This window comes from Hypanus sabinus, chromosome 7 (genome assembly GCF_030144855.1).
Source record: "Hypanus sabinus isolate sHypSab1 chromosome 7, sHypSab1.hap1, whole genome shotgun sequence".
Classification (NCBI taxonomy): Eukaryota; Metazoa; Chordata; class Chondrichthyes; order Myliobatiformes; family Dasyatidae; genus Hypanus; species Hypanus sabinus.
Window position 1 is genome coordinate 22,919,863 of NC_082712.1, and position 144,179 is coordinate 23,064,041.

At 41.4% G+C, this 144,179-nt stretch overlaps 2 protein-coding genes across 3 annotated transcripts; one reads left to right on the forward strand and one right to left on the reverse strand.

Annotated features, from left to right (window-relative positions):
- Nucleotides 1-6,709: 6,709 nt before the first annotated feature.
- On the reverse strand, nucleotides 6,710-87,487 carry asb5b (ankyrin repeat and SOCS box containing 5b). 2 transcript variants are annotated; one of them, XM_059974298.1, is made up of 7 exons: nucleotides 87,295-87,487; nucleotides 43,242-43,321; nucleotides 39,509-39,616; nucleotides 35,921-36,071; nucleotides 34,251-34,385; nucleotides 20,313-20,504; nucleotides 6,710-15,650 (listed from the first exon to the last, which is right to left on the reverse strand). In XM_059974298.1, exons 1-7 carry the CDS (start codon nucleotides 87,485-87,487, stop codon nucleotides 15,523-15,525), a joined length of 987 nt encoding a protein of 328 aa, XP_059830281.1. In that variant the 3' UTR covers nucleotides 6,710-15,522. The 2 variants fall into 2 exon arrangements, with proteins under 2 accessions (XP_059830281.1, XP_059830280.1); XM_059974297.1 differs by lacking the exon at nucleotides 87,295-87,487 and adding an exon at nucleotides 50,634-50,869.
- A 13,238-nt stretch (nucleotides 87,488-100,725) lies between these two features.
- spcs3 (signal peptidase complex subunit 3) lies at nucleotides 100,726-125,704 on the forward strand. The gene is made up of 5 exons (XM_059974299.1): nucleotides 100,726-100,989; nucleotides 117,310-117,383; nucleotides 118,336-118,412; nucleotides 120,328-120,443; nucleotides 123,632-125,704. Exons 1-5 carry the CDS (start codon nucleotides 100,847-100,849, stop codon nucleotides 123,762-123,764), a joined length of 543 nt encoding a protein of 180 aa, XP_059830282.1. The 5' UTR covers nucleotides 100,726-100,846; the 3' UTR covers nucleotides 123,765-125,704.
- Nucleotides 125,705-144,179: the final 18,475 nt, after the last annotated feature.

The window sequence follows — 144,179 nt, forward strand, 5'->3', positions numbered from 1 at the left end:
ATCAGGTATAATATCACTTGCATATGTCATGGAATGTGTTAACTTTAAGCAGCAGTACAATGAAATACATGATAAATAAATGTACAGAAAAAAACTGAGTTATATTAAGTAAATATCTATTTCTATTAAGTAGTTTAGTTAAAGTAAGTAGTTCAAAATAACAGAAATAAAAAAGTGGTGAGGTAGTGTTTATGGGTTCAATGTCCATTTAGGAATTGTATGGCAGAGGGGGAAGAAACTGTTCATGAATCACTGAACGTGTGCCTTCAGGCTTCTGTATCTCCTTCCCGGTGGTAACAGTTGTGAAGATGGGCATGTCCTGGGTGGTGGGGATCTTAATGATGGATACCACTTTCCTAAGGCACTATTCCCTGAAGATGTCTTGCATATAACAGAAGCTTGTATACATGATAGAGCTGACTTATTTTACACATTTCTGCAACTTATTTCGATCTTGTGCCATAGCCCCTCACCCCACGCCATACTAGCTGGTGATACAGCCAGTCAGAATGTTCTCCACAGTATATTTGTAGAGGTTTTTGAGTGTTTTAGTTGTGGGAGGTGAGGGAGGAGATTGCTGATCCTTTGGCAATGATCTTTGCATAATCAATGGGGACAGGAGAGGTTCCGGAGGATTGGAAGGTTGTAGATGTTGTTTCCTTATTCAAGAAAGGGAGTAGAGATCGCTCAGGAAATTATAGACCAGTGAGTCTTACTTCAGTGGTTGGTAAGTTGATGGAGAAGATTCTGAGAAGTGGAATTTATGAACATTTGGAGAGACATAATATGATTAGGAATAGTCAGCATGGCTTTGTCAAAGGCAGGTCATGCCTTACGAGCTTAATTGAATTTTTTGAGGATGTGACTAAACACATTGATGAAGGTAGAGCAGTAGATGTAATGTATAGGGATTTCAGCAAGGTATTTGATAAGGTACCCCATGCAAGGCTTATTGAGAAAGTAAGAGGGAATGGGATCTAAGGGGCATTGCTTTGTGGATCCAGAACTGGCTTGCTCACAGAAGGCAAAGAGTGGTTGTAGACGGGTCACATTCTGCATGCAGGCCGGTGACCAGTGGTGTGCCTCAGGGATCTGTTCTGGGACCCCTACTCTTTGTGATTTTTATAAATGACCTGGATGAGGAAGTGGAGGGATGGGTTAGTAAATTTGCTGATGACACAAAGGTTGGAGGTGTTGTGGATAGTGTGGAGGGCTGTCAGAGGTTACAGCGAGACATTGATAGGATGCAAAACTGGTCTGAGAAGTGGCAGATAGTGTTCAACCTGGACAAGTGTGAGGTGGTTAATTTTGGTAGGTCAAATATGATGTCAGAATATAGTATTAATAGCAAGACTCTTGGCAGTGTGTAGGATCAGAGGGATCTTGGGGTCCACGTCCATAGGACGCTCAAAGCTGTTATGAAGATTGATTCTGTGGTTAAGAAGGCATATGGTGTATTGGCCTTCACCAATCATGGGATTGAGTTTACGAGCTGAGAGGTAATGTTGTAGCTATCTAGGACCCTGGTCAGTCCCTACTTGGAGTACGGTGCTCAGCTCTGGTCACCTCACTACAGGAAGGATATGGAAACCATAGAATGGGTGCAGAGGAGATTTACAAGGATGTTGCCTGGATTGGGGAGCATGCCTTACAAGAATAGGTTGAGTGAACTTGGCCTTTTCTACTTTGAGCAACAGAGGATGAGAGGTGACCTGAGGTGTATAAGATGAGTCATTGGAAGAGTGGATAGTCAGAGGCTTTTTCCCAGGGCTGAAATGGCTGACATGAGAGGGCACAGTTTTAAGGTGCTTGGAAGTAGGTACAGAGGAGATGTCAGGGGTAAGTTTTTTATGCAGAGTGTGGTGAGTGCATGGAATGGGCTAATGGTGACGATGGTGGAGGCGGATACAGCAGGATCTTTTCAGAGACTCCTGGATAGGTCCATGGAGCTTAGTAAAATAGAGGGCTATGGCTAACCCTGGGTAACTTCTAAAATAAGTAAATGTAAGGCACAGCATCGTGGGCTGAAGGGCCTGTATTGTGTGGCAGGTTTTCTATGTTTCTATGTTTCTAAACTAAATCTCCTCAAACTTCTAATGAAATATAGCTGCTCTCTTACCGTCTTTATAACCGCAGCAGTATGTTGCATCCGGGTTAGGTCCTCAGACGTATTGACGCTCTCCACTTCTGACCCCTCTTTGAAGATTGGTTTGTGTTCTTTTGTTTTACCCCTTCTGAAGTTCTCAATTAGCTCTTTGGTCTTACCGACGTTGAATACAAGTTTGTTGCTGCGAAACAGGCGAGAAATTTCAATTGTAACAATGAGAGATTGAAAATGTCTTTGAATGCCCCTGTCAATTGGTTGGCACAGGTTTTCAGAGCCTTACCATGTACTCCATCGAGCCCTGCTGCCTGGCAAGGTTTCATCCTCGCGAAAGACAGCCCAGCATCAGCCTCCTAGGAAGAGATCACAGGGTCAACATGTGCTGCAGGGAGCCTCATATCTGTAGTTATATTCTCCCTTTCAAAGCTAGCGTAAATGAATGGAGATAGGAATTAAAATGATTGGCCACCAGGAAATTCCATTTTCAGCTAATGGAGCAGATCTGGCCAACAAAGTGGTCCCCTAACTTACGCTGGGTCTCAGCAGTGTCGAGGAGGATGCATCGGGAACACAATTGACAACCCAACAGATTCGTAGATGAAGTGTTGCCTCACCTGCAAGAATTGTTTGGGACTCTGACCAGAGGTGAGGGAGGAGGTGAATAGGCAGGTATAGCATTTCTTTTGTTTGGAGGGATATGTATCAGGAAGGAGACTAGTGGGAAGGGATGAATGGGCAAGAGAATCACAGATGGAGCGATCCCTGCAGAAAGCAGAGAGTGGCGGGGGATGGGGTAGTGAAGTAAAGATGTGTTTGCTGGTGGGATCTCATTGAAGATGGAGGAAATTGTGGAGAATGATATATTGGATGCAGAGGCTCATGGGTTGGTAGGTGAGGGCAAGAGGAACTCAATCCCTGTTACAGCTGTGGGATAAATGTGGTTTCCCTTCCCCCCTCACCTGTATCTCCTCACTTCCTGAATATCTGCCCTCACCTCTTCTTCCAGTTGCCTTAACAGGGATAGAGTTCTGCTTTTCCTCATCTTCCAACCATGTGCCTGTGGAGGACAAGTCATTCGGTAAATTTAAAGCAGAGATTGCTAGGTTCTTGATGAATAAAAACTTCAAAGATTATGGGGAGAAGACAGGAGAATGAGATTGACAGGGAATATAAATCAGCCAAAATGGAATGGCAGAGCAAACTCAATGGGTCTAATGGCCTAATTCTGTTCCTATGTCTTCTGGTGTTTTAAAGCCTCAACATTACATCCTTGCTGGTTAGGTTGAGTTATTCTCTGAGCTTGGCAATTTACTTGCAAGTGTTTCATCTCCATGCGAGGAGACATTGTTAGTGTGCTTTTGATCAACAGTGCACTGACAATGTCTCCTCACATGATGATGAAATGTTTGCAACTAAATTGTCAAGATTGGAGAACAACTCAACCCAACCATCAACCATCCAAGCCACATATTTTCTGAATTAGACCATGAGACATAGGAACAGAATTAGGCAACTTGGCCCATCATATTTGCTCTGCCATTCAATCATGGCTGATCCTTTTTTTCTCCCCTCCTCAGCCCCACTCCCCGGCCTTCTCGCCATAACTTTTGATGCCATGTCTAATCAAGAACTTATCAAATTCTGCCGTAAATACACCCAATGACCTATGGTAACAAATTCCACAAATTAACCACCTTTTGGCTAAAGAAATTTCTCCACATCTCTGTTTTAAATGGATGCCCCTCTATCCTGAGCCTGTTCTCTCTTGTCTGAGGCTCTCCCACCATGGGAAACATCCTTTCCACATCTACAGTGTCTAGGCCTTTCAACATTCAAAAGGTTTCAATGAAATACCGAAGCCCGCCCCCCAACATCCTTCTAAATTTCAGTGAGTACAGACCTAGAGCTATCATAAAATGCCTCATATATTAACCCTTTCATTCCCAGAATCATCCTTGTGAACCTCCACTGAACCCTCTCCAATGCCAACACATCTTTTCTTAGATAAGGAGCCCAAAACTGTTCACATTACTCAAGGTGAGGCATTGCCAGTGCCTTATCCAGCCTCAGCATGCCTCAACGTCACTTTCCTTCTCTTGTACTCTAGACCCCTGGAAATGAATGCTAACATTATATTTGCCTTCCTCACCACCAACTCTACCTGCAAGTTAACCTTTTGGGTGTTCTGCATAAGGCTCTCAAGTCCCTTTGCATTTCAGAGTTTTGTATTTTCTCTCTATTTAGAAAATAATCTGCATGCTTATTCCTTCTACCAAAGTACATGATCATGCATTTTCCAACATTGTATTTCATTTGTCACTTTCTTGCCCACTCTCCTAATCTAAGTCCTTCTGCAGCCTACCTGTTTCCTCAACACTACCTTCCCCTCCACCAATCTTTGTATCATCAGCAAACTTGACAACAAAACCAAAGGAAAATCCTGCCTGACTAATCTACAGCAATTTTTTGAGGAAATTGCAAGCAGGGTAGATAAAGGAGATGCAGTTGATATGTTGTACTTGGATTTTCAGAAGGCCTTTGACAAGGTGCCGCACATGAGGCTGCTTAGCAAGATAAGAGCCCATGGAATTACAGGGAAGTTACTAGCATGGGTGGAGCATTGGCTAATTGGCAGAAAACAGAGAGTGGGAAGAAAGGGATCCTATTCTGGCTGGCTGCCGGTTACCAGTGGAGTTCCACAGGGTTTGATGTTGGGACCGCTGCTTTTACGATGTATGTCAATGATTTGGACTATGGGATTAATGGATTTGTGGCTAAATTTGCCAATGATACAAACATAGGAGGAGGAGCTGGTATTGTTGAGGGAACAGAGAGCCTGCAGAGAGATTTAGATAGTTTAGGAGAATGGGCAAAGAAGTGGTAAATGAAATACAATGTTGGAAAGTGTATGGTCATGCACTTTGGTGGAAGAAATAAATGGACAGACTATTATTTAGATGGGGAGAGAATTCAAAATGCAGAGATGCAAAGGGAATTGGGAGTCCTTATGCAGGATGTCCTAAAGGTTAACCTCCAGGTTGAGACAATGGTGAATCAGAATCAGAATCAGAATCAGACTTTAATCGCCAAGTACCTGTGCACATACAAGGAATTTACTTCCGGCAGATGTTGTCTCTCTCCTCATAACAGATGATAAATATAAATGAAAATATAGATTATACATACAAGTAGTGCAATCCAAGTAATAGTTAGCCGACAGTTAACCGGCAGTTAACTGTTCAGCAAAGTGACCGCAGTAGGGAAAAAACTTCTCCAGTGCCTATTAGTCTTAGTCTGGAGGGATCTGAAGCGCCTACCAGACGGAAGCAGTTCAAACAGTCCGTGCGCAGGATGGGAGGAGTCCTTTATGATGTTCCCCGCCCTCTTCTTCAACCTGGAAGAGTACAGGTCCACAATAGAGGGCAGGGAGGCTCCAATGATGTGCTCGGGGTATAGAATGTGATGTGATGTTGAGGCTCTATAAGGCACTCGTGAGACCACACTTGGAGTATTGTGTGCAGTTTTGGGCTCCTTATTTCAGAAAGGATATACTAACACTGGAGAGGATTCAGAGAAGATTCATGAGAATTATTCCAGGAGAGAAAGGGTTACCATAGGAGGAACTCTTGGGCTGTATTCCTTGGAGTTCAGGAGAAATAGGGGGGATCTCATAGAAACATTCCAAATGTTAAAAGGCCTGAACAGATTAAATATGGCAAAGTTATTTCCCCATGGCAGGGGAGTCCAGGACGAGAGGACACGACTTCAGGATTGAAGGACATCCATTTAGAATGGAGATACAGAGAAATTACTTTAGTCAGAGGGTGGTAAATCTGTAGAATTTGTTGCCACGAGCAGCTGTGGAGGCCAGGTCATTGGCTGCATTTAAGGCAGAGATAGATAGGTTCTTAATTAGCCAGGGCATCAAAGGTTATGGGGTGAAGGCAGGGGATTGGGGATGTCTGGAAGAATTGGATCAACCCATGACAGAATGGCGAAGCAGACTCGATGGGCTGATTGGCCTACTTCTGCTCCTCCATCTTCTGGTCTTACCTATTCCATCATCTAAATCACTTATAGACCGCATAAGAAGAAGTGGTCCCAAAACCGACCCCTGTGGAACACTACTCGTCACTGGCAGCAGCCAGAAAAGGATCCTTTTATTCCCACTCGCTGCCTCCTACTGATCAGCCAATGCTCTCACCATGCCAGTAATGTTCCTGTAATACTATGGGCTCTTAACTTGGTAAGCAGTTTTATGGTGAGGCTTTCTGAAAATCCAAATATAGAACATCCATTGCATCCCCTTTATCTATCCTACTTGAAATCTCCTCAAAGAATTCCAACAGGTTATCAGGCAAGATTTTCCCTTAAGAAAACCATGCTTCCTTAAGCGACATTATTTCCAATTTCATCCTTGCTTTTATATTCTGGAAATGAATGCTTACATTGCATTTGCCATCTTTACTACTAATTTATGTAAGAGTAATTACAGAGCTACAGGCATTCAGGCCAGTAAGTTAATATTCCACTTGAACTTTTCCACAGGATTTTAGTCTGTTGAAAAAATAAACATATCAGTTGCACATTCATTTTTTTATTCAAATGCCTTTATGCTAATACAATAACAAACATTTTAAGCAAAAAATGCACATGGATCCATTACACAAATGTCAGTATTGATAACCTTTACAAACATTGCCTTTTTCAAAGAATGTGCTATTCACAGTACATGCCCGATAACTTCCAATTCCCTTAAAAAATAATCCAGTCTGCATAGAATACACCTGTTTAGATGTAAGTTGTTTCTAATTGCAAATACAGTAGTTTGTGTCAATACTATTATAATTATATGTTCAACTAGAATAAATGTGTCTACCAACACTGACTGACTGAGTTTAACATTATAATGATAGGTAGTTTTCCCTGAGTCCAGGATCAGATACATAACTAGTCTGAGCACAGAATCATCAGAATATGCAAGTTATGTGCAGGGAAGTATATGATTGTCTCTTTAATATTATGAAGTGAAGGCACTTATGTGTGTGTATGCGAATACTCAAGTTATGCATGTTTAATAGTTTATTACCCGAGGTGTGTGTTCGATGCCTTTGCTTGCCCCTTGTTCAGTTAGCATCGTGGTTATCGTAACATCATTACAGTGGCAGGAACCCAGGTTCAATTCCACTGCTGTCTGAAGGACTTTGTACATCTCTGGGTCACCACATGGATTTCCTCCAAGATTTCAAAGATATATGGGTTAGTAGGTTAATAGGTTGCATGTGTCTAATTGGGTAGCTTGGGCTCATTGGGGAGAAAAGCCTGTAAGTATGCTGTATCTTTTAACAAGAATTTGTGATTCATTATGTGTTTCTACAGACTCTGGATAATTTCTCCACAGAGCTCAGGGATTGTCAGTTATTTAAACTCCAGTGTTATATACCAGAGAGTAATAGGAGTGTGTGTTTGTTACCTTCCACTCAGCTGTGACAATAAACAAGAAATCTCTGCATTGCCTTTTGTGGCTTCAGAACATTTCAAAATAAGTATGTTTTTGAAATGCAGTAATTGTTATATTGCAGGAAACAGATTGGCAAATTTTCAAATTACAACTTTGCATAGTTATAGTTCGATATTGACCAGGTGGGCCAAGTGGCTTGTTTTGGTTTGGTCAGCTCCCTCTTCCTTCTGACCCTCAACACAGGTGCCCCTCAGGGCTGTGTACTCAGACCCCTCCTTTACTCTCTGTACATCCATGACTATGTGTCACCATCCACAACTCCAATCTGCTAATTAAATTTGCTGATGCTACATTGATTGGCTTAATATCAAATAATACAGAAGACGTCATCACCCTGACACAATGGTGTCAAGAAAACAACCTCTCCCCTCAATGTCGCAAAATCAAAAGGAGCTGGTTGTGGACTACAGGAGGAATGGAGGCAGGATAACCCCTATTGACATCAATGGATCTGGGGTTGAGAGGGTGAACAGCTTTAAGTTCCTCGGCATAACCATCACCAAGGATCTCACGTGGTCTGTACATACCGGCTATGTAGTGAAAAAAAGCACAACAGCACCTCTTTCACCTCAGATGGTCAAAGAAGGTTGGCATGAGTCCCCAAACCCTAAGAACTTTCTACAGGGGCACAATTGAGAACAGCTTGACTGGCTGCATCACTGCCTGGTATGGGAACTGTACTTCCCTCAATCGCAGGATTCTGCAAAGAGCCCAGCACATATGCAGAGTGAACTTCCCACTATTCAGGACATTTACAGAGACAGGTGCGAAAAGGGGCCCGAAGGGTCATTGAGGACCCGAATCACCCCAACCATAAACTGTTCCAGCTGCTACCATTCGGGAAACGGTACCGCAGTATAAAAGCCAGGACTAACAGTCTCCGGGACAGCTTCTTCAAACAGGCCATCAGACTGATTAATTCACACTGAGACAATTGTATTTCTGAGCTGTATTGCCTGTCCTGTTGTACATACTATCAATTACAAATTACTATAAATTGCAAATTGCACATTTAGATGGGGATGTAACATAAAAATTTTTACTCGTATATAAAGGGTGTAAGAAACAAACTCAGTTCAATTCAATTCAATACTCTATGCCTCTATGGCTCCCACAACCCCAGAGATAAAATTAGCTTGAAAACTTCTTATTTTATTAACTTGATTGAGCCAGGAGAGAACTTTCGTTTTCTGCTACTCCTAACAATGCCATGGGATATTTAAAAACCAGACAGGAACTTAGTTTAATGTTTCAACTTAAAAACATTTTCAGCAGTGAAGCGATCCCTTGATACTGTTCTAGAACAACAGCAAATCATGTTTTTAAGCAAAGAGAGTCGGACGATGGACTAAAGCTCACTGCCTGTGCAGGTAGTGGTACAGAAATCAAAATGGATTTCCAAAAGGGAGCTGGATAGGCTCTTGAGGAAAATAATCTTCAGGCTATACAGGTGAGAGCGGAGGTAATGGAACCAAAAAGATTCCTGTGCAATAGGCAGAATGGACTAATTGACCTACCATGCCTCTTATGTGGGACTCACCTCAGAAGCGAGAGCGCCATCAATGGGTTATTGGTAATATTACAAATTATATGATAAAATTATCAACATTTGGGACTTGAAATTTGGGTTCAGGATTGTGGTTGAAGAAGCTAACTTTAAATAGTTAGCAAGTCAGACAGCTTCTGCAGAAAGAGAAATCTGGTGCGTTACTGGTATTTTTCTTCAGGAATATTTCTTTGTTTAAATTGAAACATGAGCGAGGGAAAGGGCGAAGGAACTGCTGGGGAAATAATTCTCCTGTAAACTGTATGGACCAAGAGAACGGGAGTCAGTTGAATGATACAAGTGACATTAACAGGAGAAAAATTTATCATTGTTCACTAGTACACAAGTATCAGTGGAGAGGGTGAACAGCTTTAAGTTCTTCAGCATACACATCACCGAGGATCTCACATGGTCTGTACATACCGGCTGTGTGGTGAAGAAAGCTCAACAGCTGTTTTTCACCTCAGATAGTTGAAGAGGTTTGGTATGGGCCCCCAAAACCTTTCTACAGGGGCACAATTGAGAGCATCCTGACTGGCTGCATCACTGCCTGGTCTGGGAACTGCACTTCTCTCAATCGCAGGGATTCTGCAGAGAGTGGTGCGGACAGCCCAGCCCACCTGTAGATGTGAACTTCCCATTATTCAGGGCGTTTACAATAACATGTGTGTAAAAAGGGCTCGAAGGATCATTGGGGACCTGAGTCACCCCAACCACAAACTGTTCCAGCTGCTACTATTCAGGAAACAGTACTGCAGCATAAAAGCCAGAACCAACAAGCTCCAGGACAGCTTCTTCCATCGGGCCATCAGACTGATACAATTGTATTTCTATGTTATATTGACTGTCCTGTTGTACATGCTATTTATTATAAATTACTATAAATTGCACATTAAGATGGAGACGTAATGTAAAGATTTTTACTCCTCATCTATTTGAAGGATACATGTAATAAAGTCAATCCAATTCTAATGCATGTTGTGTTCATCTCCGGGAATTAAAATCTATTCTAGTTAATGGAAGCTAATCAGGTGACCTACACTTGCAACTTTCCCAAAAGAAGCCATATAAATGTAACATAAATAATTAAAAGGTACATTTTTCTCTTCTTAGTTGAATGTTGTATGAATACCAGCAATCAATCTGAGGAATTTCAACAAAGGTATTTGGGTTGTAAGAGACTCAAAATGTTGGCCGTTCTGTGCAATAATTGGCAAAGGGCTTCCTAATGAAGAAGGATTGGTTAAAACTAATGCCTTTTCTTTCAACCTATATCAAACTTTTCTCCTGAGGTCTGGCTCTTATCGGTTTTTCAGTATCAATCAGCTACCTTCAGTCAAAAAGAGTTTAACAGTATTGATGAACAGAGGGATCTTCGTGGATGCCTAAAAATGGTTGCACAGGTACATAGGATGATAAAGAAGGCATACAGCATGGTTGCCTTCACTGGTTGGTGCTCTGAATTCAAGAACCACCAAGTTACAGCTTCATAAAGCTCTGGTTAGGCCACATCTGGAGTACTGTCATGAGTTGTGGTCTCCCGTTATAGGAAGGATGTGGAGGCTTTGGAGGGGGTGCAAAGGAAGTTTACAAGTATTGTGCCTGGATTGAAGGACATGTGCTATGAGGAGACGTTGGACAAGCTGTTTTCTCTAGAGTGGCAGAGGCCAAGGGGAGATCTGATAGAATTTTATAAAATCATACGAAATGTAGACAGCCAGTGATTTTTTTCCCAGAATTAAAATATATCATACTAGAGGGTATGATGGTGCAAGGGGGTAGAGTACTAGAGATATAATTTTTAATTTATCAAGTCACAGCACAGAATAGACCCTTCTGGCCCTTTGAGCCATGCCACCCAGCAATCCCTCGATTTAATTCTAGATTAATCACAATGACTAATTAACCTACAAACCTAAATCTTCGGATTGTGGGAGGAAACCCACGCGGTCACAGGGAGAACATACAGGCAGCAGCAGGAATTGAACTCAGGTCGCCGGTGCTGTAAAGCATTGTGCTAACCACTATGCTACCATGCTGCCCTATGTGCAGGGCAAGTTTTTAAACAGTGAATGATGGGTGCTGTAAAGCAGTGCCAGGTGTGGTGGCAAAGGCAGATTGCACACGGATGTTTGCGAGACTCCTAGGTAGGCAAATAAGAATGCAGAAAGGGGAAGAGTATGGTCAATGAGTGAGAAAGAGGGATTGATTGATAAGGAGGTGATGGTTTAATTAGTCTGACACAACATCATGGGCCAAAGGGCCTGGATTATGCTGTACTGTTCTGTGTTCTTTGTAAGAGTTTAGTTGAAAGCATTGTTTAGTATAATTTACTAAAAGATGCTAGAATCAAAGTCAAAATACTGCAGATGCTGGAAACCTGACATAAAGTTCGTAAAAGGTGGAAATATTCAGCAGGTTAAGCAACATTTGTGGACGAAGAAACAAAATTAACATAACTCTGTTTCTCATGGAGTTATACAGCATGGAGATACACCCATCAACCCATTGAGTTTGCTATGACCAGCATATATCCATCTACATTAAGGAAAGACTCAAAATGCTGGAGGAATTCAGCAGGTCAGGTGGCATCTAGGGAAGTAAATAAACTGTCGACGTTTCGAGCCGAGACCCTTCCTCATTTACACAAATGTAACTTTATTTTTTCAGACTCCCATCAAGTTTCCCCACAAACAGATCAATGTTTCCTGTCACTTTAGTTTTGCTATAGTGATGGGAAAAGGAATTGTCTACTGTAATCCAGCAACAATTTCTATTCTATTTTTGACAGGTATATTTGCATATGCACTCAGCTACATTTTCAGAGCACAATTAATCTGGCAAGTTGCATGCATTTGGGATGTGACCAGAAACCAGAGCATCCAGGAGAAACAAAAACACGTGGCTTCCTGGAGAACATGCAGACTCCACACAAACAGCGCTGGAGGTCAGGATCGAACTTGTGTCACTGGATATGGAAGGCAGCAGCTGCACCACATCACAATGCAGGTAATGATAAATGGCGCATCAGAAGAAAGTAGCAAAGAAAACTACAAAGGAGGGAGCACAGCTGGCTAATTTTGTAAGCCATTTATCATTGAACTTATAGAAACATAGAAAATAGGTACAGGAGTAGGCCATTCGGCCCTTCAAGCCTGCACCGCCATTCAGTATGATCATGGCTGATCATCCAACTCAGAACCCTGTACCTGCTTTCTCTCCATACCCCCTGATCCCTTTAGCCACAAGGGCCATATCTAACTTCCTCTTAAATATAGCCAATGAAGAAATGAGAAATGCTGGTGGATATATGGGATTAAACCAAATCTCCATGTTAAGGTAAAGGGATTAACTGAGAGATGGAGCCATTTTTGATATATATATATAAAATGCTATGCTTTTTCCAGTTTCCTGATAGTTGATTATTTGAACATGATTATGAAGTGCTACTGAGGTAGTCCTAAGGTGCCTGGATGTCATTGAACATTCTTCTGGCAGCTCCTGCAGCCAAGCTGGTGCCAAACATAAGCTTTCCTTTGGACTACACTGGTAAGACTGAGAGGGGGATCTTGATGACTGGGCATCTTAGGATCTCCAAACCTTCCGCCCAGACTTGTGATGATGATTGTCATCACCCATTGTCCTTCAAGACAGATGGATGCCAATCACCAACCACTAAGGTAGTAAATAGGATTGGATCAGGCACTGGTTTCGCGGGAGAAGTCAGAGAGTGAAAGTACATGCTTGCCTCTCTGACTGGAGGACTTTGGCTGGTGATGTGCCGCAGGGATCAGTGCTGGGTCTGTTATTGTCTGTCATCTACAGTATATCAATGATTTGGATGATATGTAGTAAACTGGATCAGCACATTTGCGGATGACACCAAGATGAAAGGCGTAGCAGTCAGCTAGGAAGGCTATCAAAGCTTGCAGCAGGATATAGACCAGCTAGGAAAACGGGCTAAAAAATGGCAGATGGAGTTTAATCCAGAGAAGTGTGAAATGTTGCACTTTGGGAAGACAAACCAGGGTAGGACTTACACAGCAAGCGGTAGGGCACTGAGGAGTGGGGCAGAACAGGGGGATCTGGAGATTCAGATCCATAATTTCTTGAAATTGGTGTCGCAGGTAGATAGGGTGTTAACGAGATCTTTTGGCACATTGGCCTTCATAAATCAAAGTACTGAGTTCAGAGGTTGAGATGCTATGTTGAAGTTGCATAAAATGTTGGTGAGGCCTAATTTGAAGTACTGTATCCAGTTCTGGTCACTTACCTACAGTAAAGAGTGAAGAGAAAATTTACAAGGATTTTGTCAGGACTTCAGAACCTGGGTTGTAGGAAAAGGTTGAATAGATTCGGACTTTATTCCCTAGTTCATAATAGAAAGAGGGGAGATTGAAAGAGGAACATACAATTTTGAGGGGCATAGACAGGGTAAATGCAGCAGGCTTTTCTTTTTCAACTGAGGTTGGGTAAGACTAGATCTGGAGGTCATTGGTTAAGGGTGAAAGGTGAAATGCTTAAGGGGAACATGGGGGAGAACTTCCTTCATCAGAGGGTGGTGAGAGTGTAGAATGAGCTGTCAGTGGATGTGATGGAAGGGGGTTTGATTTCAACATTTAAGAGAAATTTGGATTGTGTACTGTGCATGGATGGGAGGGGCATAGAGACTATGGTCCAGGTGCAGGTAGATGTAATTATGCAGAATAGTTCAGCATGGACTAGATGGGCCGAAGGGCCTGTTTCTGTGCTGTAGTGTTCTAACACTCTATGACACTATGAAGTGATAGAAATTAGTTGTTTATGGGTTGAAGATAATGTTGACCAAGTAGATTGTTGGCAGGTTGCCTACAGGACCAACAATTTTACAATCAACTCATATTTACTCTCCACCACCTTCAGTGGGTTTGTGTTAAACCAACACTGTCCTTCAACACTTCAAGTTTCTAAGCTAACCACTTGAGTTCACTCATCTCTTCAGCCTATTATTTGAGCATTGGGAATGATATAGCCTCTGTGTGCTCACTTTGTGGAGAAATGAAGAAGGTCAGGACTGTAAAGGAAGTTAGGAAAGTGAAGAGTAAAGAAATTGAGTGTTACAGCTACACTGGGCAATAAAATGGCTACATGTCATCAACCACCACAAAGCAGGTAATCTGGTATTCCATCTCAATCATAGAGTACTATAACACAGAATCAGACCCTTCACCCCACCAAGTCTATGCCAACCTGATGTTCTACCTAGTCCCATCTACCTGCACTCAGGCCATAGCCCTCTGATCATCTCCCATCCAAACTTCTCATAAATGTTTCAATTGAATTTGATTCCATCACTTCCATTGGCAGCTTGTTCCACACTCACCTCATGCTCTAAATGAAGAAATTTTCCCTCAGATTCCTCTTTGATGTGCCTTCCCAACTGGGATATCCCTTGAGGATCCTCTCCTCTCCATCCTTTCCTTGAGGATTCCAGTTGAAGATGAAGGAAAGGGAGGAAACAGCACAAAGTATAGCTGTGGAGCTAGAGGGACCCTATTGCCTCCACATTAATAGTCAGCATTAAAGCCATGAAGCCACAGTAGCACAACAGTTAGCACACTGTTGTTACAACCTGAGGTGCTTTAGTGTTCGGAGTTCAATTCCAGCGTTGTCCTGTAAGGAGTTTGCATGTTCTTCCCATGGGGGTTTCCTCCGGGTGCTCTAATTTCCTCCCACAGTCCAAAGATATACTGGTTAGTGGGTTAATTGGTCTTTGTAATTTGACCTGTGATTAGGTTGGTATTAAATAGGTGGTGGGTTGCTGGGCAGTGCAGCTTATTGGACCAGAAGGGCCTGTTCCACACTGTATCTCTAAGTAAGTAAATGAAATAAGGCCAGGGCATCTCCGGACTTAGCTAAATTAGGCACCAGCATGTGGAACAGCAATCGGGGCACTAATTGGCAGATTAATTAAGCCCACTCATAGACTTAATTTTCAAGTATTTGTTTTAAGATACTGTGTTACATAGGTGAGAAATTTGCCTTAAATCACTTGTGGTATACACGAAGCGTTACACCTCGTACTTCATTTTCAAGTTTCAGTTGTAGTGACATCAACATAATTCATTATGTAAGGGGAATATAATCTGCATAAGCCACCTCACCTGTTCCAAGCATTTGAGACGGATTCCTACCACCATTTCTTTCATTCAATTTATGAAGACAAGACAAAAAAGGGTGGGAGGGAGGGGTTACGGTGATTTGCTAACAACGTTTCAACAAGTTTTTAAACAAGTCTATATACAGAAAGGAGCAGAGCTGAAATCTTAAATCAGCTTCCCAGGCAGACTGCCGTGGCAAAGGGGAAGCAGTTTACTGATGCTGTAAAAAGTCCTTCAGTAGCTTGGGCAGCTGCAGCTGAGGAATGTACTGTAGGCGTGGTCTTCCCAGGCAGTTTCTGACACACAGGCGGCACAGCTGGCACAGGGAGCTCGGCGTTGCTGTAATTGAAGCCAGCAGAAATAAAGTTAGCAGCCAAAAAGAATGAGATGGTCAGAAATTTATCATTCTAATCATTTAAAGAATTCCAGAGCCACTCAGCAAAAGATTTCCCCCCTCCACCATCAGATTTCTGAACAGTCCATGAACACTACCTTATTATCCCTCCTTTGCATTAATCATTTATTTTTGTATACTGTTGTAATTTGTACTGTACTGCAGCTACAAAACAACAAATTTCATGACATATTGATTCATTTACAGTATTTATTGAGATTCAAAGCTGCAGCCACACTGCCCAGCAACTCCCAATTTAACCCTAGTCTAATCAATTTATGATGACCAATTAACCTACCAAACTGGCTGGTGGTGTAATGGCATCTGTACCGGACTTCGAGGCGAGTGGTTCAAATCCATTTGGTTCCTTGCACGCTTTCCATCCGTGCTGGGTTGAGCGTCAAGCTAGCAACTCAGCCTCATAAAAAACAGACAAAATGCTGAAGAAATGGCAAGGTGGCCGCCCAATGCTGCCAACAGGCATGGGAAAGAACAACAACAAGAATTAACCTTCCAACCAGCAGGTCTTTGGAGTGTGGGAGGAAACCGGAGCACCCGGAGGAAACCCACATGGTCACAAGCAGAGCATACAAACTCCTTACAGACAGCAGCAGGCAAATACATCAGTGATAATGAACCCAGTTCTGATTCTGAATGCATGGGATGATAGTATTCAATTTCAATCACTGCACTTTAGTGGTCATGCCTTCATCTGCAAAGGATTCTGGAGGACATTTATAAATCATCCTGGTTCCCTTCTTTTTTTTTATCAGGAAGTTCCACTGCTTATGGTCACATCTTCAGATTCTGATTTATTTATCACATGTTCTTGAAACATACAGTTAAATACACTGGGGGCAGCCTGCTAGTGTCGCCACACATTCTGCGCCAAAATAGCAGGCCTGCGGTGTTCTGATCAACCACACAAGCAGCAAAAACAAAAACATCCCCCCTTTCCTATCCCTTCCACCTTCCCACCCACCCACTCAAGTTCAAGTTTATTGTCATTCAACCATATACAAGTATACTGCTAAACGAAACAACATTCCTCCGGGCCAAGTACACAGCACAGTACACAAAACTCACACACAATACATAAAGTAATATTATCACAAATAAACTACATTAATAAAGTATATTCTAGAATTCAATATTGAGCAAAAGGTGCATTTATGACACAAGTCAAAAAGTAAACTGTATAACTTCAGGTGCTTCATATGCACTGATGGTGGGTGGGACTACAACTAGAGGTCAAGGGTTAATGGTGAAAGGTGAGAAGTTTAAGGGGAATATGAGGGGAACTTCTTCACTCAGAGGGTCGTAAGAGTGTGAAATGTGTTGCCAGCACAAGTAGTGCAGGCGAGCTCGATTTCAACGTTTAAGAGAAGTTTGGACAGGTACATGGATGGTAGGGGCATGGAGGGCAATGGTCTCGGTACAGGTTGATGGGAGTAGGCAGTTTAATTGGTTTCAGCATGTACTAGATGGGCCAAAGGGCCTGTATCTGTGCTGTACTTCTCTATGACTCTATAAGTGATGAGACCTGGGTGGTGGCCAGTAGTTCAGTAGTCTTGTGGAGAAGAAGCTACTTCCCATTCTAACTATACTGTACTAATGCTATGGTACGTCCTGCCTAAAGGTTGGTGGTCAAGGAGACTGTGCAGTGGATGGAAGGGGTCCTCGAAAAAGTTAAGCACCATGCATATGCAGTGCTCATGATAAATAATTTGGTTAGGTGGAAGAGAAATCCTGACAATCCACACACACCAAGACAGGTCTCCAGCCCTAAGACAGGGTACCTCCATTACTTGCCCCCAGATTCTCAGGCTCACAAGCATAAGATCTTCAACTTCAGAATTCACCCCAGGACACCAATTTTTATCAACTTCCTCCTGAGATTCCAACCAGAACAGATGCCAACCTGCTGGCATTGCCTTTCTTGAAGTGGCTGAGAGAACTGGGCAAAGGAAAGGCGATGTGACCGGATAACTTATTCGTTGTAGCAGTGATGACCTGCACTTTAAGAACCACCTATACGTTTGGCTAAGCTATTCCATCCACCGGAAAACTTCAGGAAGTTGTCCTTATAGGTTCTGTTTACATAGAGTGGGACAAATACAATCAGGCTAATTACTAACCAATCAATCTGATATCAATCACCAGCAAAGTGACAAAGAATTTTTTTTGTTCACAGATCTATCAAACAGCATAACATACTCAGTGGCAACTAAATTCCTAAATTTTGCCAGGTTTTGCATCAATCTCCTCCAGACCTCAACATAGTCTTGGTTCAAATATGGATCAACATCCTGCAAATCGCCTTCCAAAACCCTCTTCTGGTAAGTACTATTGGGCTATTAAAACAAACACTTCATGGCATCTTAAAAGTGTCTTCCCCCAGGCAGTGTAATGAAAAGAAACCTAATCTCAGTGACTGTAAAACCATAAAAAATAGGAGCAGACTTAGTCCATTTGGCCCATCGAGTCTGCTCCACCATTCAACTATGGCTGATTTATTTTCTCTCTCAACATTATCCCTGTAACCTTTGATGCCGTGTCCAATCAAGAACCTATCGAGCTCTGCCTTAAATACACCCAACAACCTGGCCTCCACTGCTGCCTGTGGTAATTCCCCACCATGGGAAACATCCATTCCACATCTACTCTGTCAAGGCCTTTCAACATTTGAAAGGTTTCAATGATATTCCTCCCTCCCATCCTTCTAAATTCTAGCCAGTACAGACCCAGAGCTATCAAACGTTCCTTGTACGAAACCCTTTCATTCCTGGAATCATCCTTAGGAACCTCCTCTGAAGCCTGTCCAATGCTAACACATCTTTTCTTAGATGAGGAGCCAAAACCATTCACAACACACAAGGTGAGGCCTCACCAGTGCCTTATAAAGCTCAGCATCACATCCCTGCACTTGCATTCTAGACCTCTTGAAAAGTGAATGACAATAGTGCAGACATTCAGCTCCCAACTACACACATCCTTCAGCCCTGATTCAATGATGGCCACAACATCATACCTAGTAACCTGTAATATTGCAACAAGACCATCCATCTTATTTCTTATGCTCTGTGCATTGAGATATGACACTTTGAGTGCTGCATTTGCAACCCTTTTTGATTCTGTATCCCTAATGTGCTGAAGCTCACCCTTTTGGCTGCAATTATGTCTTTTCATTGGCCTGCCTTTCCTGACAGTCTTACTACACTCTATCTTTGCTTTTTACCAACTGTCCTATCCTGTGTCCCTTCACTCTGGTTCCCACCTCCTGCCAAATTAGTTGAAGGCCTCCCCAACAGCTCTAACAAACCCGTCCATGAGAATATTGGTTTCCACAGGGTTCAGGTGCAAGCTGTCACTTTTGTACAGGTCATACCTCCCCCAGAAGGGATCCCAATGATCCAAGAATCTGATGCCCTGTCTCCTGCACCAGCTTCTCAGCCATGCATTAATCTGCCAAATCATCCTGTTTCTACCCTCACTGGCGTGTGGCAGAGGCAGCACTCCAGAAATTACTTCCCAGGAAGTCCTGCTTCTCAGCTCTCTAAATTCTCTTTTCAGGACCTCTTTGCTTTTCCTTCTTATGTCATTGGTACCAATATGTACCAAGACATCTGGCTGCTCCCCCTCCCTCTCCAAAATGTCATGGACGCAATCCAAGATGTCCCCAACCCTGGCACCTGGAAAGCCATAAACCATTTGGGTGTCCTGTTCACGTCCATAGAATTTCCTGTCTGTTCCCCTAACGATTAAGCCCTCTGATCACAACCACTCCCCTCTTTTCCCACTTTTACTTCTGCACAATGGACCTATGCTCAATGCTCTATGGCATTCCCCTGGGAGGTCATCCCCCACAACAGTATCCAAAACAGTATACTTATTATTGAAGGGAATGGCCGCAAGGGTGCACTGCACTAACTGCCTATTCACGTTTTCATTTCTCCAGGAGACTGTCTTTGAAGCCCTTACTAATTAAATACCTATCATCCTCCATTTTAAAGATACCCAATAACTTGGTCTTCATAGTAGTCTGTGGCAATGAATTCCACACATTCAGTACCCTCTGGCTAAAGAAATTTCTCCAAATCTCTGTTCTAAAGAGGGCGTCCTTCTATTATATGGCTCTGCCCTCTGTTCCTAGTCTAGCCCACTTCTGAAAACATCCTCTGCACGTTTGCTCACTCTAGGTCTTTCAATATTTGGTAGGTACTGTCTTGGTGAACGTTGTCACCAACATTCAGTGACAAAACCATGAAATAACTGACTGATTGCCACGGATTTCTTTCCTTCAAAGAAGGAAAACAAAATTTAGTGACTATCAGTAATTCCATGGTTTTGTCACGGGCATCTTTCCATCAAGGAAATCAATCCTCCATCTTTATTTAATGTGGACTATATGTAACTACCAATTTGGTTGGATCTTAACTGTTCCTTCAGTTCAGGACCCGCTAAGAATGAAATACAAATGTGCTGGAATTATCAGTAACATCCAATCCTGTGAATGAATGGAAGGAGAACTAGTTCCAAGAAATTCCCATATGGAGTGTCAAACATCGCTGAATGAGAATCATTGCCCCTCATCTCAAGCACCTTACCTTCATAGTGCAGCAGCAACCTGTCCACTGAACTACTGGTGACTGCAACGTCGATCGGCCGCTCGCCTTCGGCATTCCTGGCACGGACCTCCGCTCCAAAGTCAAGCAGCAACATGACAATATCTGGGTTAGACTGCCGAGCAGCAGCGTGTAAGGGTGTCTCCAAGTGTTTGCCTTTCTGCACGTTGGCTCCTGGCATGGGGACACAAAATGTCAGATTTAAATTTCAGTTGACTATGACAAAGCTGAAAATATGAATCACCTTCCCCAACTACAGGCTGGCTTAAAGCTCTGTACAGCCAACACTGAATTGTTGCCGCTCATTTTGAAAAGTTTGTTGTCAATTTACACAGATGAACTTCTGAAAAAATACAAGTAGTTTAATTTATTTAGAATGCACATCCTGAACATCACTAAACACTATATAAACTCTTAGGTATTTCTCGATAATTCTAAAATGCGCTCTTTCAGTCATTAAGTGCCATGTCGTATGATGTTGGTGATCATGATCTTGACAATGTTCTTGGCAAATGGGTGACTCCAGCCATTATCAATACTCTTCAGATGTTGACTGCCTGCTGTCAGTGGTCATATAGCCGGTGATCAGTGGAGGGGGTGGAGTGGGGGCTAAGCAAGTGCTACGCCTGGGCGACCTGCAGGCTAGTGGAGGGAAGAGCATCTTGCACCTCCTTTGGTGCAGATTTATCTCCACCCCACCAACCAAACATGTAATGTGTGATAACTAATGTCCACCAAAAGCAATTTGATAAAATAATAGATAATTAATATATTAAATCACATAGCAGGAACAAGCTCTCTGATGCATGCCAGCCATCAAGCATCTACTTACACTAATTCTGCACTAATCCTATTCTCTCCACATCAGCAAGTCCCTCCACATTCAACCACTCTGAGATGGTAACACACACAAAATGCTGGTGGAACACAGCAGGCCAGGCAGCATCTATAGGGAGAAGCACTGTGGACGTTTCGGGCTGATACCCTTCATCAGGACTTAGTCCTGACGAAGGGTCTCAGCCCGAAACGTCGACAGCACTTCTCCCTATAGATGCTGCCTGGCCTGCTGCGTTCCACCAGCATTTTGTGTGTGTTGCTTGAATTTCCAGCATCTGCAGATTTCCTTGTGTTTGCCATTCTGAGATGGTAACTCAGCAAGCTGCACTTAATAGATCTATTCTTTATATTTATCATAATGGTGATGGCATGAGAGAGCAGCAGTTAGCATAAAGTTATTACAGTGCCAGCTATCAGCAGTCAGGATTTATTCTGTAAGGTGGTTTTACATCCTCCCTGTGACCACGTGGAATTTCTCTGAGTGAACTGGATTGCTTCCACATTCCAAAGATATACGATTAAGAGTTGGTAAGTTGTGGGCATGTTATGATGGTGCTGGAAATATGGTGACACTTGTGGACTGCACCTCAGAACATGATTGAACTGAATTTGTCGTTGACAAATGATGTATTTCACTGAATGTTCTGACGTACATCAGAATGAGGATTAATAACACTGGCATATGTCGAGAAATTTGTTAACTTTGTGGCAGCAGTACATATTTAATTTTACTATTTTATATATATATAAAATAGCTAAATTAAATATGTAGCGCAAAAAAAGAAATAAATATAAAAAAAAGTAAGGTACCGTTCTTGGGTTCCATGTCCATTCAGGAATCAGATGGCAGAGGGCAAAAAGCTGTTTCTGAATCATTGAGTGTCTGCCTTCAAGCTTCCTGATGGTAGCAACGAGAACAGGATATAAGCTGGGTGACGGGGGTCCTTAATGCTGGATGCCAGTTTTTTGAGGCATCGCTTCTTGAAGATGTCCTGGATACTATGAAAACTAGTGCCCATGATGGAACAGGCTAATTTTACAAGTCACTGCAACTTACTTCGATCTTGTTCAGTAGAAATTTGCGAGTGTTTTTGGTGACATACCAAATCTCCTCAAACTCCTAACAAAATATAGCCATGGTCTTGCCTTTATAGCTGCCTTGAGATGTTGGCTCAGAGATATTGACACGCAAGAACTTGAAGTTGTTCATTCTCTCCACTTCTGATCCCTTTATGAGGACTGGTATGTATCCCCTCGTCTTGCCCTTTCTGAAATTCACAATCAGTTCTTTGGTCTTACTGACATTGAGTGCACGGTTGTTGCTGTGGCAGCACTCAACTAGCTGGTGTTTCTTGCTCCTGTATGCTGCCTTGTTACCATCTGAGAGTCTGCCAACAATGGTTGTATCATCAGCAAATTAGTAGATGCCATTTGAGCTGTGCCTTGCCACACAGTCACGAGTGTAGAGAGGGTACAGCAGCTGGCTAAGCACACATTCCTGAGGAGTGCCAGGGTTGACTGCCAGCAAGGTGGGATGTTATTTCCAATCCACACCAATTGTGTCCTTCCAATTAGAAAGTCGAGGGTCCAGTTGCAGAGGGAGGTACAGAGGGCCAGGTTATGGAACTTTTTGATCAGGACTGTCGGAACAGTGGTGTTAAGCACTGAGCTGTAGTCAATAGCACCATCATGACAAACGTATTTGCACTGTCCAGGTGATCCAAAGCTGTGTGGAAAGCCAGCAAGATTGCATCCACCGTAGACCTATTGTGGTGCTAGGGAAATTCTTGTGGGTACAGGTCTTCTCTGAGGCAGGAGTAGAATCCAGCTGTGACCAATCTCTCAAAACATTTCATCACCATAGATGTGAGTGCTAACAGGACGATAGTCATTAAGGCAGCTCACCCTCCTGTCTTGGGCACTGGTATAATAGTTGCCCTTGTGAAGCAGGTGGGAACTTCCAACTGTAGCAATGAGAGACTGAAAATGTCTTTGAACACCTCCGCCAGTTGCTTGGCACAGGCTTTCAGAGCCTTACCAGGTACTCCATTAGGATCTGTCACCTTGCCAGAGTTCATCCTCTTGAAAGACAGCCTGAAATTGGCCTCCGAGACAGAGATCACAAGGTCACCAACTGCTGCAGGGTTCTTCATAGCTGTAGTTTTATTCTCCCTTTTAAAGTGAGCATAAAAGGCATTGAGCTCATTTGAGAGTGAAGCATCACTGCCATTCGTAACGTTGGGTTTTGAAGGAAGTAATGGTCTACAAACCATACCAGAGTTGACGTATGTTGTCCGATGTTGTCTCCAACCTCACTCGGAATAAAGCTAATCTTTAATTTCTTTTATCATTCTATTTTTAAATCAAAATATATGACTTTAAGAATTACTAACAACGTCCTTTTGCCTGCATGCAAGTCTCTATGTAACCATAACACTACATTCTGTAATTGTGTTGTTTTAACTCGGTGTACTTATGCTTGGGATGCGTTGTCCAGATGGCATGTAAAACAAAGCTTTTCCTTTCATGCAATAATAAAACTATTAAAATACTAATCACTTACAAGCCAGAGACAGTTTACGATGACCAATTAATCTGCTAACCCATGCGTCCTTCGGTACCCAGAGGAATCCGGCATGATCACAGCAAGAGTGTACAAACTCCACGGAGACACCAGCAGAGGTCAGGATTGAACCTGAGTCGCTGCTTCTGTGAGGCAGCAGCTCTGCTGCTCCAGTTGCTCAGTCTGGCTGACAGAGGTACAGGCTCTCCCCAGGACCCCAGACATCCACTCTTCAACAAGGTCTCTGGAAAGCTGAGCAGGTAGAAGAAGCCTTGATTTAACACTTCAGCTGACAGGTGACTCCTGCGAAGTGTTAGCCAGAAGTTTGCGTCACGACTAGGCAGACTCTCCAAGGGTTTTGAGCTTCCACAGAAAGTATCTTTCAAACTTTGGGGAAGCCATATTTTGCACTGTGTTTCCTTTGATGGCTAAGAATATGATCACTTCTTATTCTTGACAGGGAAAGAGATCCAACAGTACTGTACCAGCTCCTAGTAGAGCAAAGCCATCAATCCTATTCCACCTTCTGTTTCTCCGTAGCCATGCACCCTCCTCTCTTCAATGTCCTCTTTGATTCTTCTGCCACTTGCCACACTAAAGGTAATTTATACTCGCCAACTCAGCTACCAGCACATTTCTGGGATGTGAGAGGAAACTACAGCATTGCAGACAGTCACACTCGTGCAAACTCATCAAAGACAACAGTAGAGGTCAGATCAGATTCTCCTTGGAGCTGTGAGTCTGTTTCAATCCTACTCCACCATTCATTAAGATGACAGAATGACCGAATAAATCTACTTGTTTATTCCCCATACCAAACTTAAAATTTCTCCAAGTTCAGTGCTTTTGGTTGATAAAAGGATGTCTGTCACCATGTTTTCACTGAACACTTCCTTGCTCTCAACACTGGTTTCCCACATTATAGGGTATGCCTAAGTAGCCAATCAATCTTTTACTGAATATCGGCTTAAAAACTGAAACTTTCTTTTCCAGATTTATGGGGATAAAAAGCCCAGAGCAATGCAAAATAGTCCCAAACAAGGAACTCAGGAATAACCATCCTGAGAGTGGATAGAAGGTGCAATCAAATATACCATGTGCTTTGATCAATCTGCGGAGAAGCAAAATTCTGCAGATGCTGGAAGTGCAAATAATAATCAGAAAATGCTGGAAATAGTTGTGAAAGCTTTCTATTTCTACAGATGCTGCATGACCTGCTGAGAGTACACAGTGTTTTCTGTTTCTTTTAAAGGAACATGAGGCTTTGATGATGTGGTTGGGTAAAAATAAGCATTAATTAGAAGTTACCTACATGAAACTTTTTTTATGTTTAATACTAAATTGATATAAAACTGTGGACAATTGTAACAAATATTAAAGAGCAGAATAATTCCTGAAACATAGTCTTCAAGAAATCAAGATTTTCAAATAGAGAATGTGCAGAGAACTTTTCATTTTGGTGCAAGAGGCAGTGATAAACTAATATCAATGTAATACAGGTTAAGATAGCAAATAAACATCTTCAGCAATTATAGCACACATACATACACACACACACACACACACACACACACACACACACACACGCACACTTCAAGGTTGGGGTGACACGGTAGCATAGCAGTTAGCACCAGTAACCATAGTTCAATTCCTCCACTGTCTATCAGGTGTTTTTAGACCATAAGACCAGAGACAAAGGAACAGAATTAGGCCAGACAGCCCATCAAGTATTCACCACCATTCTATTTATTACTATTGATTTATTACTACTCTCAACCCTCTTCTCCCGCACTTTCCCCATAACCTTTGATGCCCCGACTAATCACGAACTCCACTTTAAATATATACATTGACCTGGCTTCCACAGCTGTCTGTGAAAATGAATTCCACAGATAAACCACCCTCTGGCTAAAGAAATTCCTCCTCATCTCTGCTGCATATGGACATCACTCTATTCTGGTCCGAGGCCCACCCAAACATCCTTTTCTACTCTAACTAGGCCTTTTAATATTCAATGTTCCAAAGTGATCCTTCCTCATCCTTCTAAACTCCATGAGTACAGACCTAGAGCTATCAGACACGCCTCATAAATTAACCCTTTAATTCCCAGGATCATTCTTGTGAAATCCTGTGGACCCTCTCCAATGCTAGCACATCTTTCCTTAGATCAAGGTCCAAAACTGCTCACAATACTCCAAGTGTGGTCTGAACAATGCCTTATAGAGCCTTAGGATAACATCCTTGTTCTTATACTCTAGTCCTCTTGAAATGAATGCTAACATTGCATTTACTTTATTTTGCCAACAACTCAACTTCCAAGTTAACCTTTAGGGAATCCTGCACAAGGACTCTGAAGTCCCTTTGGAAATCTGTTTTTTGAATTTTCTCCCCATTAAGAAAACAGTCTATGCTTTTACTTCCTCTGCCAAAGTGCAAGACAATGCACTTCCCTACATTATATTCAAACTGTCCCTTCTTCATCTACTCTCCTAGACTATGTCCAATAATGTAAAAGAGGATACCAAATTTTTTTTTCAGATTTATAAAGAGTAAAAGAGAGGTGAGAGTGGATATTGGAATGCTAGAAAATTACACTGGAGAGTCAGTAATGAAGGACGAAGAAATGGCAGATGAACTTAATAAGTATTTTACATCATTTTTCACTGTGGAAGACACTAGCAATATGCCAGAAATTTGAGAATGTCAAGCCCCAGAAAGTGCTTGGAAGCTATAAGTTCTGAGGTAGATAGGTTACTTGGACCAGATGGACTAAACCCCAGGGTTCTGAAGAAGGTGGCTGAGGAAAGTGTGGAGGCATTAGTAATGATCTTCCAAGAATCACTAGATTCTGGAATGGTTTTGGAGGACAAGGACATTGCAAGTGTCACTCCACTCTTTAAAATGGTATGGAAGCAGTAGAAAGGAAATTGTAGGCCAGTTAGCCTGACTTTAGTGGTTGGGAAGATGTTGGAGTCCATTATTAAAGCTGAGATTTTGGACTACCACTACTTGGAGGCACATGATAAAATAGGCTAAAGGCAGCGTGGTTTCTTTAAGGGGAAATCTTGTCTGACAAATCTGTTGGACTTTTTTTCCAGGAAAAAAGAAAAGTGGCAGTGTTGGATCCCCTGTTAGGGAATGAGATAGGTCAGGTGACGAGGTATGAGTTGGTGAGCACTTCAGGTCCAGTGATAACAATGCCATTAGTTTCAATATAATTACGGAGAAGGATAGGACTGGACCCAGGGTTGAGATTTTTGATTGGAGAAAGGCTAACTTTGAGGAGATGCAAAAGGATTTAGCAGGAGTGGATTGGGACAATTTGTTTTATGGGAAGGATGTAAAAGAGAAATGGAGGTCATTTAAAGGTGAAATTTTGAGGGTACAGAATCTTTATGTTCCTGTTAGGTTGAAAGGAAAGGTTATAAGTTTGAGAGAGCCATGGTTTTCAAAGGATATTGGAAACTTGGTTCAGAAAAATAGAGAGATCTATAATAAATATAGGCAGCATTGAGTAAATGAGGTGCTCAAGGAATATAAAGAAAATAAAAAAATCTTAAGAAAGAAATTAGAAAAGCTAAAAGAAGATATGAGGTTGCTTTGTCAAGTAAGATGAAAATAAATCCAATGGGTTTCTACAGTTAAGTTAATAGCAAAAGGATAGTGAGGGATAAAATTGGTCCATTAGAGAATCAGAGTGGACAGCTATGTGTGGAGAGATGGGGGAGATTCTGAACAATTTCTTTTCATCATTATTCACTAAGGAGAAGGATATTGAATTATGTAAGGTAAGGGAAACGAGTAGGGTAGTTATGGAAACTATGATGATTAAAGAAGAGGAAGTACTAGAGCTTTTAAAGAATATAAAAGTGGATAAGTCTCCGGGTCCTGACAGGATATTCCCTAGGACCTTGAGGGAAGTTAGTGTAGAAATAGCAGGGGCTTTGACAGAAATATTTCAAATGTCTTTAGAAACGGGGATGGTGCCGGAGGATTGGCATATTGCTCATGTGGTTCCATTGTTTAAAAAGGGTTCTAAGAGTAAACCTAGCAATTATCGGCCTGTAAGTTTGACGTCAGTGGTGGGTAAACTAATAGAAAGCATTCTTAGAGATGGTATATATAATTATTGGGTTAGACAGGGTCTGATTAGGAGCAGTAAACATGGATTTGTGCGTGGAAGGTCATGTTTGACGAATCTTTTTTAAACATTTTTTTTATTGAGTTTTCAAATAATTACAGAAAGAAAGAAAGAAAATTATCAACCCTCCCCCCCTAACATATCCCTATAGAAAGAAAGAAAAAAAAGAGAAGAAAAAGAGAAAGAAAGAATGCCTGGATGTCAGAAGATCCCCACATGCTCCATGGAGTTCATAATAGCTTTAGTATATATATTTATTTCTTTCCCCAAATAACCAGTAATTTTATCTTCGGAGCACCTATATATTTAATCCTATCTTTTGTAAATAAGGGCGCCAAATTTTCAGAAATGTTTCATATTTATCTCTCAAATTATAAGTAATTTTTTCAAGTGGAATACAGCTGAAGATTTTGTTCTTCCAACGATCTATACTTAAGTATGAATCCAATTTCCAAGTAACTGCAATAGCCTTTTTGGCTACTGCCAATGCAATTTTTATGAATTCTTTCTGATATTTATTCAATTTGGGTTTTAGTTTTATCCCTTCAATATCGCCTAGTAAAAATAATATTGGGTTATGTGGAAGTTGTGTTCCAATAATTTGTTCCAGTTAACCTCTTAAATTTGTCCAAAAAGGTTGAATTTTAAAACAAGACCAAATAGAATGTAAAATAGTACCAATTTCTTGATTACATTGGAAGCATTGATCAGATAAATTTGGGTTTAATTTATTTATTTTTTGTGGTGTAATATATAATTAATGTAAAAATTGTATTGCACTAATCTTAACCGGACATTAGTACTAGGAAAGTTGATGAGGGTAAAGCAGTGGATGTTGTCTATATGGACTTCAGTAAGGCCTTTGACAAGGTTCCACACAGAAGGTTAGTTAGGAAGGCTCAATCATTAGGTATTAATATTGAAGTAGTAAAATAGATTCAACAGTGGCTGGATGGGAGATGCCAGAGAGTAGTGGTGGATAACTGTTTGTCAGGTTGGAGGCCGGTGACTAGTGGTGTGCCTCAGGGATCTGTACTGGGTCCAATGTTGTTTGTCATATAGATTAATGATCTGGATAATGGGGTGGTAAATTGGATTAGTAAGTATGCAGATGATACTAAGGTAGGTGGCATTGTGGATAATGAAGTACGTTTTCAAAGCTTGCAGAGAGATTTAGGCCAGTTAGAAGAGTGGGCTGAAAGATGGCAGATGGAGTTTAATGCTGATAAGTGTGAGGTTCTACATTTTGGTAGGAATAATCAAAATAGGACATACATAGTAAATGCTAGGGCATTGAGGAATGCAGTAGAACAAAGTGATCTAGGAATAATGGTGCATAGTTCCCTGAAGGTGGAATCTCATGTGGATAGGGTGGTGAAGAAAGCTTTTGGTATGCTGGCCTTAATATATCAGAGCGTTGAGTATAGGAGTTGGGATGTAATGTTAAAATTGTACAAGGCATTGGTGAGGCCAAATTTGGAATATTGTGTACAGTTCTGTTCACCAAATTATAGGAAAGATGTCAACAAATTAGAGAGGGTACAGAGGAGATTTACTAGAATGTTACCTGGGTTTCAGCACCTAAGTTACTGAGAAAGGTTAAACAAGTTAGATCTTTAGTCTTTGGAGCATAGAAGGTTGAGGGGGAACTTGATAGAGGTATTTAAAATTATGAGGGGGATAGATAGAGTTGACTTGGATAGGCTTTTTCCATTGAGAGTAGGGGAGATTCAAACAAGAGGACATGAGTTGAGAGATAAGTGGCAAAAGTTTAGGGGGGGACTTCTTTACTCAGAGAGTGGTAGCTGTGTGGAATGAGCTTCCAGTGGAAGTGGTAGAGGTAGGTTTGATTTTGTCATTTAAAAAAAAATTGGATAGGTATGTAGACAGGAAAGGAATGGAGGGTTATGGGCTGAGTGCAGGTAAGTGGGACGAGGTGAGAGTAAGCATTTGGCACGGACTAGAAGGGCCAAGATGGCCTGTTTCCATGCTGTAATTGTTATATGGTTATATGAAATAACAGGTAAGGTAAACAAAGGAGAATCAGTGGATGTTGTTTACTTGGATTTTCAGAAGACCTTTGTCAAGATGCCACACATGAGGCTGCTTAACAAGAATAAAGTCCGTGGCATTACAGGAAAGCCAATAGCATGGATAGAAGATTGGGTGACTAGCAGGAGGCAAAGAGTGGAAATAAAGGGGGCCTATATTTGTAGGCTGTTGGTGACTAATGGTGTTCTACAGTATTGGGACCACTTCTTTTCACATTATATGTCAATGATTTGTAAGATGGAATTGATGGCTTTGTGACCAAGTTTGTAGATGATGCAAAGGGGCAGATAGTGTTGAGGAAACGGGGTCTGCAGAAGGACTTAGACAGATTGGGGGAATGGGTAAAGAAGTGGCAGATGGAATATAGTGTAAAGAAGTGTAAGGTCATACACTTTGATAGAAGAATAAAGGCCTAGATTATTTTCTAAACAGGGAGAAAATTCAAAAATACAATGTGGAAAGGGAGTCATGCAGGATTTCCTAAAGCTTAACTTGCAGGTTGAGTTGGTGGTGAGGAAGACAAATGCGATGTTAGCATTAATTTCAAGTGTATTACAATACAAAAGCAAGGATGTAATGTTGAGGCTTTATCAAGAACTGGTGAGGCCTCACATGGAATCCTGAGAGCAGTTTTGGGCCCGTTAGCTAAGAAAGCTTGTGCTAATGTTGAAGAGAGTTCAAAGAAGGTTCCCAGAAATGATTCTGGGATTGAAAGGCTTGTCATATGAGGAGCATTTGATGGTGTTGGGCCTGTACTCATTGGAAGTCAGAAGAATGAGGGGGTGACCTCATTAAAAGGCATCGACAGAACAGGTGTGGAGAGGATGTTTCGTAAGGTGGCAGAGTCTGACCAGAGGACGCAGCCTCAGAACAGAGGGGCAACCTTTTGGAATGGAGATGAGGAGGAATCTCTTTAGCCAGAGAGTGGTGAATCTGTGGAATTTTTTTGCCACAGGTGGCTGTGGAGGCCAAGTCATTGGGTATATTTAAGTCAGAGATTGATAGATTCTTAATTAGTCAGGACATGAAGGGATATGAGGAGACGGCAGGAGATTAGGACTGAGAGGGAAAATTGATCAGTCATGATGAAATGGTGGAGCAGATCCGATGGGCCAAATGGCCTAATTCTGCTCCTATATTTTATGGTCGTATGGTCTTATATTTCATCTTTTCTCTCCTTATGGCTTTTTTAGTTTCCCTCTGTTGTTCTTGAAAGCTTCTCAATCCTCTAACATCCTGCTAAATTTTGCTTTATTATATGCACTCTCTTCTCTTCTGCTACCTTTGACTTCCTTGCCTCATCCTCTCTTTAGAATACTTCTTCATCTTTGGGATGTATGATGAGAGGTTGAGTAGATTGGGACTCTACTCATTGGAGTTCCGAAGAATGAGAGGCGATCTTATTGAAACATATAAGATTGTGAAGGGGCTTGATCGGGTGGATGCGGGGAGAATGTTCCCAATGATGGGTGAAACTAGGACTAGGGGGCATAATCTTAAAATAGGGGGATGCCATTCCAGGACTGGGATGAGGAGAAATTTCTTCACTCAGAGGGTAGCGGGGCTGTGGAATTTAATGCCCCAGAGAGCTGTGGAAGCTACTACACTCAATAAATTCAAAACAGAGATAGACATTTTCCTGGATAAAAATGGCATTAGGGAATACGGTGAGCGAGCAGGTAAGTGGACATGAGGCTATGTTTAGATCAGCCATGTGATCTCCTGGGCCAGTTTTCGATAGCCTGGATGGGTCGGAGAGGAATTTTCCAGATTTTTTCTCCTCAATTGGCAAATCGTTTTTTTTCCCCCGGGTGATCACATGGGTTTGGGCGGGATGAATAATAAAATAAAATGGGCGGCATGGTGCCCTGTTGGTTGGCACTGTTGCCTTGTGGGATTCGGTGAAAACTAGAGTTAAGATTGGATCAGCCATGATCTTGTTGAATGGCAGAGCAGGCTTGAGGGGCCAATTGGCCTACTCCTGCTCCTATCTTTTATGTTCTTATGTTCTTATTTATCCCGCACCTTCTGAATTGCTCCCAGAAACTCTAGCCATTGCTGTTCTACTGTCATTCCTGCCAGTGATCCCTTCCAATCAACTTTGGCCGGCTCCTCTTTTATGTCTTTGTAGCTCCTTTTACTCCAATGTAGTGCTGAAACATCTGATTTTAGCTTCTCGCTCTCAAACTACAAGGTAAGATCAATTATATAATGATCACTGCTTCCTCAGAGTTGTTTTACCTTAAGCTCCCTGATCAAATCTTTATCACTGCACAACACCCAATCCAGAATTTCCTTTCCTGGAGTGGGCCCAATGACAAGCTTTTTTAAAAAGCCATCTCATGGGTATTCTGCAAACTCCCCCTCGGAATCCAGCAGCAAACTGATTTTTCCCAATCTACCTGCATGCTGAAATCCCCCATGACTAATGTGACATTGCCCTTTTTACATGCTTTTTCCATCTCCCATTGTAACTTATATCCTACATCCTAACTACAGTTCAGAGGCCTGTATATAACTCCCATCAGGGTCATTTTACCCTTGCAGTTTCTTAACTCTGCCCTCAAGGATTAGACATGTTCTGATCCCATGTCACCTCTATCTAATGAGTTGATTTCATTTTTTTACCATCTGAGCCACACCACTCCCTATGCCTACCTGCCTGTCCTTTTGATACCATGTGTATCATGGATGTTGAGCTTCTAGCTATGATCTTCTTTCTTCCACGACTCAGTGATGCCCACAATATCTCACATGCCAATCTCTAAACGTACTACAAGATAATCTACCTTATTCGATATACAGCTTGCACTTAAATATAACACCTTCAGATCATCAGCCTTTTTGAAGATTTTGTCCCCATGTTAATTCATGCCACTGACCGCAATTTTGCCCTGTCATCTGCCTGTCCTTCCTTACAGTCCCACGAGACACTGCAGTGACTTGAGTACCAATTGGCCCTTCCTCAGCTCTATCATTCTGGTTCCCATCCTCCTGCCAACTTGGTTTAAGCCCTACCCAACTGCTCTAATAAACCTGCCCACAAGGATATTGGTCCCTTTTGGGTTCAGGTGTTAACCCGTCTTTTTTGTACAGGTCATACCTTCCTCAGAAGAGATTCCAATGATCCAGAAGTCTGAAACTCTATCTCCTGAACCACTTCTTCAGCCAGTCATTCACCTGTAATATCATCCTACTCCTGCCCTGACTAGCATGGAATAATTCAGAGATTATGACCTTGGAGATCCTGCTTCTTGGCCTCTTCCCTAAATATGCATTCTCTCTACGCAGGATCTCTTCCCCCTTTTTTACCTATGTCATTGGTGCCATTGTGCTCTGTGATCTCTGGCTCCTTTCGAGAATTCTCCGTAGATATCCTGGATCCTAGCACATGGGAGGCAACACAACATCCTGCCCTCTCTTTCACGGCCATAGAGTCCATCCCCCTCTTTCTCAAGTCTCCTATCACTATCGCTCTGCTAGATTTTACCCTTCCTAAAATTTAAGCATGGGAAGTTAGAAGTATAACAAGAGTAGGTAGGATGGTAGTTAAGGCAGAAGAATGCTGCTCCTGTAAGACGTGGGATTGCAAGGCGCCTGGCAGTCTCTCTCGTGATGACGGAGCTGGCCATGCAAGGGCCTAGCTGCTGCTCCTATGCCCGGGTAGATAATTCCCCAACACCCCCTCTCCCTCTCCCACTATAGTGGCATACTTGTTGCTGAGGGAATTGGTTACAGGAGAACCCTACACTGACTGCTTACTCCCCTTACTTCTCCTGGTGTTCACCCATCTACTGTCTGATGTCTGCACTCTGGGTCTGACCACCTCAGTAAAAGTTTCATCTATGAGGCTTTTAATCCTCCCTGACGTTCCTAACTATATCCAGCTCTGGCTCCAGTTCCTTGACCTTGTCAGTCAGGAGCTCCAGTTGGATGCAATTCCCACAGATGTCATCATGATGGACACTGTTAGGTACCTTGCAATCCCACATCTTACAGGATGTTATACTTCAAACTTCCCAAGCTTAAATTGTAGTCGGTGCCCATACTCGCCATTCTAACAGACTCCCTGTGACTGTGTAGCTTTTCTCCGGGTGTTCCACTTTCCTCCCACATTCCAAAGACGCATGGGTTAATAGGTTAATTGGTCATGTGGGTGTAACTGGCCAGCATGGGCTCATTGGGCCTGTAAGACCTGCTACCATGCTGTATCTGTAAGTAAATAAAAGAATCACAACTTTCCAACCACTCCCACACACCACTACTGCTACCTGCTGTACAAATTTGCTCAGTAAATTCTACACGTAATGTAACTGAAAGCTCTCACCTGCATGGAGCAGTTTTTTGATACAGAAGTACTGCTGATGTACACAGGCTACGTACAGAGGCGTTCCTTGGTGAGAGATGTCTAGATCTATGTCAACTCCCCAAGAGATCAAGACTTGTATGCATTCACTGTGGCCTAATTACAACATCAAAAATTTAGCAAAGTTATGCCATTCAACAAAATTAAATTACAATTGGTTAATTTTTATAAAATTATTCCTCGTTTCGAAAGATATTTCAAGGACACCATATTCAAGGTTCAAATTCAGTCTTGGGGAAAAATGTTCTGCCGAATATTTTGGACATGCTATGTTGGCGCCGGAATGTGTGGTGACAGTTGCAGGTTGCCCCCAGCACACCCTCTGGTGTGTTAGTTGTTAGTGCAAATGATACATTTCACTGACTGTTTCAATGTACACATGATAAATATTGAATCTTAAATGTGTAAGAGTTCGTGCATGGTGCACCAGAGAAGAGGCTTGAACTTGGGTTCCTGGAGCTATGAAGCTGCATCTCTATTAGGCTGGCTCCTGTGCTGCCGTAATAGTATTCAACAACCTTTCTGTGCAAACACTTCATGGCCTTCCCCAGATCTGTGACTGTACAATAATGTGAGTGCACTTAAATTATTCTCAGGCACACAGCAAAGGTTAGATTGCCAGGATTACTGGCCTGGCCTCTCATCTTGAATCACCCTTTCATGAAATGGCTGGCATGTTACCAAGTTCCCTCTGATACACTGAATAATCCATCCTTGAAAGTACTTCAGCTGAACGTCCACAGAACATGGAACATAGAACATCACCACATAGTACAGGCCCTTCGACCTACGATGTTCTGCCAAGCTTATAACCTACTCTAAGATCAATCCAAACCTCCTCTTCTATATAGCCCTCCATTTTCCTTTCATTCATGTGCCTATCTACGTATTTACTAAATGTTCCTAATGTATCTACCTCTACAACAACCCTGAGCAGGGTGCTTCATGCACCCATCATGCTCTGTGTAAAAACATACCTCTGACATCTGCTGTATACTTTCCTCCAGTCACCTTAAAATTATACCTCCTTGCATTAGCCATTTCAGACTTGTGGAAAAAAGTATCTGGCTATCCACTCAATCTATGCCTCCTATAATCTTGGACGCCTCTATCCAGAGTAACACATACAAAATGCGGAACAAACTCAGCAGGCCCGGCAGCAACCGTGGAAAGGAATAAACCCTTCATCAGGATTCGGCCCAAAACATCGACTGTTTATTCCTCTCCATAGATGTTGCCCGACCTGCTGAGCTCTTCCAGCATTTTGTATGTATGTTACTCCAGATTTACAGCAGCTCGTGTTTATGATTTGCACCTCTATCAAGCCACCACTCATTCTCTATCACTGTGAAGAGAAAAGCCTGAACTAACTCGACAAGAAAATGGATCAAGGGGAAGAATAGTCTTTATATGGTTGATCAGTTAAGAATGAACAACCTATGGAAATCACATTGTGGTTGAAAGTTCCTCAACTTGAGATATTAATTCTATTTTCTACTCCACAGATGTGACCTGAGTGGCTGCCTGTTTCCCAAAATATTTCTGTTTTTATTTCTTATTTGCGTAGCTTGTGGTCTTCTGTGTATGCTTTATAAAAGAAAGATGCTGGTGTCCGTTGAGGAATGACTTACCTTTACTTGATGCCTCATGAATGGCTGAAGCACAACAGTCCTGGCCATGTAGCTTAGCACCATTCTGCAATACAAGCTCGGCACAATTTGCACTTCCACTGGAACATGCATTGAACAGTGGTGTCACCCCATCGATAGTGGTGGCATTGACCTAAAATTCAATAATTATATTAGTTATGCATTCCCTTGGGGAAATATTCTGTCTGAATAAATAGTCAAAGAGCACTGCAGCACAGAAAGAGGCCTTATGGCCCATCTAGTCCATGCTGAATTACTACTCTGCCTAGTCTCATTGGCTCCCAGACCATAGGTCTCCATACATAGAAACATAGAAAATAGGTGCAGGAGTAGGCCATTCAGCCCTTCGAGCCTGCACCACCATTCAGTATGATCATGGCTGATCATCCAACTCAGAAACCCTGCACCCCCCACAACCCCCGATCTCCCCAGCCACAAGGGCCACATCCAAGTTCCTCTTAACTATAGCCAATGAACCGACCTCAACTATTTCCTGTGGCAGAGAATTCCACAGATTCACCACTCCCCGTGCGAAGAAGACTTTCCCCATCTCGGTCCCAAAAGGCCTCCCCCCCCCCCACCCTCAAACCGTGACACCCTGCTCCGGACCACCCCCCCCCCCCCCAACATTGGAAACAACCCTTCTGCATCCAGCCCGTCCAATCCCCCTAGAATTTTATATGTTTCAATAAGATCCCCCCTCAATCCTCCAAACCCCAGCGAGTACAAGCCTAGTCGATCCAGTCCTTCCCCATATGAAAGTCCCGCCATCCCAGGAATCAATCTGGTGAACTCTCTCTGTACTCCCTCTAGGCAAGAATGTCTTTCCTCAGACTAGGGGACCAAAACTGCACATAATATTCTAGGTGCGGTGTCACCAAGGCCCTGCACAACTGCAGCAGAACCTTCCCGCTCCTGCACTCAAATACCCCTCCCATCCATATACCTATCCAAATTTCTCATAAATATTGAAGTCGAACTTGCATCAGCCACTTCTACTTGAAGATCGCCCTGCACTCTCACTACCTTCTGAGTGAAGAAGTCCCTCATTATGTGTCCCTTAAACATTTCAACTTTCACCCTTATCCCATGACCTCTAATTCTAGCCTCACCCAACCTAATGGAAAAAGCCTGCTTGCATAGATTATAGCAAAATTATAGCAATCTTATTGGTTATCATGAATGAAAGAAAGACTTCCTCCTCTGGTGCACATTTCACATTCTTTTCTGGATGCCCCAAAAGACTTTACAACCAATTAGGCACTATTTTTCAATATACAGTCCCTGCTGCAGTTTAGGAAATGTGGAAGCCAATTCACATGAAGCAAGCTGTGACAATCATCAGATTGTCTGCTTCAATAACATTGAGTGAAGGATAAATAGCGGGGATAATTCAGCGACAATTTGAAATGGTATCTTTTGTTTCCATCCTCGAGAACAGATCAGGTCTCAGTTTAGTCATACATCTGAAAGATAATACCTCTGATGGTTTTGTATTCTTTAGCACTGTACAAATGTTGTTATGTTTAGTAGGCAGCTTCTTCTGACCCAGTGTAGAGGTTATACCACACAAAATTTGGCGCCGACCTAAACTTTGCGTACACTGTATCAGAAGAAGCTGCCTACTAAACATATCAACATTTGGCATTGTAAATACGCAATCCAAATCGCCACCAGAGAAAATTGATCTTACTCATTGCAACTTCCTGCAGCAACTGTTCGAATTCCTCACAGAACATCTACTTCCCAGCTACCTCAAGCCAACAAGTATGAATTAGGTGGCTCATTTACACAGGATCGGCACAGGACGTGCAGGAATGTCATTCCACATGCAACTTGTCCTATAATACTGACGGGAATCCTGCCAGGGTACACAATGTACAACATGCTGGACTGTGATAATATCAAAGGGCAGGACATCAAGTGGGGGAAAGAAGAGAGAGACAAAGACATGCACGAGAAAGGTTTTATTCAATGAAGCAGCTTTGGAACTGATGCTGAAGCAAAATAGTCCAGAGGGCCGAACAAAGAACATAGACACCACAGTTCAGACCCTTCATCCCATGATGTTGTGCCAATCTACTGCAGGCCAATCTAACCCTTCCCTCCCACATAGCCCTCCATTTTTCTTTCATCCATGTACCTATTGAAGAGTCTCTTAAACATCCCTTATATATCTGCCTCTACCCCCAGCCCTGGCTGCATGTTCCACGCACCTACCACTCTGTGCAAAAACCCCTGCCTCTGACACCCTCGCTTAATAAATGTAATATCTCACCAGCATGAATGGAGGCAGCCAAAATGTCTCCATCACATAGCACTTAACCCTTCCATATGAGTACACAGTCTTGCAAAATTCATTCCGACTACACATTGCCTTCTTGCTTTGCTTCAATTTTAACATTCTGATCCTTTCACTCGATCTACAATACCTCCGTGAACTCCTCCATCCTCTGGACCTCTTTGTCTCTCCTGCTCTGGCCCAGCGTTCATGGCTGAACTGAATTACCTTTGATAGCCATCACATTTTGATAGCGACTGAAGTCCCAGCCCTCAGATTCCCTGTCACTTATTCTCATTTTTTGTAAGTTATTCCTGTAAGCCTATCTCAGCCACACCAATGGTCATCTGCCCTAATATAGCCTTCAATAATCTTGCCAAATTTTTGATAATCTTGTCGAGATTTGTGTAACTGAATTTTGTTTCCTCACCGTTTGCTGTTTCACCTTAATTACCTACATGCACTGCACTTTCTCTGTAATAGCACAAGGTCAAGTTCAAGCTCAGTTTATTCAACTGTATGCATGTATATTGCCAAATTAAACAACGTTCCTCTGGACCAAGGTGTACAACACTGCACATATAACTCACACACATAACACATGAAGTAATATTACCAAAAATAAATTAACAAATTAGAAGGTGCATTTACGACACGAGTTAAAAAGCAGACAGCTTAATGGTCCTGGCACTTCATATGTGATGAGACCGAGGTGATAGCAGGGAGTTCAGTAGTAGCTTGAGGGAAGATGCTGTTTCCCACCCCTAACAATTCTATTCCTAATGCTACAGTACCTCCTGCCTGATGGTGGGGGGTGGGGGGGGGGTGGTCAAAGAGATGGTTAAACGTCTGGGTGGGATCATTAACGATGCTAAGGTCCTTGCATATGCAGCTCCCCCGATAAATATCTCCGATGGGTGGAAGAGAGACCCCAATGATCCTCCCAGTGGCCCTTGCAATTCTTGGTAGGGACTTGCAGTCAGATGCTTTGCAACTCTCATGATGCAGCTGGTCAGGACATTCTCGACGGATTCTTTTATTGCTTTTTCTTTTGTGCTACCTCAAAGTACTTACATCTGGAATTATCTGTCTGGATGGCGTACAACACAAAGCTTTTCACTGTATCTTGGATCATGTGACAATAATATATCAATTACATAAGTACTTTTTTTTGTAATAACATCTTTCTGAGTGTTGGAAGCTCCAAATTTTCTTCTTATTAAAGTCATTTGAGGGAGAGATTCTGACAACAATGAAACAATTTAAATGCATCACGTCAGATTACTTACATTGGCACCAGCTTCTATTAAGGCTTTGGCACATGCTACATGGTTCCCCAGGCATGCATCATGAAGTGGAGAAACATGGTCTATTGTCAGTGTATTGGCACTGTGACCCTGAATGAGTAACAGATGGGACAAAGATAAAATCAGAATATTAAGATGGATGCAGCAATTCAACACAAAACAAAATTATCATGCTTTTCATAACTTTGGTTCCCAGTTATCTTCCCCTCTCTCATAACCCTCAATCCACATAAATCATATTACAAAAGGGCAGAGCTGCCTTTTACAAATTATTATCTCCTTTTGCTATCGAGATCCTTGAGTAAACCCAGAAATACTCAGAGGGTGAGGCAGCACCTGTGGAGAGTGAATTATTCCAGGTGAATTACTCTGTATCTTTAAACATGTCTTGTTCCACATCAGGCTATGATGCAGATTGCATCACAGCATGGTATGGAAACACCAATGCCCTTGAATGGAAAATCCTACAAAATGAAGTGGATACAGCCCAGTTTATTATGGTAAGCCCGACCCCACCATTGAGCTTATCGACATGAAATGGTATTGCAGGACAGCAGCATTCATCATCAGGGAGACTCACTACCCAGGACATGTTCCCTTCTCTCTGCTGCCATCAGCAAGAAGGTACAGGAGCCTCAGGACTCACACCACCAGGTTCAGGAACAGTTACTACCCCTCTATCATCAGGCTCTTGATCCAACTTATCTTCTCTCAACTTCACTTGCCCCATCATTGAAATGTTTCCACAACCAATGGACTCACTTTCGAGGACTTTTCATCACATGTTATCGATATTGATTGTTTATTTATTATAATTCTTTCTTTCTTGTTTTTACATTTGCACAGTTTGTTGCCCTCTGCACTTTGGTTGAACACCCAAGTGGCGGGTCTTCTAGCGATTCTGTTGTGGTTATTATTCTATAGATTAATTGAGTATGCCCGCAAGAAAATGAATCTCAGGGTTGTACATGATGACATGTATGTACTATGATAATACATTTACTTTGAACTTTGAAACAAGACAGATCTTCAGGAGAATCTTCTGGTGGCATTCCCAGTCTCTTGTTTATGGTCCACTGCATCCATATCATCAAAGTCAGTCAGAGAAAACAGTACTGCAATAAAAGATGTATGCACTGTAGCATAGCGGTTAGCACACAGATTTACAGTGCCAGTGTTCAGTGACTGGGATTCAATTCCCACCACTGCCTGTAAGGAGTTTGCACCTTCTCCCTGTGAGCTTCCTTTGTGTATTCCTGTTTTCTCCCACATTCCAAAAATGGGTTAGAGTTAGGATTAGCAAGTTGTGAGCATGCTATGTTGGTACTGGAAGCATGGCAACAGTTGTGGCTGTCCCCAGCATATCCTCAGTTCATGCTGGTCATTGATGCAAACAATATGGTTCATTGCATGTTTCAATATTTCGATGTACATACTTGTGACAAATAAAACTAATGATAATAAATAATAAAATAGGATTTAGATATTGTGATAAATAAGGTTTTTCATCTAGCACACTTTATTTTCAAAGTAAACGGAGAGAGAAAAAAATTGTAGAATCTTTTGCATTTGTGTAGCGTGTTTCACAACTGCAGCCTGTAACTGAAGTTCTTTACAGTCAGCACGATTCATTTTGGAGCCTGGACATCACTATAGTGTGGTAATCTGACAGGAAATTTGCACAGAACATGTTTCCACACACACTAATGTTATAATTAGTTTTCTCTCCCTCTCTAATTCTCATGATTAATCTATTAACCTGAAGCTTCATCAATAGACTTTCCTCACCATTCCCCTCTCCTCTTTACACTAACCATCTCCTTTCTCCACTTTCAGTCCCATAGCAAAACATCAACAGTCCTTTTCTCTACAGATGCTCCCAATTCGCTAAATTCCTCCAGCAGACAGTTTACAGCTTCATCAACAGCTTCTCACTCTGGTAATCCCAATCCTACTTCATCAGAGAAATTCTCGTTGTCCTGTCCATCCTTCCTCCATTTGCTCTATAATTTAAAACTAACTTGTTTCCTTCCTTTCCCTGATGGATGAAACTTGAAATATTTTTCTTTTTATAGATAATGACAGATCTGTGGCATGTTTGCAGTATTTTCTTCTTTTATTTCAATTTTCTATAGTTTTTGATTTTCATCCAGTGAAATGATTCACTCTACTTAACAATAAGAGATGAAAGTTGGCAACGACACTAAGGATGATTTGTCTTGCCATAATGCCATTGAATCAACTGTAGCATTCTTCTTGTGAGGATAGGATGAGCAAGTTCAGGCTTTTTTCTTTGAGGAGAAGGCGGATGAGAGGTGACTTGATAGGGGCGTACAAGATGATAAGAGGCATTGAAGGGCATTGAAGAATGCTGTAGAACAGAGTGATCTAGGAATAACGGTGCATAGTTCCCTGAAGGTGGAATCTCATGTGGATAGGGTGGTGAAGAAAGCTTTTGGTATGCCGGCCTTTATAAATCAGAGCATTAAGAGTAGGATTTGGGATGTAATGTTAAAATTGTACAAGGCATTGGGGAGGCCAAATTTGGACTGTTGTGTACAGTTCTGGTCACCGAATTATAGGAAAGATATCAACAAAACAGAGAGAGTACAGAGAAGATTTACTAGAATGTTACCTGGGTTTCAGCACCTAATTTATAGGGAAAGGTTGAACAAGTTAGGTCTTTATTCTTTGGAGCGTAGAAGGTTGAGGGGGGGACTTGATAGAGGTATTTAAGATTATGAGGGGGATAGATCGAGTTGATGTGGATAGGCTTTTTCCATTGAGAGTAGGGAAGATTCAAACAAGAGGACATGAGTTGAGAGAGGGGGCAAAAGTTTAAGGGTAACATGAGGGGGAGTTTCTTGACTCAGAGAGTGGTAGCTGTGTGGAACGAGCTTCTAGTAGAAGTGGTAGAGGCAGGTTCAGTATTGTCATTGAAAGTAAAATTGGATAGGTATATGGACAGGAAAGGAATGGAGGGTTATGGGCTGAGTGCAGGTCGGTGGGACTAGGTGAGAGTAAGCATTCGGCATGGACTAGAAAGGAAAAGATAGCTTGTTTCCATGCTGTAACTGTTATATGGTTATATGATTGAGTGGAGAGCTAGTGCCTTTTTCCCAGGGTGGATAAGGCTAATATGAGTGGGCATAATATTAAGATGTTTGGAGGAAAGTATTTTGTGGAATGTTAGAGGTAGGTTTTTAAACACAGAACGGTGAGTGCATGGAACATGCTGCCAAGGGTAGTGGTCGAGGCAGATACATTTGGAACATTTAAGAGAATTTTAGATAGGCTGGTGGATGACAGAAAAATGGTGGGCTGAGAGGGAGGGAAGGGTTAGATTGATCTAGGACAGGAGATCCCAACATGGATCCCTTGGCTAATGGAAGGGGTCCATGGCATTAAAAAGGTTAGGAACCCCTGGTCTAAGAGTACACAGGTTAAAGTTAGGCACAATATCAGTAGCCAAAGGGCCTGTACTGGGCTGGTTTGTTCTATGTTCTATGTTTGATTTGGCTTCTGAAAATTGCCTCTGTCATATCCTGCATTTTTCTTTGTCCCAGGGTTAGGATTAAGGTAACTTTAAACCTCAAGAAATAGTATAAATTTACCTTCAAGTGGAAACATCACTCAGACCTTAATGGCTATGAATCTAACAATCAAGGGCTTACAGAATACAATCCAGTCCTCAGCACACTAGACTTACTCTCACCTGTGCAAGCAAAGTTTTGAGGGACAGAAGGCGACCTTGACTGGCTGCCTCATGCAAAGGTGAACGGTCAGCCCAAGAACCTGAAAAAAAAAAGAAAACTGAAAATATAATAAGTAGTTTAAGAGGTCATAATGTCTGGTAAAGGCTTTTCTATTACATGCTACAAAATGCAGAAAGTGCTGGAAATCCGCAAATATTCAGCAGGTCAGGAAGCGACTGTAGTGAGAGAAGCACTAACACAGATTTTGATTTATAATACACTCATTAGTCTCTTGTTCCTTTATTTGACCCATTACCCTTTACACGCAAACATTCCTATTGTTATATTTTCCTCCTTTATCACAGGCCTTTCCTTTTCCCCACCAACTCCCCACTCCATTACTTAGTAATCTGAAACATTAATTCTGTTTTCTTCTTTCATTGGAAGTCACTTGGCCTGCTGAATATTTCTGTAAATTTTTGAGATTATTTTACCATTGGATAATATCACCTCTCTGAAAAGAGCATTGGTTTGCTTACAAAAAATAATTAACAAAACATTCCTCCCATACCAGGATAATTCAATAATTGAATTAAACAAGTAATCAGTGTGACAACTTCAATTTTCCATTTTTAGGAAGTTATTTTAAGATCTTACAAATCATATTGTGTATCAATCATGAGATACTTTTTATAAGGTACTGGCTTGAGTCCCCAAATGATATACTATTTCTGCCAAATTAATGTCAATTTTCTTCATCAGAGTACTAATTATATACGCCAGCACAAATTATTTAATTTTATGCTTGAGTTAAATCAAAATATGTAGATAACAATAAATATACAGGTAACTCAATAGTCTTCCTACATTCATCAATTAATACTTCATTCTACTTCTTGCATTGTTGTGGAAACAATTCTCCTGAAGATCATTTACGTGACTATAATTAGAGATTCTATTTCTATGAAATCAAGATAGTTGCTGGTACCACAGAGGGAATTAAAACGGATATGTCCTGACACCAATGGCTTTTGGTAAATTCTATCAAAGTTCTCAAGGTACAGAACAATCTGTTCCAATCACTTTTCTTTTTAGCAATGACGAACAAATTCACCTACTTGCTTTCAAAATTATAATATTGACTTGAACATTTTTTTATTTAGAGATAAAGTGTGTAACAGGCCCCCCTGTACTATATTTCTACACTGCCCAGCAACCCACCTAATTAACCCCTAGCCTGATCACAGGAGAAGTTACAATGAGCAATTACCTTACTAACCAGTACATCTTTGGAATGTGGGAGGAAACCAGAGCACCCAGAGGAAACGCACACATTCACAGGAAGGACAGATAAATTTCTTACAGACTTTGAGCTCAAGCTGTAATAGCGTTGCACTAACCGCTACACTACTGTCATGCCTACAATTGTAATTTGATTCCCAGATTCTACACATCTGCTGAATAAATGTCTCACAGGAAATGTAGTTTGAAACAATTCTCCAGTATAATACTCTGATCCTCCATCTCATATTCCCCTAAGTACATCTCCCTGGTGAGAATACAGACAAATCAATTTACCTCTCATATTTTGATAGTTGGAGGTTCAATGCTTACAAAACAAATGATGAGGCCACCTACAATTTCCTGTCCTCCTTTACAGAGATCAAATCTAACGTGGAGCCATAGAACATGGATGCAGGCCTTTCAACCCATTCGGTCCATGTCTAGCAGTTCTACCTGGCCTGTCATCTATCAGGTCTGTAGATGACACTAAAATTGAGAGTATTGGTGGAAAGTGAAGAAGGTTATCTTAGATTACAAGAAGATCCATATTAACTGAGTAAATTGTCCAAGGAATGACAGATGGAATTTAATATGATGCATCTTGGGAAGTTAAACCAAGGCATTTTTCACCATTAAAGTTTGCAGCTCAGGTTTTAAAATAATCTTATTCTACCAAGTGTAATAAAAGCAGACTAGGAACAAGGATGGGAAAACAGAAACACAGAATGAACCCAATCATGCACTGTGAGATGGTGACTGATCTGCATCCCTATCCTATTTAGCCACTTGGCTCCATATTCCTTAACCCCTCTAAGAACCAAGTGATCTCAGCTTTTACATTTCAAGTTGACCCCCAACTTCAACACCCTTTGGATAATGAGGTTTGCACTGATTTCTGTGAGAGGGTTTTTCCTTCATAACAAAGGTACTAGGTTCCCAAGTGCTGGTTTAGTGCAGAATCAACCACAGGCAGTGTTCTGAAACTGATTCAGATCAGTTTCATAAATTTAGGAACTTATTCTTGAAAAATGGCCTCAATCAATTTTCAGTTGGAGTTTAACAGGGTTAATTATGTTAACATATTGACAACCAACCAGCTCCTCAACATCATTCCCTGTATATTGCGCCTGTCTTTTTCCTTTAACATTTTCTGTGATTGAGTAGAAAGTAGAGTGAGCAACTGTGTACACAAAACAAACCTGAATCAATATCCAAGACAACACCAGCTGCATTCCAGACCATAGCATGATCCATCTCTAGTTGGCTCATCTATGAGATTATTCACAGAGGAACATGTTAAGAATTGGGAATTCCTGCCACATGCTAACAAGGCCCACAACACAGCAACTTATCACTATTTTGTGCAAACAGGCTTCATGCTTTAAACCTATCCACTGTTCCTTTTTAAACAACTCAGCCACCAATAAGCTAAATACAACCGAACCAAGATTATAGCCATCCCCAGTATTAACTTACAGCAAAATACTTAGCTGAATTTGAACACAGCAGCCCCCAAAAAATGGAATTTTCACTGTTTTCTCTCACATTCAATGAAGGTAAGTCAGCATATTTTTTCAACTTGTTTTGTCAAATATGTGCAGAAGAATAATAAGTAACAATATAAATAGAGAGACAAGGGCCTTGAAGGGATACTAAATTTAGAAAAGAAGTGAAATTGTGTAAATCAGAGCAAAATTCAAAAATCTGGGGAGCATGTTTGTGGTTTCCCTCAGATGACGTGCTGTGCAGTTCAAATTGAAATACAGCTTTACATTTGTTGATAAATCACAGAATACATCAGTTAAGTCAAACACTTATGATATACAATGTTGGAGAAGGTTTTACAGATGGGATGTCGTCAAGAAGATAACTTCACAGATGTAGGAATCTGGAGCAACACACAATCTGCTGGAGGACCTCATTGCTTGAACAGCATCTGTGAGAGGGGAAAGGAACCATCGACATTTCAGCTCACAACTCTGCAACAGGACTAAGGAGTAGAGAGAGGAGATACTGGTAAAAAGAGGAGTGGACATACAGTGAGCTCCTCAAGCAGATTGCTTGCTGCTCCAAAATATAGCTCAGTATTTGTGGACCTTGAATATTTCAGGTTTAACTCATAATGCAAGAACGTGCATCCCTGAAGACCAATTTAAAAATAATTCTTAGTTCCTTTTACACAGATAAAGCTGCCTTGCCATATAGTTTATAATGTCACACATGCATTTTACTTTAAGAATCTAGTTTTCACAAACACAGATATTGTACACAGAAAACCACATTTGACATGGATACTTAACAGAATACCCTAGTAGGAGGCTTAACTGAATAATTTTAGAAACCAAAATTTGATTAATTTGCATAAAGTTGTAATTGACAAGTTGTAATTAATATGTTGTCAGAAAATAATTATCTGTAAACATCACACATTGAACCAAAAATCTAAAATGCAAGCCCCAGACGTTCACTGATTAAGCATTTATTATAAAATTTTGTTCAGAAGTGCTTCAAGTTATTAAGAAAGCAACAAATCTTCGAGTTCTTGGTGATCCAACAAATCCTTCCGTCTAGCACCATGACTCAAATCTGTTCCTGCTCCTAACACAGTCTGCAGCAACAACAGGCAGAACATTAACCTTGTACAACACAGCAGCAGTTACCACTGCGAGGCCCTTTGCTGGCGTGCGTCAGCTGCTGGTGCTATACTTAGACAACTAAGCTCTTAGATCTTCGTCTCACAGACTGATTTCATGGCATATGGAGGCTGTCACAGAAATCCACAGCCTTTTGTGAACAGAATCTATAGCAAGTTTGTGGTACAGCACCAAGGCACGATCAGTTTCACACATGACTCACTCTTTCCTGAAAGTCCTATATTCAGTACCTAAATCTCCGTCTCCCCACGGCACTTCAAACCACTTGTAAGATTTGTGGCTGGGGTTCATATCCTGCCAGGAGTTCCGTGAATTCTCTTTTGGCAATTGGAACTCCAGCCTCTTTCTGTCAGGGCCTAGTTGTCATCGACACCCTCTACTTCATCTGAACTATGAAACCATAACGTAGAAGTATATCATGACCGTATAAGTCCATTCAGTCCATCTGCTCTGCCATTTAATAACTGATTTACTATCCTTCTCAATCCCTTTCTCCTGCCTTTTCCCCATACCCTTTGATACCTCTACTAATCAAGAACCTATCGTCCTTCACTTTAAATATACCCAGTGACTTGGCCTCCACAGCTGTCTGTGGCAATGACCTCCACAGATTCACTACCCTCTGTTCTAAAGAGTCATCCTTCTGTTCTGCGGCTGTGCCTTCTGGTCCTAGACTCACTCACTATAGAAAATATCCTCTCCACATCCATCCTATCTAGGCTTTTCAATATTCGATAGGTTTCAGTGAGATCCTCCTCATTCTTCTAAACTCCCAGAGCCATCAAGCATTAACCCTTTCATTCTGGGGGGTCACTCCCGTGAACCTCGTCTGGAGGATTCTGTATCAGAATCCATATGCATTGTAACCCATCTAAACAGCAACTTTGGTTACGGAATGCTAACTGTGAACCACTTCACCAAAGGCAAGATGTAAGTGCTTATGGTTAAAACTAAGCTGCCCTCCATGGATTCCGTTTACACTTCATACTTCAAGAGTAAAGCAGCTATTGTTATCAAAGACCCACACACCCTGGTCATTCTCTCCTCTCCCTCCTCCCATCAGACAAAAGATATAAAAGCTTGAACGCATGCACCAGCAGGTTCTGGTACAGCTTCTATCCAGCTGTTATAACACTACTGAATCAAAATGATACACCTGCCTGCACATCTCCACCCTCACCACTATTCAGGCCCCTAACGGTTCCTCCAGGTGAGGCAGTGCTTCACCTATGAGTCTCCTGGGGTCACCTATTCTGTCCAGTGCTCCCAGTACAGCCTCCTCTACACCGGTGAGATCCTACACAGATCTGAGGGCCGCTTTGCTGAGCACCTTCGCTTCGTCCGCCACAATCCCGGTGGCTAGCCATTTCAATTCAACTTCCCATTCTCATACCAACATGTTAGACCTTTGTTTCCTCTACGGCCACCATGAGGCCAAACTTAGATTGGAGGAGCAACAACTCAAATTCCGTCAGGATAACCTTCAACTCGATGGCATGAGTATCGATTTTTTTCATTCCTGATAATTATTCCTCTCCTTTTTTCCCCTACCCCCTTCTCTCTTTTTCTATTTCAACTTCTGGTTACACCTTCATTCCTTTCCATTCTCTTGTCCCACCCTCATGTCCTGCCCATCTCCTCCCTCTGGTTCCCCTCTTCCATCCCTTTATTCCATATTTCAATGTCCTCTCCTATAAATGACTTCTTTTTTATGTTTTATCTCCCAGCTCCTTCTCCCTGGCACACCTCCCCATCCCTGTGGCCCATTCAAATCACCTTCCGACTCATTTGATTTCATCTGTCATCTGTCAACTTGTATTTCCCCCCCCCCCCCCCTCACCTTCCTATTCTGGCTTCAGCCCCTTCCTTCCCAGTCCTGATGAATGGTCTTGGCCTAAAACGTAGACTCTTTATTTCTCCCCACAGAAAAAAAAACAATCAATCGAATCAAATTTAATCATCATTCAAACCGTACATATATGAAGCTGAACGAGACAGCATTTCTCCAGGGCCAAGGCACCAGACGTCCAAAAGTAGCATGAAAATATTCAAAAAAAGTGAGCAACAACTAAAAAAATTGCTGCCTGGCCTGCTGTTCATCCAGTATTATGTGTGTCTTGCTATTGATCATGCCTCTTGTATGGTAAGACCTCAAAACCTCATCATGGCCTTATCGACTACCTGAATTGCATTTTCTCTGCAACTGCAACAGTATATTATTGTCGGGGAAAGAAGAGTGAGGGCTAATAATGTGATGTGCATTATACCAATATGGTTGCAGGGAACCTCAGAAGTAAAGACATGGAGTCTAGACATGATGATGTCCAAGTTTCAGGAACTTGGTTAATTATGCACCCACTGTTGTAATAGAAAATTGGATTTGCTGTTGGACCTGTGGATAACCATTTTATACTGTAATCAGGAGCTAGTGTGTTACTTAGTAAGTCTTCCTGTAGCTACTATTCGATTATCAAAATGGATTCTTACTGGTAATCTGGTCCAACTGAGAATGTAAAAAACTGCTTCAAATTCACTCTCAGATAGATCAGGTTTCACTGATCTCCTGGTGTGCACAGTTTTAAAAAAAATAAATTGCTCATTATTTTGAACACCAATGCCGAATGGCCTCTTAGTTTGCTCCTACAGTTGTCTTTATGCATTCTGCTGTTGCTTTTCCCTTGTAGTACCTCAGTGTGCTGATGTGATGAATTGATCTCTGTGGATAGCATGCAAAACAAAGTTTTTCACTGTAACTCAGAGCATGTGACAATAATAAAGCGATTTACCAATTTAAAATTCGTAGAGTTAAAGTTCAAATTCAAGTTCAGTTTATTATCATTCAACCGTACGCATGCATATCGCCAAATGAAATAACATTTCTCTGGAATGAGATGCACAGCATAATATATATAAATCACACACATAACACATAAACTAATATTATTACTAGTACGTTAACAAACAATAAGGTGCATTCACGATGCAAGTTAAAAAGTAAATCCTGTAACGGTACTGGTGCTTCATGTGTGATGAGACCTGGCTAGTGGCAAGGAGTTCAGAAGTCTCACAGCCTTGGGGAAGAAGCTGTACAGTTACACAGCACAGTTGAAGGCCCTTCAACGCAACTGGTCCATGCTGAATAAGTTAATCCATCTAAACTAGTCCCATTTGCTAACATGTGGCCTATTCATTTCTAAACCTTGCCAATCCATGTACCTGTCCAATCCTCTTTTAAAAGTACCTACCCTAACCATTTCCTCTGGTAGCACATACCACCCTTTGTGTAAAAAAGTTGTTGCTCAACTTTGTATTAAAACTTTTCTCTCTCACTTTAAATCTTCACCTTCCTGTTCTTAATTTCCCACCTTTATTTATGTCCCTCATACAGCAATTGATAAACTTTACAATTTAATTTCTTGGTGAAGTTCTTTCCTAATAAACAGTCTCAGCCTAAAATATTCACCATTTACTCACCTCCATAGGTGCTGCCTAACCTGCTGAGTTCCTCCAGAACTTTGTGTACGTTGCTCTGGATTTCCAGCATCTACAAAATCACTTAAGTTTATAATTTAACTTGCCAGCTTTCTAAGTGATAATTTTCAAAGCCAAGGTCACAACAATAAAGTTAAATATTTTTATCTGCTTTGTAATCTTATTCCAACATTTATCTTAGTGTTGTTCAGAACAGAACATTAACAGGAGTCAGGCTTTGCAAGAATTCCGGCATTTTGACTATCGGGTGAATGTTCGTGCCCCAATGAAGTCTGTGCCAAGAAATGGGTGCTGCATCACAAAGTAATTGCTTATACATTTGGCAGGATCTGTGCATCTGGTATGAACCAGCACTGGCTCAGTCATGCTCTACCATTTCAAATCAGAAGAAGTGTTTATTCTGAAAATACTAAGTTTCGAATGCTGGTTCTGAGTATTGTACCCCACATACTGTCCAAGTCTAGTATTTGTTTCTCTCCTTCACCCCATCACAAAAGCACACCGGACATTTTGATCCTGGTTGACATTTACATCTGAAAAAATATTTCAAAGATCAAAGCCATGTGATAGGCAATGGGAAACCATTCCAACTACTCTTCCCTGGTAAGTCGTTCAAGAATCGCTTGAGTGAGCCTTGAGTCAGGACAGAGTAGAGTAATTTTATTGTTAAATTGCACCATGTCACCGTATATTAACTTGAGATTAATTTTCTTACAGACATTTACAAGAAAGTAAATAAATATAAAAGAATTTATGAAAAAAGTGTACACAAAGACTGACAACCAATGTGCAAAAGAAGACAAATTGTGCATATAATGATAAATAAGTAATACTGAGAAAATGAATCACATAGTCCTTGAAAGTGAATCTGTAGGTTGTGTAATCCATTCAGAGTTGAGGTGAGTTAAGTTATTCTATCCACACTGGTTCAGGAGCCTGATGGTTGAAGAGTAATATCAGTTCCTGAAACTGGTGGTGAACTATCAGATCCTGTCCTTCCTTTTCGATGGTAGCAGAAAGAAGAGAACATGGCCTAGATGGCGGGGCACGTGATAATGGATACTGCTTTCTCAAGGTAGCACTCCATGTGAATGTGCTCAATGGAGGGGAAGGGAGGAGGAATCCACATGGACTCGCAAGGAGTTATATTCAAAGGAAAGGATTAGGTACAAAGCTCATAGGACACATTACGTCTTGCATTTGTTCCAGGAGTTAAGTAGTGGAGAACTATTAACATTAGTGTGAAAATATGTTTATATAACAGTTGCCTGATGTCATCAAATCCAGGACAGTCATTCCCAATTAATTCCTGCACTCTGGAATTCTTTTCCCAGTACACATTGTCCTTCATATATCACTGTCCACTTTTAAGAGCCTCTTTGACAGCATTTAAGTCAAGTCAAGTCAAGTTTTTTTGTCATTTCGACCATAAACTGCTGGTACAGTACACAGTAAAAATGAAACAATGTTCCTCCAGGACCATGGTACTACCTGAAGCACAAAACTACACTAGACACCACAAGGCTACACTTGACTACATAAGTCAGCATAAAAAACTGCACTAGACTACAGACCTGCACAGGACTACATAAAGTGCACAAAACAGTGCAGGGCAGTACAATAATTATATAAACAAGGCAATAGGCACAGTAGAGGACAAATTACAATATAATAATGTAGATTATAGAATATAATGATGTAGATGTCAGTCTAGACTCTGAGTATTGAGGAGTCTGATGGCTTAGGGGAAGAGACTGTTGCACAGTCTGGTCATGAGAGCCCGAATGTTTCGGTACCTTTTGCCAGATAGCAGGAGGGAGAAGAGATTGTGTGAGGGGTGCATGGCGTACTTCACAAAACTGTTAGCTTTTCTCAGTCACATCCTCTAATGAGCCCCAGTTCCCAATTCAAGTGTCAATACACTCAGGCAGGCTTCGATAACTCTCCCAAAACTAAGAATAGAACAAAAATCGAAAAGAGTAAACAGTTTCGGGCCAAGACCCTTCATCAGGACTGGGAAATACAAATGAGGACTGAGAGTAAGAAGGTGTGAGGAGGAGAGGAAGGAGTACAAGATAGCAGGTGATAGGTGAAACTGGGATGGGGGAAAGCGTGAAGTAAAGAGTTGGAAGTTGATTGGTGAAAGAGATAAGGGGCTGGAAGAGAGGGAATCTGATAGGAGAAGCTATAAGACCATGGAAGAAAGGGGAGCACCAGACAGAGGTGATAAGCAGGTAAAGAGATAAGGTGAGAGAGGGAAACAGGAATGGAGAATGGTGACTGAGACTGGGGGTGGAGCAAATTCTGCAAGCATTCAGACATTCAGATACTGCCAGGCCTACTGAGTTCCTCCAATGTTTTGTGCGTGTTGCTTTGGATTTCCAGCATCTGCAGATCTTCTCATGTTTGGAATAGAACAAAAATTATGGTTTGAAGAAGACAAAACTTTTTGACCAAAGATTCATACAGTATTGAAAGAGACCTTTGTCCCACCATGTCTACATTGACATCAAGTTTTTCACAGCAAAGTTTTCATCCAGAGGGTGGTAATCCAGATGAAGTGGTTAAAGTACATTGATCGCATTTAAAAGCCAATTGAATAGGTACATGGGTAGGATATGTTTAGAAGGATATGAGCCAAATGTGGGCAAATAGGACTAGCTTGGATGGGAATCTTTGTCGTCATGACCCATTAGGACCTGTTTCCATGCTGTATGACTCTAAATGCTTACTGATACTAATCACATTTTCTAGCACTCAATTACAGTCCACTATGCTTTGGAATTCAAATTCTAAACCAAGAGCGAGGTTTGATTGATATAAGCGCCAGGCCGATTGGGAAAGGTTGGGTATGGGCTGAAACATGGCAGTGGGGTGCAGGTCCAAAGGATATCAATGGGACAGGGCCTGGGTCCTAGAGTGAGAAAGTACCCGATGTTTGGAAGATTTAAATACCGGGCCAGATGGATTGAAAGGGCAGGGTGTCGGGATCAGAAGCATGGATTGGGCCGGTTTGCTTGCTGCTCCACGACGTTTACTCTGCTCTTCGCTGCACTGAGGTCGAAGCTGTGCCCTTTGAACTTTGAACTGGTTGTCCACATGCTTCTGAAATACCGCGTGAGCCTAAGACTAAGGAGGTATTCATACAACTTCATAAAAATCTGCAGTGGGCAGCACAGGTTTGGTCACCACACTACAGGATGGATGTGATTACACTGACGAAGGTGCAGAGGATGTGCACCATGATATTTGCTGGGATGGGTTGTTTCCATTATGAAGAGAGACTGGACAGAGTCTTTCTGAGGCTCATGAGGAACCTGCTCAAGGTACACAAAATTAATGAGATCAATGATAGGGGAAAATGACCAGAAACTTTTTTCCATGAGGAAAGATACACATTTAAAGTAAAGGACAGGAGCCTATGAGGGTATTTGAGGTCACTGAAATCTGTGGAATGTCCAGGTGGTCAGCTTGGTGAATGCAGGTTCCTTCAGAACATTTATTACTTCTACACCTACCATGGCACAGGGTTCAGAGCTGAAAAATAGGATCAGTATAGGCATGTACCTGAGGGATGACACAGATATGATAGGCTGAAGGACCCGTTTCCTGTATGATTCTGTGATAGTGGTAATTTAAGTGAACAAGTGATTTCTAAACAGGTGAATTTACAGAGGGGATAAATAGAATTCACTACAGTGTGAGTTAGGGGTTCTCACCACAAATAAACGCAGAAAATGTTGGAAATATTCAGCTGGTCAGATAGTATTAGCGGAGTGAGATAGTGAATGAACAATTCAGGGTGACAAACTTTCATGAAACCTGCAAAACAACATTAGGAAAAGGATGCAAGTTTCAAGTTGCAATGACTTGATCTCCTCAGCTGTCCAAGGCAATGAATTCCAAATTGGCTAAAGAAATTCCCCACACGACTCTCTTCTAAACGGACATCCTTCTATTCTGAGGCTGTGCCCTCTGGACCTAGACTATCCCACTACTGCAAACATGCTCTTCATGTCCACTCTATCCAGGCCTTTCAATATTCAGTAGGCTTCAATGCGATCCACCCCCTGCCATTCTTTTGAACTCCAGTGAGGGCAGGCTAAAGCCATCAAACACTCCTCCTACATAATCTCTTCATTTCCAGGATTATACCTGTTAACTGCCTCTGGAAACTCTCCAATACTAGCACATTCTTCCTTAGATATGGAGCCTAATACTGCTCACAAAGCTCCAAATGTGGCCTGACCAAAGCCTTATGAAGCCTCAGTATTACATACTTGTTTATATATTCTAATCCTCTCGGCTGTGTGTGTCCTATAAATGCCCCTCATGGTTTTCATACTCCTCTATAAGGAATGCTAGAAATGTGAGAGACAGTTCCAGCGTGGCTGATTATTTGAAAGTGCGAAATTCAGTTCTGCAGACACAAAACCATTGAATCAATGATCCAGTTCAAACAAAAATGGTGGAAATAACCTGACAGCATCTGTGGAGAGGAACCCATGCAGATTAGTAATCTTTCATCAGATTGTCTTCTCGGTGTTTCCAGCACAAAGGTTTTCAGGCTCCAAAGTTATTTTTTGCTTGTCAGTTGCAATTGAGTTGTAAAGGCCCTAACGTGCCAGAGTGAAAGCTGAACTGATCTTCACTGGAATAGTGTGGGAGGCCAAAGAGAAAGAAGTCAGACAGGGAGTGAGATGCAGAATTAAACTGAAGGCCAGCCGGAAGCTCTGGGCTCAAAGGAAATTTTCTGAAAATCCATCGTCCTGTTTGCATCAAGTATTCCTGCTACACGGAGACCACATCATCAGCAGTGAATCAGGTTAATAGATCAGGTTAATGAGGAAAAGTGACAAGTGAAGTTTATTGTCATTTAACTACATACATGTATGTAGCATATATAATGGATATAGAAACAAAATGTTTCTTCGAACCACAGGGTATAAAGCACAGTAGTACACATAACACAGGATAACTTAAAAAGGTAAGGATAAAATCTACAGATGAATCACACATAGGTAACAAACTAAAGTGCATTTATATTAAATATCGTTGAGTACGGAACAGATTAACTGGTGACACTTCGAATACGATGTGGCTGGGAGTTCAAAAGCCTAATGGCCTGGGGGAAGAAACTGTTTCTCATCCTGATCGTTCTTGTTTTTATGCATCGGAATCTCTTGCCTGATGATAGAGCGTCAAAGAGGATGCAAGATGGGTGGGTAGGATTGTTAATGATACTGAGGGTCCTACGTATGTAGCGATCCTGATAAATGTTCCCGACGGATGTTAGGGTAACCCCGATGATCTTCTCAGCTGTTCTCACAGTCCTCTGTAGGGACTTCAGGTCCGATGCTTGACTGCTCCCGTACAAGATGGAGGCACAACTTGTCAGGATGCTCTCAATGGTGCTCCTGTAAAACACAGTTAATTTGGTGCGGTGGTGGTGGGGGGGGGGGGGGCAGGGGTTATAGGAGCCTTGGTTGCCTCAATCTTCTTAGGAAATGGAGGAGCCGCTGTGCCTTCTTGTTCAGGGAGGTGATGTTAAGGGACCAAGTGAGGTCAGCCGTGATGTGTACTTCCAGGAACTTGGTGCATTTAACTCTGTCTATGGGGGAACCATGGGGGATGGGTTGGCTGCACCTTCCTGATTTCCTTTGTCTTCTTCACATTCAGGCTTAGGTTGTTCTTCTCACACCAACCCGCCAGCCATTGCACTTGCTCTCTGTACTCCGTCTCATCATCATTTTTGATAAGGCCAACCATTGTCGTGTCATCCGCAAAGTTGATAACATGGTTTGAGCTGGATCCTGTGATACAGCCCTGTGTCAGCAGTATGAACCGCAGTGTGCTGAGCACACAACCTTCGGGAGTGCCAGTGTTCATTGTAAAAGGACAAGAGATGCTGCTGTCCACACAGAATGACTGTCACCTTCCTGTTAATATGTCCAGTATCCAATTATAGAGGGAGGTGCTGAGACCTAGCGAGGACAGTTTCCCCACCATTTTCTGGGTATGATGCTGTGGCATGCCAAACAAGATACCAGGCCATTATCTTCCTGACAGCCAGCCAGCCAGCAGAGTATAGGGGTGGAGGGGGACTGACTGAGTTTCTGTTTAGGGGCAGATTTGATAGAGGTTTCAAATATGTTGATACAGCACAGAATAGCCCCTTGAGCTGTGCTGCACCTGCAACCCCTGACAACCCAAATTTAACCTTAACCTAATCCTTGGGCAATTTACAATGAGCAATTAATCTACACAATACGTCTTTGGACTGTGGGAGGAAACTGCAGCACCCAGGGAAAACCCACACATTCTACGGGCAGGATGTATAGACCCGTTGCAGATGATGCTGGAATTGAAACTCAAAATCTGATACTAAGAGCTAACCGGTACGCTAACGTGGCATACTGTGATGGGAATAGATCGTGTAAATTCAAGCAGGCTTTTTTCACTGATGTTGGGTCAGGCTAGATCTAGAGGTCATGGTTTAAGGGTGAAAGGTGAAATGTTGAAGGGGAACATGAGGAGGAACTTCTTCGGTCAGGGGTGGTAAGAGTGTGGTGAATGCAGGTTCAATTTCAACATGAAAGAGAAAATTGAATAGGTACATGGATGAGAGGTGTATGGAGGGCTATGGTCAAGTTGCAAGTTGATGAGACTAGGCAGCTGAATAGTTCAGCATGGAGAAGGTGGGCCAAATAGCCTGTTTCTGTGCTGTAGTGTTCTATGACTATAAGTGAAGAGCCCTCAGGCAATCCTCAGTGGGATGGATGTGTAGAGGGCTTGGAGAACCATGGTAAAAATGAAGCATTTAGGACCAGGAACTGTCAATGTGACAGATAACACGGATGTTTCACCTTTTGAGATGGAAAGGGACTTGTTGAGGTGAGAAAGAATAATCAAGATAGAAAGAGATAAAGTTTGGATGCAAAGAACAAAATGAAACAATGGAGAAACAAGAGAATACAGACGCTGGAATCTGGAGCAATGGATATGAGGCTGGAGGAACTCCTGAAGAAGAGTCTTTTATCCAAAACATCCACTGTCCATTCCCCTCCATAGATGCTGCCTGATCTACTGAGTTCTTCAAACATCCTTTATGTTGAAGCAGAAACAAAAGATCTACTGGAAGACTCCAGCTTGTGAATCAGGATGTAGCAGTTTTGAACAATCTATCAACAACACTGAGACACTTAGTTATCTGTTGCTATGTTTAATCCCAAGAGGAGCAATTTCTAGAATGCCTATGAGATGGATTTTTAGAGCAGGTCGTGGCTGAGCTCACATGGGGATCAGCTTTTCTGGATTGGGTGCTGTGTAATGAAATGGAATTGATTAGAGAGCTTAAGGTAAAAGAACCCTGAGGGTCAAGAGATAATTATGTAGTCAAATTCAGCCTGAAATTTGAAAAGGAAAAGCTAAAGTCATACTTATCAGTATTACAGTGGAGTAAAGGGAACTACAGAGGCATGAGAGAGGAATTGACCAGAATTGACTGGAAAAGAACACTGGCAGGGATGACGGCAGAGCAGCAATGGCTGAAATTTCTGGAAGCAATTTCATATGCATCCCAAAATGGAAGAAGGATTCTAAATGCAAGATGACACAACTGTGACTAACAAGAGAAGTCAAAGCCAACATAAAGGTCAAAGAGAGGGCATATGACAGAGCAAAAATTAGTGGGAAGTTACAGGATTGGGAAGCTTTAAAAAAACAGCAGAAGGCAACTAAAAAAGTCATTTAGAAGGCAAAGATGGAATATGAAAGTAAGCTCGCCAATAATATTAAAGAGGATACCAAATGTTTCTTTAGATACATAAACCATCAAAGGGAGGCAAGAGTGAATATTGGACCATCGGAAAACAATGCTGGAGAGGTAGTAATGGGGGACAAGGAAATGGTGGACAATCTTCACTGTGGAAGACACTGGCAGGATAGCAGAAGTTCCAGGCATCGAGGTGATGAAGTGTGTGAAGGTAACATTACTAGGTAGAAGGTTCTTGGGAAACTGAAAGGTCTGAACATAGGTAGGTCACCTGGATCTGACAGTGAACACCCAGGGTACTGAAAGAGGCAGATGAAGCAACTCTGGAGACATTAGTAATGATCTTTCGAGAATCACTAGATTCTAGAAAGGTTCCAGAATACTGGAAAATTGTAAATGCCACTCCACTGTTCAAGAAGGGAAGGAGATAGAAAAAAAGAAATTATAAGCCATTTAGACTGACCTCAGTGGTTGGGAAGGTATTGGACTCAATGTTTTAGATGTGGTCTCAGGGTACTTGGAGGCACATGATAAAATAAGCTGTAGTCAGTATGGTTTCCTCAAGGAAGGTCTTGCTTAGAAAATCTGTTGGAATTATTTGAAGAAATAACAAGCAGGATAGACAAAGGAGAATTGATTGATATTGTGTACTTGAATATTCAGAAGACCTTTGACAAGGTGCTACACATAAGGCTGCTTAACAAGTTACGAGCCCATGGTATTACAGGAAAGATACTAACATGGGTAAAGCAGTGGCTGATTAGCAGGAGGTAAAGAGAGAATAAAGGGAGCCTTTTCTGGTTCCACAGGGATCTGTGTTGGGATTGCTTGTTTTTAAGCTAAATGTCAATGATTTGGATGATGGAATTTATGGCTTTATCGCAAAGTTTTCAGACAAAACGAAGATAGGTGGAGGGGCAGATAGTTTTGAGGAAATAGAGAGGCTGCAGAAGGACTTAGATTAAGTGAATGGGCAAAGAAGTAGCAGATGAAATACATTGTTGGGAAGTGTATGGATATGCACTTTGGTAGAAGAAATAAAAAGAAAGAATGTTTTCTAAATGGAGAAAAAGTACAGAGAAAAACATGAAGTGCAAAGGGATTTGGGAGTCCTTGTTCAGGGCTCCCTAAAAGTTAACTTATAGGTTGAGTCTGGGTTAAGGAAGGCAAATACAATGTTCACATTCTTTTCAAGAAGACTAAAATATAAAAAGCAAGGAGGTACTGGTGAGGCCTCACTTGGAGTATTGTGAGCAGCTTTGAGTCCCTTATCTTAGACAGGATGAGCTGTAACTGGAGAGGGTTCAAATAAGGTTCACAAAAATGATTTCAGGTTTGAATGGTGTGTCACATGAAAAACGTTTGAATACTTGGGGCCATATTCACTAAAATTCAGAAGAATAAGGGGTGATCCAATTGAAACCTATTGAATGGTGAAAGTCCTTGATAAGAGTGGATGTGGTGAGGATGTTTCCTATTGTGGGAGAGTCTAAGACCAAGTGTGCAGCCTCAGAATGGCGGGGCATATTTTTAGAACAGAGATAAGGAGGAATGTCTTTATCCGTAGAGTGGTGAATCTGTGGAATTCATTGCCACAGGCAGCTGTGGAGGGCACATCTTTATGCATATTTAGGGCAGAGGCTGATAGATTCTTGATATGCCAGGGCATGAAGGGATATAGGGGGACAGTGAGGAGATTGGAGCTGAGAGGAAGAATGGATCAGCCATGATGAAATGGTGAAGCAGACTCAATGGGCTAAATCGCCTACTTCTGCTCCTATATCTCATGGTACAGTGGTCTTAAAGTGGAAGCCACCCAATATTGTATCAGCCAGTCATATCTCACTGAAAAAGATCTGCTAAGGAAGAAGATCTTGTATTTATAAATTATAGTTTGGAATGTATAATGTTACATAGCTATTACATAACATTCAATTTTAGTCACTATTTTAACATACGAAGCCCAGGAACCAGTTTTCACGAGTTCCCACTTAGATTAAAGTGATAAAGACCAAATAATCTGTAGAAACACAAGAGATCATGCAAATAAATAGTGGAATTCCAGAGTAACGCACACAAAATACTGAAGAGACTCAGGCAGCATCTATTCAAAAGTCAACATTTTGGCCCAAGTCTCTTCATCCGGACCGGAAAGGAAGGGGGATGAAGCCGGAATAAGAGAATGGGGGAAATTTACAGGAAGAATTCCCTTGTGCTTCATTGAAAGTAAGGAAGATTTTACTTTAAAATAAAGCCTCTCAATTTAACCTGCCTTCCAAAGGATGACTCTAGGAAAAGTGGAAGGTCAGCCCATATTTGTATGCAGAAGTCTGAAGAGTCAATCAAACCTTACACCTTTGGATCCAGAGCAAAATTTGCTACCACAGAAATGTCAGCTGAGACCTAAGTTTAGAACAAGTCTGGCTAACTCCCAAGGTGCCAGGTGGTATTTACCTGGCTTTCAACATTAAAATTTTCCAAAGGAAAAGGTACTAGTTCAGTAGCACATTAATGTCAAATCACAAATTGGCATGTGGTATTTGTACTGACCTTGACTGGTGAGGATTCCCCAAACTACCTTTCTTTTGTTCGCTGGTTCTTCAAATCTTTCTGGAAGACTCTTACGCTCAAGTGGTTTAGTGCAATGACTGTGAACTGAGGTATGTCTGGACATGTTTACTTTGGCTTTCTCTGCAGCAGCGAGTTGCTAGAGCACGTTTGTTTGTGAGTGTGTTGGGGGGAGTGGCTTAACGTTAGCATGATTTTGCAGATCAGATTGGATGCCTGAGTATTTTTATCCCTGGCTTGTTATATTAAGCACTTTGGTTGGGAAAGCAGTGCGGATATGCGATCCCATGACAGGTTACGTATGACAAGAAATCACAGGCTCCAAGTGTTGTCACTTCTAAAATGTGTTTTAACAGAGATTGGCCAGCCCTGCTTGGTAACTACAAGAGAGCATGTTTTTAATACTCAAAGATTTACCATGAACTCTTGATTATCATTAAGTTTGCCAACCTGCAAAGCACCTTCTCTGTAGCTGTTACACTTTATTCGGCATTCTGTTCTTATTTTACCTTGCATTACCCCAATGCACTGTGTAATGAATTGATCTGTATAAGCAGTATTCAAGACAGGCTTTCCACTGTACGTCATACATATAACAATAATAAACCCATTCCAGTTCTCAGTGAAGTTTCTGAATACTTCACATAATAAGATTGAAATAAGTAATCACTCTGAGGCTAAAGGAAATAGATCAACACTTAAAGCAGATTAAATTGCACAGAAAAACAGCTTTATGGCCTTGTTATTCCAGGGAAAAAAAAAATCCTTTAGAAAACCGGTTATTCCAACAGAAAGAAAAATGTATACCCTCCCTTCAAATGCTTCAATGTATATCTTCCATGATTTTAAATTAATAAACAAACCCTGCTTTTAATATCAGTCTCCTTCTTTCTAACTGTACTTCTGTGGAGCATTTTGGAAGATTTTGTTTGTTCAATGTCTATATAAGTGCAATTTGCTTTTGTAGAACAGGAAGGTCAAATCTACCATCTGGGGAAAGGGAGCAGAGTTCCTTCAAAGATTCAAAGTATATTTATTATCAAAGTACATATCCAGTACACAAGCCTGAGGTTTGTCCTCCTTACAGCCAAAAAACAAAGAAAACCATGGAACACGTTCTAAGTAAAACATCAACAGCTTCCCCCACCATCATGCAGGAAAATAAACAAATCGTGCAAGCAGCAACAACAAAGAAATAGGAGTGAAAAACACAGAAAATAGAGCACAAAAATTGAAAGAGTTCAGGAATATTCAGTTTGGCTCAGTTTGTTATCTGCAGGCCCCCAATCAAAATCGCCCAAAGTAGCAACAAAAAAAAAAGAGCAACCAAAAACCAGAACCACATTATAACGTGAACTACAGAGTCCAATCAATAAATATGTAATCAATAAATAAGTCTTGCCCAAGACTTAGAAATCTGGCACCATCCTCCCACAACATCAAGGAAAAAGGCCATTCCAACACAGGGATCTTACTTCTAAAGTGTTAAGCAAGAAGGAGGGAGAAAGAGACCATCACACGTAGACACCCCCCTCCAGCAGTAGCGAGTGAAAGGCTGGTAGGTGTCACAGAACACCCCCTTGCCTTGATGATTTCAATCTTCCTCGGCACTTTAATTGGTGAGAACAACAAGAAATGCAGTCGATTATGGGCTTGCCAAGCTCATTGGACTCGAGGCCGCACATTTCACTCAAAGCCTCAATGAACCCTCTCCAACCCAGTCAAGCACCAGATCAGTCAATCAGCCGGGAAACACACCACCAAAATGTAGGTCACAGGGTCCAACTGTAGCGGAACCACATTTGAAACAAAAAGGTGTAAAAGAAGTGAAAGAAGTAGTTTTTTAAATGTTCTGATATTTCCTCAATAGAGAGAGTCACTTCATCTCTAGTCTTGCTTACTTCATCCTGCCTTTTTTCTTGCTGGTGAACTGAACAGAAATGCTTTGAAAGTCTTGGCTCACTTGGCAGTATTTTCATTCTTGCTGCTATTTCCATCCAGCGATTTGAGCAAAATAACCCAAAGTTTGGTTGCAGTACTGAAATTCAATGTCCTGTGGGAGATGTTGCTTCCTCCCTTCAAACCAATTAATAAAAAACCATGGGACTATTCTGAGGAAGTGCAATGGGGTAATCCATGGTACAAAGATCACTATCTATCCTTTCATCAATATTTCTGTAAAACTGATCATTTGATCAATATCACATTGCCATGAGCAATATCATAGAGGAATAAGACCATAAGACATCGGTCATTCAGCCCATTGTGTCTGCTCCACCATTCCATCGTGGCTGATTCCAGATCCCACTCAACCCCATATACCTGCCTTCTTGCCACAACCTTTGATGCCCTGACCAATTAAGAAACTATCAATTTTTGCTTTAAATATACCCACGGTCTTGGCCTCCACAGCTATCTGTGTCAGAGCATTCCACAGATTCGCTACTCTCTGGCTAACAAAATTCCTCCTTACCTCTGTTCTAAGGAGTCACCCCTCAATTTTGAGGCTGTGCCATCTAGTTCTGGACACCCTCACCATAGGAAACATTCTCTCCACATCCACCTCATCTAGTCCTTTCAACATTCAGTAGGTTTTAATCAGATCCACCTGCATTCTTCTAAATTCCAGTGAGTACAGACCCAAAACCACCAAATGCTCCTCATATGTCGACCATTCATTCCCAAAATTATCCTCATAAATATCCTCTGGAACCTCTCCAATATCAACATGTCCTTTCTGAGATATGGGGGCCAAAACTGTTGACAATACTCATGAGAAAATGCTGAAGCTTTAAATGACACTACTCCCTGACCAGTGTCTTATAAAGCCTCAACATTATCTTCCAGTTTTTATATTCTATTTACCTTGAAATGAATGCCAACATTGCATTTTGCAATGTTTTACCACAGACTCAACCTGTAAATTAACCTTCTGGCACTCTTGCACAAGGACTCCTAAGTCCCTTTGCACCTCTGATGTTTTGAATTTTCTCTGCCCTTTTGTTCCTTTATCATACATTTCTCAGCATTGTATTCCATCTGACACTTTTTTCCCAATATGTCTAAGTCCTTCTGCAATCGCATTGCTTCCTCATCACTACCTACCCCTCCACCTATCTTCATATCATCTGCAAACTTTGCCACAAAGTCATCATTCCATTATCTAAACCATTGATGAACAATGTGAAAAGTAGTGGTCCCAATACTGACCCCTGAGGAACACCACTGCTCACTGGCAGTCAACCAAAAAAGGTTTCTGCCTTTTATTGCCACTTGCTGCGTCCTGCCTGTCAGCCATTCCTCTACTCATTCCAAGTGGGGAAGGGGTATGTTCCAAGACAGTCCGTTGGGTGTTAGGTAGAAACAGACAAGGAAACAAAAATGGGCAGATGGCCCAGGTGGAGAGGAGGAAGGGGGTTGATAGAGGCAGAGGGTGGTAGGTGGAATCAGGTAAAAGAGGGATGTTGGACAGATGGATCCCAATACTTACCTTCAATTAGCAAGACAGAAAAGGGGAAAAGAATCTGATTTGCTGATTTGGCATACCATATTTCATGGGAAGCTTTCATAGGATTTCTGCTTAAAGCTTATTTAGTCACATTTAAAGCTTTGCCTGAATTATTGAAAGTGCTTGGAATGATGCTCAAAGAGGACAGGGCACCCTCAGAGTTTCCGAGAAAGCAAAGGACCAGTTAATTGCAAATAAACATTCCAGAACCCCCATCTGATACCAAGCTTGAGTCCCTCTCTGGACAGCGAGCCACAAATCCATAAGAACAGTTCCGAGAAGCCAATGGAAAAGGCCAAATGCAATTGGGTTGGGAGATAAGTGAGTTTCAACAATATTTGGGGTCAGGGGGAGGGGAGCCAAAGTCTCTTGCTCCTCTTGGATGATAGGAATTTGACCATAAGACTTATGAGCAGTATTAGCCCATTCAGCCCATCGAATCTGCTCTGAGTTACTAGTTAATGGTATTCTCCTGCTAAAGAGAAGACAAGTTTGTTCAGTTACCTGGTACTTTCATAAGTCTTTCTGAGGTGATTATACTGACCTTGGAAGATCCCCCGGAGTATATACACCGTGTTGGCTGGTTCTCTGAAATATTCGAAAAGAATCTTATTTTGAAACGATTTGGTTAAATGACTGCCAACTGAGGTACTTGCAGACATATTGACTTTGGCTTTCTCTGCAGCAGGAAGTTGAGAGTGTGTGCTTGTTTGTGAGTGTTTGGGAGGAGTGGTTTACCATAAATGCAATTTTGGAAACCTGATTGGATGTCTGAGGTATATTTAGCCCAGATATTTAGCCTGTTCAAGAGAGTAGTTTGGTCAGGAGAGTAATATGTTATGTTATTCCCATATCAAATTGCATGAGACAAGAAGTCACAGGTTTCTGGTTGTCATTTAGAGAACATAATTAATACAAAAAGAACAACCCTGTTTCAGTACATTTTTAATGAACAAAGACACATCTTAAACTCTGAATCATGATTAACTTTGAAATTCTGTTGATCTCAGCAGATTTTCTGAATATTTCAATAGACAACAGACAATAGATGCAGAAGTAGACCATTCCACCCTTCGAGCCTGCACCGCCATTCTGAGATCATGGCTGATCATCTACTATCAATACCCGGTTCCTGCCTTGTCCCCATATCCCTTGATTCCCCTATCAATAAGATACCTATCTAGCTCCTTCTTGAAAGCATCCAGAGAATTGGCCTCCACTGCCTTCTGAGGCAGTGCATTCCACACCTCCACAACTCTCTGGGAGAAGAAGTTTTTCCCTAACTCTGTCCTAAATGACCTACCCCTTATTCTCAAACCATGCCCTCTGGTACTGGACTCACCCAGCATCTGGAACATATTTCCTGCCTCTATCTTGTCCAATCCCTTAATAATCTTATATGTTGCAATCAGATCCCCTCTCAATCTCCTTAATTCCAGTGTGTACAAGCCCAGTCTCTCTAACCTCTCTGCATAAGACAGTCCGGACATCCCAGGAATTAACCTCGTGAATCTACGCTGCTCTTCCTCTATAGCCAGGATGTCCTTCCTTAACCCTGGAGACCAAAACTGTACACAATACTCCAGGTGTGGTCTCACCAGGGCCCTGTACAAATGCATAAGAATTTCCTTGCTCTTGAACTCAATTCCCTTTGTAATAAAGGCCAACATTCCATTAGCCTTCTTCACTGCCTGCTGCACTTGCTCTTTCACCTTCAGTGACTGATGAACAAGTACTCCTAGATCTCTTTGTATTTCTCCCTTACCTAACTCTACACCGTTCAGATAATAATCTGCCTTCCTGTTCTTACTCCCAAAGTGGATAACCTCACACTTATTCACATTAAACATCATCTGCCAAGTATCTGCCCACTCACCCAGCCTATCCAAGTCACCCTGAATTCTCTTAACATCCTCATCACATGCCACACTGCCACCCAGTTTAGTATCACCAGCAAACTTGCATAAATTTGCAGAAAGTTTTGCATAAATAATTATTCTGTGGCTAAAGTTACAGATTCAAAACAGATCAAATTACTCATAATTACAAAGCTTTTAAGGATCTTTGCCACATACATTTAAATGTATTAGGGATTTGCTGTGGTGTGTTGGTGCAACGTGCACCAAAATAACAACATCCAACTTTTACAAGAATACACTATTATACAGAAAATAACATTTGAGGTTAAAGTGCAGATATGGACTAAAATGTGTATAAATCCATGAGGCTGGGCCTCTTGCCTTTGTCACTCAAGTCCTTTAGCTTACCTTTTTTCTTCTCCTTCTCACACACAAGGCCTCCTGGTTTTTGTCAGAACCCATTCAAAGCCCACCAGGCCTTCTTGAATAAAATCTTAGCTTGCACCTCAAGCTGAGGTCCAAAATAAAGCTGCCTCACAATATTACCTGGCACTTTCTAGCTGGTGGCAATCCTATATTCTTCCTCAGTTGCAAAGTTCACCATATTACATTCTTTGTTGAAATCCTTCAATCACTTCCGATAACATCAAATGATCATGCTCCTTCAAAGTTTCCTGTCTGCTCTGATATCAAGTCAAACCAAGTTCAAGTTTACTGTCAATCAACCATACACATGTATGCTGCCGAATGAAACAATGTTCCTCTAGACCAAGATGCCCAACAGAGTACATACAACGCACATACAATACATAGAATAATATTACCACAAATATTTCAGAAGATGTGATGCCTCCGTGATGATTTGTAGCACCAATATATTCACCAACATTTCACACGCCTGTTCATTTATTGTTCCGCTGCTCTGTTCTGTGCCAATTTCAACAATATCATTCGCCTTTAGGAATAACGACACCATTACAAAGTCCTCAAGTGAATAGCTGAGTCTGCTCAGACCTTGCAGGGATTCGTGATGCATCTGACACGTCCCCTTCTGGCCACCCGCAGTTTGCCATGCTCATACTCAGAATAGCGCCTTCTTTAGTTTCACTGTGTCATAGCTCTGTCTCCTGTTACAGGAGATCCCTCTGTAACAAATGAGTCCCAGTTTTACAGATGTCCATAGGTTGATTTTGTACATTACCAGGAAAATACACAAAAAACATCTGACGATACTGACTGATTGTGGACTTCAGAAAGGGCAAGATGAGGGACCACGCACCAATTCTCATGGAGGGGTTAGAAGTGGAAAGAGAGAGCAATTTCAAGTTCCGAGGTGTTAATGTCTCTGAGGATCTAACCTGGACCCAACGTATTGATGCAGCTACAAAGAAGGCACAACAGCAGCTATATTTCATTTTAGAGTTTGAGGAAATGTGGTCACCAAAGGCACCCACAGATTTCTACAGATGTACTGTGGAGGGCATTCTAACTGGCTGCATCACCGCCTGTTTCCATCAGTGTCACCGTCAAGTAGGAAGTACAGAAGCCTAAAGGCACACACTCAGCGATTCAGGGACAGTTTCCTCTGCTCTGCCATCCGATTCTGAAATGGACATTGAACCTGTGAACACTACCTCACTTTTTAAAATATAAATTATTTCTGTTTATTGCATGATTTTTAATCTATTCATTATATGTGTTCTGTAATTGATTTACTTATTTATTATTATTACATTATTATTATCATTTTTCTTCTTCTGTAGTATGTATTGCATTGATTATTATTTATTATTATTATTATTATTATTTCTTTGTCTCTCTCTCTCTCTGCTGGATTATGTATTGCATTGAACTGCTGCTGCTAGTTAACAAATTTCACGTCATATGCCGGTGATAATAAACCTGATTCTGATTCTGTTATGCGGGGGGTGGGGGGGGGGGGCAACTGCACAGGATCGAAAGAAGCTCCAGAGAGTTGTAAGTTTAGCCAGCTCCACTGTAGGTACTAGCCTCCATAGTATCCAGGACATCTTCAAGGAGCGATGCCTCATCAAGGTGACGTCCATCACTAAGACCCAATCACCCAGGTCATGCTACCATCAGGATGAAGGGACAGGGTACAGAAGCCTGAAGGCACACACTCAATGACTCAGGAACAGCTTCTTCCCTTCTATTGTCTAATTTCGGAATGGACATCGACCCCATGAAAACTACCTCACTACCTTTTTGTTTCTATTTTTGTGTTGTTAATTTATTTTAACTATTATATATATTTATTACCACTATATATTGTACTGCTGCTGCAAAGACAAATTTCATGGCAAATGCTGGTTATATAAAACTTGATTCTGATTCTGACAAATGACATCTAAATCATGTAAGAATGATAATGTGACTAAGAATGTCCCTAACTAAGTGGTCTCTGAGTGTATGCTTGTGGTCTTCTGTTGCTGTAGCCCATCAACTTCAAGTTTCAATGTGTTGTGTGTTCAGAGGTGCTCTTCTGCACACCACTGTTGTAACACGTGATTATTTGAGTTACTGTTGCCTTCCTGCCAGCTTGAACCAGTCTGGCCATTCTCCTCTGACCTCTCTCAATAACAAGGCATTTTCACCCACAGAACTGCCGCTCACTGGATATCTTTAAGAATTTTTCACACCATTCTCTGCAAATTCTAGACACTGTTGTGCGAGGGAATCCATGCAGATCAGCAGTTTTTAAGATACTCAAACCACCCTGTCTGGCACCAACAATCATTCCATGGTCAAAATCAGATCAGATTTTCTTCCCCATTCTGATGTTTGGTTTGAACACCAACTGAACCTCTTGACTACGTCCGTATGCTTTTATGCATTGAGTTGCTGTCATATGATTGGCTGATTAGATTTTTGTCTTAACAAGCAGGTGTACTGGCATAACTAATAAAGTGGCCACTGAGTGCAAGAACACTAAGAAAGAACAATTAGTAAAATAGAGAGAAAGCAGAGTTCTGTCAGTCATGGGAGAGAACATATACAGTATATGCGCACAGCAATTTTGAACGTAATATTACGTGAGCTTGTTTGTATCTAGTTGCGTTCATAAATCAGGTGTTCATAACTCAGGTAAAGTCAGTATTCTCAAATGAAAGAGCATCACCCCCTCATCACCAACTGAGTATTTGAAAGTCTTTTGGCATTTCTTTCACTAAACAATCGCTTGGTCAGAGCTAACTACAGAACGTCCTTCACAGTGTTTGTAGATTGTACACTCCGTTCTTAGAACACTGACACCTGCAATAACCATGCTTGACTGTATGGGCTACACAGTTACCCTTGATGCTTTGGGTACACTGTTGCAACATCAGTGACATTTCAGTTTCAACTAGATTTGGTAGTGCAGTGTTGTGTCAGCAGTGCAAGCAGCAGAGGGCTGAGTGCTGGTGCTTGGCGTGATGAAGCTAGAGATGTTTCTGCCAACATGGCCAACTGTGGCCTTTCTGTCAAGAAGTCTAGGATCCAGTTACAGAGAGAGTTGATGCAGCCCAATGAGGACAGTTTACCCAGCAGCTTCTGAAGGATGATGATAGCCTGGACTGACACCTTACTGCCTATTGTCCTGTTTATTCTTAATTGTAATGCCTGCACTGTTTTGTGCACTTTATGCAGTCCTAGGTAGGTCTGTAGTCTAGTGTATTTTTTTTTTCTGTGTTTTTTACGTAGTTCAGTCTAGTTTAACACTGTGTAACACCATGGTCCTGAAAAACATTGTTTCATTTTTACTATCTACTGTACCAGCAGTTATGGTGGAAATGACAATAAAGTGGCTTGACTTGACTATTAAATACTGAGCTGAAGTCAATAAACAGCAGGTGACTTTCACTGTCCTGGGCACCAACATGATGGTGGCCACCTTCAAGCTTGAGGGGATGATAGATTTCTCCAGAGAGATGCTGAAGATGTCTGTTAGATCCTCAGTAAACAGGGCTGCACAGTTGCTCTTGATTCTTTGGGTACACCACCTTCTAAAGAGAATCTCCCAGCCAGTTTCACTATTGTACAGTGACACCATGAGACGCATTTGTTTTAATTGCACCCTTTCAAGATTGATGCCTTGTCCCTGGAGGATATTACATGTTGTCCAGTAAAAATGAAAAGTGGTTTTGCCCTTGGTGTTGATCCAGTTATTAGGTTTTCTGCTGCATATCTGACCTTGTTTGATATTAGATAGCTTCTGTTCTACTGGGACTCTGCTGTGGCATTGTTACTGTCCCTGTACAGCTCATCTCATCAGCCAAGAATTCTAATGTCTTTCCCTTTGTGAACTGCTTCTAAATATGATTTACCAGTCCATCTTGTGCATATATTTTCCCCAATCCATAAGCATATTTCTGTTGGTAACTTATGTTGTCAACCACAGTGCTTGGAGAATCGTATTAACCTAGGCTGCATATACCCTGCTCTGCCTCTTCTCTGCAAGAGAAAATGTGCAGATGCTGGAAATCCAAGCAACACACACAAAATGCTGGAGGAACTCAGCAGGCCGGGCAGCATCTATGGATAAGAGTGCAGTCGATATTTTGGTTCGAAACCCTGCAGCAGGACTGGAGAAAAAAAATCTGAGGGGGGAAGGGAGAGAGAACCACCCCTCAGGTGGTTGAAACCTGGAGGGGGACAGATGAAGTAAATATCTGGTGAAAGAGTCAGAAGGCCATGAAAGTAAGAAAAAAGGGGGAATGAGAACCAGAGGGAGGTGATAGGTGGGCAAGGAGATGAAGTGAGGGAGGGAAAGGGGATGGAAAATGGAGGTGGGGGAGGCAGGTTTGGGGGCATTACCGGAAGTTCAAGAAATCGATGGTCATGCCATCAGGTTAGACGCTACCCAAACAGAATATAAAGTGTTCTCCTAGTGCGGGTTCTCCTAGTGCGGGTTCTCCCAGTGGCCACCCATCCACTCCACATTTCCATTCTGATATGTATATACATGGCCCCCTCCACTGTCATGATGAGGCCACACCTAGGTTGGAGAAACAACTATTTATGTCCCTCTTGGGTAGCCTCCAACCTGATGGCATGAACATCAATTTCTCAAACTTCTGGTAATGCCCCCCAACTCCACCCTCTCCTTCTCCATTTCCCATCCCCTTTTCCCTCTCTCACTTCATCTTCTTACCCGCCCATCGCCTCCCTCTGGTGCTCCCCCCCCTTTTCTTTCTTCCATGTCCTTCTGCCTCTTTCAGCATTCAACTTCCCAGCTCTTTACTTCATCCCTCCCCCTTCAGGTTTCACCTATCACCTGGTGTTTCTCTCTCCCTTCCCCCACCCCACCTTTTAAATTTACTCCGCAGTATTTTGTCTCCAGTCCTGCTGAAGGGTTCCAGTCTGAAACATTGATTGTCCTTTTTTCCTTGATGGTGCCTGGCCTGCTGGGTTCCTCCAGCATTTTGTGTGTGCTGCTGTTTTTTCTCTTGCACTTCACCTGCTTACCCTTCCGTTGGCCATCCAACATTTCCAGCCCTGGCTTTGGAGAGCAACACAACTTTGCATTTCTGTGCAGACTTTTCCAGAATTAAAACAGTGTCAGGTGTTTACCATTCAGGGAGGAGGTGCAGCAGCCTGAAGACGCACACTCAATGTTTGAGGAAAAATAACTTCCCTCTGCCATCAGATTTCTGAACAGACATTGAACACAAGCTCACTATTTCCCTTTTGCATTTAAAAAAGTTATCATAAGTTATAGTATTTTTAAAATATACTGCTACCATAAAGAACAGCACACTTCATGGCATTTGTTGCTGATAATACACCTGATTCCTTCATGTTGAACTCCCAGATCCATAATGAGTCCTACAAACCTATGAAATAACATTTCTCTGCTAGCACTCTTAATTTGTTAAGGAAATATCTCTCTAGCAACAGATAAAAAATGCTGGAGGAACTCAGCAGATCAGACAGGCATCTAACAAACAACCCATGTTTCGGGCTGAGACCCTTCTTCAGGACTGGAAAGGAAGAAGGAAGACATCAGTATAAAAAGGTGCAACACCTCCATCCAGGGGCCCAAATAATCGTTCCAGGAAAGGTAACACTTCACCTGCAAATCTGCTGCACTCGATGCAGCCTCCTCTATGCTGGTAAGACCTGTTGTAAATTGGGGGACTGCTTCATCGAACACCTCCGCTCTACCTGCCAAAAGCAGAATTTTCCGATGGCCCAGCATTTTAATTCTGATCCCCATTCCAGTTCCAACATGTCAGTCCATGTCCTCCTCTTGTGCCATGATGAGGACACCCTCAGGGTGGAGGAGCAACACCTTATATTCTATCTCGAACCTGATGGCATGTATATTGATTTCTCCTTCTGGTAATTTTTTTTTTCTTCCCCTTCCCTCTTCTATTCCTCACTCTGTCCTTTTACCTCTTCTCTACCTGCCTATCACGTCCTCTTGATGCCTCTCCTCCTTCCCTTTCTCCTATGGTCCACCCTCCTCTACTATCAGTTTCCCTCATCTCCAGCCCTTTACCTTTCCTATCCACTTGGCTTCACATTTCATCTTCTCGCTGTTCTTCTTCCCCTCCCCCCACCTTTTTATACTGGTGTCTTTCCCCTTCCTTTCCAGTCTGGAAGAAAGGTCCAAGGCTGAAATGTTGGCTATTTGTTCATTTCCATGGACGCTGCCTGACCTGCTGAGTTCTTCCAGCATTTTGTGAGCATTCCTTTGGATTTCCAGCATCTGCGGAATTTCTTGTGTTTATTTATATCCCTCTAGTTTTCAACGGGGAAAATGAACCAGTAATGACTGACTGTTACAATACCAGGTAAGTTGTCCTGCATTTATAAAGCATCTAGTTCCTTCTCCATTTGAGAACTTCTTGCTGTGGTTCAATTCTCTGCCCTTGTGATGGCATTCTCGTACCCGTCTGTGTAGGATTATCTTCCACAGGCAGATCAATACCTTGTGTAAAATTTTCTCCCTACTTTCTCTACCCTTCATACAGAGGTTATTTTCCTGGAAATCCACTGGTACAGCCAACTTTATTTAAATTACGTGGGCTGTTGTATCTCGGTGCAAGTCAACATGTTATTTCAAATCGATTCAGGCATTACCCTTATCAACCTGCATTTTCAAAATCAGCTGACAATATCTAAGACACTAGAGGAAATATAGTAAATAGCATGTACAAACCAAAGAATTTGGACTGAAAGGGAGAGCATTTGTCTGTGTACCTATGTCTAGTTGTGCATTTCAGATCGAACATTTTCAACATGAACAATGCAACAATATTTGAATCTGAAGACTAAATTTGCAAGGATATTACTAAGGGATGACACAGTAGTGTAGTGGTCAGCACAACACTTCACAGTACAGGTGACCTGGGTTCAATTCCTGCTGCTACCTGTCAGGAGCTTGTACATTCTTCCCCTTGACCACGTGGGTTTCCTCTGGGTGCTCCTGTTCCCTCCTGTAGTTCAAAGACTTGGTAAGTTAATTGGTCATTGTAAATTGTCCCATTATTAGACTAGGATTAAATCAGGAAGTACTGGGCGGCGTGGCTCAAAGGGCTGGAAGGGCCTATACTTTATTGTCACCAAACAATTGATACTAGAGCGTACAATCATCACAGTGATATTTGTTTCTCTGCTTTGCGCTCCCTGAAGTACAAATCATACTATTCTGCACTGTATCTCAATCAATCAATCAATCAAAAAATAAGTGTTAATGAGAGTGGTGTGATTGATATAATTCCCATAGACTTCAGTAAGGCCTTTAATAATATTCCACATGGGAAACTTGACAAAAAAGTAAAAGCTTTTGGGTTTCATAAACAAATTGGCAAACTGCATCAAAAATTAGCTTGGTGATGAAAGGATCTAGATGATGGTAAAGGGATATTTGAGCGGCTGATAGCATGCTACTGCAAGGTTCTGAAACCACTTACTGTTTCATTAATGATCTGAATAGGAATGATTTCCTCTGAGGTACATTATTATTTCCTCTAAGTTCTTTGTCACGCATTCTGAGAAAAGCTGGTGTTGATTTGTTGGTTGAATTCTGTCCTGCTCTGACGAGCATTGTGGACATGCTATGTCGGAGCTGAAAGGTGTTGCAAATGTTGGTGACACTTGCGGACTGCATCCACCACAACTTTGAGTGTGTTGGTTGTTCACACAAATGATGTATTTCGCTATATGTTTCAACGTATGTGCGATAAATGAATCTACATATCTGAAATCTGAATGAATCTGAACTCTATTTGGTCACATGGTACAATTCTTAAAGGAGTACGCACACTTAGGTTTCTTAAGGTTGTTATAGTGGGGGTGGTAATAGGATGAGCTCCAGCTACCTACTAAATGCTCACAATGATGTGTGTCTCAAATAGCCGCTGATAACCAAGTCCAGCTCCTGACCTTCACGTGTGTCTTAGCTACTAAATCCAGCGGAGCTGTTTCAGCTAAGAAGGAAAGGAGCAAATGCGGGTTACTGGCATCTTAAAACCAGCCATTTCAGGCAGATGGGGCTCATCGGCCATGGTTGGCAACTCATCCAGGAGAGGGATCTCAACCCTCTGCTGCCTACCAGCTGTACGCACTCATGGGGAAGGCTTTGAGAATAAACCCCAAGGGAAAAATCCAGAGTTGAAGTCCCAACTCAGACCGGCAAGTTCTGCTGGTGCCTAACTGTATCGGACTCTTTTGTTCCTTAGGATTCATCAGATGTGTGGAGAGGGGGCGTTTGCTACAAGGGCAACAGCTTGCTCTCCATATTGTACAGCCCTGGCTTGCATATCAAGAAAGCTGGCACTGAAAATTCATGGTTGACCCTGTCAATCGGAGGCCTCCAGCCACACACCTACTATTATACAAGCTTCAAATAACAGATTGGTGTTGCTTTTTATAAAAGTTAAGAGTGTGTTTCTGTTTTAAATGATTATACATGCATTGGTTGGCTTTCATTACATCCATAGAGAAATTTGCTAATGTTTCACCTATATTCTTCAACTCTGCTTTGGAACTCTAGCCTTCACCACTGGTCTACGATTGTACCTACTTTACTGTGGATGAAACTCTTTGCCATTTTATGATGTCATCCCCTTAAGTGGGACACTTTTGCACAGAGGATCATATCTTAGATTCCATGTCCAAAGGTTTTGAACAAAGATCTCATTGATTAAACCACAAACTTGTCACTCAATAGACTCGTCTGTTAATCCATTAAAATCAGACTGTGGTGACAAATCCTGAAGATATTAGTACCCACAGGCATTCTCTCCCAGTCTCCAACTCTCCATCCCAAAATCGTAGCTCTCCGCAATTTCGGATACCATGGAATTAAAAAGAATTTCTAACTTTTGGACTACTTCACTAAATAAAACACTTTTTTTTCTGTGGTATTGAAAGATTTGCTAATGTACTGTGTATTTTGGAATCCGGTTCAGTTAAAAGTGTGGCTTTCCTGACCTACTCATTTTTTTGCTTATATACAATATTCTCAGTACTGTTATTGATGCCTGTGATGCTATTTCCTCCAAAGTGCATTGTGTTATTTCATCTAAGTACAATTTCATGCATTCTGAGTATGGAGTGAAAGGTTCATACACAGGCTTTCTACCAGGAAAAGTTCGATCAGTCCTATCTTTTTAGTTATCATTCTTGTCAGAGATTGAAATTTATACAGAACTAAACAAAGTTTTCCTATGATTTCAATGATTAAAGATTAAATTTTAACTTGTCACATGTACAGTACTGTACAAAATTCTTAGGCACATAGATATAGCTAGGGTCCTTAAGAGTTTAGCACTGTATTTGTCATCGTGGAGTGGAGAGCGAGTTTGTAAATCTAGCGGGAGCAAATGATGTTGAGAACGGTAAGAGTGCAGTGGCTTGAGAGGGGTGTGGGACAGATGGTAGAGAAGGAGTGCTAGAGGTGGGGGGGGCGGGGTGTGTAGGTACAGACACACTCAGCCCTAAGACACCAGGCAAAGTCATTGATTCCAAACAATTTGTTTATCGATCACTACAGAATGTCTCTCTGGTGCTTCCTGCTCCTTTCTCTCTCTCTTCACCTTTTCCCAGCCATGATTCCCCTTCTCCTGCCCTCTTCACATTCTCAGTCCACAATAGAGACCAACATCAGAATCAGGTTTATCATCACTCTCATATGTCATGAATGTTGTTTATTTTGCTGCAGCAGTAGTACAGTGAAACTACATTTCAACGTGATCAGCACAATCCAAGCATTGTGCTGGGGCAGCCCACAACTGTTGCCACAACACACTAGCCCTAACTGTACATCTCTGAAAACTGGAGCACCTGGAGAAGAATGTACATGGTCATGGGGCGAGCGTACAAACTCCTTACAGACAATGGTGGGAATCAAACTTTGTTCAGTGATTGCTGGTGTCCTAAAGCAATTGGGCTAACTACTATGCTACTGTGCTGCATTTCACTACCATGCCACTGAATGTTTAATTCAAGACTGCAGATCTCCAAGTCTTCAATCCACTTTCCTAGTGTGAGTCCTGTAATGGTTGAACCACTGGGAGTTCTTTTATCCTAATATATATGCAGCCAGAATTAGTCTGTTGACTTTACTCTATCTATCCTGTTCTTCTCTGTGCCAGTACTCATCCAAAGCACTCACTCAAGAGCTACAATTATAGTGTAGAACTCTCTACTCTCAGAGTTTGCCTCTCATGCCCATATAGTGAGAGAGCCTACTGTCAGGATAACAACCTATAAGCAAGGATGTAATGCTGAGGCTTTATAAGGCACTGGTGAGGCCTCTTCTGGAGTATTGTGAGCAGTTTTTGGCCCTTTATCTAAGAAAGAATGTGCTGAAATTGTAGATGATTTGAAGGAGGCTCACGAGAATGATTCTGGACATGAAAGAGTTATTGTATGAGGAGCAGTTGATGGCTTTGGACCTGTACTTGCTGGAATTTAGGAGAATGAGGGAGGGATCTCATTGAAACCTATCAAATGTTGAAAGGCCTAGATAGAATGGATATGAAGAGGACATTCCTACTGTGGAGGAGTCTCGGACCAGAGGGCACAGCCTCAGAAGAGACGGGTGTCCACTTAAAGTGGAGGTGAGGAGGAATTTCTTTAGCCAGAGAGTGATGAATCTGTGGAATTCGTTGCCACTGGCAGCTGTGGAGGTCAGACTATTGGGTTTGATAGGTTCTTGATAAAACAAGGTCTGCAAGGTTATAGAGGGGAAGCAGGAGCATAGGGTTCAGAGGGAAAAAGGATCAGCCATGATGAAATGGCAGAGCAGACTCGCTGGGTCAAATGGCCTAATTCTGCTCCTATGTCTTATGTCTTTCTCGTCAATGTCAGCAAAAGAAATGAGCTGGCCATTGATTTCACAAACAGGAGCAGAGCACATGCCCCTGTATGCACCAATGGCACTGAGGTGGAGATGGTTAAGAACTTCAAGTTCCTAGATGAAGCATAAGTATCACTTCATCCTGGTCTAGTCACATAAAAGCTTTGGCCAAAAAAGTCAAGAAACTCAATGTTTACACCTCCTCATGAGGCTAAGGAAATTTGCATGCTCCCAATGAGCATGAATAATATTTGCAGATGCATCATAGAAAGCATTCTATTCAAGTGCATCACAATAGTTGGTCTTCCCAAGACCACACAAAATTACAGGAAGTTGTGAACACAGCCCAGTCTTTCATGAAAACCAGCCTATCCTCCATTGACTCTGACTACAGCTCCTACTGACTGGGCAAAACAGCCAAGATAATCAAAGTCCACTCCCATCCTAGTCAGTCTCTCCTCTCCCTTCTTTCACTTGACAGAGAATACAAAACTTTTGAGAACCTAAATCACCAGCTCAAGGACAGCTCCCAGCCTGCTGTTATTAAACTCTAGAACAGACCTCTTGTATAGTAAAGAACTCCTGAACTCTCAATCTACTTCATCATGGCCCTTGTATCTTACATAATGACTTGAACGGCACCTTCTCATTCTGTTATTGCTTTTCATTTGGTACTATTTTGATGTACTCATGTACGGAATGATCTGTCTGAATGGCATGCTTAATTTTTTCAGTGTATCTTAGTGTATATGATAATAATAAAACAATTACCAACAAAGCATACATACCAGCATCTGTTCAGAGAAAGCTGTCCAGGAATGCTGGAGCTTCAATTTGCAATACTCATCTCAAACTGGTGTTAATCTTCCACTCAATGCATAGGTAATTCTGCAGAAAATTGTCACTGCCCCACACAAAATCTAGTCCATCAAACTTTCATCCTTGCCTGAACCCACTCCTTAACACTGGATTCATTGCTTGAGGTCAATGTTGTCCCCACAACCTGGTTATTTATTTTCTAAACAAGAGAAGATCTGCAGATGTTGGAAATCTGAGCAACACAGGCAGCATCTATGGAAAAAAGATTCAGGCAAAGACCCTTCGGCAGGTTATTTATTTATTTTCTTCAGGATACAACATGGTTTTCCATTGCCGAGAAAAAATTGCCAAGAACAATCACGATCATGGAGACCATGACTGCCCACGTCATACAACACGGCACATAATGATGTGATGATAATGATAGCATGGTAACAGGTTCTTTTAGCCCAACGAGCCTGTGCTGTCCAATTACTCCCATGTTACCAATTAGTTTACTAACAAGAATGTCTTTGGAATGTGGAAGAAACTGGATCACCCAGAGGAATACCACAGTCACAGTCACATTCAAACTCCTTACAGACAGCGGCAGAATTGAACACAATCACTGGTGCTGAAATAGTGTTACACTAATTGCTACGCAACCATGCTGCCTTTTATAGCTTGCACTACACTTGTATTCCATGTTCTGTCATTGTACGTGTCCATGGTCTCTCCAATCAGAAAGGAGGATATCCAAGCTGACATATTTGGTTGTCTCTATTGCAGGGTTAGTCATAGAGTCATACAGCATGGAAACAAGCCTTCAGCCCAGTCAGCCCATGCTGACCAAGACTTCCAGATTAAAGGGGAAAAATGAAATGTGGAAATAAACAAACATGGAGCTGAGAGAAAATACATTTGGATATTACCTAAGGTTTCAGAAAATACACAGATAACCCACATACCAGAGGTCATCTCTATTAAAGTTCCAAGTACATGTATCATTACTTGGAGTATTGTGATTAGGTTTGGACCCCTTATCTAAGAAAGTATGTGCTGACATTGGAGGGGTTCAAAAGAGGTTCATAACAATGATTCTGGGATTGAAAGGCGTGTCTTATGAGGAGTGTTTGATTGGTCTGGGCCTGTATTCACTGGAATTTATAAAAATGAGGAGTGACCTCATTAAGTCCTATCGAATGTTAAACGGTCTCAATAGATTAGATGTGGAGAAGATATTTCCTATGGTGGGGGAGTCTTGGACCAGAGGGCACAGCCTCATAATAAAGCGATATCCATTTAAAATGGAGAAGACATGGAATTTCTTTAGCCAGAGAGTGGTGAATCTGTGGAATTGTTTCCACAGGTGGATGTTGAAGCCAACTCTTTGGGTTTATTTAAGACTGAGGTTGATAGATTCTTGATTAGACAGGGTATGAAAGGTTGTGGGAAGAAGGGAGGAGATTAGGGCTGAAAAGAAAATGGATCAGCCACGATGAAATGGCAGAGAAGACTCGATGGCCCAAATGGCCTAATTCTGCTCCTATATCTTATGGCTTAATGTAAACAATACAAGAAATCCGATAGAACCCATTTAAAAAAAGCCATCAAACATCCAATGTTTATCGGTACTTGTGCTAGGTTCAAAGCAATAAAATAATCCAAAGCCCAAAGGAACCATTTTATAGCAAATTCTCACCAACCATCTTGTACGTGAACAAATTGTTGCTGGATTATTTAAAAAAGCTCCAAAAGAATTTTTTTTTTGGATTCGAGGTGGACATAGATTCTGTAAATGAATGAAAGAAAAATGGAGAACTACATGGGAGGAAAGAGTAAGATTGACCTCAGATTAGTTTAAAAGTTCAGCACAGGCCTGTACTGTGCTGTACTGTTTTATGTTCTATATTCTATGCCATTTTGATCCTTTACTGGAAAATAGGTTATCTCCACCATAACAGTATTTATAGAAGGCTGATCAACTGAGAACGTGAGGCAACATGAGATTGGTTGTCAGGGCCTAACAACTACTCAACCTACATTGGGGATTAGAGTTTGGGCTCTCATGGTGAGTATCAATGAAAGAATTGCTGCGTTGTGTCTGACTCATTGCTCATGTTACACTGATGGCTTACTGAATTATACAAATTCAAGCACTGACATATCATCTGTGTATGTGTCAGAAGGAAGTTTTTAATGAGGTGACTTATCAGCAAGTGCAGCATGAGCTACAGTGGAATAGCAATTAAATTACTAGACTACCATCCAAAGGTCAGTGAGACTGGATCATGAGACAACTGGATTACAAGACAACAATTTTGCGCTCATTGTCAGCAAGACCAAGAAATTGATTGTGGACTTCAGTAAGGGGAGCTCAGGATACCATACACTAGACCTCATCGAGGGATTGGCAGTGGAAAGGGCGAGCTGCTTCAAGCTCCTGGGATCTCAACGGATCTATGCTGGATCCAATGTATACTGTCGATGCAATGGAGTCACACCAGCTTCATTCAAAAAATGTTGGAGGAACCCAGCAGGCCTGGCAGCATCTATGGAAAAAGAGCAATCAATCAACATTTCAAGCCAAGGCCCTTCATCTGTCCTGATGAAGGGTCTCAGACTGAAACATTGACTGTTTGCTCTTTTCCATAGATGCTGCCTGGCCTGCTGAGTTCCTCCAGCATTTTGTGTGTTTCGGTTGGATTTCCAACATCTGCTGATTTTCTAGTGTTTGTGAACCAGCTTCATTAAAAACTTGAGGAGATTTGGTATGTCACCAAAGACCCTAGCATATTTCTAAAAATATACAGTGGAGAGCATTTTGACTGGTTGCATCACTGCCTGGTATGGCAGCTCCAATGCACAGGGTCGGACGAGGCTACAGACTCAGCCAGGCTCGTCATGGTCACGTCTCCCACTGTCAAGGACACCTTCAAAAGGCAGCTCCTCAGGAAGATGGATTCCATCATGAAGGATCCTCACCACCTGGGACTTACCCTCTTCTCATTACTACCATCAGGGAGAAGGCACAGGAGCCTGAAGGCCCGCACTCTATGTTTTGGAACAGCTTCTTCCCCGCAGACTTCTGGATTGACCATGAACACTACTTCAATGTTCCTCCTTTGCACTATTTTATTGTAACATACAGTAATTTTTTACATTTTGCACTGTACTGCTGCCACTAAACAAGAAATTTCACAACAGATCTCAGCGATGGTAACTTGATTCTGATTAATGTGATTCTGAACATTAAGATCTTAAAAATAGCATCTGGATAACTTAAATGTTATAAAAAATCTGAAATATGAACTCAGTTTCATAAGTGGATTGTAGCAAAATTCTAATTTACTGATATCCTTCAAGGTAGGATGGCTGGCACCTGTGCTTGGCCTGTAAGTTACCAAGACCTGTCAGAGTAGTTGGCTCTTATTTAACAAGCACAATCTGTTCAGCTGGGAATTAGAAATGGACAATAAATGTTGGGCTTGTCAGTGATGCTTGCATTTTAATCATTGAATAATGTGAATTACAGTAATGTGTTGCATTTGTTGTTCAGTGCTTAAACTGACCACATCATAATAAGGTTTAGGTAACAACAGAAATGTGCTTTGTTCTATTGTTGTTCTATGAATAACACTAGTGTTAGTAATATAAACCTTAATGCATCTCTCAAATTACTTAAGCGCTAGGCTTGCTCGTGTTTTTATTTCTGCCAAGGCAAAGAATGCACGTATTTTTCACTTACAATCTTACAAATAACCATGAGATAAGTGATGTGGAATTTGTGCAAAGATGTGCTACTGTTACCATTCCAAATGGTCTTGTTATAATTATGTACCAGACTCTCCAGCAAAGGGAAGTATGTTTTTCCTTTCTATCCTCACACCAATCTTAATCATCTTAAAGGCTCAACTGAACAGCCATTAATCCTGTGTGCCCACGAAAATGAAGCCTAGTTTATGTTAATTATTTCCTTAGATAAACCTTTTGGGACAGATACCTATACATCTTTGTTGTAACTCCTCCTAAACCAATATGTATACTGTTCAGAGAGATGATACTAAATTGAGTTTTGTATAATTCTAACACAAAAATTAATACCCCTTTGTATTCCATCAGTGAGGAAATCTGTCAATTTATATTTTCTATTTGAAGCTGTCCACAAGAATTTTTGTTATCTGAATTTAGACTGCCAAACATCTCTGCTGCATTTTGGTGTAAAACTTGTTATACTTAAGTAAGGCATTCCATTAAATAAAGAATGAGAAGGACCTTGACTATTGAAGGAAGGAATAACAATTATTTGGTTCTCCTCTACTCAAGTGTAAAGGAAATGACATGATCCAGTCAGTGGTGTAGTGCCCTTAACACTGGATTTCGAGGCTGAACGGTCCTGAGTTCGAATCCGGCCTGGCAGCAGCAGTATCTACACAGAAGAGAAGCCTGGCAATCTACTTCTGTACACTAACCCTAACCCTACACTATCAACAACAAATGAATTAACATTAAGCAATTAAATGTATCACTATTCTGATTAATATATTTAAAGATAGAGTGAAACAAATGGTACATTTCAAAGATTGTTTAATGTCATTTCCTGTACACAATTGTAAAGGAGAATGAAATAATTGTTATTCTGGATCTGATACAGCTTAAAAAAAAGGATAAAGAACACAATTAAAAAAACATAATAAATATAAATACATAAAATAGCTTACAGGTATATACATAGATTCATGTTAGATTTATTATCAAAGTATGTATGCAGTATACAACCCTGAAAATTGTCTTCCCCTCAGTCACAAAACAAAGAATGATGGACCCTGTTCAAAGAAAAACCTCAAAAATCAAACCAGATTCCCTCCTCCCGCTATGCGCAAAAAATGCACATATGGCAACAAAAAAACAAGCCAAATCATAAAATATAAAACACAAAACCAAAAGGCCTATTTTGGTACAGTTCACGCTCAGTGTTCACTATCTGCAGGCCACCCCAATTCAAAAATTGATTGTACATCCATAAAGTGACATGAGGTACTGGTGTGTCTGTACATAAGATAACTGACATGAAATGATAAAGTAGTGGTGGTGGGGCATTGTAGAGGGGTGGGTTAGCAGTTGGAGGTGTTGATCAGCCTTACTGCTTGGAAGGTAACTGTTTCTGAGTCCAGTGGACCTTACGTGAATGTAGCCTCCTCCCTGATGGGAGTGGGACAAACAGTCCACAAGCAGGGTGGGCAGGATCTTTCATGATATTGCTGGCCTTTTGAAGGAAGGCAAAACAAACTAGCCATTGATTGGAAGGAAGCAAGAGAACAAGGAAACGATGTCACACTACAACATTCTTTCAGCAAATTTTATCATATATATTTAAGGTGGTGGTTGTAAACCATTGCCACTGACAGGTGTAATTGCGATTAGCTTTTATCCAACTGAATTAGACATTTGTATAGAGATCATATGTGTAACTATTGTAGTGAATTTTATTAATGTCAGTGATGCTGGCATTTCATCTAATTTTGTAATTCTTTGAGATGCATATCATCTGCACATGAACCATTAAAAAGGGAATTATTGAATCTGCCCAGGTAAGTGCTTAAAAGTTGGCAAATTCAAGCTGGCTTTTCAGTTGAAGTTTGACTCTAATCATTTTCTCAACTGTTATAAAACCATAAGACATAGTAGCAGAATAAGGCCATTCGATCATGGCTATTTACTTTCCCTCTCAGCCCCATTCTCCTACCTTTTCCCCATAACCTTTGATGCCTGACTAATCAAGAACCTATCAACCTCTGCTTTAAATATACCCAAAGACTTGTCCTCCACAGCCACTTGTGGCAATGAATTCCACAGATTCACCACAATCTGGCTAAAGAAATTTCTCTACATCTGCGTTCTAAGGGGATGTCTTCTTATTCACAGGCTGTGTCCTTTGGTCCTAGACTCTCCCACAACTGGAAGCATCTTCTCCATGTCCACTCTATCTAAGTCTTTCAATATTTGAGAGACCCCCTCTCCAACACAGAAAAAGACCCTTCAGCCCATCTAGTCTGTGCTGAACTGTTATTCTGCCTAGTCCCATCAACCCACACCTGGACCATAGCCCTCAATAGACCTCCCATCTATGTACTTATCAAAACTTCTCTTAAAGCGTTGCAATCAAACATGCACCTACACTCTGTGGAAGGAGCTGCCAGCTCCTTCCATACTCACACCACAACCCCACCCCCTTCAGGTTTCCTTTAAATATTTAATCTTTTACCCATACCCTTTATGTTTAGTTTCTATGAATGGGCCAAACTGGCTATAAATTCCTACATCTGTAACTCCACTATACTGTTAACCTAGACCTCAGGACTACTAGTCAAAGTCCAAGTAAATGTATTGTCAAAGTACATCTATGTTACCATCTCACTATGTTGAGATTCAGGTCCTTGCAGGCATTTCTAGGAAAATAAATAAATACAATAGAATTTATGAAAAACTATACATAAGTTCCAGCCATTGCTGCTCTGCCATCATCCCTGCCAGAGTTCTTTTCCAATCAATTCTGGCCAACTCCTCTCTCATGCCTCTGTAATTCCCTTTACTCCACTGTAATACTGATACATCTGACTTTAGCTCTTCCTTCTCAAATTTTAGGGTGAATTCAATCATATTATGATCACTTACCCCTAAAGGTTTGTTCACCTTAAGCACCCTAACCAATTCGGGTTCATTGCACACCACCCAATCCAGAATAGCTGATTCTCTAGTGGTCTCAACGACAAACTATTCTAAAAAGCTATCTCGTAGGCACTCCAGAAATTCCCCATCCTGGAATCTAACACCAACCTGATTTTACCAATCTACCTGCATATTGAAGACCCCCATTACTTTTGTAACAGTGTCCTTTTGCACGCATTGCATATCACATCATACAACACGGTACATCACGATGATGATCATGATGAGTACTGAGAAATATGACTTGTGGAGTCCTTGAAAGTTAGTCTGTACAATACTGTGCAAAAGTATATAAATGTATATACGCACACAGAGCTCCGGTGCCTAAGGCTTTTGCACAGTACTATACTTGCCAAAATGGAGTGCAGTGCATGTTCACAAATATGGCAGGAGCAAAGAATGTTGGGAAGGGTGAGAGTGGAGCACCAAGGGAGGGGTGTGGGACAGGGCACAGCATGGATCAGACACATCCAGCTCTGAGACACCAGGCAAGGTCATTTGATTCCAAAAAAATTGGTTTATTGATCATTACAGAATGTCACTCTGGTGCTTTCTGCTCCCTCCTCTCCCTTCTCCCTTTCACAACCGTGATTTCTCTCCCCCTGCCCTCTTCCCACTTTCAGTCCACCAAAGAGACCCGTATCAGAATCAGGTTTACCAACACTCACAGATGTCATGAAATTTGTCTTTTTTGCAGCAGCAGTAGTACAATACAATGCATAAAATTACTAGAGTATGCTGCAAAAGTCTTGGGTACTCTAGCTATATATATGTGTGTGCCTAAGATTTGCACATTAATGTAGGTTGTGTGGACAGCTAGAGTTTTGGTGAATGAAGTTATCCATGCTGATTCAGAAGCTTGATGGTTGTGGGGTAATAACCATTCCTGAACCTGGTGGTGAGGAACCTAAGGCTCGTCCTTCATCTTCCATTTTTTCATTCATCTTTCAATCTACCAATATGTCATTATACATCCTCATAGGGCTTCTTCTGTAGGCCCCACCATACAAACTGCAAAGGATTGATCCTTCAAAAAGCTCACAGCTCAGAGTACATTTATTATCAAAGTACATATATGTCACCATGCACAAACCAGTGTTTCTTTTTTTAGCGAGCATTCACAGTAAATTCAAAGTACATTTATTATCAAAGGATGTGTACCCGAGATTCGTCTCCTTACAGGCAGATGCAAAACAAAGAACCCCAATAGAACCCATTAAGAGACTATCCAAACACCCAGTGTGCAGAGAGAGAGAAAAAAATTGAGCAAACGGTACAAGCAAGCAACCAAGAAGTACAATGGAATGAATGAAAGGCCACACGTAACGTGATGAACAACCAGTGTGCAAAAGACAACAAACTGTGCAAATACAAAAAGAAAAAGAAATGAAAAACATAATAATACTGTGCCGATCATTCAGACTAGGTCGTCTTTGTTCATTTTAATTATTTTATCTTATTGCAAAGGGGACCAAAACTTAACAAGTCCTGCCATCCATTGTTTCAACACAGGGCGAATTTTACATAGATCCAAGCTCCAAGGTGTGTATTACGACAGAGCTTTAAACTTCATTTTCAATTTGTTCAAATGCATTGATGCCCAATGTTGACTATGACCAATATTTTCAATGAGAATACTCAGAAACCAATGCATCACTTTCAAAGGACTGCACGGGAGGGCACGACAACCACAGTATCAAGTGTGGACGGATCCATTGCAGACAGCGTGGCTAGCACTTGGCAGGCACTGCAGGAATGTTGAATGTCAGAGACAAATGGTCCTCAGTCAAAGAGAAAAACTTTACACAAAGTGAGAGGTTTCTCTTTCGTGCTGAAATAGGGAATTGAAGCTTGACTGGGGTGAGAATAGAAGATGGCAAAAGCATGTGGCAAACTGATTGAACGGAAAGCAGAGAAAACCCAAAAATCTGGGGACGCTGGAAACTGGAAATTAGAGCAGAATATGTTGGAAATACTCAGCAGGTCTAGTGATGTGTGCTGCTTCCTTCTGTTTCCCGATAAGCCAATGAACTTCATCACAACAATACTGAGGGAAAAGAAAACAGGCTAGGCCTGGCACCCCAAAGTGAACTGACCTTGTCCTTCAGTGGCTCCGTAGAACTCTGCAGCTATCCGGGCTGCCTCTTTGCGGTTCCCCTTGACGATGTAGAAGTGGGTCAGGATGGCTAGGCTGATTTTCACGAATAGCTTGAAGCAGAAGAGGGAGAATATAGTGAAGTAGACATTGGCCAAGTGCTGGGAGAAGCGATAACTCTCCACGCCCGTCATTGCTTCCAGTCAGCTAATGTAGCTGTTTTCATGTGAACGGTGGTTGGCTCCTGAATCTCCTTTAACAGGCGGGTCCTGATAAATTAAGCACCAGTGGTTGTGACGGTGCCAGCGTATAATCTATTTGAGGTATATTTGTCATGGAGAGTTTCTTTTTATTTGTCGATACACTGTACTAATAACGGTCATAGGCATTGGCTTGCTCACCAGATAAAACAATTTCTACAACAGGCACGACTATTTTTATTGCTCCACACAGAATATTCACAGTTGCAAAATGAACTGAGCCATCTTCACATGTCACGAGCCTCAAATGGTGTTAAGCATTATGCAAACGGTAGTGATGGAACTTCCACTAAACACATCCTTTTTTCCCCTACCCCACTCTTTGCAAGGATCGCTATGTGACTCCCACATCCATTTGTCTCTCCCCACTGACCTCCCTCCTGGCATCTACTCCTACAAGCGGGTCAAGTTCAACACCTGCCCCCTAAACCTCCTCTTTCACCACCATTCAGGGCCCCAAACTGCCCTTCCAGGTGAGGCTACACTTCACCTGCAATTCCGCTGGGGTCGAACAGTGTATCCAATGTGATCTCCTCTACATCGGTGACTACCTACATAGATTGGGGGACTACTCTATCGAGCATCTTGGCTCCATCCGCAACAAAAGGCAGGTTTTCCCAGTGGCTACCCATCTTAATTCTGCTTCCATTCCCATTCCAACATGTCAGTCCACGATGAAGCCACTCTCAGGCTGGAAGAGAAACACTTCATATTTCATCCGAGTGGATTTCAATCTGGCGGCATTAACATCGATTTCTCTAACTTCCAATAATGACCTCTCCCCCCACCTTTCTTTTTCTAATTCTCCATTCCGATTGTCCGCTCACCCTTCTCTTCTCGCCTGCCCATTACCTCCCTCTGGTTCCCCTCCTCGTTCCCTTTATTTAAAGGTTCACATGGTCCTCTCCTATTAGATTCCTCTTTCTTCAGCCATTTACTTTTTCCACCTATCACCTCTTAGCTTCTTACTCCATTCCCCTTCCCCACCCACCAACCTTCCCCCTCACCTGGGCTTAATCACCTGCCAGCTTGTACTCCTCCACCTTCCCCCACCTTCTTATTCTGGCCCCTTGATGTTTGACTCTTGTTCCCTGACATTGCGCACAATCTCTGCAGGGGCTGGCAATTCACTGTTTAATGTATTCATTTTTCAGGAAGCCTCCATCACTGACAAGGCTGGAATCCCAAACTGAGTGATTTGCTAGGATATTTTAGAGGACATAATAAGACTAAGGTGCACGGTTGTGGGTCTAGAATCGCATATAGGACAGATCAGGTATGATCCCTATTGTTCATGGGGTAAACATAAATCTAAAGCCAGAGATCTTCAGCACAATGTTGCCAATCAATAAAGATATTTTGGTTTCCATGTTACAAAGCCCACTATTTATGCCTGTAAGACAATGTTGGTGAACATTATAGATTCCAATGTAATTAGAAAGATGTCGTAGTCACAGAAAATGCTCACTTTAAAGCCAGATGTTCCAATGATTCTGTTAGTGCTTTGTTAATCAGAGAGCCTAGCATTCATTTGAAGCGGTGGCCTGGAGATATGTCTCTACCAAGGGAGGTGTAAGGTATTCCTTCCCTCTGCTAGCCTGCCGGTTACCCTTTGGCAAAGTGAACCCCTGCTTAGCCCTTCCAATTAGGGTCATGTGAACCCACAGGAGCAGGTGGCGGATGGTTTTATGAGCAGCTGGTGCATATCACGTCCTGGTTATGCAACCATTGACGTCAGTCAGACACAGTTTCTGAAGAGTATTGATAATGGCTGGGGTCACCCATCTTGTAAAGACACTGCCCAGAAGAAGGCAATGGCAATTCACTTCTGTTGAAAAATTTCCCAAGAACAATCATAGTCATGGGAACATGACCACCTACGACATACCACATGGCACATAATGACATTAAGCATTCAATATTCACTTGTGCTTTTGATTGTTATACAGAATATCTTAATATTAATCAATTTTAAATTTCCACATTGATAAGCCAACAGTCGGGGTAGCACAGTAGCGCAGCGATTAGCGTAGCTCTATCACGGCACTGGCAACCCAGATTCAGTTCCTGCTGCTGCTTGTAAGGAGTTTGTACGTTCTCCCCATGACCAAAAGGGTTCTTCCAGGTTCTTCACTTTCATCCCACATTCCAAAGGTAGTACGGGTTAGTAGGGTAATTGGTTACATGGGTTTAGTTGGGTGGGGTTGGCGCAGTGGGCTGAAAGGGCCTGTTATGGTGCTGTAGGTCTTTAGATCGAATTCTATAAAATACATTGAATTTTTTCAAAAGTGTATTATGATGTTTTATTAGAGTTCAACTACTTAGCATTTCTTTCCGACTTACTAAGTCCACTGACCGCACATCAGCAGACTTAAACTCACGGCTAAAATACAAATAGAAACACCACTACAATAGTTTATGGGGCTGTGAAACAGAGGGATACGTTTCAGTATCTATATTTGCCCCATTCCTTTTTTTAGCTGTCATTTGGCAATTTTTTCCAGAAAATGCAATATAACTGGACGTGAAGTTTTAATAGCACCTGATGTTATCCAGTGAATTCCTTCCCACTATCTATTTCAGATTGCCAGCAGTTGAAGGAAACATAATCCATCACACCAATGATTAGTTTGTTGGCAAGTAGATAACAGTCACATATCTTCACAAAATGAGTCAAATATCTATACTAGGTAAACACCATCAGTCACAGCAGCTTATGTATTGTGGGTACATCCCTCAATTTTTAGACAGGGAACATTTTTGGCTTTACAAGATAAGCTATGGAAAATACAAGAGAGGTTGGCATCGTTCATCAGAGCTACAAAAGATCAAATTGTCCTTGACATTCAAATTGTTTGTGACTTCTTTTTGCACAGTGAAATCATTCTTTCAGTTCCATGCTTTCACCTCTCAAGCATCAAGAAGGCCAAAGGCACCAGCTGCATCACACTCCACCATGACTTGGAAGTACACCACTCTTCCTTATCGCTGCTGGATTTAGATCATGGAACTCCCTCCCCAGCAGCACTTTCACCAGCAGTAAAACGGTTCGAGAAGGTCATTCATGTGGATGGTGGTGAAAGCAGATATGATAGTTCTGCGTTATTCTGCAGAATTGTGGGCATGCTATGCTGACGGTGCAATACGTGGCAACCACTGTGGGCTGCCCACAGCATACCTTCAGGTGTGTTGGTTGTTAACACAGACAGCGCATTTCATTTCATATTTCAATGTACACGTGATTAGTAAATTGGAATCTTGATAGTGGTGGTTAAGCAGCTGTTTTGCACTTGAATATGTTGGCATCGGAAGGATATGGGTCATGTACAGACAGAAGAGATCTAGTTTAATTCTGCATCATATTCAGCACAGGCACATGGGCTGAACACCTTGTTCTTGTAGTATACTGTTCTATTTTCATGTTCACAGGAACTTCTCAAGCACTGGGCAATTAATGTAGGCCTTACTGGTACAAAATGCACAAATGCAAAAAATAAATTCTATTTCATCACCATTATGTGCTGTGTCATATTGCCGTGGGTGAGCATGGTCTTTCCATGACCATGGTTTTCCTTGGTAAATTTTTCTACGGAATTGGTTTGCCATAGCCTTCTTCCGGGCAGTGTCTTTACAAGACAGATGACCCTAGCCATTATCAATAACCTTCAGAGATTGTCTGCTTGGCATCAGTGATCACATAGCCAGGACTTGTGATGTGCACCGGCTGCTCATACGACCATCCACCACCGGCTCCCATGGCTTCATGTGACCCTGATCAGGCAACTAAGCAGGTGCTACACTTTGCCCAAAGGTGAGCTGCAGTCTAGTGGAGGGAAGGAAGGTTTACACTTTCTTTGGTAGAGACATGTCTCCACCCTGTCACCCATAAATTTGATTTAGGCCATACTTTTATCTCCTTAGTATAGATCTAAAAGGTCCTAGTTGTACCAGTGACCTTTCAGCCACATTAATATTCAAAGAATGAAGGGAAACAAATTGGACAAAGATCCTATTAAATGAAGAACTGAAGTGGTGTGTATAGTAGTGGAGTTGTTAAGCTCCAGAAGCCTGGATTATTCACCAGGAGACACAAGTTTGAATCCGAATTGAAATAGTGAAACAAACGTGAAATAAAAATGCCAGTCTCACATTACCCCACCGACTATGACGGTCACTTGATAGTCACGGTAGTGCAGTGGTCAGCACAATGCCTTACAGGGCCTTACAATTCCCATCTCAGCCTGTAAGTTTCAGAGTCAGCACGTTCTCCCCGTGACTGCATGGGTTTCCTCCGGGTGCTCCAGTTTCTTCCCACTTTCCAAGGTATGGGTTAGGGTTAGTAAATTGTGGGCATGCTGTATTGGCACGAGAAGCATGGTGACACTTGCGGGCTCCTCCAGACTGTGTTCGTTATGAGGTAAAATAATGAACTTTACTATATGTTTCAAAGTTTTGACTAAAAGTAGGGAAAAGTAGCGGTGGTCATCTAAAATTCTGGAGATAATCCAAAATTCCAGTGATAACAATTAACCTATAAAATAGCCAGATTCAAGTGGTGTGACACCTGCTACTGAAAGCTATAAGTTTCTGAAAAAATACAGAAGGAACTGCATGGTAAATAGTGGAAATTCAGAAGAGATGGATGACAGGGGTATATATACCACTGGAGCAGATGTGCCTAGGCAAACATCTTGATGAAGATGGCAGAGTTTGTCATCGAAACGTTAGAGTTAAAATCAATACTTGTACCCGACTGGTAGCCCGAGAAGAGTTTATTAAATGTAGGAAAGCTAAACTACAAGACGAATAAGAATTCTACATACCAATCCAACAGCAATGCTGCCTGACTATTCTTGAAGTCAAGGCCATCGTTTTAAATTCCAAGTTTGAATGCATTTGTACTTCAGTCTAACACAGCTCCGTCAAATGGTTGCCAGATGACACAACATACTTTCATCCAGCTGTTAATTACAGAGCCAAAAATGTGCACAAGGAAAAAGCACCACACTTAATTTAAGTTCTACATATGAAAAATTGCTAGAGAAATGTTAATAGATCATCAGCATCCAATAAATAATTAACAAGAAGAAAGTTTCACATTCGCTACAGCGAGGCTCATGAAAGTATGTATCTTGGAAAGAAAAACAGTACTTACAGTCTAGATGGTGTTATCAAGTTAACTTAAAATAAGGATTGGCCAACAATATCTGTAAAATGGGTCATAGAGAATAGTTCAAGTTATGAAGGCAGGCACTGTCTATTGAACTGATGTCATGAAAAATAGTGCCTGACGTAATCAAATACGAAGTACTGATTCACACACTGCAATACCGGTGGCCTGTAAAGACATAGCCTCTCAGAGTCCAACCCTACGTCTCTGTCATGAGAGGTGGAAATGGGTCAGTCAGACTGGCCAACCAGGCTCTGGTGAAGCTGTATAGACCAATCCCCTGTACAGTGGACGCAATGGATTGCAGAAGTGTTAATGAACTCCAGCCATACTGACGACTTCAGACGATGATGTAAGGCCATTGATGGCCTATCCACAGGGAGGTAAGGACCCAGGTGTGTGTAGGCCTCCGTTAGTCTCGATAGACCATGGATTTACACCTTGGAAAGTTTCCAGGGCGCAAGCCTGGGCAAGGGTTTTTTTAAATGGAAGACCGGCAGTTGCCCAAGCTGCAAGTCTCCCTTCTCAACGCCACCAATGTTGTCCAGGGGAAGGGTATTAGAGGACTCAAGTAAGTAACTAAGGAAAGGAGTCGAGGTCCTGCTCTTCCATTTCAGTCACTAGTCTCAGTTTAAGTCTGAACTACGATGTTCACAAGTCCTATTAATGAATCAAATACATTGTAATATAGGTCCTACAACCTATGTATCTGCTTAGGAGCATCAATTTGCCATAATCCTGCTGCTGCCTGTAAGGATGTTCTCCCTCTGACCAAGTGAGTTTACTCCGGATGCTCTGGTTTCCTCCCACAGCCCAAAGACGAACCAGTTGGTAGGTTAATTGGTCATGGCAAATTGTCTCATGACTAGGCTAGGGTTAAATCGGGGAATTGCTGGACAGCACGGCTCGAAGAGCCGGAAGCACCTATCCCATGCTGTATTTCAATAACTAACTAATCATACCTTCGCAATTAAATCTGCAAATCATGGCCCTTCAAGTGCATATCCAAATATTTTACTAATGTGGTGGCACCCAAGAATAACATAGAGTTTTCACCATCTCCCCTCCAATCCTTCTACCAAAAACTCTACTTTTGACTTTCTCTTAGAGCTTTTGTCTTCCATACCTCCATCACAGGGACCAAGTAGTTTCACCTCCTTATATTGTATCTTTCCATGTCAGAATGATGGAGGGGAACAGGGAACCAGGAACCAGCATGGATGTTGATTCCATATATCTGATGCCTACTCGTTTCAGTGGCACTCGATGTAGGCTCCAGAGGAGGTGTTGGATTATCCTAAGAGAATAACTGCTAAGTATTTCCTAGTTTGCTGCTGAATATCAACATACAGCAGCAGAAGACCATCGACATTACTCATTGGCCACCTTATTAAGTACAGGAGAGGAACCCTGTGTGGTCTTCTGTTGGTGTAGCCAACAAGGTACTTCAAGGTTTGAGGTACTGGGCGTTCAAAGATGCTCTTCTGCACACAGCTGTTGTCACACTTGCTTGTTTGAGTTACTGTCACCTTCATATCAGCTTGAACCAGTCCGGCCATTCGCCTCCATCTTCTTTCTTTAACAAGGCATTTTCATCCACAGAATTGCTGCCCATTGGATTTTTTTTTTGCTTTTTGCACCATCCTCTCTACCTAGGGGTCCATGACGCCTTGCTTAATGGTATTAATCCATGGCATAAAAAAAGGTTGGGAACCCCTGCTCTAGAAACTGTTGCATATGAAAATTCGCAGGAGATCAGCAGTCTCTGAGTTACTCAAAACACCTCACACGGCGCCAACAAACATTCCATGGTCAAAGTCACTTAGATCATATTTCTTCCCCATTCTGATGTTTGCACTGAACAACAACTGAACCTCTTGACCACGTCTGCAAACTTTTAAGCATTGAGATGCTGCCACATGATTGGCTGATTAGATATTTGCATAACAAGCAGGTGTACAGGTATACCTAAGAAAGTGGCCACAGAGTGTATGTTAGAAGTAGTTTTGGTAGGATGTGTAGCACAGAACCATTTAACCCAACCTGTCCATGTTGCACTCAGGCACCTTCGTCTCTTTCCCAACATATCGCCGTGACCCTCTATTGCCTTCTTTTGTATACCGTTGAGCAACGCTCCTTAAGGGTCACTGCAGTCACTTACCTCAACTACTCTCTGTGGTAGAAAGTTCCACATTTGCATTAATGAGCTGCTGTACCTAATTAACATTAAGTGCATATTCTTCCACAAAAGGAAACAATGGCTCCACAAACATCTGACCGAGGTGTGATGTTTCTCATGAGGTAAAGGCTAGTGAAATCACTCTGAGCTCCCTGGATGGCAAAAAAGAGAGAGATAAACACACAGCTGGGGAAAAGAGCAAAGGATAGGTGCTAAATTGTTAATGCAAGTGAGAAGAAAAGCTGTTTACAGAAAACTATAACAGAAAACATATAAAAAAGAAAGGAGAAGCAAAAAGAAAGCATCAAAGAAATGCTGATAGCTAATTTAAAAGGAAATCCAAAAAATCTTTTACAGACGTGTACAGCAGAGCTGAGAATGATTACAGAAGGGAAATCTAATCATAGGGTAATAGAGCTATACAGTACAGAACCAGGCACTTCAGCCCAAGTCATCCATGCTGACAAAGTTGTTTAATCCACCTAATCCTAGAGTCCCGTTGAAGGGTTTCAGCCCAAAACTTTGATTGTACTATTTTCCATAGATGCTGTCTGTCCTGTTGTGTTCCTCCGGCACTTTGTGTGTGTTGCTGGGATTTCCCAGCATCTGCAGATTTTCTCTTGTTTGTAATCCCACTTGCTTGCATTTACCCCACTTCTCCCTAAACCGTTCCTGTCCATATAACAGTTCAAATGTCCTTGAAATGTTGGAATTGTATCCACCTCTCCCATTTCTACCCTACTCGTAGAAGCAGAGAGCAAAGCTGAGGTGGGAAGTGAGTACTTTATAATAACCTTTACCAAGGAATGTTGGAGTCTCAGTGAAGAAAGAATGAAGTTGAGATCCCAAATGAAATAAAACTTGATTAACAAGGGAATCTATTAAGGCTACTCAGTAGCCACTTCATTGGGTACTAGAGTGGAAATTGGTGTTGTCCTTTTTTTTGTTGTAGCCCTCCACATCAAAATTCAATGCGTTGTACTTCTTCTGCATGCCACTGTTGTAACACCTGGTTATTTGAGTTACTTGTCAGCTTGAACCAGTCTGCCCATCCTTCTCTGGCCTCTCTCATTAACAAACTGCTTTCACCCACAGAACTGCCGCTCACTGGATTTGTTTTTTAGTGTTTCACATCATTCTCTGTAAACTCTAGAGACTGCTGTGTGTGAAAACCCCAGAAGATCAACTATTTCTGAGAAATTCAAGCCACCCTGTCTGGGACCAACAATCATTTGCCACTCACTTAGATCACATTTCTCCTCCATTCTGATGTTTGGTGTGAACAACAACTGAACCTTTTGACCACATCTGCATGCTTTTAGGCATTGAGTTTCTGCCACATGATTGGCTGATTATATATTTGCATTAACAGGCAGCTGTATAGGAGTACCTAATACAGCAGCCACTGAGTATATACAGGTGTCCCCGCTTTACAAAGGCAGAGCATACCTATGAAAACTTTCTTAAGCCGAAATGTCGTAAAGTGAAGAACCATTAACTTACGTGGGAAAAATTTTTGTAAAAGTGAAAATCCTCTTTGTAATGCGAAAACAGGTTACTACTGTAGGTCTTTTGTAAAACCAAAGTGGCGTAAAGTGAACATTCGTAAAGCAGAGGACACCTGTATATTTCCTGGTCCTACTGGGATAACCCATTTGTGGATGGTACCTTTGTGGAATTGATGGCTTTGTTGCAAAGTTTGTGGATGACATGAAGATGGATGGAGGGGCAGTTAGCTTTGAGGAAGTAGAGAGGCTATAGAAGGACAGACAGATTAGGAGAATGGTCAAAGAAATGGTAGATTCAATACAATGTGGGAAATGCATGGTCATGCACTTTGGTAGAAAAAAATGAAATGGTTGACTGTTTTCTAAATGGAGAAAAAATACAAAAAACTGAGGCATAAAGGAACTTGAGAATCCTTGTGTAGAATTCCCTAACTGAGCTGTGATGAGGAAGGCAAATGCATTGTAAGCATTCATTTCAAGAGGACTATAATATAAAAGCAAGGAGGTAATGTTGTGACTTTATAAAGCTCTGGTGAGGACTCGCTTGGAGTATTGTGAGCAGCTTTGAGTCCCTTATCTAAGAAAGGATTTCCTGAAACTGCAGAGGGTTCAAAGAAGGTTCATGAAAATGATTCTAGGATTGAATGCTTTGTCGTATGAAGAGCATTTGATGGCTGTGGTCCTGCATTCACTGGAATTCAGAAGAGTGAGGGGTGACCTCAGTGTAGCCTATTGAATGGTAAAAGGCCTTGATAGAGTGGATGTGGACTTTCCATTATGGTGGGAGCATCTAAGACCAGGGGGCACAGCCTCAGAACAGAGGGGTGTCCTTTTTAAACAGAGATGAGGAGGGATTTCTTCAGCCAGTGAGTGGTGGATCTTTGAAATTTGTTGCCACAGGCAGCTGTTGAGGCCAAGTCTTTATGTTTATTTAGGGCAGAGATTGATAGATTCTTGATTTACCAGGGCATGAAAGAATATGGGGAGAAGACAGGACATTTGGACTGACAGGAAAACGGATCAGCCTTGATGAAATGGCAGAGCAGTTTAGATGGGCCAACTGGCTTAATTCTGCTCTTATACTTTATGGTCTTATATTAAAAAAGGTGGTATCATCATTAATGTAGAGGGTTAAGAAAAATTACAGGTGGACCTTGAGCAGCTAGGTAAGATGAAAGCTGAATTTCAATCCAAATAAATGTGAGGTATTGCATTTTGAAAGATCAAACCAGGGTAGGACTTGTACATTAATTGTCAGGACCTGGGTAGCATTATGGAAGAGAGGGACCTTGGAGAGCAAGGGCAAAGTTCGCTGACAGTGACATCACAGGCAGAGAGGTGGTGAATCAGTCACGCCTTTGAGTACAGGAGTTGGGAAATTATGTTGCAGTTACTTTGCAGTATTGTGTACAGTTTTGGTCACCCTATTATAGGAAAGGTGGTATTAAACTAGAAAGAGCGCAGCAAAGATTTAGTAGGATGTTGCTGGACTTAGGTGCCTGAGTTGTAAGGAGAGCTTGCAAGGACTAAGTTTTTATTTCCTAAAACACAGGGATTGAGTGGTGACTGATAGAACAGAGGTTCCCAACCTGGAGTCGAAGGACCCCTTACTTAATGGTTTTGGTCCATGGCACAAAAAACGGTGGGGAACCCCTGCATTAAGGTATACAAGATCGTGACAGGTATAAACAGGGTGAAAGCACATCGGCTTTTTCCCAGGGGGGGGGGGTGCTAAAAACAAGAGTGTATAGGTTTGCTTCTTAACAAAAAGGGCTGTGCCTGTTTGGAATGAGCTGCCAGAAGCACTGGTTGAGGCAGGCACATTAGCAACAATTAAAGGCCATCTGGATAAGGTCATGGATAGGAGAGGTTTTGAGGATGAAGGAGCAGAAGTGGGACCAGGTCACTGGGCAACATATCCAGTATGGACAGGTTGGGCCAAAGAGCCTGTTTCCCTTCTGTATTCCTTCTACAATTCTGGATTGTTGAAGAGATTGGGGGTATTGGTCACCTGCAGGGCCTGGCCATAAGTTTCCAAACATCTACAGATTCCCGAGTACTGGAAAATTTAAAATCAGGGACACAATGAGTAGTCACTTGGATAAGTGCAGATTGATTAGATGAAGCTTGCTGAAGGCAAATTGTATCAAAATAACTCGAAAAAGTTTTCTTATCAAGGGAATTTTAAGGGATAAAATACAATTGATGACCTATTGATGGAACTTCAAAATTGCATTTGACAAAGTATTGCATAATCAGCCTATCCAGTTTAAAACATCACACACAAAATGTTGGAGGAATTTAGTAGGTTAGACAGCTTCTGTGGAGGGGAATAAACAGTCAATGTTTGGTGCTGAAACCTTTCATCAGACTGGGAAGGGGCAAAAAGCCAGAGTAAGGTGGTGGTGGGGGGGGGGGGGGTGCGTGACAGGAAAGGAGTACAAGCTAGCAGGTGACAGGTGAGACAAGGTGAGTGAGAAGGTGGCTGGCAGGGGAGGAGGGGAATGAAGTAAGAAGCTGGGAGGTGATAGGTGGAAAAGGTAAAGGGCTGACGAAGGAATCTGAAAGAACAGTGGACCCGTGGAAGAAAGGGAAAGAGCAGGGGCAACAAAGGATGATGATGGGCAGGAGAGGAGAAAAGGGGATCCAGAATGGGGAATGGAAAAATAGAGAAGGGGAAGGGAGAGAAATTACCAGAGGTTAGAGAAGTCGATGTTCATGTCATCAGACCAGAGGGTACCCAGACAGAATGTGAGGTGTTGCTCCTCCAACCTGAGAGTAGCCTCATCATTTTGTCAGCAGGCTGGAGGTTACCCAAGTGGAACTTCTATCCCCTAACTAGCAAAGAACTAAGACTGTTCGTGTGTACTGAAATAAACCTGTTGCAGAAAAGAACTGCAGACACTTAGCCTCAAAGGAAAAGGGACTTGTGGCAAACTGAAAGTGAAATTGACAATTTTCCAGCTAAAAGAGAACCAACCTCACCATTATAGTGGGAATCAGTGATGCAGGACGAAGTGTCAGTAAATCACAATGAAAAAGATGGGACATTTTTATTGTTTAGAAATAAAATGATGACTTTGCACCATCCCGGTATTCTTTTGGGTAAGTAGTTTCTATCATCCCTCTTGAAAGGACCTCTTATATGATAAAGATAAACTCTTGATCTTTCTAGATTGAAAGATATAGCCCTCATTGTAGCCCTTGAAAATTATTTATCTGGCTGCATTTCACATTCTTTGTAATTATACCACTTTATTTTGCCTGCTGTTATTGCTTTTCCTGTTATACTACCTCAAAGTAATTGGTTCATACAATGCTTTACAGTACAGGCGACCGGGTTCAATTCCCACCGCTGCTTGTAAGAAGTTTGTAAGTTCTCCCTGTGGTCATGTGGGTTTCCTCAGGGTGCTTTAGTTTCCTCCCACAGCCCAAAGGTCGGTAGGTTAATTGGTCATTGTAAATTGTCCTGTGATTAGTCTAGGTTTAAAACAGGGGATTGCTGGGCAGCATAGCTTGAAGGGCCAATTCCATGCTGTAGTTCAATGAATGAAATCTATCTGGATAGCAAACAAAACAAAGTTTCTCAGAACATGTGACAGTGATATACCTCCACCACTACCCTCACTCCAAGTTACACAACAGGCAGTCTACCTCCGCTGTATCATCCATCTACCTGCAGCTGAGTTACACACATTTCTGACATTACTCTCATCCCTCTGGAACTGACCACTTGTGTAATTAAGATGAACTCCTGACGTCTCAATTTACCTTGTTGTGGCTCTTCTACTTTATGTCTCTACCTGCACAGAAAGTACCCACTGCACCTCGGTATTTGTGACAACCCTAAACCAGTTACCCTCTCTTTCCATCTTATTTGAGTTAGACAACACCAACACCTTCTCTTTACATCTTATTTGAGGTAGGCAGCAATCTAACCCCATTACCACCGCACCCTCACTATCAATTGTTACCTTCCTCTACCCTTACCCTCAATCCTCACCCTCAAATGCTACATCTCTCAACGTTCATCAATTCTTGCTCCTCTCTACCCTCAATTCCTAACCTCCACACTAGTTATCCGAATTTTTTACTTTCATTCTATTCAATTCCAACCCTCTGCCCGTCTCCTTCTCCTCCATCACCCATTTTACACAAACCTGAATTACACAGCTCACTGTCTCTCCTTCTCCCGCAACAGCACACGCCCCAGCCCCGGATTTTCATTCACCTACCTGGAGTTACACAGACACTTCCCTCCTTCCACCTGCCGTCAGTGTTGCCCGGACGAGGTTTGTCACGGAACCGAAGGACGCGGCTGCAGTTTCCGGGAGGTGCCAATCGGCGGGGCCTGACGTGTTGCTTGTCCGCTCACTGCCTCTTCCCCCCTCTCCGCTCTCTGTGCGGCCCGCGGCTGCTCTTCCCGCTTCGCCGCCATGAACACAGCACTGTCGCGGGCTAACTCGCTCTTCGCCTTCTCGCTGAGCGTGATGGCCGTGTTGACGCTCGGCTGTTTCCTCACCACCGCCTTCAAGGAGCGCAGCGTCCCGGTGCACATCCAGGTCTCCAAAGTCATACTGTGAGTGAGTGGGCCGGGTCGATGGGGTGTGGTAGGGTGGGGGAAACTGGGGCAGGCTGGACTGCAGGGACGATAGGGGCTGCAGGTTTGAGGGACAAGGGAGTGGGTGGGTTAGGTAGGATAACTGAGGGAGAGTGGGAAACAGTGGGGATGAAAGAAGCAGAAACTGTTTTAGGCGGGGAGGGGGGGGGCAGGGTGCTAGGTTAGAGGGGAAGGGAGCTTCTGAGATGGGTGGAGGAGTTAAGGGAGCCGAGGGATTAGTGGGAGCAGAGAGCTAACACAGGGTGGTTAGGATTGGGGTGTGGGGTACAAAGGGTACCTGGTCTTGGGCGATGGGAGCGGGAGAAGGGACTTAAGAGGGACACAGAACATCGAAAATAGGTCTGTGTGTGTGGACTTTGGGAGTGGTAATACCCGGGGAGGGGGGTTCTAGAGGGACTAAAGTGGGGACATGGTGGGGCGTGAGGAAAGAAACGCGGCACAATGGGGGTCCCAACAAAGGTGCAGAGGCTGCAGTTGGGGGGACCAGGTGAAATAGGTAGATGGGAAGCCCGTCGGCAGAGATAAGTAACATGGTCGGAACGGGGGATTGGGGGGCAATGGGAGTGGCTGGTGGTGGTCTCGCCAATTGGAAGTCGGAGTTCTGTAACGAGCGTGGATGGGATCGGGAGAAAGTTTGCTCCAGTCAAAATATGGACTTAGTTTGTCCTCGGAATCATTTCTTCTCTGTCCAACTCCTTTCCCCTGAAGAAACCTTCAATTCTTCTCTTCTACTGAATGCTTTTCTTCGTTCTGTGTCCTTGCCTTATGTTCTCCTAAAGTCCTATTTTCTCGTGTTTTTTGTGTCTACACCGTCTACTGAATATTGGCGTTCTGTTCTTCCCAAGCGCCTTAGGCACCCACTTGCCTCATTTTTGAAATACAAGATCACTTCAACACCCTTTTTGTAGTATAGTGTCTGTCTAAGATTTGCCCTATTTTACCGCTTCGATTAATTTGATTACATGGTGTTATTCGACATATTTGCTTGAAGGTTACGCATACTTTTCTACCGACCCGTTATTTTTGTCGAATTAGATATGCCTGGGGAAAAAAGTGTACGTGTAAAATAGATTTGAAGATCGGAGTATCACAAATTATGCAAGTTTATGTTAAATACTAAGTTGAAAGTTTGTCTTCCCTCTGTGCCATATGGCAACGCTGACTTTTAGCAGGAGTGCTACCCTTGGCCGTTTAACATAGAAAACTTGTGCACGCTCCCGTTGTATAAGGTGATGGTGATTACATCTTTATTTGCAATTTTTTGTTTGGTAGTGCTCGTTGGAAAGATAAGATTTCTGTGGTAGCACCTGCCAATTACTGAGGCCCACGTATGCACTAAGCTAGCAGCAGCGCTGCAGCTGACTGCCTGACCCCTCATGGAGGTGACTACGTGCATTGGATGAAGATGCACTGTAGTGATATATTGAACCTCATATTCTGCTTTAATTCGGTTGACTTTAGCATTGACGCACGCATTTGCAAATGGAAACGGCTGCACAGCATTACCTCACTAATGATTTTTTTTATTGTGTGTGGTTAGTGATATCTGTTTTGGAAGATGAGCATTTAAAATAAAAACAGGAAGTGAAATGTCTCAGCATAAAAGTAGTTATCTTTTAATCCAGTAACCAAAACTAGCTACAGCAAAATGTTACCCAGGAAACTTTTAAAGGTTTAGACAACACTCGAAGTTATTTGAGAATAACTTCACTTCCTTAAATGACATGGTGGTTGATGATTCTCCATAAGCATGGCCCTCCTAATCTGATGACTTCAGGAACAACGTCACCATGTTAGACTGTAGCATATGTACCTTTTTAACACCTCAGGCTGCAACGCTTCCCAGCTGGTCTGTTTTGCAGAACATTAATTTTTAAGAAATTTAAAGATTGGCTTTACTTGTAACATGTACATCAAAACACACAGTGAAATGTGTTTGCATCAAAGACCAACAGAGCTCGAGGATGTGCAGGAGACAGCTCACAAGTGTTGCCATACTTTCAGCGCCAGCATAGCAGGTCTACAATTTACTCCCCTACCCTTACTACCAAACTTACCAAATCTTTGGAATGTAGAAGGATGCTGGAGCATCTGGAGTACACCTGTGCATTTACGGGGAGAACATACAAACTCCTTACAGGCATTGGCGGGAATTAAACTTCAATCACGGGCCAGATTTGAACTTGCATTAGAACCTACTTGTCTGTTTTCCCAGTTGTTTTGAAGCTCCTGTGGTTTTAATATTTTCACAGAACTGTCTTGTTAATGTAGATCTCAGGTTCTTAACCAAGAATATACTTGGTTTCTGCCTCTTATGAGCCACTATTTATGCTATATTGTCAGGATCAAGTCAAGTCACTTTTTATTGTCGTTTCAACCATAACTGCTCGTACAGTACATAGTAAAAATGAGACAACATTTTTTCAGGACCATGGTGTTACATGACACAGTACAAAAACTAGACTGAACTACGTAAAAATCAACACAGAAGAAAAATACACTAGACTACAGACCTACAGAGGACTGCATAAAGTGCACAAAAATCACCACATTTTAAATGTTCTTGCTTTCACGCATCTGCAGAGTATTTTGTACTTAATCTGTGATCTCATTGGAGTCTTTCTTTATATCTACTCTCTCCTGTATATTGTGCTTTATAGGAATGTAAGACATTGCAAATGTACACCATTTTGCTGTGGGTACTGTTGCACCTAGAATGTATACCACAAATGTTGCACCAATAACCATATGCAGTCATAACAATGGAGCTAGTTAGAAGACATTATGAAACAGAGAAAAAATTAGCTTCGGGCTCCTTTAATGTATAGCATAGTTGACAATCAAAGCAATGAAAATATTGTTGGAGTCATGGAATCATGGGGTCACTTAGTACAGAAATATTCCGTTCGACTCATCATGTCTTGCTGACCAGCACTTGGTCTGCAGCCTTATACATCTTGATTATTCAGCGCACTCTTAAATATGGTAAAAAAAAATCTGTGCCTCCAACACTCCCTCAGATAGTCTTCTGTCTTCCACTTTAAATCACCTCAAAACATTTTATCCTTTATCCTAAGCCTATGCCCTTTATTTTTAGAGGCTTCCACCACAAGGTAATAGTTTTTTTTACCGTCCCCCTTTTCTGAGCCCCACATAATTGTTTATACTGGCAAAGTAGTGTAACAGTATATCACTATTACAGCGCCAGGAATAGGGGTTCAGTTTCCATTGATGTCTGTAAGGAGTTTGTACAATCTCTGCATGACCATATGGGTTTCCTCCAGCCATTCCAGTTTCCTCATGCATTCCAAAGACATATGGGTTAGTAAGTTGTGGGTATGCTACATTGGTGCTGGACGCATGGTGACATTTCAGGCTTCGCCCAGCACATCCTCAGACCGTGTGGGTCATTGATGTGAATGACATATGCCAGTGTATGTTTCAGTGTACGTGTAACAAATAAAACTCATGTTCAATGCAAATGCCAAGAGGTCTGCTTTCCCTGCTGCCTGATTATAACTAACATTGTGCACACTTCAAGTTTATAGTAGTTTTACAGCAATTATTGGATCATCTGTGTCTCCATAACATTCACATCAAGGAAGTAGATTCATTCTGGACCTGATCATCACCAAGACGTGGACCAAGTGCTGAGACATGAGATTAGTATAGATAGGTGCTTGATGGCCAGCCAGTGGCTGGTCACTTGAAGAGTGTGTTCCTTTGCAAAGTTACTCTACAAACACAACTACTTTCTAAAGTGGTAGATCAGGCAGAAATTGCATCCACTAGCATCTGAAGAAAAAGATTAGCTTTATTTGTCACGTGCACCAAAACACATAATAAAATACATCATTTGTGTCATCAACCAACACGGTATGAATATGTGCTGGATTCCATCTGCAAGTGTGGCCATGCTGCCAATGCCCACAACTTACTAACCCTAAGCTTGGGGTACATTTTTAGAACCTGGGGGGAAACCGGGGTGCCTGGTGGAAACAGGTAGATATGGGGAGAACATACAAAGTCCTTATAGATAGCAGTGAGAATTGAACCCTGATTGCTGGTGTTGTAATAGCATTGCACTAACCACTAGGCTGCCCTTCCACCCCTACTTAAAAAGCAATCTAGTCGCTTGCTTTTGAAATGAAGTCATAGAAACTATAGCACAGAAACATTGGGCCTTCCAGTCTGTGCCAAACCATTTCAACTGCCTGGTTCCATCAGCCTGCGTCCACGCCATAGCCCTCTATACCTCTCCCATCCAAGTACCTAACCAAACTTCTCTTAAATGTTGATATCAAAATCTCATCCAGCACTTGTGCTGGCAGCTCATCCACATACTCACCACCCTCTGAGTGAAGAAGTTTTCCTTGTGAATTGTTAGCTGTCCAGCTGCAGGAACACTCTGGCTCTTGTAACATAATGGAAACTAGGTGTTCCTTAATAAGTTGCTTCTCTACTGATGCCTCTTTGTCTTTCCAAACTCCACATTGGTCATGTTAATAGAATGATCAAACATGTTGTTTATTTGAATGATTTACTGATCAATAAATTCGATACCATCTAACATACAGCAGTCTATTTGAATACTTGTGGCGAGGGCTTAGTGTTCTTTAATCTGAACTACAGTCGAAAGGCCCATGTCATTTTGACTTGTACTGTGTTATATTATTTGTATTCTGGTACTTTGTTGACCAAAACCAAAGTGGATGCAGGCTGTGTGTATGATAGTGGGTGCAAAGATGTATTCTGGGAGAGAGGAAGTAAAATTATTTCCATATAAAGGATAGGCATTGCCAAAACAAATTCTAATAAACAGGATTTAAATTCAGAAACAAGGATGTTGTTTCAGTTGCAGAGTGAGGAAGCAATTTTGCATGAAAGCAGGCCACTGGTCCTAAATCAAAACTGTGCAAAGTTTTGGTCAGGCATAATCTGGAGTATTTCCTTGATGCTTGGAAATGGGACAGAGTAGTCCTGGATGAAACAGAATGTAGGTTCTTAATCGATGAATAATTGTACATATAATAAATGAATTGTTCTATTATTATTGGGGATAGATTTCTGAGGGAAATATTTGCTCAGAAATATCAGAAAATAGGAACAGAAATGGGCTATGTGATGGACTAAGTGTGCCCCGGCATTCAATATCCTGGCTGATGTACTTTAGGTACATCAACTCTTCTGTGCCAGACCCTCAATTCCCCAATCTTTCTAATTTATCTACTTCCCCTTCAAAATGGGAGAGAGAATTCCAGAGATTCACCATTTCATGTAGGAAGAAATTTGTCCCTCCCATGGTTTATGAATGACTGATTTCTTACTTTGGAACTGTCATTTCTCTGTAGTGAAATATTTCAACATCTGCACTGCTGTATCCCCTTTAGATCTTGCATGTTTCATTAAGGTTGTAACATGCCCTTCATTTTTCTAATCTCCAAAGAATACTATCCCAATCTGTTTGCCTCCTTTGGCCAGACACTCCTTTCCACCCAGGAATGAGCCTGGTGAATCTCTTGGATTGCATTCAATGCCATAACATTTCCAGGTAGTGGTCCAAAATGATGCAGTAGTTGAGGTGTGGTCTCACCAACACAATGTACAATTGCAGCAAAACTTCCCAATTTAGCAGGATCTATCATCAAGGATCTCCACCATCCAGGCCGTGCTCTCTTCTTGGTGCTCCTATCAGGAAGGAGGTACAGGAGCCTCAGGACTTGCACCACCAGGTTCATGAACAATTAGTACCCCACAACCTATGGATTTACTTTTAAGGACTTGACACCTCCTTAATATTTGTGCTTGCTTATTTATTTATTTACTTATCTATCTATCTATTTATTTTCTTTTTTGTATTTGTGCAATTTGTCTTTTGCACATTGGATGTTTGTCCATCTTTGTCATGTGCGGTTTTCACTGATTTTATGATGTTTATTTCTACTCACTGAGAATGTCCCCAAGGAAACGATTATTAGGGTTTGATATGGTGACATATTTAGTTTGGTAATAAATTTATGTAGAACTTTGAACAAGCAGTAAGGACCGTAACACTGATTTCTCTGGAGTACTAATGGTCACAGGCTTCCAGTCACAAAAACAAACCACCTCTTGTGTCTTAGTGCCTTAGCATGTATGTCAATGTCTGGAGGGGCAAGCTGAAAGAGGAACAGGGTAAGTTTGGTATTAAGGACATAATAGTTTAGAATCTCAGTGACTTGCCTTTTGGAATTAGCAAACCTCTACTGACCCTTTGGCTTTTACAACTGTGGAGCCAATAAGGATCAAGCCAATTTTGAATCCTATTTTCTAACTTGCCCTAGGCTTAATGTTAAGAGAAGATCCTATCTGACTAATTTGATTGAATTTTTTGAAGGAAGTAATACATCTTATTTTTGAGAAAGCATGACTTTTGCTGTGAACTCCTGTAAAACTTTTGACAAGGTGGCACATAGGAGACTGGCTTGAAAGATTAAAGCCCAAGTTTACTTGCCTAGGGCAAGTTAGGAAATTGGATCCAAAAGTGGTTTGATAACAAGAGATGACAGGTGGATTGCTTCTGTAACTGGAAGCCTGTAACATTCAGTACTCCAGAGTGATGAGTACAATGGGCCTGTCTGTTATTTGCATTAACAATTTTTCAGAGGTACGATATGCAAGTTAGATGCATGAAGCTTGGTGGTGGTGTTGCCAGTGAGGAGAGTAGTCTTGGGTTGTGGGATAATATTGAACAATTGTAAGATGGGCAGAGCAATGGAAGATGGAAATGGTGTGAGGTGATGTATTTTTTGGGCCTAAGATGTACACATTGAAACATAGGACCATTTACTGGGAAGGGATCTGATTGAGGCCTTCAGAATTATAAAAAGTATAGAGGATAGATGGTGAGAAACATTTTTCCAATGCAAGAGGCATCTTAAGCCAGAGGGCTTTGCTTTAGGTTAGGGGCAGGAAACTGAGAGGGAACTTCAGGAAGAAATGCTTTTTTTATTTTAGAGATATAGCATAGCAACAAGCTTGTGTTGTCCAATTACTCCCACGTGATCAGTTGGCCAACTAACCCATACCTCTTTGGAATGTGGGTGGAAACCACAGCACCTGGAGGAAACACGCTGTAACAGGGAAAACGTACAAACAGCGGCAGGAATTGAACCCAGGTCACTGGCGCTGTAAAAGCATAACACTAACCGCAATGCTACAGTGCCTGTACACAGTGTTGCTGACTTCTGAAGCACACTTCTTGGGCTGGAGAGTGGTGGAAGCAGAGACTCTTGCATCATTGAAGAAGTGTCTAAATGAGCACTTAGATGGCCATGGCACAGAAGGCTGCAGTCCAAGTGGTGAAAAAAGGGATTAATATGGATGTGTAGATACTCTGGTTTTCATGACCATAGCGGGCATGGAGCTCATCTCTGTTCTCTGTAACTGTGTATGACTTTGATTTTATATTCCTTCAGTTTAGAAGATTGGGGATGACCCGATCAAGTTATTTGAAATGTTACAGGTAGATGTGGAGAAACCACTTGATTGTTCAAGTACCAGGATCTTTAAAATGACTTGCTCCTTGATAAATTAATATGACTTAGCAATCTGCGTAACATTATAACACTGCTACCTGTAAGATCAGGATTCAATTCCCACCAGTGTCTGCATGGGGTCTGTACGTTCTCACCTTGACCCCATGGATTTCCTCCCACATTCAAAAGATATACGGTTGGGGTAGTAAGTTGTGGGCATGCTGTGTTGGGGCATAGGGTGGCAACACTTGTGGGCTGCGCAACACAATCCTTGCTAACTTGACTTGACACAAAATGCATTTCACTGTATATTTTGATGTACATGTGACAAGCTAATCTTTATATTCTTGATAATGTAAAAAATGAAAGTAAAACACTATAAGAATCAGTGAGAAGCGCTCTACAAGGATGTAGATGCGGTTTAGTTGTACTTTGAAGACTTGCATATAGGTTTTTGTCAGGGGTTTTGTAGTATTTGGTAAAGATAGGGATATGGACAGATCAGTCCATATCTAATCAAATGCAGGCAGCTCTGACTCAAATGACCTATCCTTGCTACAATACAGAGGCCTAAAAACTTCCTTTATTTCCAGCACTTAGTTTCATACAGGCTCTTGATAATGAAAGGACATTTCTCGTCTGTCTCCTGCCTATAAATGCTACTGCATAATGAATTTAAATGGTCTTGGCACTGTTCCCGCAAGTAAAAGGAACAAAAAAGCACTTAATTTAGGACTAAATGAAGCTTGCTCAGCTGCCAGGGGAATAGATAATTTGGGAAATGGAACTGGCACACTAATGTTGAGATAGAAATTTTTACCACACAGGAGATCACTTGGGTTGCCCAATCTTCAAGTCCGGAAGGAGCTACCTAGTCTAATCCTGCTTTCCAGTGTTAGATGCTTGCCCCTCTCACACCTTGTCCTCACCTGTTTATTGCTTCCCTCTAGCGTCCCTCCTCTTTCCCTTCCTTCCATGGTCCACTGTCCTCTCCTATCAAATCCCTCCTTCTTCAGCCCTTTACCTCTTCCATCTATCGCCTCTCAACTTCTTCAGCGTCCTTCTCCCCCTCAGCTGGTACTCCTTCCTCCTGCCATCTTCCTAATCCGGCTTCTCTTCCTTTGCAGTCCTGATGAAGGGTGTCAACCCAAAAGGTAGCTTATTTACTCCCCTCCATAGTTGCTGCCTGACTTGCTGAGTTCCTCCAGAATTTTGTGTGTGTTGCTCAAGATTTTCAGCATCTGCAGAATCAGTATATTCAGGATTAAAGATTAAAATGTTACTTTATTCGTCATACATACAGTGAAATGTGGTGTTTGCATCAGATCAAATCGGCGAGCATTGTCCTGTGCAGCAAGTACTGTTTAAATATTAGATATGGGACTGCAAATGCTGGAATTTGGAGCAAAAACAACATTGATTGGAGAAACCCAACAGGTTGAGCACCATTAGAGGGTGGAATTGTCACCTGCACTTTATCCCGCCTGCATACCTTCACTGGCTGAGTTCCACTGGAAAATTGTTGCTCTGTTCAAATGTGATGAAGGTTTCATGTAGTGAATTCCAAACCCTTACTATTCTCTCGGTGATCCATTCTAGTTTAAATCTGTTTTGCCAGGTTTTGGTAGCTCTTTAAGTGACATCAGGTCTTATTTACTATATCTAGGCCCTTCAGGATTTTTTACAACATAGTTGCCCCCCATTAATTATCTGTTTCAGAAAGGATAATCCTTTATTATTTTTATTTCTTTTCATTTCTTTATAGCTACATTTTTTGCATTTTGCTAGTTCCGATAGTATCCTTGAAAAGTTCTTCTGCACATTCTGTTGTGCAGTATTTGATTTGTGGCCTAAATACTACTGGACTGAAATTGCAAAATTCTCAATAGGCCTTATAAGATAGATGAAGAGTTTGCTTCTCCTGAAAAGGATAACCAAGACTCACAGTCTCAAAATAGAGGATTGGCCATTAAGTTAGATGAGAAATTTCTTCACTGACTGGTTGGCGAATCTTCAGAACTATTTACAAGAAGGCTGTAACAACAAAATCATTCAGTATATTTAGGATTAAGGATATTAAAATTATATTTATTGGTCACATGTACATTGAAATATACAGTGAAATGGGTTGTTTGCACCAAATCAAATCAGTGAGGATTGTCGTGTGCAGTCTGCAAGTGTTGCCATGCCTCCAGTGGCAACATTGCATGCTTACAACTCACTAACCCTACCTGTAAATCTTTGGAATTTGAGAGGAAACTGGAGTACCTGGAGGAAATCCATGCGGTCATACAAACGTACAAACTCCTTTCAGGTAGTGGCGTGAATTGAACCCCGATTGTACATCGGGCACTGTAAAGCATTGTGTTAATTACTATGCTAACATGTGGCCCAAGTAGAGATTGATAGATTGGAGGGATATGGAGTTGCAGGGCACAATAGGATTCTCAATGGGCCAAATGGCCTCCTATTCTTTACGGGGGTTTCCAACCCGGGGTCAATGGACCCCTCTGTTAATGCTAGGATTCTATGATATAAAAATGGTTTGGAACCCCTGCTATAAAACATTGAACAGTACAGCACCGGAACAGGCTCTTCAGCCCACTGTGTTGTGCCAAGCCAGTTAAATTTGAACCAGTCTCTTCTGCTTACGCAGTGTCCATATCTTTCAATTTCTCTCGTATTCTGTGCCTACTCAATCATCTCTTAAAAGTCCCTAATGTACTTGCCTCTACCACCACCCTCAGGTTGTGCATTCCAGGTAACCGACCACTCTGTGTTGTTTAAAAAAAAAATTGCCCTTCACATTTCCTTTGAACTTAACCCCTCTGTCCTTAAATCCATGACCTCTGGTATTAGAAGATTTCATAACCAAGTATGACATGCTGTAGGAAGGCAGTGCTGAAGTTAAAGATCTGCTGTGATCTGATTGAATGGCCTGCTCCTTACATTTTATCATAACCCACCTTTTTGACTTGTCCTAAGTAAAAGCTAAAAATACTAGAAACACAATAATAGTAATGCTGGAAATCAAACAGCATCTGTGGAAAAAGAAACCGAGTTAGTGCTCTGGGTTGAAGTCTCATCACTGCAACAGGGAAGTGAGAGTGTTAAAAGCCTCACTCAGAATCGTCATGTCAAGTCAACTTTTATTGTCATTTCGACCATAACTGCTGGTACAGTGCATAGTAAAAATGAGACAATGTTTTTCAGGACCATGGTTTACATGACACAGTACAAAAAACTAGACTGAACTACGTAATAAAAAAAAAACACAGAGAAAGCTACACTAGACTACAGACCTACACTGGACTGCATAAAGTGCACAAAACAGTACCGGCATTACAATAAATAATAAACAGGACAGTAGGGCAAGGTGTCAGTCCAGGCCTCGGGTATTGAGGAGTCTGATAGCTTGGGGGAAGAAATATAGTCTGGTCGTAAGAGCCCGAATGCTTCGGAGCCTTTTCCCAGACAGCAGGAGGGAGAAGAGATTGTATGAGGGGTGCATGGTTATGAATGTAATCATGTAGGTTATATTACACTGTCCTCATTGACTTTCTTTGTTGCACTACTGCCTCGCCCAGTGAAGTGTAGACTGACTGACCTGTTGTCCTCAGGGTACCAAGACATTGGTGGTCCACCCTCTTCAACACTCTTGCACACTAGCCTCATTCCTGAAATGGAAGGTGCCTTGGTATACAAGTTTCCTATTTTGTACAGCCTGTTCTCTAGGTCATTTGAAAATACCGGACAGGTTTGCCACAGGGAGTACGCTGCTTGACTTTTATTTAAAGGCTGCAGCTGTTTGCTCATATTGTTTTAATTCCAACCCTGAATGGTTCAAAGTCTTTTGAGCTAGTGGAAAGATATGAGAGTATATTTTGGAAAACTCACAGGGCAGAGCTGTGAGGGGAGGTAGCATTGCCCAAGATACAAGGTACTATTTGTGTAACCCAGCTGTTCCATCACACCAGCAGCTTAAAGCAAAATGCAACCCTGAGCAAATTCTGGGACAGTTAGTGATAACAGCTGTACTTCAGTGTGGGTGAAATGGTCGTGCACATTGACTATGAAGTAGAGAAAATTCACCACAAATGCCATATAGTAGCAGTACTATGCCATTTTTTACTGTGTGGGAGAATGTAGCACTTTATAGGATACAGATTGTGATGATTATAATAATTTACTAATTGATGGCTACACAAATAATATCTGGTGAAACTGGTAAATAATATGAATTAACTGACATTAAATACCAATCTTCACTTAAAATTTAAAATGGGCAGTAAACCTGTAACAATTTTTTGGTATCATATGAGGACAGGAATAAACCAGACTATTTTTTGACTCAGATTTCCTTTACTCTGACCAATGCGCCTGTCTGTGTTAAGTGTAACAATGTGGTCTTAATTTAATGTTCTGTATTCCTGTTATTGAAACAATCAGGGCTCCCCGCAAAAAAAAAAAGCCTTCCCTATTCTGTAACTCAATGAATATTCCATTATTACAAAATCTGCTAAGTGGTAATGCAAAGAAATGATCAAATATTCAGTAATGACAGCAAGTCTTATCATCTACACATTTTTTCTGGATGTAGTGGCATTATTTCCGGATTACTGTTGTCAGTCTCAGATCTATCAATAGTCACTTCCTTCCATAACGTGATCCATCTCTCATATTGAACTGATTGTTGCAATTTTAGGGAACTAGGTTACTACTTGTAGTCATCAAGCAACAGACATTTCCTGGTAACGTGCTATTTTCAAATTAATTCACGTGTTGAAGTACTTGTACACTGTGAGCATGCTTAAATGCCTGGTCAGTTGCGTAATAAAGTTTAAAACAAAAATATACAGGATCAAGAATTGTCCATGGAGAGGGGAAAAAAATCAACGTTTCAGGAAAATAATGTTGATGTCACAGCAGTACCCAGTTTGTTTCCTGAAATTTGGGAGTGTATAGTGACAGCTCAGTGGAGTGCATGGAAAAGACCTGACTTCAGCACCCATAGGTGACTTAAAATAACCAACCTAGGCAAAGAGACAAGGGAATTCTAGATCCATAGCGAGGCTTTTGTTTGTTGGTCTCTATGCAACCTTCCAATTTTGAAGGCTCTATTTTATGAAATGTTTTGTTTTGAAGCTGCCAAACCTTTCTATAGTTTTTATGGTGAAAAGTTTTCTACTAAATGGCAGATTTTATTAATTATTAGTAGGGGAGCAGATATGAATTTTTTAAATTTGGGAAGTGACAGAGCTATTACTTGATCATATGTTGCCTTTATGTCGAGTGTGAGCATTCTTGCCTTGCTGTGGAATTGTTGCTGTATTAATAGTGACATTTTTGGTGTATAGCAATTACTAGAAAATGAGTTTTAATGTGAATTCAACTGTAAAGTGGACACCTAAAGTGATCATAACAATTGTTGGAAATTGTGCAGCCTCAGGGATTGCTGTTCTATACTTGTATATTGTCTTGTGTGTCTATTTGCAAAAGAAAACCTATTTGATTTGGCATGGTTAGAAATGATATTGTTCATTGTAATAATTCCATTTAATTCCCTACTTAGCCTGCTAGGAGGAGAAACCTGGTCTGCTAACCAATACAGGACTGAAATCTCTTTATAAAAGAGCTGGATTCATCAGCGGGTCAAGCAAGCAGTGTCTGAAAAGCGTCTTGGCCCGAAACATCAACTGTTTGTTCATTTCCATAGATGCTCCCTGTCCTGCAGAGTTTCTGCAGTATTTTGTGTGTGTTACTTTGGATTTCCAGCATCTGCAGAATCTCTTGTATTTATATTTAATATTTCTGGTCTGAGACACTTTATCAGACTGCACTCTACTTGATCTTGCCAATAGGATGGTTTCTCTCTATCACCACCCAATTCTAGGAATCAATCAGGCGATGTTTAATATTACATTTCAGGCAAATGGATCCTTTTATAGTGAGACTAGGCATGATATTCTAGCTATGGTGTCATGACAGTGAAGGCCATTTATATACCTGATTTAGCTAGCCGGTGTTGTAGTGGCAGCCTCACCGGACTTGGAGGTCTGTGGTCACAGGTTTAATCCAGCCAGCTCCTTGCATGATTTCTACCCATGCTGGGTTGAGCATTGAGATAGCAGCTCTGCCTCATAAAAAACAGACAAATGCTAGAGAAATGGCACTTACCACCCAATGCGCCACAGGGCACTGAGAAGAACAACTACAATATACCAACTTCACTGACTTGCCTCCCTGGGTACAGAATTTCTGAAATTTGTTACTACTGCTAACTTAACATAATCCCACTAGAGGAAACATTCACCCTGTCAAACAATCTCAGAATATTTTAAGTTTCAATAAGATTGCCATGTTTTCTTCTATACTGCAACATACAGATGCTCCTTTGGTTATCTATTCTTATAATGTCAAAGTAAAGTATCTTCATTGCACAGTCTTCTAAGTATGAGGGGTGATTGTTAAGTTTGTGGCCTAGAGTAGGAGTCAATTTTAGAAAACCTAGCACATTTATTTTTCAACATAGTCCCCTCCTACATTTACACATTTAATCCAGCGGTCGTGGAGCATACGGATCTTGGACCTCCAGAAAGTGTCCACAGCAGGGGTGATTGATAAGTCTGTGGCCTAAGGTAGAAGGAGGTGAGTTATAAGCTCTCATTACATACACATGCAGTTCAACTCTTCGAGTGATTATGCAGAATGTTCGAAGTTAATAACTCATCTCCTCAGGCCACAGACTTATCAATCATCCTTCTCTGGACACTTTCTGGAGGTCCAAGATCCGTATGCTCCACGACCGCTGGTCTAAGTGTGTAAATGTAGGAGGGGACTGTGTTGAAAAATAAATGTGCTAGGTTTTCTAAAACTGACTCCTTTTACCTTAGGCCACGAGCTTATCAATCACCCCTCGTATATCTTTCCTGTATGATTCCTGATCCCCCTTCCTGAAGTCCACAATCTCTAGATGTTGAGAACAAGGTTGTTATTGTGATGCCACTCAACCAGCTGATCTGTACACCTCTTTAGCACCATCTGAGATTCTGCCAAAGACAGTGGTGTCATTGGCAAATGTATAGATGGTGTTTGAGCTTTGCCTAGCCACCCAGTTATTAGCATAGAGCAGGGGTTAGTGGCAGGGAGCCATGGCATAAATAGGGTTGGAAACCCCTGGTATGGAGAGAGTAAAGCCTAATGACCTATTATGACATCAAGCTTTCTTAATGTCAACAAAACAAAAGGGATGGTCATTGACTCCTGTTTACGTCAATGGTGCTGAGATCGAGGAGGCTGAAAGGACAAAGTGTCACCAATAGCTTGGTCGAGTCTAACTACATTGATGCCATAATCAAGAAAACTTACCAGTGCCTCTAGTTAGACTAAAGAAATTTGTCATGTCCTCTTTGACGCTCAGTAATTTTTTTATCAATGCATCATAGAAAATGTCTTATCTGGATGCATCGTGGCTTGGTACATCTGCCCATGACTGCAAGAAACTGCAGAGATTATGAACACAACTGCACATCACAAAATCAGTTTCCCCTTTAAGGACCCCATCTATACTTCTTGCTGCTTCAATAAAGCATAATCAAAGACCCTCCCCACTCCAGATATTCTATCTTCTCCCCCTTCTAATCAGGCAGAAGATCCAAAAGCTTGAAAGCACTATCACCAGGCTCAAGGACAGCTGACAGCTTCTTTCCTACTGCTGAATGGTTCCCTAGTACAAGATGGACTCTTGACCTCTCAATCTCTCTGTGTAACATTGCACCTTATTGTCTACTTACATTGCATTTTCTGTGTACTGTAACATTTTATTTTTTTTCTTTTACGTTGAGCGACCTCAGTACACTGTGTAATGAATTGATATGTAGGGACTGTGGCAAAACAAGATTTTCCTTAGTACATGTGACAATGTTAACTAATTTGTCAAATGTCCAATAATCAGTCCTCAGTTCATACCGATTTCAGTCCATTGTCTTTTAATTTTGTCAGTAACTTCTGAAGTAACACTTTATTTAATGCATTTTGATAATCCAAATACACCACATCTAATGAATTATTACTGGTCTCTATATCAAAAAAGATCCTTAACTGATTTGATAAACGTAGTTTTCATTTTGTGAATCCAAGTTGATATCAGCCAATTGTATTATTAATTCCAAGTGATCTGTAACTACTTCCTTAATAGAATTTACATTATCCTTACAATAGATTTTGAACTAGCTGGTTTGTTGTTCCCCACTTTCAGTCTTTTCCTTTTGGATTGTGAAGATTAAATTTCCTATCTGTTTGGGATATGAATTTTGCAGTGTGCCAACCAGTGATTTCACTGCATCTTTCAGAAGCATACAAAGTTCAAAGTAGATTTATTACCAATTTACATATATATCATTTTCCTGCAGGCATTCACAGTTGATACAAAGAAACGCAATAGAATCAATGAAAAACCTCAAATGACGGATAAATAGCCAATGTGCAAAATAAGACAAACTATGCAAATATAATAAAAAATTGATAATAAATAAATAATGTTGAGAACGTGAGTTGTAAAATTGTTTAAAGTGAATCTATAGGTTGTGGACTATAGGTTGTGGACTCTCACAATTACAATGACCCTTACGATGTACTTCATCAGGTCCTTAGAGATATATCCAGTCCTACTTATTTCTCCAACATTTTTCTAACCAATTAATAATTTTAAGGTATCTTAAATATGATTTAAGGAATAACTCCTCAAACATTTTTATTGCAGGAAAAATGTAGAAGATTTCACAGGACCCAGAGAAAGAAGTGATTTGGGACTGATCACATTTGACCTGTCTGCAGATATCCTTTGAATACTTTTATTTAACGTTAATGAAATACAATTCACGTAAGTTTGAAACAAGTGTTAGACATAAGGCAATTTGATTATATTAGATTAGTGCCCAAATAATTCCAATATCTCAAAAGATTTAATTAATACACCAAGAATTTAAGGCACTTGTAAATAATTAGCTGTGTGGCTCTTCTCAAACTCTCAGGGATTTTTATATCTATCAATTATATATCCAGATAGTGGCCACTTTATTAGGTATAGGAGTGGAATCCAGTATGATCTTATGCTTGGACTGAATAACAACTGAAGCTCTTGACCACGTCTGCATTCTTTTATGCATTGAGTTGCTGATTAGTTATTTGCATCGCCACTAGGTGTTCTTAATAAAGTGGCCACTGAGTGTGTATCTATTTCTGCCTTATTCAGCACTTACTTATGCAGGCTGGCTCAACATTTTAAACTAAGGTAATTTATATTGCTTGAGGTGGCCCGTTTCAACCAAGTCAAGGCTGGTCAAGACTGAGCTCTCCGCTCTTCAGTTGCCTTTGCATCCTGGCACATGCACATTTCGTACTCTCCTGAAAATATTAAGATGGGAAAAGGAAACATGCTTAGAGCTTGCTCTGTTGCATTCAGGATTCCTGTGCCTACAATCATTGGATTTATAGTTCTATGGTATTGCCGGTTATCCTAATATCTGGGTAAATATTTACAACTGTTACGAAGAGACAAACTGTTATGAGTGCAACTTCACCAGGGATTTTCTGGGAGTTAAAACAGGTTCAAAAGAATGCTTCTGATTTAGTCGATCTATTTTGGATCTGTTAATTGGAACAATGCATGAGGGAAATTGAACAACCTTATGTCTGAGCTGGTTTATGCAGTGAGAACTGCAAACTAAATTGTGATTTGCTGAAGTTTTATAACTTTTATTTCATGGTTTCTTTAACTTCCTTTTACATTTGAAGCCGATCTTTGACTGGAATGTCAAGCAACTGTTTCTTTATTTATCAGCAGAGTACAAAACAAAAAATAATGTAAGTACATTTTCCATGTGTAATATGTTTATTGTTTAAAATAACTATTAGATACTTGGTGCCACTCGTTCGTATAGTCAGGAACGTAAATGATTTTGGGAATGACATAAATGGCCTCGAGGTTTGGGGAGTGCCATGTAGAGGGACAGAGTATGACATAAGGAAATATGCAGCCAAAAGTGAGTGGGGGGGTGGGGAGCAGAGGTTTCAATGTACTGTTCAGTAAGAAATACAAGGCTATCAGTGACCAAAAACTGGGATATGTGAGTTAATCTCATTATCTGATAAAGTTCCTTCTAGGTTTTAAATTGAACATTTTGAAACCTCTCTAAACAGAGGCCTGTGACTCTACCATCCGCCTGCCTTGATTTACTTTTCAGATTTGCCTCGAACCTCTTCACATATTGACTCAACAATGATCATTGTTAAAAGGGAAGAGAAACTGACCATAGACCCAGCAATAATTCCTACTGCAGTCTGTAAGGTGTTTGTGTGTTCTTCCTGTTACTGCATAGGTTTCCTCTGAAAGTTCCGGTTTTCTCCAACGGTCCAAGAACATGTCTGCCTACTGAACTATTTAAATGTAGGTACGAGCAAGAGGCCCAAGTCAGAGAAATGTAGAAATTGTCACCAAAAGAGCTGTGTGGATGGAATGAAAACACGGTGTCTTCACTTTTATTAAGTAGGACTAATAGGTGAATGAAGTTCTGAGGTGGGCATCAACGTTCTTAATGAGTATTTTATGGAGATGAGGAATGCTGACCAGACTGTATTGGAATGATCTATACATGACAGGCACAAATGAAGGGTTTCACTGACAGAGTTGAGTTAAGGTTTTAGTTGTCAGTGTTCTGAAGTAAAAATTGCCAAACCTAGAGATGCCATGGATTTGTGATCTGCAACCCAACTTCATCAAACTACAGCAAGATCGAGTACAGTTTCCATGGTAATTTTCAGACATTTGGCATGAAGAGAAATTGATTTGTGCTAAGAAAGGGAACGTGACTGAACAAAATGGTTTAGCCTTCTGAAGTGTTGAAGAATCCTTTCATGAATCACTCCTATCAGCTTGTTCGTAGCAATCCATTTAGAAAGAGTGTTACTTAATTCTGTGCAAGTGTTATAGATTCAGGGATGCTTAAGTTGACTAACATTTAACCCTGAAAAAGTGAGTTATATTGTTAACAAAAATGCAGCAGCATTATTTTCACTTTCCAGTATTTACTACAAAATGATCGATCAACCCGATGAATAATTTCACAGTTCAGTCACCATTTGTATTTAATCTTAAAGAGGTGTATATATAGCGGAAAAACTAATTCAAAATCAAAACAAAACAACTGTTGCTAGCCTGAGGCTGCCACAGTGTTGTTATACTTGCAAGATACACCCTTGGCTCCAATGAAATGATTGTTCAAAGGGTCAAATCTTTTATTAGCAATTAGCAAACATGTAATCTTGAAGCGATATTAAGTGATCAGCAAAGATATGACCTCTGACAATCAATCCCAAGCTTCAAACTGCAATGAAGTAAGAATACGTAACTTTGCTGTTGCCATGCCCCCACTGATGTGACTAGTTGCCATAATAAATGTACAACACAGAACACATGGTACAAATGAACAGCACACATCTCATCCACTTGCAGGTAATTGGGACCAAGTTCTGGTTAAGCTCTCCACAAGACAGATGCACCTGGAGGTCACTCCCCTCTGTAGGGAAGCACTAAGATGAGCCACTTCAGATATTAACTCTTTGTTCAAACTATTGTCAATGGAGATATAGACTGATGATACATTTATAACATTTTTCTTTCCAGATTCACAGCAGTTGAAGGTCTTTCTTATCATTTTGTGTGTACTGCTGTTAATAGTTTTCTGCATTTAAGTTACTTTAGTTCTTATTATGTGTGTAGGCATTGAATCAGGTTGTTCTCTGGGACAAGATTGTACTTCGTGGAGACCAAACAAAGTTGGATCTGAAAGATATGAAGTCAAAATATTTCTTCTTTGATGATGGAAATGGTCTGAAGTAAGCAATTTATTCAACTTTATACACTAAATATTTCACTTAATGAAGCAGCTTCTCGCTAATTTTGCAAGTTAAATTATTCTAAGTGATTGAATGGGTAACCGTGTGCGATGAAATAAATAATTTGCAACTGAAGCAGGTAGAAGTGAAATTAAAAACATTGAATTAAAAATGCATTGTGCTAGTAGTCTAGTTGGTCTCTCTGTGATTCACCACTCAGATACTAGCATCTGTATACAGCACTTCCTTTTAATGATCATTGAGTTTTGTGCTTCAGTTTTTGAGGACTTGAACCCACAATTTTTTGTCTCTGAAGGTGCTTCTGAGCAATATTAAACCTACATTATTTGATATTTAAATTTGTTTATTTTTTTGCTTCTGCCAAAGGTGTGAATTTTTAATGAAAACAAGGAAACAACAATAGCCCTGTTACTTTGCTATTTAATTATGAGATTTATTTGTTCATTGTCTTTAATTTGCACAAAGAATAAGTTGTGAAACTTTATTACCACCCTCTAGCAAATGATTAATATGATGTGTTCAAGACTCTTAACTGGGTTGTAAGTTGAGAAAGTGTGCAGTAAAGTAGTTGGGACCTCTCATTGCATCCAGGTGGTAAAAATTAAATCCTGGAAAATGAACCTTTTGGTCCATATTAGGAAAAACCTAATAAAATGGTTAATAAATTTGGAAAAAAAAATATAATGTGCACTGGTTAAAATTTGAATAAATTATTTAAAGAAGAGCATAGAAGATTTTCGATGTTGTAAAATTAGTGTTTTACACTTTCAAGGGTTTTCAATTTCAGCGCTTAATTCCTGCCCTTTTGCTTTAACAGTAACATTAAAATTAATATATTTGGCTTTCGTAGAGTGTTTCACTTCCATCTTTCATGTGAGGTCAAATACTTTACTATGTAGTTATTGCAATAAATAAAAGGGAGTTTTCCAAAGCAGCCAACAAGAATGACTGTGCAATCAGATAGACATGCTCAAAGCAGGAAATTGATGTAATTGTTTTGTGATTAGAAAGAGAAACAGGATTTTTCGGTGGCATAGTTAGAGTGGCGTTGCTCAGATCTGCAATTGGCCATCACAGATGTCTCTAGTATAGGTACGAGTACCAGGACATGTTAATAGGTAGAAGATAGCTTACAGGGAAATAATGGGATGATGAAAATGCTTTGAAAGCCATCAAAGACATGAATGGCTTCCTCCTGGACCTCTCGAAGCTACAGGAAATGGGGTGACAAGGCAGCAAAGCTGTTAGCATAATGCTACTACAGCACCTGTGACCCAAGTTCAATTCTTGCTGCTGCTTGTAAGGAATTTATACATTCTCTCCATGACCATGTTAGTTTTCTCCCACATTCTGAAGATGTTCAGGCTAGTAAGTTAATTGGTCACATGGGTGTAATTAAGCAGCATGGAATCATTAGCTTGTTACTGTGCAGTATATCTAAATTAAAAATAAAATATTAAAAAAATAAATAAATTCAGATTGATGCAAATCTGAATCAATCAGATTGATGTATGTGACACTGGTGAAATATTCAGGAAAATATGCACCATGTGATTCCCGGTGTGTGTTCATTGGCCTTTGAGCGGGTTATTTCTAGCCAGGGCTGGGGTACTGAATGTTGCAGTTTGACTCTGCTCCCTGGTCTACGAATGGGCCAAAGATCTGAGCAGGAAATACAGGCAGGATTTCCAATGCTCTTGATATCGAGGGAAGTCTTATATCAAGCTTGATCTCTGTTACTTAATTTTTCACTCTGTTAACTAACCACTTGGCAAGTAAGGGCATAATGCTGTGAGAAGTAGGACGTCTTTATGTGGATATTGGTTCCTTTTCTGGGATAGAGAACCTGGGTAAAATAAAATTATACTTGCAGTACCATCAAGAGCCTCCAGGTGGCAATGTTCAGCTTATGGAAGCCACCCTGAACTGCCCCACCAATTAGTTAGCAATTTTTTTAAGCAATTACACTCTTGATCCCACTTACTTTTCTTTCAGCTAACTTTCAACACGCTGGAATGCGTGTTCTGTATGTGCCTGTACTGTGTGTTAAACCATGGTAGTCCTTACAATTTTTGCTGTGATTCCTGTAAACAGTGGAAATTGAGAGTCCAATCACAAATGAGAAAATCTGCAGATGCAGGAATCCAGGCAACATGCACAAAATACTGGCCATTGAGAGTGTTGCATATTCCACCCTGAAATGTTTGCAAATAATCTGACCTGTGTTGCAACTTGTGTGTTCAGAGGGACTTTTAATCAATAAACCTCCCTGAGAAACTAATAGTAATTTCCTGTCTTCAATATGTCTTTCTAATTGCATAGTCATTCCTGTTGGCCACTTTGGAAACCTTGAGAATTTTTTAAATTTGTGGCAATAACTACATAGTAAAACATTAGGCTTTTGATAACATAACTCTGACTAAAATTTGACTTTGAGCCACTTGTCTTTCTTGGGGACAGGTAACCAAAGTTTGATTTTAAGTTGAGGCCTTACCGAAGGTGAAAAGAGGTTAAAGACAAAATGTCAGCACTAAGGAGCAGGTGCTTGTCTGTCGTTGTAGTGGCGTAAATCTGGAAAGTATGTGAAGCCAGTTTGTGGGGTGTCAACCTCTGTACAGCAGAGGAAGGTAGATTAAGATTATGAAGGCATTTGGGTCCCAAATCATTGACTTTGTATTTACTATTCTTGCGTTATGTGTTGACTTCATTTCCTATTGGGGGGGGAACCTAGAACCAGAGGGCACAGTCTTAGAATATAGAGCCATCCAAATAGAATTAAGAAGAGGAGGGAATTCTTTAGCCAGAGGTTGGTGAATCTGTGGAATTCATTCCCAGAGAAGCCATGGAAACCAAGTCATTGAGTCTATTTAAAACCAAGCTTGATAAGGTTCTTATTTAATCAGGGCGTCAAAGGTTATGGGGAGAAGGCAGGAGAATGGTGTTAAGGAGGATAATAAATCAGACATGATGGAATGGTAGAGTCGACTCAATGGGCCAAATGTACTAATTCTGCTCTTATGTCTTTTGGTCTTGTACTCTGGTAAAACAAAGGAGCTTAAAGTGAACAAGACTTGTTAAATGCTAGGGCTTCTGTCATAGGACATGTTTAAACATAAAATTGCGTTTGTAATAAAACTCACACATTTTGGTGTTTTTTTTCTTGACAGGGGTAATGAAAACATCACATTGACTCTGTCCTGGAATGTGGTCCCAAATGCTGGGATCCTGCCTCTTATAGTGGGTTCAGGGCACTACTCCGTTGCATTTCCAGACTCGTATGAGATGACAAAAAGCTATTGAACTTTTGACTCTTTTCTTTGTTATAGTACCTTTTATTGTTGTAATTTGAAGCTCATAACTCAGAACGTATTTTTATATCCAAATATCATGTCTGCGAGGCTGGGGTGAAAAAAATCTGAAAACTCCCCGCAAATGAAAATAAAAATGGGTGACTGTTTTGTATTTTTTTGTAATGGGCGCAAAAATTTTGCATTGTAATTTTTTTTTGGTTCAGGTTTGATCCCATTCAATGACGTGTTGGATTGGGGTGTGTCGAGAAAGGCCTATGTCTGCACACTTCACGTGAAACAGAAATAAACACATGGCTGATCATGAGTATGATACCTAATTCCTAGGAAATCTACCCCTCTTTCCCCTTAAAAGTGTGGTTCATTTTCTCTATTAAGAGTCGTCTCATCATACACAATACGTAGGTAGGTTTCTGTTTACACCACAACTTCCATCTATTTGGTATTTTTAAAAGTATTTACTCTTATATTAATACGAGTTGTGTAGCATGTTAAATTGTTCACCTTTGCACCAAATCCGTGCTTGTTACACCATAGCACTAACTTGTCATCGCCTGGGTTAATTGAAGAAGGCACGGAATTGATGGGCCAAAGAATCCGTTTCTGTACTTTGGTGCTCTGACTCTATGGAATGTCAGCTTGGGACTGAGATATGTTAATATAGTAACCTGCAGTGGCCATAATCCAATTGCACAGAGACTTCGTCCAGGTCAGGATTTGGCAGCATGGTGACCAGACTTACTTAAGCCCATCACCCCTACTGAAAAGTAGGCCACCAACAGCAACTCAGCAGAGTACTTTCTCCTGAGCCAATCTTCCAGGTTATCCACAGGTGTAGCCATCTTCTTGGTGTCAGCAAAGATCCTTCCTCTCCCAGGTATGAGGTCTTTAGAGCTTCTGTTGGCATTTCTATAGCTGTAGGTTTTCATGGGAAGGGGTTGCTAGCACGATGCCCAACCCTCCTCCTTTCACAGCTGGGCTTGGGACCATCCACAGCAGAGTTACGTTGACCTGAGAGGCCCTAAATATTGCTCTTAATTCTCCAGTTTCCAAGACTTGCTACACCCAACAAAGATAGTTGATTTTAGGCCTGTCCCATTAAATTGACTCTTCCTATTTTTGGATCCAATGAGTAAAGGATAATGATGGGGAATAGCAAAAGGAGGTAAAGGGGATTAAACTCAGCAGTTGCTCAATCCATTCATTGTGTAAATGGGAAAAGGATAAAAGTTCTCTTGATTTAAACATGAAACAAAAGGGGTTACATAGCGAGCCGTGGCAGTTTAGGTGTTCTCTGGAAAGCAAAGCTAAGTCACTGCTTTCTTTTTCTGCCTCCCTAACCCTAAACAAAAGTTCATTGGACTCAATTTGTATCCTTGAAGGAAATGATAGCCTCCTTATCAATTATGCTATATAATAATCTCCCCTCCAACTTCTAAAGCCTTAATCATGACATTTGTTATGCTCATTGCAACTTGTTTACTTGCTACGGTGAGGATTTTATTTTCTGTGCACAAAAAATGAATCCCATTCCTCAAATGAAAACAGGTTTGCTTCATCTTAGGACTCTTCATATTTCTCTTTGCTGTACCTAAAACACACACAAAAGAAAATTGAAGCATGAGTATTTATATCAGTTATTCTGGGGATGTTCACTGCCAGAGTCCGAGCATTGCTTGTATCTTGCAGCACATCAGCTTTTATACTGTATAATTACTGTGAATTGCAACAAAAAATACAACAATGTACATATTCTGTGGAACAGAATATATTAAATCCTTTTCGTGGTATATTTTAATGGTTGGCAAAACACTGTATGTGGGAGGGAATTGAGGTTGGAAACCCAGAAATCTGAAAGATTTTTTAAAAAGGCAGTGCTTTACAAAAAAAAAGCTTGTGTTTGAATAAAAGGTTTTGATTTTTTTTTGTCCATGAGGTTTGTCCATTGTCCATTAGTTTACAGTTAACCATTTTTACTGCCTCTCACATTGCTCATTCTACCGATCTCTCATCCTTGAATTTATAATGTAGAAGCCACATCTGTACAGGACCACATGCTCGGCTAAATGTTCGGCATGGCAGTGCAACCTGAACCTGACGAGTCACCTGAAGACTGCAAGTTTGTATGTGTGTGTCTATTCATTCGTTCATTCCCTTGCACTGTTTAATCTCATGTATTTGTATCATTAGCTACTGGACTGCTAAGCCAGAGATTCAAATTTAAAATCCCACTTTGGCAGCTGAAAAGCTTTAACTTAATTCAATAAAAGTGTAGTACCTCTAATTACATTGAACAGCATAGCACAGACCCTACTTTGTGTGATTTAAAAAAAACTTAGCCTGCACATCCCCTTTAAACTTTTCCCCTCTCACCTTACAGCTATAGCCCTGTTGTTGACCTTCAAGAGCAAAAGAAAGCCATAGGTCATTTTGACCTTGCACCTGCATTGCAATAAAGTCATGGTAATAAAATCAGTGCCAGTCCCCTGCACTTAACTCTATTTCCCTCAGTTCTTTCAATATCTAAAAATCTATTTTGCTATTTTGAATATATTGAGGCATTGACCTCTCAGGTAGATAATGCTAAAGGTTGACTGTCCTCTTGAATAAATTTCTTCTCATCTTAGGCCAGTGTGATTACTTCCTTTTGAGACTGTGAAATGTGATCCAGATGAGACATAAAAGTTCAAAGTAAATTTGTTTATTTTTTAGGGTAGAATTTAAGTACATTTGTCACCATATCCAACCCTGAGGTTCATTTTCTCGCAGGCAATCACAATAAATACAAGAAACACAATAGAATCAATGAAGGACCGCACCCAACAGGAGAGCAAGCAACCAATGTGCAAACAATTACAAACTGCAAATACAAAAAGAGAAAATCAAAAGAAATAATAAAAAAATCTTGACCACTTGAGGTGAAGAGTCTTTGAAAGTGAGTCCATAGGTTATAGGAACAGTTCAGTGATGGGGCAAGAGAAGTTATCCCTTCTGGTTCAAGAGCCTGATGGTTGAGGAGTAATAACCTCTCAAGCATCATCGCTGGATCTATGTAGCCAAGTGCAATAGAATGTGGTACTTTTCTGTGCAATCATTCTGCTGAACTCCGGGTAGTAGAAATTCAGTCAGGTTGATTTTTCTTCAAAAGATTATTCGAATTCCACAATCCTAACAATCAACTGAGTGAATCTGCATTGTTTGATCTAGCATAACGTATGTTTCCTGCATGTTGCTGTGCTCAGCATTGTTGGCATTCTATGTTACAGGCTGCCCCCACCACATCCTCAGCTTGTGTTGGTTGTTAAAGCAAACAGTGCATTTCACTGTATGTTTTGATGTACATGTGATTAATACATTGAGAAATAAATCTAATTTATCAAAACTATATCCTTAGATGGGGAGTTCAGGTTTGTACAGAAAATGCAAATGTCAACTGAGCAGCATCCTATATTGCAGTCAAACGCTTGTATTTAAATCCTCTTACAGTAAGAGCGAGCATACTGTATAGCTACTTAATTTGTTGTACCTGCAAGTTTTGGTAATTCAATGAACAACAATATCCAGGTCCTTCTGGACACCAACAGTTGAATCTTTCACCCTATTGAGAAAGCACTGCTCCTCCACGCCACTCCTCTTCCCCCCCCCCCCCCCCAGTATTCTGCACTGTAACATTCCATTTATCTTGACCCTTTTAGATTGCTCAGTTTATGTATATATTTCCCTTTATTCCTATAGAATAGTGCAGCACATTACAGGCCCTTTGGCCTACAATGTTGTGCCGACCCTCAAACCCTGCCTCCCATATAACCCCCCCACCTTAAATTCCTCCATATACCTGTCTAGTAGTCTCTTAAATTTCACTGGTGTATCTGCCTCCACCACTGACTCAGGCAGTGCTTCCCAAGCACCAACCACTCTCTGAGTGAAAAACCTTCCTCTAATATCCCCCTTGAACTTTCCTCCCCTTACCTTAAAGCCATGTCCTCTTGTACTGACCAGTGGTGCCCTGGGGAAGAGGCGCTGGCTGTCCACTCTGTCTATTCCTCTTAATATCTTGTACACCTCTATCATGACTCCTCTCATATTCTTCCTCTCCAAAGAGTAAAGCCCTAGCTCCCTTAATCTGATCATAATCCATACTCTCTAAAGCAGGCAGCATCCCGGTAAATCTCCTCTGTACCCTTTCCAATGCTTCCACATCCTTCCTATACTGAAGCAACCAGAATTGGACACAGTACTCCAAGTGTGGTCTAACTAGAGTTTTATAGAGTTGCATCATTACATCACTCTCTTAAACTCTATCCCTCGACTTATGAAAGCTAACACTGCATAAGCTTTCTTAACTACCCTATCTACCTGTAAGGCAACTTTCAGGGATCTGTGGACATGTACCCCCAGATCCCTCTGCTCTTCCACACTACCAAATATCCTGCTGTTTACTTTGTACTCTGCCTTGGAGTTTGTCCATCCAAAGTGTACCACCTCACACTTCTCTGGGTTGAAATCCATCTGCCACTTCTCAGCTCACTTCTGCATCCTATCAATTTCTCTCTGCAATCGTCGACAATCCTCTACACTATCTACAACACCACCAACAATTGTGTTTTCTGCAAATTTGCCAACCCACATATCCAGGTCGTTAATAAAAATCACAAAAAGTAGAGGTCCCAGAACACATCCTTGTGGGACACTACTAATCACAAGCCTCCAATCTGAATGTACTCCCTCCACCACAACCCTCTGCCTTCTGCAGGCAAGCCAATTCTGAATTCACCTGGCCAGACTTCCCTGGATCCCATGCCTTCTGACTTTCTGAATAAGCCTACCGTGTGGAACCTTGTCTACAACCTCCTTGCCACCAGGCTTGTATCATAAACAAATTTGGATACATATAGTCCCTTTATTGCCTGTACAGTGCCTATAAAAATTATTTGACCCCCAGAAGTTTTCATGTTTTATTGTTTTACAACATTGAATCATTGGATTTAATTTGGCTTTTTTTTGACACTAATCAACAGAAGTACTCTTCTGTGTCAAAATGAAAACAGATCTCTATGAAGTAACCTAAATTAATTACAAATATAAAAGACAAAATAATTGATTGCGTAAGTATTCACCCTTTCAAGTCAGTATTTAGTAGATGAGCCTTTAACTCCTGGAATCTGTGTAGCTAGGTCTCCATCAGTTTTGCACATCTGGATACTGCAATTTTTCCCCATTCTTTACAAAACTGCTCAAGTTCTGTCTGATTGCATAGGGATCGTGAGTGAACAGCCCTTTTCAAGTGTCCAGCCACAAATTCTCAATTGGATTGAAGTCTGGACTTGGACTTGGCCACTCCAGGATATTAACTTTGTTGTTTTTAAGCCATTCCTGTGTAGCTTTGGCTTTATGCTTAGGGTCATTGTCTTGCTGAAAAACAAATCTCCAAAGTCGCAGTTCTCTTGAAGACTGCATCAGGTTTTCCCTGTATTTTGCTGCATTCATTTTACCCTCAACCTTCATAAGCATTCTAGGGCCTACTGCAGTCAGACATTCCCACAGCATACTGCGGCCACCACGAAGGTGGAGCGTTTGATGACATGTTCTTTGGCTTACACCAAACATGGTGTTTAGTCTAATGGCGGAAAAGCTCCGTTTTGGTTTCATTAGACCATAGAACTTTCTACCTGACTTCAGAGTCTCCCACGTGCCTTCTAGCAAACTCTAGTTGAGATTTCATGAGTTTTTTTTTCAACAGTGGCTTTCCCTTTGCCACTCTGCCATAAAGCTGCGACTGGTGAAGCACCCACGTGACAATTATATGCACAGCCACTGAAGCTTGTAACTCCTCTAGAGTTGACAGGTCTTTTGTTGGCCTCCCTCAGTAGTCCCCTTGTTGCTCAATTTTTGAGGATGGCCTGCTCTTGGCAGATTTACAGCTGTGCCATATTCTTTCCATATCTTGATGGTTGACTTAACTGTACTCCAAGGGATATTCAGTGACTTGGTAATTTTCTTGTAACCATTTCCTGACTTGTGCTTTTCAATAACCTTTTTCCGAAATTGCTTGGAGTGTCCTTTTGTCTTCATGGAGTAGGTTTTGTCAGGATACTGACTCACCAGCAGTTGGATCTTCCAGATGTTGGTGTATTTTTACCGTTAGCTATTAAAACTCCTTGACTGCACACAGGTCTCCAAAAACAGATCTTCATTTAATTAATTATGTGACTTCTAAAACCAGTCGATTGCATCAGTGATGATTTGGTGTGTTATGTTAAAAGGAGGTTGAATATTTATGCAATCTATTATTCTGTGTTTTATATTTGTAATTATTTTGATAGAGATCTGTTTTCATTTTGACACAGGTGTTTTTTTCTGTTTATCAGTGTCAAAAAAAAATTAAATCCACTGTTGTAAACAATAAAAAATGAAAACTTCCAAGGGTGTGGGAGTGAATACTTTTTATAGGCACTGTATATTGATTACAAACACCTTAGGGCTTCCAAATGTTCCTGCCTCCCAACTGTATATGAACAATTTTTCGAAACGCTATTTCCTGTTCACTAACCAATGTTAAATCAACAGTGGAATCTTATGTAAAATAACATGGGTAATCATTTTATTTAATTCTTTCTCATAGTTTTCAAAGGCCTGGAAGTCTAACTATGCCACATCCACAGGTTTGCCCTTCGATGCTGTTCATGTACCTGTGTTTGTTAGATATTGCATATAGAAATCCATTTTATAAACTTGTGTCCCCTTCAAAAAAATAAATTATTTTCTTGACCTAATCAGGCTTGCGTGTAACTCTGCACCCAAAACAGTGTAGGTTTTAACTGCTCTCTTTGAAGTGAACCAGGAGGTCATGCTGTTCAAGATTAACAAACAGAAACCTTCCCTGAGAGCTGCATGAAGAAACTAAGCATTTAATTTCCGTCTTTATTGCAACCTGAGACACTGGCCATTTCAGAGAGCAGTTAAGTCAACAAGCTTATAGGGTGTAGTGTGACATATGTGGATTATCCGTCAAAAAGTGATGAACCAAGTAGGTACCTGCAATATTGTAGGAGGTTAATGATTCTAGGTTTATTTATTGAAATTGCTGTCTACTGAGCCTCTGAGTTTGCAAAGCCAGTTGCTGTCAGTGGTAAAGGACTTGGCTCAGGTACTTGCACAAGTAGCACTCTTAATGAGGCTGTTCAGAATCAGGTTTATTATCACCAGCATGTACGTGGAATTTGTTAACTTAGCAACAGCAGTTCATAATCTAGCAGAGAAAAAACTATAATGATAAATGAACAAGTCAATCACGTATATTGAATAGATTTTTTTAAAATGTGCAAAACCAGAAATACCGTATAGTTAAAAAAAAGTGAGGAAGTGTCCAAATATTCAATGTCCATTTAGGAATTGGATGGCAGAGGGGAATAAGCTTGTTCCTGAATCACTGAGTGTGTGCTTTCAGGCTTCTATAGTTCTTTTCACTAGTGAGAGAGTCTAGGAGCAGAGAGCAAAGCCTCAGAATGGAAGGCTGTCCATTTGGAACAGTGATGATGAGAAATTTCATTAGCCCAAGATTGGTGAATCTGTGCAGTTCATTGACAAAGGCAGCAGTGGAGGATAAGGCATTGGGTAAATTTAAAGCGGAGGTTGATAAGTTCTTGATTAGTAAGGGCATCAAAGATTGGACAATGGATTTGAGAGGGAAAACAAATCAGTTATACTGGAATGGCAGAGCAGACTTGATGGGCTGAATGGCTTAATTCTGCTATAGACACAAGAGGATGAGAGGTGACCTTATAGAGGTGTACAAGATAATGAGAGGCATTGATCATGTGGATAGTCAGAAGCTTTTTCCCAGGGCTGAAATAGCTTGCACAAGAGGGCATAGTTTTAAGGTGTATGGAATTAGGTACATAGGAGATGTCAGTGAGTGGTGAGTGCGTGAAATGGGCTGCCAGCAGCGGTAGTGGAGGCAGAAATGATAGGGTCTTTTAAGAGTCTCCTGTATAGGTAGATGGAGCTTCGAAAAATAGAGGGCTATGGGTAAGCCTAAGTAGTTCTCAGGTAAGATGTTCGGCACAGCTTTGTGGGCTGAAGGGCCTGTATTGTGCGGTAGGTTTTCTATGTTTCTAAAATGCTGGAGGAACTCAGCAGGCCAGGCAACATCTATGGAAAAGAGTAAACAGTCGACATTTTGGGTTGAGACTCTTCATCAGGACTGGGAAAAAAAAGACAAGATGTCAGAGCAAGAAAGTAGGGAAGGAGAGGAAAAAAATCACAAGGTGGTAGGTGATAGGTGAAACTGGGAGAAGAGGAGCTATGAAAAAAGTAGATTAATGAAAGAGATAAAGGGATGGAGAAGGGGGAATCTAATAGGAGAGGGTAGAAGACCATGGAAGAAAGGGAAAGGGGAGGAGCACCAGGGGGAGGTGATGGACAGGTAAGGAGATTAGGTGAGACAGGGAAACAGTTTTGGGGGAATGGTGAAGGATTCAGCGGGAAATTACCTAAAGTTCAAAAAATTGATGTTCAAATTGGAGGTTACCTGGGTGGAATATAAAGTGTTGCTCCTCCAACCTGAGTGTGGCTTCATTGCGGCATTAGAGGAGGCTGTGGACTGACATGGAATAGGAATGGGAAGCAGAATTGATATCCCTTTCTGAATGCCTCATGAATTGAATTTTGTGAACAGATTTGATATTCCAGTGACTAGAGATAACTTGGAGGAGACGTTGTCAAAGACTTGTGTTGGAATTCTGATCATTCTCTCCCCTGTCTTGTTGGCAGAGCACGTTATCACATGAGCAGGTCTGTTTGAGATAAGAGACTTGGCATCTGGGGAAAGCTTGAGTGTGGTTATCTGAGGCTGGGATTTGAACCAAGATATTTTACCCATGAATATCTACCATTTCATGTAGTTCTGCAATATCTTTGTTTATTCTACTCTATCCTGGCCATTAATCTTCTACAGAATAAGCAAGAAAGGCTTGTGAGTTTCAACTGGAAACAGAGTGCAGATTTACACTGGTATGTTTTAAATGTTTTTCATATTAATGCAGTTGATTGGTGATATACTTGGCATTTGCTGGGTTACAGATAGTCCTTACCTTTTGCTATTTATTCTGTTCTTTCCTTTTTAAGACGAAAATTGGCTTCGCTTAGCAGTGTTCAGTAATAATAACTTCAAGGCAGCAGTCCTAATATTGCAATGTGGCACAAAAATAGATCTTAGCCTGGTTTGAAAATCATCGTTTTTATTTCATGTGAAAATAGACCTAGAAAACATGCGAATGGTTTCCTAAATATAAAGATGCTGTTATTTGTGGGTAAAACATTATATAATATTGTAATTCTGCATGGGTATCATACATGCAATACTGTAATTTGGGGTTACTGGAAACAGCTGGTTTAAAAAGTCCCTGGTATGATAGATCTCTCAGAGAGTCTAAAGGTACTTCCACCATAATCCACTCATCCACAGTATGCATTGAGAGCAAAGGAACGAAACTTGATGCCAAAATTGTTTCCACTGGAACCTCTTTAAGTAATAGCCTTACTACTAATCATGAAAATTTTCAAAAGTTCAAAGTAAATTTTATTATCAAAGTACATTTATGTCACCATACACAATCCTGAGATTCATTTTCCTGCTGGCATACTCAGCAAATCTGTAAAATAGCAATTATAGTAGGATCAATGAAAGATCAACCAGTGCGGAAGGCAACAAACTGTACAAATGCAACTATAAGTAGCAAGAGTATGAGATAGAGAGTCCTGATGACACAAAGGTTGGAGGTATCGTGGATAGTGTGAAAGGCTGTCAGAGGTTACAACAGGACATTGATAGGATGCAAAACTGGGCTGACAAGTGGCAGATGGAGTTCAACCCAGATAAGTGTGAAGTGGTTCATTTTGGTAGGTCAAATATGATGGCAGAATATAGTATTAATGGTAAAACTCTTGGCAGTGTGGAGGATCAGAGGGATCTTGGGGTCCGAGTCCATAGGACGCTAAAAGCAGCTGCGCAGGTTGACTCTGTGGTTAAGAAGGCGTACGGTGTATTGGCCTTCATCAATTGTGGAATTGAATTAAGGAGCTGAGAGGTAATGGTGCAGCTATATGGGACCCTAGTCAGACCCCACTTGGAGTACTGGCTCAGTTCTAGTCGTCTCACTACAGGAAGGATGTGGAAACTATAGAAAGGGTGCAGAGGTGCCTGGATTGGGGAGCATGCCTTATGAGAATAGGTTGAGTGAACTGGGCCTTTTCTCCTTGGAGCAATGGAGGATGAGAGGTGAACTGACAGAGGTGTATAAGACGATGAGAGGCATTGATCATGTGGATAGTCAGAGGCTTTTTTTCCCAGGGCTGAAATGGTTGCCACAAGAAGACACAGGTTTAAAGTGCTGGAGGGTAGGTACAAAGGAGATGTCAGGGGTAAATGTTTTACTCAAGAGAGTGGCGAGTATGTGGAATGGGCTGCCGGCAATAGTGGTGGAGGCGGATATGATAGGGTCTTTTAAGAGGCTATAGGTACATGGAGCTTAGAAAAATAGAGGCCTAATAATTTCTAAGGTAGGGACATGTTCGGCACAATTTTGTGGGCTGAAGGGCCTGTATTGTGCTGTAGTTTTCTATGTTTCTATGTTAAAAGTGAGATCACTGTGGGAACATCTCAATGGATGGGGCAAGTTAGTGTAGTTATCCCCTTTTATTTTCCAGTCTGATGGTTGAGGGGTAGTAACAATTCTTGACCCTGTTGGTGAGCTCCGAGGCTCTTTTACCTTCTGCCTGATGACAGCAGTGTGAAAAGAACATGGCCTGAGTGGCAGGGATCTCTGATGATGATGGAATCTGCTTTCCTTCGACAGCGTTTTATGTGGATGTGCTCAGTGTTTGGGAGGGCTTCTTTTTGTAGCATTTTCCATTCAAAGGCATTGGTGTTTCCATACCAGGCTGTGATGCAGCCGGTGACTGCACTCTCTACTACACATATGAGACTGCAGATGCTGGAATTTGGAGCAGCAAAAAATATGCTTTTTTTGTTCATTGTTACTCATCACAAGCATTTGATAGAGTGTGGGGCTGGGGACAGAAGTTGCCAAAAGATTTCCCTGATACATGACCAACACTGCAATTTCTATTTTGCTTTTTAAGTTATGCAGATTTGAGCTAGGAATGTGCCCATTGCTTATGTTATACTCCCAACACATTGAAATAAACTGGATTTAATTTTAACTTGGTTTCCTAGTTATCAATTTTAATCATAGCAACATTCTCAAAAAATCAAACAAGTAATTTTTATGAAGGGTTATCTTTTAAATCTGAGGTAAAGTGGAATGCATTGTGACAGAATTCTCTGCACTAGTAGGCTGAAGAACCTAGGTCATTTGAGGCACTTGAAGAGGTGAAACCATTTTTGAAAGGTAAGGGAATTTAGGCTAAAGGATCATCTGGCAAGAAATAGGAGGTGAAGCTTGGGACAAATAAGCCATATTGTATACCAGGGCCATCTGGAGGGGCTGATTCAATACTTCCCGTCTCAATTCACATTTCTTTCAAGTGGCTGTGTTCTTTAAACAAGGAACAAGGAAGGTCTGAGTACTGAATGGAGGCTGCATTCATTTCTGAAGTGCAAGTGTGATGAATCTCATCCAGTCGATCCTCAGTGTTCCAAGGACCACATTTTAGACACGATTCCCATCATTTGTATTCAATGACTGCAGAGAGACTGTGATCATGTACGGGCACATTTTAGAGAGGACTGTGTTGGAACCAAGCCGACTACCTCTTTGCCCAGACCTGCCCTTTACAACTCCAGAAGACCAAATAAGCTGTGAGACGTGTAGAAACATTCAAATGAGTTTTAATATTTAATGAGTGATATCAATGTGCTTGGAATATCTGCATGTAGCTCTGGAATTTGGGGCATAGAGGGTAAATGGCAGTTCCTAGACTATGTGCTCTGCTATTTTTAGAGTCCTATAGATTGTCAGCTCACTGTCCCGGTCCAGGTGCCAGAAGAGATTTTTACGTTTTTGTGCGAATTTTCACAAAAATAAATGAACTCAAACACTCAGTAGCCCTTCACTGTTTCTGCTTGTGTACCGCTTATTCAAATGAATTGGTTGGTCCTTGGACAATAGACTGAGGAGCCAGATGCCAAGTTGACTGAGTCCTGCTCAGCATAGCAGTGCCCTACCACTGAGTTCAGGCAGCACAGCCAGCACATAGTCACGGAACACTGCAGCACAGAAACAGGCCCATCTAACCTGTGCCAAGCATGCAGTCATAGAGCATTACAGCCCATCTAGACAATGCCAAACTATTATTCTGCCCGGTCCCAACAGCCTGCCCTCCCACCTATCTACTTATCCAAACTTCTCATAAGTGTTGAGATCAAACCCACATTTTCACTGGGAGCTTGTTCCACACTCACGTCACCCTCTGAGTGAGATCTCCAACTCCTTCTTGGATCTGCGTTTGGCCAAACCCCTGCAGAGCCAGCTTGAGCTGAGTCAGGAGTGGATGGTAGTTCACTGCCAAATGTGGGCTGTCAGTCAGTACAGTGTCAGAAATTATTCAAATATTTAATGCCCTGCAGTTCACCAATAGATGCCACTCTTTCTCTTCTGTTCCCCTGACTTTGAGTAATTAAATCCGAAGTGCTAACCTCTAGCAGGGAATGTCAATCAATTATACAATATTTTGAGTGACCTGTATAACAGTTCATTTTGTAGTTGAATCTACACTCAGTGGCCACTATATTAGGTACAGCTTGTTAATGCAAATATCTAATCAGCCAACCAAGAAGCAGTAACTCAATGCATAAAAGCATGCTGGCATGGTCAAAAGGTTCAGCTGTTGTTCAGACCGAACATCAGAATGGAGAAGAGATGTAATCTAAGTGATTTTGACCATGGAGTGATTGTTGGTGCCAGAGGGAGTGGTTTCAGTCTCAGAAACTGCTGATCTCCTGGGGTTTTCACACTCAACCGTCTCTAGAGTTTACAGAGCAGGATGTGGAAAGCACGATAAAAACCAAGTGAGCGGCAGAACTGAGGGTGAAAATGCCTTGTTAATGAGCAGTCAGAGGAGAACAGCATTACACTGTAACCACTCATTACGACAGCGGTGTGCAGAAGAGTATTTTGGAATGCACAACTCATTGAACCTCGAAGTGGATGAGCTAACACATCAGAATACCATGAATATACACACAGCCGCCACTTTATTAAGTACAGAAAGGTACCTAATGAAGTGGCCACTGAATATGTATTTGTGTTGTATTTGTACCACTGGAAGGAATCATTTTAATTTTTGTTCAGCTCTGCAGTGTCTTTGCAACAAATATGCATACTAGTCTTTCTATAAATGCATATCTCATCATGAATGTTTAAGTAGTTCATTTGGATTGGATAACTTGTTGGAGGGTTCTAGACCACACCAGTTTTGAGTTTAAAAATGCTTTCAAACTTCTGGAAATTATTTTTCATCCTGGATTGTAGATCATGGGAAACTAAAGGTTGAAGTACTCTGAAATCATCCACACTTAAAGCCTTTTCAAGGTTTCAAAGTAAATATATGATTAAATTACATCTATGTCACCATAAACTATCCTGAGATCCATTTTCTAGTGGGCATTCACAGAAGATACAAAAAGAAACACAACAGAATTGATGAAAAACTACACACAAAAAAGATAGGCAAATAACCTATGTGCAAAAGACTAATCGTGCAAATACAAAAAGAAAGATAATAATAATGATAATAAGCAATTAGATATCAAGAACATGAAGTGAAGAGTCCTTGACAGTGAGACCATAGGTTGTAGAAACAATTCAATGGCACAATGAATTAAGTTATCTCCTCTGGTTCAAGAGCCTGATGGTTGAGGAGTAATGACTGTTCCTGAACTTGGAGGTGTAGCTCCTGAGGCTCCTGCACCTCCTTCTTGATGGCAGCAATAAAGAGAGAGCATGGCATGGATGGTGGGTCTCCTGGGTGATAAATGCCGCTTTCCTGTGTCAGCGCTCCTTGTAGGAGGGCTTAACCGGTGATAGTCTGGGCTGTATACACTATTTTATCATTTGATTTGTCCTCTGTATGTTCACTGTGCATCTCATTGAGATGAGAAAAGTGAGTTCTACATAAGCTTATATCGGTCTAGTGCAGGTTACAAATAGGGTACCAATTCATTGGAATTCCTGCGCACCAGAACAGTTTAGCTCATGTAAAGCACTGCTTTTGAAGGAATTCTGGAAATAAAGCAGCATCTGTGAAGAGAGGACTAAATCTGGGTTCTTTACAAAATGGCCATGGGCTTCCAGCTTCGCATCACTTCAGTTCTCCCGCCTGTGTTACAATGATGCCCACACAAGCTGCAAGAACGCTACATCTTCTTCTTGGCATGCTGCAGCCTCATAAACTTAATACCAAATTCTCCAACTTAAAGTAACTCTCTATTTCTGTAAAATGTAGAACAGTACCCCACAGGAACAGGCTCTTCGAGCCCATGATGTCAGTGCTGGACACAACACTAAATTCAACTGCAGTACGGTGCAAAAGTCTTAGGCACATATATGTAGCTTGGTGTCTAAGATTTTTGTACAGTAATGTTTAATGGTTCAATGGTTCTGTTTAATATCAGAAAATGTATACAATATGCAACTTGAAATTTTTATTCTCCACAAACATCCACAAAACATGTATTTGTCAATGTGGAGTGGCAAGTGAGTTTGTAAATCTTCTTGGCGCAAAGAATGTTGGGAATGGAGAGAGTGGAGCTCCTTGGGTGGTGTGTGTGTGACAGTAGCAGAGAAAGAGAGCCAGGGTGGGGAGGTGTGTGCGTGGGGGGGAGGGGGGGTTTGTGGCGGGGATACAGAGTCACCCAGCCCTGAGACATCAGGCAAGGTCATTTGATTCAGACAAATTACTTACCGATAATTGCAGAATCTCTCTCCAGTGCTTCCTGCTCCCCTCCCTCTCCATTCCCCCTTTCCCAGCCATGTTCCTCTCCCCGTCCCCTTTCCCACTCTCCATCCATAACAGAGTCCCATTTCAGAATCAGGTTTATCATCACTCACATATGTCATGAAATTTGTTCTTTTCTTGCGGCAGCAGTACAGTGCAATACATACAAATACTACAGTACTGTGCAAAACCCTTCCTTACCCAAGCTATATATATACCTAAGAATTTTGCACAGTACTGTATATCTCTTCTATCCGCACACGATCCTTATCACTCCATTCCATTCATATTCATGTGTTTATAAGCATGTCAATTGCCAGTGTCACATCTGTCTCCATCGTTACGCTTGGCAGCTGCTTGCCAGGCACCTATACTTCTTGTTTAAAAATAAATCCTCCCTTCCCTCCTTAAAAGCATGTCCTCCAGTACTTAACATTTCTGCCTTAGGATGTTACAAAAATGTGTGATTGTGATGTAAGAAAACCTTTATCTGATGTTATGGCCCTAATCCTGCTCCAAGTTATATTTCCATTTACACAATCTCTTTCATTTTTCTGTTTACATAGAACTTGGAACAGTAAAGCACAGGGACAGGCACAACATGATGCCACACTAAATTCTTCCTGCCTGTATCCTTATCTCCCCAGACCCTGCATATTCATGTTCAGCTGGTGGCTAATACACTCAAAGTTCAAAGTAAATTAATTATGGAAGTGCAGATATATCACAACTCCTTGAGATTCATTTTCTTGCAGGCATTCACAATAGAACAAAGAAATAAGATTGAATCAATGAAACACTAAACACAAAGACTGACAAGCAGCCAATGTGCAAAACTGTGCAAATACAAATAAATAATACATAGAAGCATAAAAAATCTACAGCTCATCACAGGCCCTTCAGCCCACAATGCTATGCCAAATATGTACTTACCTTAAAAATTACCTAGGATTACCCATAGACATATATTTTTCAAAGCTCCATGAACCTATCCAGGGTCTCTTAAAATACCCTATCATATCCATGACTACCACCAGTGCCAACAGCCCATTCTACACACTCACCACTCTCTGCATAAATAACTTATCCCGACATCCCCTCTGTACATACTTCCAAGCACCTTAAAATGGTGCCCTCTCGTGCTAGCCATTCCAGCCCTGGGGAAAAGCCTCTGACTATCCACATGATCAATGTCACTCATCATCTTATACATCTCTTATCAGGTCACCTCTCATCCTCCATCGCTCCAAGGAGAAAAGGCCAAGTTCACTCAACCTATCCTCATAAGGCATGCTCCTCAATCCAGGCAACATCCTCGTAAATCTCCTCTGCACACTTTCTATAGTTTCCACATCCTTTTTGTAGTGAGGTGACCAAAACTGACAGCAGAACTGCAAGTGGGGTCTGACCAGGGTCATATGTAGTTATAACCTTACCTCTCAGCTCTTAAACTCAATCCCACGGTTGATGAAGGTCAATGCACCATATGTCTTTTTAACCACAGAGTCAACCTGCGCTGCAGCTTTGAGTGTTCTATGGACACGGACCCCAAGATCCCTTTGATCCTCCACACTGCCAAGTGTCTTACCATTAATATTATATTCTGTCATCATATCTGACCTACCAAAATGAACCAGCTCACACTTATCTGGGTTGAACTCCATCTGCCACTTCTCAGCCCAGTTTTACACCCTATCGATGTCCCGCTGTAACCTCTGACAGCCCTCCACATTATCCACAACACCACCAACCTTTGTGTCATGAGCAAATTTACTAACCCATCCCTCCACTTCCTCATCCAGGTCATTAATAAAAATCACGAAGAGAAGGAGTCCCAGAACAGATCCTTGAGGCACACCACTGGTCACCAACCCCCATGCAGAATATGACCCATCTACGACCACTCTTTGTCTTCTGTGGGCAAACCAATTCTGGATCCACAAAGCAATGTCCCCTTGGATCCCATGCCTCCTTACTTTCTCAATAAGCCTTGCATGGGGTCAAATGCCTTGTTGAAATCCATATACACTAATCTACAGCTCTACCTTCATCAATGTGTTTCGTTAATACTGTAAAGAAATATACAAATAAATAAATAAATAAATAAATAATGCTGAAGACATGAATTATAGAGACATTGAAAGTGAGTCCATAGATTGCATTTTGTGATCAGTTCAGTGGTATTGTGAGTGAAGTTATCCTCACTGCTTCAGGAGGCTGATGGTTGAAGGGTAATAACTGTTCCTGCACCTGGTGGCAAAGGACCGAAGGATCCTTTGGCTTCTTCCCTATGATAGTAATGAGAAGGGAGCATGGCCTGGATTGTGGGGGTCTTTGATGATGGATACGACTTTCTTGTAACAGTGCTCCTTGTAGATGTACTCAGTGGTGGGGAAGGCTTTTCCTGTGATAGACTGGGCGGTATCCACCACTTCTTGTAGGATTTTCCATCCTTGGGGAATGGTGTTTCCATACCAGGCTGTGATGCAACCAATCACGGTTCTGTCCACTGTGCATCTACAGAAGTTTTTAAATTTTTAGATGACTTGCTGAATCTGCACTATCTCCTAAGAAAGTAGAGGTAACACCATAAACAGTTGAGATCACTTTATTTTTCTGTCTCTACTGATGCAACCTGACCTGTCGGGAATTCTCAGCCATTTTTAGTTTAGATGGTTTAACCACATAACCATATATAACCATATAACAATCACAGCACGGAAACAGGCCATCTCGGCCCTCCTAGTCCGTACCGAACTCTTAATCTCACCTAGTCCCACCTACCCGCACTCAGCCCATAACCCTCCACTCCTTTCCTGTCCATATACCTATCCAATTTTACCTTAAGTGACACAACTGAACTGGCCTCTACTACTTCTACAGGAAGCTCATTCCACACAGCTATCACTCTCTGAGTAAAGAAATACCCCCTCGTGTTTCCCTTAAACTTCTGCCCCCTAACTCTCAAATCATGTCCTCTCATTTGAATCTCCCCTACTCTCAATGGAAACAGCCTATTCACGTCAACTCTATCTATCCCTCTCAAAATTTTAAATATCTCGATCAAATCCCCCCTCAACCTTCTACGCTCCAATGAATAGACACCTAACTTGTTCAACCTGAGACCTAACTTGTTAAGTGTTGCTTTGCAATATTATTGCAAAAGTAGATGTGGGAAATAATTAACTTAAAAATAACATCGATTTTCCTGTAGGTTGTGAGATTATTTTCACATACTACAATGCAAAATGCTGCAGAGATGCAATTTGTTTCCTTCAAAGGAAAATGTCTTTTGCGTGAATTTTCATTGAATCCTACAGGGAGCCATTTGTACACTTGCTGACGTCTTATCATCCTTTGTCCCACTGTGTCTAATCCATTAATCTGCTGCTCAGGGACGGACTAGGAGTTAACATTACCACATGGAATTTCCTCTCATCTATGACATTTCCAAAGCCTGGGTGTTGCCTACATCCTTCTGTCCTCATTTAGGATGTCTCAAATGGGAAAAGGATCTTACAAGTGATATCTCCTCCTAAATCCATTTGATCGGAAAGCTTGAACTATAAGATTATACTGAAAAATACTTGTGCCTAACTCCACCATGGACAGTCTCAAGCCCAGCTATGAAGGGAGGAGATTTGGGCACAGGGCTAGCAATGCCATCCTGTAAAAATTCAGTGTTACAGGAACACCAATACAAGCCCCAAAGACCTCATCTGTGGGAGATGTACAATTTTCGAAGATGGGCTATACTGGGGACAACTTGAAAGATTGACCCAGGAGGGAGGGCTCTAGCAAGCAGCCAGTGATGTAGGGGGTTTGAGACAAGACATACTAGTGGCAATAGATATTTCTCTCTATTAATGTACCAAAGGCACAAAACTACTTTAATGCTCTGAACTGCTATCTAGGAATGTTACTAGCCATAATGTGACATCAAGCCACAGATTAGGATGGATAAACAAACACTTGATCAGGAAGATGGAACATAGAAGAACAGAAATGTACCCTTCGACCCATCTAACCCATGCTGAGCTATTATTTTGCCTAGTACCATCAACTCACACGTCAACCCTCCATACCCCTTCTGTCCATGTACTTATCCAAACTTCTCTTAAGTGTTGCAATCAGACCCACATCCACCACTTTTGCTGCCAGCTCATTCTACACTCTCACCACCTTCTGAGTGAAGAAGTTCCCCCTCAGATTTCCCTTAAATATCTTACCTTTTCCCCTTATCTTACGTTTGACCTCTAGTTCTAGTCTCACCCAAACTCTTGGACAACAATCCTGCTTGCATTTGCACTATTTACACCACTCATAATTTTGTATATAGATTTTCAAGTGTCTGAAAGGAGAGGAAAAAATTAGGATGGGTGAATGGTGCATCCATTCGAGCAGTCCTTCACTGATCTAGTGACACAGATTGGCTACTGAGCTCCCGATCTTTCTGTGTGGAGTTTGCACGTTCGTTTTTCTGTGGAAATTTGTCAGGGTGCTCTGGTTTCCTTTCAATCCACATCACAAAGAGGAAAGTGTAATGCTTTGTGTGAAAGTCTTTCATTAGAGCCAATAAAGTAGCTGCTGTTTGGTCTAATGGCGAGAAATCTGTATTACCCATTCAGCATATATACGTCTACAAGTTTGTTTACAAGCATCCAAGATTCAATAGATTTATTGAGTATACCCCCCAAGAAATGTACCTCAGGGTTGCGTATGGTGACATATATGTACTTCGATAATAAATTCATTTTGAACTTTGAAGCAGAATTTGTTTTCTGTCCTTCATCTTCCCCTCCCTCGATGCTTTTCTTTTGACCACTCCAGGAAATAGACCAGGAATCATTGGCATTCATGAGGTGTTCAGTACAAGGGATTCGAATGAGCCAGTTTGTGGGATTTTCTGGCATTTCTCTAACTTCTGGTAATCTGTCCCCACTCCTTCCTCTCTCTTTTTCATTCATCATTCTGGGTCCCATCTTACCTCTTCTCTTCTCCTCACCTGCCTATCAGCTTCTTCTGGTGGACCTCCTCCTTCCCTATCTCCCATCGTCTACTCTCCTCTCCTCCTTCAGTCTTTTAAACCACTCACCACCCAGCTTCTCACTTCATCACGCCCTCTCCCACCCATCTACCTTCCCCCTCACCGGTTAGCTTCCCCTCCATTCCCACACCTCCCTATTGTGGCTTCTTCCCCCCTTCCTCTCCAGTCCTGATAAAATGTCTTGATCTAAACCGTCAAGTGGTTATTCCTCTGCTTAGTTCCACTAGCATTCTGTGTGTGCTGCTCTAACTTTCCAGCATTTTAAGACTCTCACACACTTGTGCTCAGAGCTGGAGGTCTCTGATTTCTAAGCTTCAAAGTAGTCTGCTATTATGTTAATCAGTGGTAAAGCAGGTTTTTTTTCTACTCATAGGTGAAGGTAAATGAGTTGGGTTCAGTCAC

What these genes read in the sequence shown, in the direction of transcription:
- spcs3 (XM_059974299.1), top strand. Translation starts at nt 100,847, where the DNA reads ATGAACACAGCACTGTCGCGGGCTAACTCGCTCTTCGCCTTCTCGCTG. An exon ending in CAGGTCTCCAAAGTCATACT is followed by an intron (nt 100,990 to 117,309) that starts GTGAGTGAGTGG and finishes TTTTTATTGCAG; the next exon opens with GAAAAATGTAGAAGATTTCA. An exon ending in CACATTTGACCTGTCTGCAG is followed by an intron (nt 117,384 to 118,335) that starts ATATCCTTTGAA and finishes ACTTCCTTTTAC; the next exon opens with ATTTGAAGCCGATCTTTGAC.
- asb5b (XM_059974298.1), bottom strand. Translation starts at nt 87,487, where the DNA reads ATGACGGGCGTGGAGAGTTATCGCTTCTCCCAGCACTTGGCCAATGTC. An exon ending in TCAAAACTTTGCTTGCACAG is followed by an intron (nt 39,617 to 43,241) that starts GTGAGAGTAAGT and finishes TTACTCATTCAG; the next exon opens with GGTCACAGTGCCAATACACT. An exon ending in GTTGCTGCTGCACTATGAAG is followed by an intron (nt 15,651 to 20,312) that starts GTAAGGTGCTTG and finishes CTTCAATTACAG; the next exon opens with CAACGCCGAGCTCCCTGTGC.